Source organism: Cupressus sempervirens, chromosome 3, assembly GCF_028749045.1.
Source record: "Cupressus sempervirens isolate cs-2001-9-10 chromosome 3, ASM2874904v1, whole genome shotgun sequence".
In the NCBI taxonomy this organism is placed as follows: Eukaryota; Viridiplantae; Streptophyta; class Pinopsida; order Cupressales; family Cupressaceae; genus Cupressus; species Cupressus sempervirens.
In genome coordinates this window covers 135,870,980-136,015,158 of record NC_143120.1, presented here as the reverse complement: position 1 = coordinate 136,015,158, position 144,179 = coordinate 135,870,980, and the positions used below count along the sequence as shown (strand labels likewise).

The 144,179-nt window shown below is 35.3% G+C and overlaps 1 protein-coding gene across 2 annotated transcripts; it reads right to left on the bottom strand.

Annotated features, from left to right (window-relative positions):
- Positions 1-43,110: 43,110 nt before the first annotated feature.
- Positions 43,111-139,444, bottom strand: LOC149565127 (SNF1-related protein kinase regulatory subunit gamma-like PV42a). Of its 2 annotated transcripts, none has more exons than XM_089818676.1 (4): positions 139,058-139,444; positions 90,599-90,802; positions 44,372-44,514; positions 43,111-44,160 (listed from the first exon to the last, which is right to left on the bottom strand). In XM_089818676.1, the coding sequence occupies exons 2-4, from the start codon at positions 90,800-90,802 to the stop codon at positions 43,497-43,499; spliced, it is 1,011 nt and encodes a 336-aa protein (XP_089674802.1). In that variant the 5' UTR covers positions 139,058-139,444; the 3' UTR covers positions 43,111-43,496. The 2 variants fall into 2 exon arrangements, with proteins under 2 accessions (XP_089674802.1, XP_089674801.1); XM_089818675.1 differs by lacking the exon at positions 139,058-139,444 and adding an exon at positions 128,755-129,059.
- Positions 139,445-144,179: the final 4,735 nt, after the last annotated feature.

The following is a 144,179-nucleotide window of genomic DNA, read 5'->3' as shown; positions in this document are numbered from 1 at the left end:
AAAAAAAAAAAAAAAAAATAGCCACATTGGATATGCCCTCACAACTTCTTATATACACTCATGGATATCTTTGCAGCCATAAAATATGCCAAAGCCATTGCACTAAATTTTTCATCTTGCACTTTACTCCTCTCGAGTATCAATAAACTTTAAAAAAAATCATAATATATTGAATCCTCATTATAGTAGATTTAACAATAATTCTCAAGATAAACTTCTCAAAAATACTAATGTTGATCTAGATTTTAGTATTTTAACTATAAGTTGCACTTTTCACATTTTTTGTTATTACCCGATTTTGTTATAATTTCAAATGACTGTGTTGAATTTAACTTGTTGCCCATTCAAACAAATTCTTGATCTCAGATTCACTTGCTAGTAAAAAGTATTGCAGAATTTTAATGGTAATAAATTATATTTAGTTAACCCCATAAGAAAACCAATAGCAAAATCTAGGGCAAAAAATGTAAGAACAATAGAACACAAATGCAGAAAAAGGGCAATCTATATATCAGATGGCTTAAGAACTAATTATAAAATATAAGCTGATAAATATAGCAAGGAAAGTAACACAAAAATACATTAGTTGTATATAAACAAAGTAAGCAAAAAGTAGCCTAAGATATAAGTAACAATGATCTATGAATGACAAAACAATGTGGTGATGGTTACTGGTGCAACTTTGGTACCTATGTGACAGCATTGACTAAGCCCTACAATGCATAAAAAAGATCCAAAATTATGGAAACAGATCTCCAATAGTTGGGAATTTGAGATGTAACCGTTGCATATCCTTGCAGATAACATGGTTGAAACAACATGAGTCTATATTCCTACAACATATTATTAGAAAAATGAAAAATGAAAATCCTACAGTATATTTGATTCACACAGAGTTTGGTCACATCCCTAGCTCCCATTAAGTTGAGTCAATCAATATAGTCATCTCTTAGTCCTCATACATATGTAATCTTAATTGCTCATTGACTTGATCTGACAAGCATGCTACCAATCTAACAAAAACAACTCCATATAATCTACGAAAGCTTCTTCTTGCTACCTCATTCAGAAGATCTCATCCTTTATGTCTTTGATTTTACAATATTCCTAGCATTTTCTAATGAAACACTCCATAGTATTCTATTTCTAAGTATTGAAAGTGTTTCTTTCAAGCCCCATGAATCAATGTAGAGTTGCATACAAGCCGACAACAACTTAAGTTTTTGTGCATTGCTCTGATTACTATAACTGTGGCAGAACAAATCAAACTCATGTTTGTTGGTGCCTCTTTAGGAAAAATGATGGGAAAAGCAAAAGGAACTAAACCATTATATGTCATTTCTTCAGATTCCTCCTCCTACCACTCAAAATGTTGATAAATAATGAATGATTACAATCATGGCAATACTGACAACTTGGAGTTCACTGGAACTCTCTTCTTCTTAACTTATAGAGCACACATATTAAGACAATTTTTAAGAGGGCTTTTAACAGTTTCCCTCAAAATTATAGCTTGTGAATCATCCTCCACAAGAACTTCTTCTTTACTCCTTTGGACAATGGAGAACCGATTTTGACAGGACCACATTGCTATTCTTCAGCCTCCTACATTGGTTTGCACTCTTCATCTCAGTTGGAGATATCTTACTATACGCTTTCTTGTTCTAACCTTCATTGTAACATGGAATCCCTACTAGGTTCTTTGTTGATGTAGGAGTATCCTTGGGTCATTGACAATCTTGTATCACTGAAAAATATTTTCTTTTAATTTATTTATTTACTGTTCACAAATTTTCTTGTTGTTTTAGGTTGTGATCGATCCAGTTGGCTTGTTTTCTTATGCAATCCTTATGGTGTGGTTTAGGAATCATGGAGATCCAATGTCTAGCTTTGCATTTTATTTTGATGTTTTAAGATGAAGTTATCCTAAGATTGGTCTAGTCCTATACTAGCTTTCTTGTTCTACTGATCAGGGTAGTGAGTTGCGGCTTGATGGTTCATGAGATGCAATGCTTAATGGTGCATTGTTCTATGTTGTAATACATTTAATCTGATGGAAATATTTTCATTGATGTCTAAGGGCTTCATAGGCAAGGACAAGGTTGTTAGAATACCTTCATCAATGTCAAAGGTGTGAAAGCACAAGAAGCCAAAGCTATGATGTGTGAACAAGTTTCAGGTTTTAGAGATTAATGTCAAAGATATTTATGGACAAAAATGTTATCATTAATATATAAATGATTGATGAAGGTGAAATCATAGAAGATAAGGAGATCATAAACATATTCTCATTAAACAAGCTATCATATGGAAGTCGTGAATCTATATTACAAGGAAAGTGAATCATTAGATATTATGACATGCCAGCAATAAGATTAGAAGAATTACTAGAAGACAACAATGAATGGTTCCAAAATTTAGATTTACACAGCAAATGATAACATCATGCTTTTAAGGTAACGATGGTCAAAGGAAATCATGACATAGAGTACAAGGATGTTGTCATAGATCTTGAAAGATTGATTCTCCTAAACAAAGACATTGTTGGAACAATACAAAAAACACAGTCAAAGAAAAACCCTTGCAAATGGAAGTGACTTGATTACAAAACAATAATATATATGGATATTAAACAACATATGAAGTTCATTTATTAGGCATTTGTGTATCACTACACAAAAGAGACTTCTTCGGTAGTATACAATTATTAGATTTGAATAAATCAAATAATTTTATATCCATTGTAAATCTATAGCATTTTATATTACATAATACATTTTTTATCAACAGGTCATGGTTGACTAATATTCAGTGCCTAAAAATAGAAGGTATATGTCACAATGAGTAGAGTTAAGGAATACACAAACTATCAAACAATATTGACCAATAAATGATGTAAGGGTCGATGGATACACATGCCAGCAATTAAAGATAGAGCAATGTGATTGGCTATGTTTGGTGACATGTAAATTCATTCCCGCCAACAATGGAGAGATACGATAGAAGTCAAATAGATAATAAGGTTTCAATGTGTTGAAGTTTCTAATACACATGTGTTCATTAAAGAGGATTGAAGCCAGTCTAAGTCCACATCTATACAATGTGACATATGAAACTAAAAATAATTCATAAAGAATAGGAGGGACTATAATCATTGTCTAATAGTAATAAAATACACTAAGCCAAAAGCCACGTCATGAAACTAGAGGTCGATGGTATTATGCAAGGACCATGTATGTATAATAAAGAACAACATAATAAAAAATATCTTCAATATAAACAATAAGAGTTTAGAAGTGGTGGATTAATAAATTTGAAGCCTGATGATCAGGAAGGAGGATGCCAAAAATAAAGCAGAGTAGCAAGCTTATACATCACCAAAGATTCAGAGATGTCAACATAATGTATGATATCATTTTCTTGAAGCAATAATCAAGCATAAGATACATGACCTAATTAATTTACTAGATTGTTTAATTTTGTTATCATGGGACGTGACTATTTATTTTTCAAAGGTTATGTTTTCTAATATTACCAAGTATAAATAAGGAATGTTCCATTTGTTAAAAAATAAGTTGTATGAAATAGGGAGTGTAAGAACAGAGCCATGGAAAAGAATGTGTGAAGAGAATATTAGTGGTGTATGGATGAGTTAAAAGAATATATATATTCAAATTTATCCAATCTGATATATGTATATATGTATGCCAGAGTTAGAAATAAAATTTATATGTGCAATATGTATTTTAAAGAATATCTACACCAAGGGCCATCATTGAAAAGGATTACAGAGTTAATGAAGAAAAATATAGAAGAGAAGAATATATATATATATATATATATATATATATATATATATATATATATAAATTGGAGAAGAATAATTGTCCCATCATTAGTTGAAGTAAAGCAACATAGTCAAAGTGAAAAAATAGTTTGTGTGTAGTGGGTTGGTGCTCGCAAAGACAGAAGTGGGGGGGTTGGTGCTTCCAATAGGTTGGTGTCTACAAAGTGTGGGATTTGGAGCTTCCAATGAGTTGGTGCTCATAAACATAGGGGTTGGGGCCTCTAGTAGGTTGGAGCCTACAAATCATTGTAAGAGAACAATTTTATATAAAAGGATATCATTAGCTAAATTGCCTCCAAGTTTACAAATTTCAAACAAATCTCAAAGGAACTAACTACTGAAGAATTTCCAACTACATATCTTAACCCCAAAAATTATATATAAGTTAAAAATGCCTTCAATAATATGAACAAGGAAATCCATTGACTAATTTAGTAGCTTAACCAAAGTTAACCATGCAAGATAAAATGTAATAGTAAAAAATAATGTATAAGGGTAAATTATTTTGAATTGATTAGATTGCATTATATCTTGAAGCCAAATATAAAGTAAAATGCTCCTCAAATTCTCAACAAATTCTCCTCAAATTCATTTTCTTCAATAACAATCCTATGACATTCTTCTCTCTTATTATTTTCCCTTCACTTTGTCCTTATTGGTTGACAATACATTAAAAGAAACATCTTTATAGGAGTCAAATGTCCATTATGTGAAGTTCAAGCCCTAGAATACTACAGTGGGTGGTTCCAAGAAGAATGTGACAACTTGGGTCAAGGCCAATAATCTAGGGTAACATGCTAAAGGGATGATAGGTGGAATCTGAAGTTGGGCAGCTCTAATTTTTAGTGTTATCCCTTTTCCAGTTGTAGTTGTTGCTTTTTCTAGGATGGATGTTTGGGCTCTTAGATGTTTAGTAGGTTGTGCCTTTTGGATTTGTATAGTAACATACAATGAAGAGTATAACCATTTAAGTTGTATTTGTTGTTTTCTATTTAAATGTTTACTTGAACTAATTAGGACTGTGCCAGAAAAGCTCTTCTAATATATCTAAAATTTTCCCCTCATCTTTTGTGCCAAATGACTTGCAGATTCTGGAGTCACAATCTCTAGTAAATGTTAGCTCATTAGTTGCAAAGCGCGATATGCATGTTAAGCATCAATCTCTAATTCACTCTTTTTAAACTATAAATGAATCTGATAATAGTTGTGATGTGCAATCTCAGTAGCAAATATTTTAAAATTACAACAATATATCAATCAACAACGTAGGACTAACCAACAATAGTAAGAAATTAACCACCATCCCCCTTTAGAAGGAGAAATTCAAGGTTCAATCATACAAATGAGATTCTCTGAAAATCTAAAACCAAAGGAGCTAATGATTAATGACAAGGGCTTGCAGCCTAAGAATGGAAAATTGTGTTCCCAATTCAGTACAAAAAAGAGAAGGAAAAGGAAATCCTACCTTGTCATTAGCACTGCCAAATCCTCCAAACTCATTGCATTCCTTTTCATATTGCCTGACATCATTTTTGACATCCTCAAGTGGAAGTTGCACCTGTACCAACATCAAATAGTTGGTCCCATTGTGGGAAGTGTGAGTCCCCAATATCATTTTTAGAATGCAATAATCTTTGTCTAGAAGCCACTGCACTGTGAGGGTCATTCTAGGACATGTGTGATCACCATATCATATAAAAATGACACATTTTTCTTCCAATTTTGTACTTGTTCACCATGAATTTCTCCATTCCTCCTAAGATTTATCTTTGTCTTTCACCATTATGAAGTAGAGATGAGAAAATAGTGTGATTTTGTTCTACCTGCCAAATGCCAAATGAAGATGTCTATGATTTTTTTTTTAATGTGTACAAATATATTTGTAATTTTTGGCATTTTATTTCAAAATTTTAAGACAAGGTGCTTGTCATTGCAATATAAACTTCACAGTCTTTTGGCAATAAATATTTAAAACAATAATTTATTAAAATTAGGTTCCAAATGTGAGGAAGAAAAAGAGAACCTCTTATTCATATTTATAGGATATGTAAAGATTTAATTTGAAGTCTAAGTAAGTTTTGTTATAGAGGTAAAATGTCATAGTTCTTAAGATAATGTAAACTAGCAAATGTACTTAGGTATGTGATGTGATGTTAAATACGTAGTGAAGGTTAATTAGTATAACATTTAGTAAATGATATTATTAAATATATTTTTATAAAAATTAACATTTATATTTATTAAATATAGTTTTAACTATTAGTATAAATTAATAATTCTTTTAGTGATGAATATTGAAATAAATAATTGAGAATTTAAAAACATAATATAAATGGAAGAGAATTGAATTAAGAAAAAAATGATCAATCTATCATTTATTGATGTACCTCTTAGAGGAAAATTGCATCGATTTGCAATATTGATCAAAGAATCCAAAATGGTGAATAAAATATCTTAAGCCATTTAACAAAGTGTCATGTATTTGAGAAGATGCAATGTGAAACCACAATTTGTATGAGAAAGAGAAGGTCTAAGGGTGATGAATGAGTTCAAGAAAATAAAATAAACACAAAAAATTAATAAATAAGCCTTAGAAAAATTGAAGAGAGAAAGTATAAATGACTAATTATTAGTAACTAATTATCCAGTCACTTATTTAGTCAGTCATTTGGTAGTTTATTTAGTCACTTGTGTTTAAATGAATTATTATTATTGAATAATTATCTAGAAACTTATTTAGTCATGTATTTGGTAGTGTATTTAGTCGCTTCTATTTGGATGATCTTCCAATTTTACATAGTGATCAAACTAGTCACTTATCTAGTCACATATGCTTATAAAATATGAAGAAATAGTGGAATGTGATTAGGTTTAGTCACATGACTAAACATTTTAGTGGTGTGACTAAACTTTTTAATCACATAGTCACATATTTGCCAAAATGTACTAGTGTTCATGTACTTTGGAACTTTCGTTGTGAGTGATGTATACATTTATGTTTTCAACATTGGTTGACATTACCTTGGCATATATTATTTCAGCATGTGGTCGGATTAATTATTTATTACATTTTCAAATAATAAAAAATTATTGTCATCAATTCTTGTGTAAACCAGTTCGACTTTTCAATTTTAGTATTCCACTTTTTATGCTAAATTGTTTATGTGGTGTTGTTAGGAAAATGTAGTCTTTATAACATCTTAAATGCATTTTAGTGAAGGTTTTTATTCATTGCATATATCAACATACAAATCTCTATATGAAAACCCACTTTGAATAAATTATAAGTCCCAACATCATTGTTAGAAAGGTTAATCTTTCCTTGGATGTATTAATTGGGATATTCCAAGGGTCCCTAAATGTAGTTTGTCCCCTTGTACACATGTGGAAGACATGTCATTGTTTGTCCTTTATTCCACATGTAAGGACAACTCTTGTTTATTTCTTTATTTAGTTTATCCTCCTTAAGAGGATTGTGACACTTTGCACACACCTATTATGAATGTGGCATTCATAGAAATGGGATTTACAAATGCAACTCCTTTCTCATCTCTATATAAGAGATGCTCCTCCTTCTTTCTTCTTCACTCTTATCACTTTGATGTTATTGTATTGAGCTATTTTGCTCCAACACTCTCTCTCTCTCTTCTCTAGGAATTTGCCTTCATTCATAATACTCACAAGGGGTTTTCTTTGCTTTCCCCTTATAAATCCTTGTCTCCATTGTTGAACCATCTTGGTGTATGCTCTTGGATTTTGCTTATCTTATGGTAACATTGTTTCACACTTAACTTACTTGGATTTTTTCTCGTTCCTTGCTCAATATTATCATTTCTTACATGGTATCAGAGCTTGGATATCTAATCCTTGTTTTAAGTTTTGTGTTGAAGGTTGCCATTCATTGGAGCACACCTTATTTGGAGACGTCATTGAGAGAAGAAGTTTGTGTTGCAATTTTCTGCTCATTCTAACATCTTTTGTGTGCAGGTTTTTAGAGTATCATTTTTATCATTGCTTACTAACCCTCTTTGGAAGGCTTGCCGCCAAAGGGTTCTCTTATAAAAATTTCAATTTTTTTTTCCTTGTTTTGGAAGGCGTGCCACCAAAACAAGAAGTATTACTTCAGTCCACATTAAATTGTGCAATTTTTTATAAATATTGTATACATTTGCTCTAATTATTCTTCTTATCATTTAATTAAAAAATATTTCCTTTACATAATTGAAGGAAATAATATATTTGCATCCTTAAAAAAATAATAATTTTTAAAAAAAATAGATAATTTTCCTACTTTTAAAAAAAATTCTAATATATTTTTTTATATACTATAATCTATATCTATTTGTTTTTTTAAATTTTTTTTTTTTTGAAATCTCTCTTATCCATATGCATATCATTGTCTCTTACCTTTTTAGATCTTAAAGATCGCTCAGATCTTTAACTTTAGGAACTTTCCTAAAGTTTTCTTTAGAAACTTTCCTTTATTCTGCCATAAGTTTCTCTTTTTTTAAGTTTTAAAAGAAACTCTCAATAGAAACCCTTGCAGAAGGTGATATTAAGGATCATCGGAGCCGCAGAGAAGCAGACGGCGAGCAGAATTTGCAACATTTCTGTGGAATTTTGTGGTTTAGGTGCAAAAGCACCACCAAGTTTGTCAAGCATCCAATGCTTTGGGGCATTGAGCCTCTTCAAATGTTCCTTTAATCCACGTGCCATTTTGGCTTCGCCTCTGCACTTGTTCCTGCGGAATACGCTGCGGCAACCCTCTGCTCAAATGAAGGAGTGCTCAAATAGCTAACCCAATAGCCACAAATATAGGATAAGCCTCGGGCTTGAGCCATCGACTCCCAAAGGAAGCCATAGCCTGCTTGGAAGAGAGTCAACCAGTTAAGAATCCCGAAGACAAACTCAACGCCCTCTCCGAAACACCCTCTCCGACCGCTCACCTTCAGCAAGCGAAATAATTGCACTCTATTTCGAAAACCCTACCTGTTAAACGTTTTATATAGTAAATTACAATTAAATTGAATGGTGGATCCGCCTGGTACAAGTTGAGATTTATTCAAGTTGTGAAGCTATATACTGCTGCGAACCCTCTTTCGAACCCTCTTTTCTGATTTCCACAGAAGGCTTCGCCTTGGGTTTCTCTTGATTTGGAGAGAGAAACATTCAAGAACGAGAGAGGCAGCAAAGCATCTGAAGATTCTTCATCTTGATCTCGTTAGGGTATCTCTTTCTTTAATATTGTTTATTTTTAGCATTCCTGAGTTGATGCATGTCACTTTCATTATTATTTCTCCTGCAGATACGGTTTTAACTTTATTCCAAGTGTTGCATCTTAAACGTTTTGGGTGCTATTTTTATCACATAGTCTTTTACGTTATCATTAGAAGCGTTTGAAATTTCGTTTCCTTCTTGCATGCAATTCTGTTGCATTCCATCATTGTTTTTATTGGGCATACTATTAATATAGGCATCCTAAATATAGCGAATTAGATTCGTTGTCCTTTTTAGGCTATTATCATCCTAATAACGCTTCTGCAGGATTCTTTTCCAGATTTATCCTTGTACTAACGTTTTGTTGCAGAATTTTTTTTTTTTTTTAGTTCCATCATCATTTTTTTTCAAAGTCATATTTCTATTAGGGGGGGCATTTTTTGTTCATAAAAATGTCAACCTTAATTTCAGAAATAAAACTTAGTTATTCTAATTATCATTCCTGGAAAACTCATATCTCATTCATTTTCCGTTTTAAACACCTCTTCGAAATAGCCACTGATCCTTCTCTTGAACCTGGTTCAGCGGCTACCCAAGACGAGAAAGATACTTGGAAATCTAAAAATGAAGAAGCTTTAGGTTTAATTGGTATTTCCATTATTCCAGATTTATATGTGTTAATTGCTCACTGTTCTAAAGCTCATGATGCCTGGTCAATTTTGCAAACCAAGTATGACAGTGGAGATGAATACTGCAAAATACAGTTGCAGGATCAACTTGAAGATCTCAGGTATGCAGATTTTAAGAGTATGGATGAATTTCTGTTAAAATTTGACTCTCTTAAAAGCCAAATTATTTCCTTAGGTATTCAATTAGAGGATATTCATTTAATTCATCTTATTCTTAAAAAGTGTCTTCCTAGACAGTTTCAATAGTTTATAACTAATATTCATGCACAACTTGCTATTCCTACTTTAACTTCTCAGTTAACTTATGCTATTTTTCAATCTTTATTAAGACAGGAAGAAGCTAAGCTAATTCAGTTTGGTACCCTTAAATCAACTGAACATGCATTTGTGTCTAGAAATTCAAATAATAATTTTTTCCAATAATAATAATAATAACCACAAACAATATAATACTAATTCAAATAATTCCAACAATAAATTTCATGTGAAATATAATAATAATAACAATCATCATAATAACACTCGTAATACTAATAATCAAAGGAATCATTCCAATTCCAAACCTCATTGTTCTTATTGTGGCAAAGATGGTCATATTGTCAATAACTGTTTTAAAAAGAAAAATGATAAAAAACCTATGAATAATAGTAACAATAATCAAAAATCAAATCATAAAAAAGGTAACTCTACTGGTTCTAATTCTCGTCATGCTTTTACTTGTAGCTTTAATCTCTGTAGACCTTTAGAATGGATTGTTGACAGTGGTGCATCACAACATGTAACTTCTCATAAAGAAATTTTTGATTCTTTACAACCTGATATTGCTAACATTCCTATTCAGTTAGCTAATAATCAGACTTGTAAAGTTGAAGGATTAGGTGATGTTACTATTCCTAATGGTAAACTGCATGATGTATTATATGTACCTGACTTGAAAACTAATCTACTTTCTGTTTCACAGTTATGTCAGGACTATAAAGTTGAATTCTACAAAGATACATGTTATATCATAGATCGTCAAATTCAAAAAGTGATTGCTCATGCTAAAATGGATAATGACAATTTGTTTAAATTCCATGAATTTGCTAGTTCACATTATTCATTACATACTTCTATTTATTTCAATATATGGCATGAAAGACTTGGCCATTTAAATTCAGATTATATTACTTTCATGCAAAAGCACAATATGGTTGATGGCTTGCCTCACATTATTCCTTCTAAGATTGCTTGTATAGGTTGTATGAGTGGTAAGATGCATAGGGAGCCCTTTCCAAGTGGAAAATCATGGCGGGCAACTCATAAGTTGCATCTTGTCCATAGTGACCTATTGGGCCCCATGGAGAATAACTCCATCCAAGGTTCTCGGTATGCACTTACCTTTGTTGATGATTTTTCTAGACGAACTTGGATCTATTTTTTGCATAGCAAGGATCAAGTTCTTGATATATTCATTGAATTTCAATTATATGTTGAAAGGCAATCTGGTTTTAAACTTAAAATTCTCAGAACTGATAATGGAAAGGAATATGTGAATAATGCTTTTCACTCTTATTTGAAATCATGTGGAATTAAACACGAGCTTACTATTCCTTATACACCACAACAAAATGGTGTGGCGGAAAGAAAGCATCAGACCATTGTTGAAATGGCTAGAAGCATGTTGCATGCTAAGAATCTGCATTATAAATTTTGGGCTGAAGCCATGTTTTGTGCAACTTATATTCTTAATCGGACTCCTACCAAAGCTCTCAAGGTTATTACTCCAGAAGAGGCTTGGTCTGGTAGGAAACCTAATTTACATCATTTGCAAATTTTTGGCTCTATTGCTTATGTTCATACTCCTAAACAGAAAAGGCATAAATTAGATGCTAAGTCATCTCCTTATATGTTTGTTGGTTATGATGAAAACACTAAGGGTTATCGTGTTTATGATTCCACTACTAACAAAGTTCAAGTTGCTAGAGATGTTTTTATTGCAGAAAATGGAGTCCATGATTGCTCTACTACACATGATGCAAAATTTAGTGGCACTAAAATTGTGCTACTGGAGGACCAACCTCCTTCTCTTAACCCTACTCCTCCTCTTAACCCTTCAACTCAAGTACCACCTATTATTTCTGCTCCTACAAGTAATGATATTCAAGCAACTACTAATGATGCTTTTATTGCTAATGATTCTTCCTCTAGTGATAATTCCATTGCAACTAAACGTAAACCTAAATGGGCTCAAAACTTAATCAATGAAGGTGATGATTACATTTCTAGATTTGGTGGAATTAAACATAGAAGGATTAAATATTGTAATTATGCTTTGATGACTACTATTATGAATTCTAACGATCCTAAGTCCTTTGATCAAGCTAACTCTCAACCTCATTGGCAGAAAGCCATGCAAGAGGAATATGATTCTTTAATAGCTAATCAAACTTGAGACTTAGTCAAGTTACCTCATGGCAAGAATATAGTTTCATGTAAATGGTTATACAAAACAAAATTGAATACTAATAATGAAATTAGTAAATTTAAGGCTAGACTAGTTGCTAGAGGTTTTTCACAAATTGAAGGATTAGACTATAATGAAACTTTTTCTCCTGTTGCTAAAATGCCTACTATCAAATTAGTTCTTGCTTTAGCATCTAAAATGAATTGGCCCATTCATCAAATGGATGTTAAAAGTGCCTTCTTAAATGGTGATTTACATGAAGAAATCTATATGGCTCAACCGCCTGGATTTGTTAAGAAAGGTAGTGAAAATTTGGTTTGCAAATTGAACAAATCTATTTATGGTCTTAAACAATCACCTAGAGAATGGTATTCTAAAATTAATTCTTTCTTTATTTCTCAAGGTTTTGCTAGAAGTAAGAATGATCCTAATTTGTATATTAAACATACTAATGATGATATTATCATTGTTATTGTTTATGTAGATGATCTAATACTCACTTCTAGTTCAGACGCTTTGATTTCTGATATCAAGTTTCAACTTAAACAAAAATTTTAGATGACTGATTTAGGTATCTTACATTACTTCTTAGGTATGCAAATTTGCCAAACTCCTAAGGGTATCTTTCTTTCTCAAAGCAAGTATGCTTATGATCTTTTAGAAAAATTTAAGATGAATGACTCAAACCATGTTTCAATTCCATGTGAATTAGGAACTAAATTAATGACTGATATGAATACTCCTTTTGTTGATGAAACTTTGTATAGACAGTTGGTAGGAAGTTTAAATTATTTAACTCTTACTAGACCTGATATTGCTTATAGTGTTGGTTTAGTTTCTCGATTTATGTCTAAACCTCAACAAACTCATTTTAAAGTTGCTAAACGAATCTTACGGTACATTAAAGGAACTATTAATATGGGATTATTTTATGATGCAAATTCTGAATTTATTTTGCATGGCTATACTGATTCCGATCTAGGTGGAGATCCCAATGATGGGAAATCCACTTGTGGTTATTGTTTCTTTGTTGGTTCAGGTGCAATTTCTTGGAAAAGCAAAAAAGAACACTCTATTTCCCTTTGCTCAACTGAAGCTGAATACAAAGGTTGTACCAATGCAGCTAAGGAAGCTTTATGGATTCAAAGACTTCTCAAAGATTTGGGTCTACCTCAAAAATTACCTACCCCTATACATTGTGACAATCAAAGTGCTATTGCCTTGACAAAGAATCCAGTTTTTCATGCACGAACCAAACATATTTCACTTCAACATCACTTCATTCGAGAACAAGTTGAAGACAAGAAAATTACTCTTCTTTATTGTAAAGGAGAAGATCAAGTGGCTGATATTTTAATCAAACCACTTTCTAAAGAGAGATTTCAGTTCCATTGTAAAAATTTGGGTTTACAACCCATTGATGTAAACTCCCCAAGTAAAGATTAAGGGGGGGTGTTAGAAAGGTTAATCTTTCCTTGGATGTATTAATTGGGATATTCCAAGGGTCCCTAAATGTAGTTTGTCCACTTGTACACATGTGGAAGACATGTCATTGTTTGTCCTTTATTCCACATGTAAGGATAACTCTTGTTTATTTCTTTATTTAGTTTATCCTCCTTAAGAGGATTGTGACACTTTGCACACACCTATTATGAATGTGGCATTCATAGAAATGGGAGTTACAAATGCAACTCCTTTCTCATCTCTATATAAGAGATGCTCCTCCTTCTTTCTTCTTCACTCTTATCACTTTGATGTTATTGTATTGAGCTATTTTGCTCCAACACACACTCTCTCTCTTCTCTAGGCATTTGCCTTCATTCATAATACTCACAAGGGGTTTTCTTTGCTTTCCCCTTATAAATCCTTGTCTCCATTGTTGAACCATCTTGGTGTATGCTCTTGGATTTTTCTTATCTTATGGTAACATTGTTTCACACTTAACTTACTTGGATTGTTTCTCGTTCCTTGCTCAATATTATCATTTCTTACAATCATTAAAGTGTGTTTTAAATGTAATAACACATTTTCAAGTGTATAATGAGTTTTTAATATGCTTTTGCATATTAAAAACTTATTAAATCAATATAAGTGGAGATTTTGAATCCATTTACAAATGTTGTTGCACACATAAGTTCATTTTTAATGTTTTAATGCATTTAAGTAGAATTCTTCAAACCTATTACATATGCATTAAAAAATTTCCACTTAAGTGGACTTTTTAGATCAATTTACATGTATTATAACATTTAAATACATATTTTAAGTGATTTTTCACTTAAGTAAACCAAAAGTGGTATTTTCTAACCCTATTGCCTATGTTTTTGGTAAAAGAAAACCCATTTCTGTAAGCCAAAACTAGAAGTGGGGAATTTTGACCCCATTACATGTGTTTTAAATACTAAAAGAACATGTATATGCATTGAAAAATCCTATTTTTCACTTAAAGATCGCAAGTGACATTTTATCATGCAATAACATATAGTTGTAAACATGTTTTTCGCTTCTAAAAATGTATTTAAGCAAGAATGGAAATTTTAGACCCATATTCATATCATTTAAACATGCAAATGACTTCTAAAAACCCATTTTTGTGGCTTGTAGTGTATTAAAATGCAAAATGATAAATTTTCTGGCCATTGCATACATTTTAAACATGCAAATACAACCAAAAAGTGCATTTTTACTTCATAATACAAGACTTTTTTACTATCAAACACCCAAAATTGGTGATGTTTAGCCCAAAAACATTTATTTGTGCCTCTCAAAACTGCACTTCCTTGGGTGTTTTTCATCACAAATAGATTTTTCAGCTTTCAAATGCTCATATCTTGAGCAATACTTAATCATTTTTGACGATCTATGGGTCATTTTTTCCTAAAATCACCCAAATAACACATTGCAATACTAAAAAGGGGAGTTTCTTGAGTGTTGTCTTCATTTCTCAACCCATCTAGGGCACATTTTTGCTCACAAATGCCCTAGTTCTGAGCAATTTACACCATTGAAACAATAAGCCTTTGATCAAGGTAAGTTTGAAAGAATTTCCTAATCTTCCTAGCTTACATTCAAGTATTTTAAATCACTTGATGTGCTTTGGATGCCATTTTTCAAATCCTTTGCATGTTGTGCACATTGCTTGGTCCAAATAATTGCTAAAATGATGCAATTTTTTGCTCTAACTTCCTACACTTGAAAGCTACAAAATTTGACTCATCTCTTGAAAGGATTGAGTTAAGATTCAAAGTTTATTTAATACTTCATCTTGCAATCTTTCTAAATTTAAGAAATCTCTTTAATTGCATTTTCAAATTTTTGTTCCAAGTGTGAAAAAAATACTTCTTCTCTTGCCTCTTGAGAAAAATATTTGATTCCTTGTTATTTTTCTTAAAGTTTTTGTTGTATATATTTTTTATGTTGTGTACGCAAGTCTCATCATTTCTATTTTTAAATTTCCATTTATTTTGTATATGTCAAGTTGCGTCTTCTACCCACTTCTCTAAGTTGCATATGCAAAGTCTCACTTGCTTGCATATGCAGTTGAGCATTAAATCTTGTTCTAAGGAAAAGGTAGGGCCTGTATTTCCCCTCATGTGGTTGCAAGTGTAAATCCCCCCATTGTGCATTTCATAAACCTATGTATGGCTTCCCTATGGTTGAAAGTATTTCCCACATGCTTTCTGGATAAAATATCATAAATTGAATTTATAAAAGTGATTTATGCATCTCATATGTTACCCAATCGATACTCATTTGTCCTTTACTTTCATAAGTTAAAGCTTGCTATTCGTATGTGATCTTGACCACCAAAAACTCAATTTATGGGTTTTTTTCACCGTATAAGCACATATTTTGAGCTTAAAGCAATCTACCCATTCGTTGTCCAAAATATTTCCATTCGTATTCCATATGCAATACTCCCAAAATGACCTTGTTTCTAAGTTTTACCCCATTTAAAGAGCTAGTTTTATGCACACAAAGAACAAAAGAGGACACTCAACAAACATGATCACATGATGGAGCCTACAAGGAGGTGAAGGAATGATTACAAGCATAAAGTGATTTCAAGCTAAAAAAAGTTCAATGAACACTCAATAGAACAATCAAGGATACATATTCATATTTCAATTCATGATGCTTCCACCAAACATGAGCACAACAATCATAAACATTGGATGTCTTTTAGCAACATGAAGACCAATAAAGCACGATGTAATATAATTCATATCTTGTAAGGCATGTAGAAGATTTTCATCATGTATTTATAATTTGTAAATGACATGATACATGTAATAGAAAAATGAGATGTAATTGCACATGATAGTATCAGGTGCAAAGTTGTAACATGTAATCAAGTTACAACCACATTAGGCATGCAACTTTGAATAAGTCAAATTAGTTAGTTAGAATCTTGTTAGAGAATAAGTTGAAGTGGTTGAGAGTTACTTATGTTCCCTCCACCTTTCTCTCTCCTATTTTCCTATATAAAGGAGGAAGCTCATTGTATAATAGTCATCTTTTGGCAAGGCAAGAAAATTCTACCAATTTGTTTATGCACTCTAAGACTTTGAGCTTAGATGTGAATCTAAATTTATTTCAATAAAAGAGGAAAATTTATTTCAAAGTTTGTGTTGATTTAAGGTTCTATGTGAAAACATTTTATAGATATTGGTTGTGATTTTTGGAGCTTCACTTAAGTGGGATTTGAATTTAATTGTGCATACTTTTAGCTACCCTATTACATTCAGAGCCAATTTGAACTTTTGAAGACTTTGTGTTGCATGAGGAAAAATTATAATAGATAGTAGTAGTTATAATCACTTGGATTAGGAGACTTTGGGCTTCATCTGTAAGTGTTTTTATTGAATTTTAGGGTATCCAATAAGAGACTTTGTGCCTTACTAGTTATTATGCTTAAATCCTTATTTGAAACAAGTGTAGGAGACTTTGGGTTCATGTTTTTATTTCACAAAATATAAAAAGATAAGCCATTTCCCCTAACATTTTTCTCACATCAATTCCAGGGCCATCAGTATTATCATAGCAATAAGGCACTTTTTGTTAAATTGGATAGGTGTTGTTATATGAAAAATATTCCTAAAAGAGGAATTGAATAAAAGAACCATCTTTTTTGTAATTTTAGTTAAGTTCCTATTAAAACCACCTACAGTAAGAAGGGAGCCTCTCCTATTTCTAAGAGGAGAGAGAAAGCTCTTGAAATATTGTCTAAAGTAACAATTTTCTAAGTCATAGTCAGTAACATAAAAATATTTTAGCCAATAGAGAGAGATAGAGAGATTATGGGAGGAGAGAGAGTACCTAGGAGAGAGAGAGTAGGAGAGTAGAGATTGGGATAGAGAGAGAATGTGAGCAAAAGAGAAGGAGAGATAATACCTATGAGAGAGTAGGAGAGAGAGGTACTCTCTCACATTCCTCTCTCTCCTTGCTATATATAACTCTCTCTTATTATTATTATAATAATATAAAAAATAAAAAATATATACTAATTTATTAAAATAATACAATATTATACTATTATATAATAGTAATATAAATAATAATCCCTCTTAGATTCTATCAATTTTTTTTTTCAAATTCTCTAGACTGTTGCAGTCTCCGTTTCATCTGGAGTTGATAGTTTCTAGATTTATCAAGCCTAGTTTTTTGTAGGGAGGCAAGCTTGCTAAAGCTTTCTAGAAATATGATCTCTAGAGTGGCACCAGTCTCATAGGTAGTTTATTTCACCATCATACACTTCTCAGTAATCATGGTGTTTATGTGGTTTTTGAGAGTATTAAAAATGTTGTAGAGAGGCAATCTTATCGACTGATTAAGGCTGCTTTGCAACAATATGGTGATCACTTGTCTAGATATTGTGTTAATAGTGTGCATTGGGTTGTTTTTACCATATTGGATCTTTTGGAGCATGATTCTTCTCAGGCACCCATATCTCCATTGATCTCTCCTTCCAATCCCATTCCTAATCTTACCCTTAAGCTTGGACACTTTGATCCTACAAAAGGAGTTATGGAGGAATAAATTGAGTTATTATGTTGTATATTTTGTTTATGTGGGTTTTGTCTCTTGTTAGTTGCATAAGTTGTAGCATGGATTTTCTTCAGTAGTTGAATCTAGTCAAGGACATCATTTCCCTTTTGTGTGGCTTTATAGTTTCATCTCTGGAAATAGTATGTTTTAAGTGATAAAGTATGGGCATAAGTGATTCTTGGAAAATTTGTATATAATATTTAGATGGTAGTGTTAGGTCATCTATCTTCTTTCTTGTATCTATTGTAAATTGGAGGTATAATTCCTGGGATATTATAACCCGGATTGACAACCCTTCACTTCTTCTCTACTTTTTCTTATTGATGGGGTTATGAACAAAGTTTTTCTTCCTGATTCTTTTCTCCAGGAGCTCCTTACGTTAGAATCAATGTATATGTAAAAAACTATATATATCAAGTGTCTTTGCCACCTTTTCTTTAAAAAATAAAAAAATATTAATACTAATGTCATATTTAATACTAAATATCATAGTATTATCACTAATGACAATATAATATAATATTAATATAATAGTATTATATAGAAAATAAAATCCATACCAATAATTAAAAATAAAAATAAAAATTAATAATACACTTGAAATGGAAAAATACACCTGAGAGAGAGAGAGAGAGAGAGAGAGAGAGAGAGAGAGAGAGAGAGCCTAGGAGAGAGATAAAGAGTAGGAGAGAGAGAGAGGTGATATAGAGAGTGTGGGAGGGGGAGATAGTACCTAGGAGAGAGATAGAGTACCTATGAGAGAGATATAGAGAAGAGGAAGGGGGTAGAGAGAGTACCTAGGATATATATATATATATATATATATATATATATATATATATATATAGAGAGAGAGAGAGAGAGAGAGAGAGAGAGAGAGAGAGAGAGAGAGAGAGAGTACCTTGAAGAAAGAGAGAGTAGGAGAGAAGAGAGATATAGAGAGTATGTGTAATGCCCCGCCAAGGGATCCAAAGAATTAACCTAAAATTTTCACTAAGTTTAGTAGCATTTTTTAAAAAAAAAACATGAAAGTAAATACCACATATAACTTATGCACAATAATGGAAGCAATAGTAATGTCCATCTAAAAGTAATCATAACATACATAATAGATTACATTCTTAAAGATCCCTTAACGTTGAATAACATCTTTAAACATCCAACATACATGAATTCATTTAGTACAACATCCACATGAAATAATAATGATAAGTCCAATGTTTATACATTACATTTCAAATACTCAATCATCCACTGTACATATCACAGGGTATGACAAGCTCAAAAGAATATACATACATAGAATAAGGTACATCATCCTATTCTAATCCATGATACATCAAAGTAAAGATAATCACATGATATTCATGATACATCATCATAGAAGACAAATACATCCATCATAAAGATCAACATAATAAACTAAGTGCACGGTTCCTCCCAACCATTAATAGCATCATTAGACCATCGTGGATCCTAGTCATCCCTCCGTGCATAACATTCCAAATCACCGAAGAGATCATCGGTACTAACATAGTAGGAATGTCACTCCTAATATATACATCATCATATGTAGAAGTAATCTAACATGCAAATAAAAGCATAAGATAACATCATCTAACATATGCTAATCATCAATGAAAAGGATACATATCCACCATCATGAAGGACACATCAACCACGATGTCTCAATGAATCTCAAATGATAAGAGTGGAAAATACACTACCACCCGACCGCGTGGTACCTAAGTGGTCCACTCCCACCGTGCTGAGGAGATAATCTCAAGTCCCAAATGGGTTAACAAAAAACATAGCACAAATCTCTATAAGTCCAGGAATCCTAAAAGTATACTAACTCAAAGGTTCCAAACACAAAATCTGACATCTAATCCCAGAGGCACACAATGACATGTAGGAACCTACTATGCAAGCGGGAAAGTGTCATCGCATTTATCACGTACAAGTTACCCTGGTAGTTAGCTAAACTCCATGGGTCCATACTAATCTCATGCGGCCACTAGTATCCTCTCATACTGACGAGGCATACTATGGAATGCAAGGTCGCAACCATGCATCTCACTACTCCCATCCTAGCCTGTACAAGCACTCAAGGAATGGGAAAGAACAAAACACTTATCTTTTTAGGTTCATTCAGTTAGTATTAGGTGTGAATGTTATCACTTATTAATCCAACTTACAATGAGTTACCCTGGCAGCCTCTTAGGGCCTCGACCCCCATTGCAAGCCACTTCCCGTCACTACATGCAGATATCCTACCCTAATGCTCATGGAATCATAAATCTCAAAATCACAAAAGATAATCCATAGTAAAATCATCAAATATGCATAAAAGTATCAAATCTCCATGAGCAAACATCCATAGAAAATCATGATCACAACAACTCTCTATTGGCAACTAAAGTATCACTGATAATCAAAGTATCCAACGGTTCTCAATAACCAAAATATATCTCAATCATACTAATCGAAGACTCCAAAAATGGTTGAGTCAAACATGTCACATCATGACATCATCAAGAATAAGTCCACATTTCAATCCCATCATGGCGACTAGAAAATAACCAAGGATAAGTGATCGATGACCAAAAATAATGGTTAAGTCAAGTGTCTCATACATAAGAATCTCAACTATAACAATCAGTAATTACAACCAATACATAGAGCATTTCATCACATAACCATGGTTGGGTTTATAAAGATCGAGATCAAACATCATCATGACATCACAATCACATAACCCCCAAGCCTCTGGTAAACGTCCTATACCTGGTCAACACTAGTCAACCCAAAACCTAAAACAACAGCATAAAGAATACACAATGCAAACATATGTTTTGGTTTTGCTAAATTTACAATTTGAATTTAAATGCAAAAGTCTCGGTTTACGTTTCCAAGTTTAGAGAAAGAATTTGGAGGAACATTTATACTTTTTGAATGACTACAAATCCATTCTTCAATTATAATTTTAATCCAACGTCCCGCAACAATCTAACAATCAAATTTAATATACTTAATAAAATAATTAATTTAAACCATGAGCTTTTGATATAAATCAATTATCAATTATACAATTATAAAACAAATTATTAATAATCATATTTACATATTATATACATACTTATATATATATTTATATTAAAATATATACATATAAATACATATATGAATATATAAATTATTTTACCATTAAACAAAATCGAATTAACAAATTCGATTAATGCCAAAAAATTTAATAACAATTAAAATCGAATATGGCAAACGTTTTATTTAAAACACATATTCATATAACATAACTGTCGGTACGCAGGACCCTGCGGTTGTAGGGCCTGCGACGTTAGTGGTACTGCGTACCACTGCTGTCGTAGTACCTGCGATGGCGGTGCACTGCGACCGCAGTGGGGGCACGGGTCTTGTCCCCCCCCCCCCTCTCCTCAATGTATAAAATGTTTATATATATTTTTAAATCGCTTACGCGATTCCCATTTGCGATTTGGTTTAAAACGTTTCTTAAAACATTTTCGCCCATGGGTATATTAATCAATTTTTTAACACACACACACACACACACACACACACACACACACACACACACACACACATATATATATATATAAAGGTATGCATATATATATGTATGTATATATATACAAATATATGCAGAATTAAAAATATCACAGTATATGAGTATACATACATACATACATACATACATACATACATACATACATACATACATACATATATATATATATATATATATATATATATATATATATATATATATATATAATTGCATATATATATATATATATATATATATATATATATATATATATATATATATATATATATATATATATATATATATAAGCAAATTGACAATATATGAATACAAACTTCAATTTTCAGAATTTCTCCATAAACCTTTGATCTCCAAAATTTCTAATAATTAATCTAATGGGTTTGACTATGAATCTCAACCCTAGCCCCGTGTTCTTTTCAGATCTATGCATATAAAATCCTCAAATAAATTAATCTATCCATATTGAGAATGCACAATAAAATATGAAATTCCTCAGAAGACATATGGAAGACATGAAGAAGACAGGGAATGCATGATGCGGAAAAAGCATACGTAAAATCACAAGAATCTACCTAGATTCTGATGCTAAATCGCTCTTCCTCAAAAAAGCCGCAGAGCAAGCTCCTCCCTTCTTCAGAGTTCTCAAGTCCTCCAATGCTCCAATTGCACTCCAAACGCTATGTCTAAGCTTGTAGGAATGCCTGAATATAAAGAGCTTTCAGGAAACATCTAGAATGCTTCTAGAAACAGCTGGAAGGTGTCACCAACTAAGCATGGGTCTTTTTCAACCTTCAAGATGAGTCATAGGGTTGTAGACACCATGTGCTTAATTGATGCACTAACCCCCGTGTTGCTGACACTTGAGAAATAGAAAAGTGCGTTAACTCCCATGCAAGCTTATAACTCCAATTCACTTTTTATATAATTTCTATTTAAATATTTATAACTTTCATTTTAATTCTTATAACTTTTATTATTATTATTTATTTATTACTTTATTATTATTTTATTATTATTATTAATTTTAAATTTTCTAATTTTCTTTTATTTATTTCTTTTTCTTCAATTAATTCCCATTTAATTAATTATAATCAAAATATCAAATAACATGATATTTTATATTATTTTTTCAAATAATTAATTTATTAATTAAATCTATTTATTAAGACTTAATTAATAGAAAATTCACCATAGACCTCCAAGATAAAATATGAAATCCATCATAGATCAAATCACTCAAAATCAGTCTTAAGGGTTAAAAATCACGAATTATGTCATCCGACACATTCGGTGGGTAAAATATCCAGATACTTGTCCTACCTCACTAGGACAATTGGCTTAAAGGTTTCGGATTTGGACTTGAGAATTTATCTCCCTTCTCTTATCATTGAGATAGTATAATAGGGTACGCTCATCCTGGCAATTTAGGGAAGTCAATACCCGGTACTTGCAACCTGCAGAAAAAACCATGCAACGTACAATATATAATGCTAAGCTAAACAGACAATGGCAGGAAGTGGTGCATTGTGTAGATCCCGACTAAGCAGGTGACTACGACTCCCTTCCTTAACCATATCAGAAATGCCATACAATAAGAAAACACACACACCATACACATGCAAGTATGGGGTAAGTATCCATAATAAAACACATGACATAATAACCATCAACTAATCATCGACAATAACTGAAAACAATATAATGATCATCATGTATGCATGAAATGTAAAGTCTAAATGATCTCATCACATAACCTCTGAATCCATAGCATAATGTCTGATAGTCTCAAAACAATACCACTAATCCATCAACATAAAAATAGTCCATCATAGTTTGATAATAATAGCAACAAAATGTCCAAAAAAGATGTGAACAAGGGTAGGCACTATAGTATGGGAGAGGGAGAGAGAGTACCTAGGAGAGATTAAGAGAGATAAGTACTCTCACTCTCTCTCTCTTTTAGATACTCTCTCTCATAATCTCTATCTTAGGCATTATTATTATGATATAATAATAATTTATTAATGTAATATAATATAATATGATATAATACTAATACTATACTATTATGTACAAAAGTAATATAAATTATAATATTATAATACTAATTTATATAATACAATACTAATATATATAATATAATATATATAATAATATCATATTTAAACTAAATATATTACTAACATTACTGAAGAAGTGAAGAAGTTTGTATAGAGTTACAGAGCATGTCAGATGGCAAAAGGAGTAAAGAAGAATACATGGTTGTATCAGCCATTACCTATACTAGAGAAGCCGTGGAAGGATGTTAGCATGGATTTTGTTCTTGGATTACTAAGGACACATCGAGGGCATGATTCTATTTTTGTGGTGGTTGACAGGTTTTCAAAGATGGCACATTTTATTCCTTGCAAGAAGACTAGTGATGTTGTTCATGTGGCAAAGTTGTTTTTCAGAGAAGTGGTGAGACTACATGGTTTGCCAAAGAGTATAGTTTCAGATCGAGATACCAAATTTGTTGGGTATTTTTGGCGTACATTGTGGAAGAAGTTGAAGATAAATTTGAAGTTTAGTTCATCACATCATCCACAGACTGATGGACAAATAGAAGTTGTGAATCATAGTTTGAGAAACTTGTTGAGATGCTTGGTTGGAGATAAACCAAAAGGATAGGATATGATTTTACCAAAGGCAAAATTTGCATATAATAATTCTATCAACATGAGTACTAGTAAATCGCCATTTTGGATTGTATATGGGAGTAGTCCCAGAAATGCTTCTGAATTGTGGTAGTTGGATAAAGGAGAGATAAGTAGTGCTGAAGTAGAATAGTTTGCTAAACATTTGAAGAACATCCCTTAGGAGGTAAGGAAACACATCATAAAGATGAATACATAGTACAAGGCTAAGGAAAATGTGAATAAAAGGTATAAGGAATTTCATATTGGAGCTGAAGTCATGGTTCATTTGAGGAAGGAGCATTTTCTAGTGGGTACATATAATAAGTTGAAGATGAAGAAGTTTGGGCCATGTAATATAGTGAAAAGGCATGATTCTAGAAATGCTTATAAAGTGGAGTTGCCTGCTGAATTGAATATTTCACTAGTATTTAACATTTTAGATTTCATAGAGTATTATGAAGGAGGTGATGGAGATGAAGTTGCAGAAGCGTAGTGGAGTATTCTAGTAGCTAGTTTAGCTACAAAGGATATTGAGGAGATACAAGACAGTTGTTTAGGAAAAAGTACCAAGAACATAACTCATGAGGAATATCTGGTCAAATGGAAAGAAAGACCAATTGAAGATTCATCATGGCTAGCAAAGGAGGAGGTTGAATATCTTGGTTTTCTTCTGAACACCTAAGATGTGACAGAGTCACTTCTCAAATTACCCTAGGTGTCTGATGTAGGAGCATCTTGGGTGTAAGAGCAATCTTGCATCACCCAAAATTATTTTCTTTTTAGTATTTTCTATTTTAATAAGGACTAGTAGAAAAGGTGGTTACTATTTATAGGAACTTGCTATTTTTAGTAATTTTTTCATATAAGCTCAAAATGTCCTCATTTTCTATAGGAAGGTTCATGTTAGAGTTCTAAGCTTACCATAAAAATCTCATTGCTCTAACTTAAGTATCAGAGAAGTTATTGCAGATTTTTAGTGGAAAAAATTTGCAGAAAAATATTTAGGCTCATCGTTGGAAGCCTTAGAGTGTTTGGATGAGGTCTAAAAACTTGACAGAAGGGCACTTGCACAATTATAAGCCTGTAGATTAGGAGCTGGCATTTTTGAAAAGTGCTTATAATAGCCAATTAGAGCAACGATTCGAGAGTGATGGCCTTCCGAAGTTCAGCTTCCAAAATTTGTAAAATAATTTGTCAAAAATGTATTTTACCAACTCTATATGTATTGTTAGGGTCTATCAACCCTAGGTATTAAGTTTGAGCATCTAGAACCTTCCTGGGTGGCATAAAATTGCCTATTTAAGAAAGGCCCGAACATTGTCTAGAACATCTCTGGGTGATAGTTCGCAGCTTGTCTTGCAAATTACTATAATGAAGGCACCCATGTGGGTTAGCATATTGTACTTATGAATTATGTAATTCCACATTTACAGTGCAAATAAGAAGTCCATTTTTTTTCTTGTTTTTGCTATTGTTTCTTAGTTTCTGTTATGAGTTTATGGTATTAAGGGGAGCACCCTTCATCAGATATGGTCTCTCCCAAGAGGTCATGAAAATTTTAATGTGGATTGTTAGGGGTCACAATGCCACTGAGAAAGACACTTGATTAAGCAAGGTTTTGATTAGGCTAAGGCATATATCTATTGCATTTAGGAAACTAAATTAGAAGGAGAAGCAACAACAGTTTTAGGGGTACTTCAAAAATGGTCAGGATTCTTTGCGAACACAATAGGTGCATCAGGTGGTTTGGGTATCATTTGGAATCCTAGGATGATGCATATGATCCCAAACAAAAAAAGAAGAAGTTGGTAATTGATGTGGTTCAGCTCAAATATAATGAAAGTTTGAGGGATGGGTAATCAATGTGTATGGACCATCTAGACCATGTCAAAAGAAAGAGATATGGGGTGAACTATTAGGACTAATCAATAATCATAGACAAGAAATAATAATCATAACAAGAGATTTCAATGCAACTTTAGCTTTGTTGGAAAAGAGAAGTAGAAGGGGGATTTTCAGCCAAGTGCAATTGGATTTTCAAGAATTTGTGACTAAAAATGGACCTTGGGAGATAGAAGCAAAAGGGGCTCCTTCACATGGAATAACCAAAGAAAGGGATTCTCTACTATAGCAAAAAAATTAGATAGATTCTTCATTTGTGGCCTCTGGAAAACACTTCCATACCTTTTTGAAGCAAACGTCCTAGGATTATTAGGCTCTAATCACTATCATGTATCTCTCCTAATCTATAGAGATGGGATTCCCCCACAATGTCCTTTTAAATTTGAATTTATGTGGATGAGAGAGCTAGGTTTTTATGAGTTAATTAGGGAGTCATGGTAAAATGTACCTATAAGAGAAGGGAACTTTGCCTTCAGATTGATTGAAAAACTAAAATTTCTAAAACAACATATGGAGGAATGGAACAAGACACACTCTGGTAACATTTTCAAAGAAAAAGAGGAGTTAGTATGTTATATGGATACACTAAATGAGAAGGTACTCATGGCTGACATGGACACCACAAATTATGAAACTAAAAAATATTCAATAACTAGATTAGGTAAAATCATGCATAGGGAGGAGATTTACATGAAACAAAGTCACAGGGAACTTGGTTAAGGGAAGGTGATCGAAATACAAAATTCTTTCGCATTTCTTTAAAGTCTAGGAGAAGTATGAATAGAATATTTTCAATTAAGGAGTTGGATGGTGCAACAATTGAGGACCCTGTTAAAATAAATCATGAAGAAATTGCATACTTTGAGACTTTGTAGAGAGCATATCACATTAATAGATGATAGCAACAAGAAAAAATCCTAGAATTCATTCAAATCTAGTAACATAAGCAAATAATAGGATTTTATTGGCACTGGTATCAATGAAAGAACTAAAGGTAGTTATTTTTGGAATGGGAGGAGATAAATCACCTAGACCAAATGGCTTCAAGGCAATATTCTACCAGAAAATTTGGGATCTCTTAAAAAATGATTAGCTAAACATTGTTGAGGAGTCTAGGAAAGGTGGGTTTATAGAAAAAGAATTTAATAATACTTTTATCTCCCTCATACCAAAGAAAGAAAAACCTAAGCTTTTTGAGGGTTTTTGACCTATCTCATTATGTAATACAACCTATAAAATAATCATGAAGGTAGTAGAAAATAGATTAAAGATTATTCTGGACAAGTTAATATCTCCTCAACAGAGTGGCTTTACTCCAAATAAAAGTATAGCGGATGGAATAATCATGGATCATGAAGTTATTCACTTGGCATGAGCAAGAAGATCAAGATACATGATGTTAAAATTGGATATTAGGAAGGCTTATGATAGGGTGGACAGGAAATTCTTACTGAAGGTACTAAAAAAGTTTGGCTTCAACCAACATTAGGTCAAATGGATAGAAGGAATGATAACTAGGTAATTGTACATCAATTCTTGTCAACGACAATCCACAGGGTTTTTTTTGAAACATCTCAGGGCATTAACCAAGGGGATCCAATATCTCCTTTCTTGTTCATCTTATTGGCAGAGGTACTAGGTAGACTAATATCCAAATACAAAGAACGAGGGATGTGGAAAGGTATTTTCATTGCACAAAACATAGATACAAAAACATATTCACAATTTGTGGATGACATATTTTTCTTTGGAGTGGCTACAATGGAGGAAGCAAGAACAATAAAGAAAACAATTGATGTATACAGTTTGGCTTCTAGTCAAGTAGTAAATTGGAACGAATCCATTTTTTTTTTCATGAATATAGAAGAGATTACACAACAAGAAATCACAAAGAGCTTTGGAGTTAGGTTTGGGAAATTCCTTGGGAAGTTTTTGGGGGTGTTGCAAAAAAGGACTACTGGTAGGAGCTAATTGAAAAATGTATCAGCAGAATGGACAGATGGAAAGGAAGGTGGTTGACTTTAGCAGATTGTATTCTCAGGTTAAAAACAATAATATCTGTTCTCCTTATTTATTTGATGTCACATTTCAAAATACCCAATTAATTAATCAACACTATTCATAAAAAAAATGAGAAAATTCTTGTGGAGTGGAAACAAAGGTCATGATAGATTTTCATTAGTTTCCTAGGAAAAAGTCTATCAACCCAAGGGACATGGGGGAGTGGGGATTAGAGACTGGAAACTCACGAGCATGGCTCTTGGTGCCAAGTTGGTATGGAAAATGTACTCCCAACCAAATCAGTGATGGGTACACATTTTTCTATCAAAATACTTGGACAACATGGAGGATGAGAGAAATTTCTAATTCACCTCAAGATTCTGCAGTATAGAACTTTCTAATGAGTTGCAAAAATCTAATTACAAAGCATCTTAAATGGCATATTGTGAATGGGGCAAAAGCCAAATTCTGGTTTGATTCTTGGAAGGGGGAGATGACACTATCAGAGGCTAACATTCTAGAGGAAGTAATTAATGCAACTCAGACTGCATAGGGTGATCGTGTTTTGGATTTTGTGGATCACTCTTCTTTTGTGCTAGGATAACCAATGAAATGGAAGGACCCTTCAAACTTGAATATCTCCGAGGATAGACAAGAGTTCTTGAATGGAATCTTCCAAAAAAGGTGTATAATTGGCTCTCAAAATGAGGATACTTTGAGATGGTGCAAGATCAAAAGTGGTCAATATTCAGCTAAGATTAGATATCAACTACTTGATACATGTCATGCCAAAATAGAATGAGAAAATACACTTTGTTGGAGTGAGACATGTCTACTCAAATGAGCATTCTTGTGGTTGGTTCGGCAATCTAGGATAAGATCAGGATATAGGTTAAATAAAATGGGAATAACAAGTCCATTAAAATGTGCTCTCTGCTATAACGAAGAAGAAACTCTAGACCACATGTTTCTACATTGTAACTTTTCAAGGAATGTTTGGGATTTCATTTTTGAGAGATTCAATCAATAGGGATTGATACTTAAGAAATTCTAGGATTTTGAGATTACATTTGGAGAGACATGTTGATTTTGATAAATGACACCATGAAAGGAGAACTTGATACCTGGTACTTGGATAAGTACGTGAAGCATATAAGGACTCTTCTATCAAGCATGGATGATTTTAGGGTATCACATGTTTTAAGGGAGGCAAATATGTTGGTTGATAAATTATCAAGTATTAGGGTGGTAGGATCCTTAGAGGATAAATTTGAAATACTTGAGTATTATCCAATGATATCCCCTAGTGATCTTGACCTTGAATAATGTGACTTTTATTGTGAGTGAGGAGGGATTCAATTAAAACCTAAATAATTTCACATGAGCCATATATTGGGCGACCATCATTTTAGGGGGAGAATTTCTAATATTGTTTACTTCAAGTCACAAATGGCCAATTTGTAATTCTCACCCATGGGGGTGTACAATTGATGTGTCTAGTTGTTTTGGTAGAGATCAAGGTGGGGTTAGAGATGGCCCTGTTGTGCAGTCTTTATTTTGTTTCTATGATGTTTGAAGGGCCTTAGTCATGAGTTTTTTTTGAAGATTTGCCAATATGGTAATGTCGAATGTACATACTCTTTTTTTCTATTAATATAAAGCTAATGTTAATTACTGACAAAAAAACAAAGCTTAAACTTGAAATTGCAATTTTATTTAAATTATTTATAATTTCTCTCATAATATCATATATTTGTAACTAGGTGATTGTATAGTGAACACCACAACTTCTCTTAAAATATAACTAAATGGCAAATATATATTTATTAACTTATAATTACATTTACATTAATAATTATATAATAGGTTATGTCCAACTAAGAGTTTAACTAGACTTTAGAAAACATTAATATTAAAACTCACATATAAGAAAAAAAAAGTAGTATTTTAATTTTTTTTTTTTGAAATAAATAAATTATTATTATTATTATTTTAATTTTTGAAATAAATAAATAAGAATATATATTTTATTTTATTTTAAATTTATGAAATTAATAAATTTTTTTTTGGAAATCCAAAAATTGAATGATATCTTTTTAAATAAAAATAAGCATGCAATTTTTTTTTGATGGGTAATCAACCAAAGCCTAGATTATTTATTATTCATTTATTATTATTGTTAAGATTAAATATTATTATGTGTTAATGTTGAGTAGATTTGAACTCAAGACATGTCTGATGAGAGGCTCACAATTTACCTTGCATTGTAATCTCTTGCCTAATAAGCATGCAATTATTATTTTCACATGTCTAAGATATTTTAAAACATACAAGCATAATATACTTATGTATATTATAAGTTTTCTATCTTGAATGTATTTGTTTTTCGGAAAGATTTTCAAACAACAAATTATGTCTAAATCAAAGACGAATATGAGTTTTGGTTGATGAATCTTTACGAGGGTTTATGTTGAAGTTTTTAAAATAATTATCTGTCACACCTTAGCTGATAATAGTCATTTTTCTCTAAAGTTTAATGTTGATTTTTCTACTGGTTGCTCAGATTTAAGTTTTTGATAAAAAATTCATAGTAGAATTCTATCATTTAGATCTCATAGAGGTTTCCAATCAATACATGTTTCAAATTCCATTTAAAAATTATAAATAAGAATTGTTCCATAAATTTTAGTAACATGGTAGATATGAGGTAGAAAAATATTCCAAAATAATTTTCACAAAGGGGCTCTGAAACCCTACCTCAATTTGATAGCTGAAATTCTGAACAATTTGGTGAATACATGCAATCCAAATACTCCTAAGCTTTCAACAATTCTTTAACTTTAATTTCCACACTGCCCTTCCAAAACCAGTGTGTGCTCAAATGACCAAAAAACCTCTAATAAAGAGCCCTAACCCTATTTACAGTTTCTAACCTCTAAGTTTACAAACAAAAAAAACTCACTTTAATTACAAATATTAAATAACTTAATTTTTTAAAACAAAAAATTGACAGAGCCATTAAATATTTTATTATTATATAACTAGTTTGATAGGTCCATGGGAAAAGAACTAGAAAGAAAACCCTTCTTTCTCATTGAAGTACAAAAGAGAAAGGTTATAAAAATAACTGAATAGGAAGATGAGAAACAACCAAGGATGCCCAAAAAATGAATCAGATGAACATCCAGAACAAAAGTCCATGATAATCATAACACCTGAAAATAAAAACCATCAAAATGGAATAAAACCTAGAGTGCTCATAGTCAAGCTCCCAAACAATAGTTGAATTCAAAGGCCACACATCATGATCAACCAATGAGCCCCTACATAATCCCCACAACTATGATGAACTTGAATGCGAAGAATACTTAGACATTTCCATTTTAATCAAATCACTAAGATTATTGTTCATTTTTATAAAGTCCATGGGATATAACGACTCAAGTTGTAATTCATCACAATGCTAGTTGGCTAGCAAATTCACAACATGATTACTTTAATGCAAACTATGAAAAATAGGATAATTCTGAAAAGAATTCAATAGTTTCCACACCTGCCGCAAAATATAAACCAATTTCCATTTATGCACAGATCGAGAAATGAATGCATTGACAATGATTGAGGAATCTCCTTTAATATGAACATTACTAAAACCTCCTTTCTTGGCAAGTCTTAAACCCTGCAACAAAGCAATTGCTTCAGCAAACTTATTAGTCCCAGACAATAGAGGAGATGTCTAAAGGGGACACACTACTCCTCGACAATCACACATATAATACCAGTTCCTATCAACCCCTAGTTTCCTCTCAATGCCCCATCAAATTTTATGTTAACAAAGTCCTCACTTAGGGGAATCTATTTCATAGTTTTCCTATCCTTTGATGCTGCAATATTCCATTGTGGAATTAACCCAAAGGGAAAAAATCCCTCCCTCTAATTTCTAGCAATCAAACCCATCCCATTTTGAGAAGCGGAAATTACACTTCACATATAAATATCCACTTTACACATCTTAAATTAGCATTAACAACTTCTACAACTAAACTTTCAATACCCTCAGTTACTATACCAACATCATTGTATTCTTTTCAAAAAATATGCTTATTCTGCTCCCACCAAATAGCCCATAGTACAATAGTTGGAATACTTTTTCAAATACAATTGAATAATGAAGACAAAAATAAAATTAGCCAAGACTCAAACAAGTCCCACAATGTATTTGGTAGAGGCATACTATATTTAGTTGTTTAAGACAATTGAAAAAGGAACAATTTAAAAGATAATGATCAAAATTTTCAAAACCCTCACCACACAAAACATAGATAAATAGAGGAGCAATGGACAACTTGACCAACCTTTGATTGGTAAGGATCTTTTTACATAATGCAAGCTAGATAAAATAGCCAGCCTTGGGAAGAACATATTTATTCCAGCAAAAGCTAAAGGTTTAATTCATAGGATTGGAGTTGTGAATTCAATGCAAAGTTGAACACCCTTCCTTAATTCAATATTGTTCATCTGTAGTCGAAACCTAAACAAGTGAATCTTTTGAATCCAACAAAAAGACTTCCCTTTCATTCAAAATTTTCAAAAGGATCTCTTTTTTATCAACTAAAAGAGACAACTCCTCAGGGTCTTTCCAATAAACTTTCTCTACAAAAATACCAACAAACATAACATAGTCAATAAGATTAGTACCCCAACTTTGTGAAGAAACCCCAATCACAACAATATCATAAATAGTAGTTGCTAAGGGAGGGAAGCCTTGCCAAGAATTATTCGAAAGATTTACTATATCAACCCTATGAACTACCCAAGAAATATACTTCCAGATCAAATTTCTATAATACAACATGAAATTCCAAACAACTGATCCTTGAGGTGGGTTCAGAATAGTGAGAATACATTTAGTATACAAAATATCAAGGTACTTTTGCTACATGATTATACACCATTTCTTTTTTGGGTTCACATACATCTACTAAACTAGTTTTGTCCCAAAAGCTTTATTTATGAAATGTAGATCATTAACACCTACCCAGGCTCCAATATCTTTAGTTTGTGCCATATGTTGCCATGATACTAACATAATATTTTTCTCATTTGTCAAATTACCTTCCCACAAAATCTTTAATCAATTGTTCTATTTGCTTTACAATCGAGGATGGAGCTTTAATAATTCCTATATAATAATTCAGTACTACAAATAAAACCACTTTTACCAAAAGAATCCTACTAGCAAGTGATAACCATCTAGCTTTCCAAACTAAAAATCTAGCTTTAATTCTATTAATTATAGCTGACCACTAACAAGCCTTATTAGCACCAGTAAAGAAAGGTAACCCTAAATAAGATGTTAGAAACTTATCAACTGGAAAGTCTAATATCTTTACAATCCAAGTAGTCACCATTTTATCCATGTTCAATAAGAAAATCCTTAATTTCAGCAAATTTATTTTTTGACCTGGGACGTCATATACAAATCCAGAGTTCCTTTAATACAAAAAGCTTCTTGAAGGGATGCTTCACCAAATAATAGAGTATCATCAACAAATAAAGAATGCATATTAGCGGATGTATCAACAATTCGAACTCCCTTCCAAAGACCAAGGGCATGCTTAACCTGAATATTCTGACTCAATGCTATAGCCATGATGATGAAGAGGAAAAAAGATAAAGGATCACCATGCCTCACACCTTGTGACAATTGAAAAAATCCCACCAAGGTACCATTAATAAAAATTGAAAATGAAGCCCCCGAAATACAAGCCTTAGTTCGATTACACCATCCTTCTGAAAAACACAACTTTCATATCACCTTAAAAAGATAACACCAATTAACTATATCATAGGCCTTCATCATATCAAAATTTACGACAAAATTAGGCGAGTTTTTCTCATGAATAGAATGAAGAGTCTTATGAGCTACAATTGCAACCCCCACCATTTCTCTTCTTGACACAAAACCCCCTTTCTCACAAAATACTATACGTGGGATAAGTTGTTGTAGCCTCATATCGATAGTTTTGGTAAATATTTTATACACTGCATCACACAAAGAAATTGGATGAAAATCTACAAATGTCTCAGGGTTCTACATTTTTGGAATGATATCAATATTTGCAATATTGAAATACTTTAGCATGACCTTTATTTGCCTAGATTCTTCAATAGCTACTAATAAGTCCCTATTGATAACATCCCAATGTCTATTAAATAACTTAATTTATTAAATCTTTCTGTTATAATTCTTTAGAATAACTGAGAGTTGGGGGCGGGGGGGGGGTGAATCAGTTATTCAAGGTCCAATGATGTCCAATGCAACTTTTTCTACAAATCCTTAATGGCACATAACTGATATTATCATGCATGCAAGTGAACATTAAACAATCATGAAAAGTAAGCATGCATCACACCATAACACTAAGAATTTGATAACCCAGAAACCCTCTAGGAATAAGAAGGTAAAACTGGAGTGGGGATGATACCCACAAAATAATTGCTCAATTGATTTCAACCACTTCTGATGGTCTGCCCTGTTAAAGGCTACAACACATTGTTAAATGTGACCTTGTTAGAGGATTTCACCATACTGTTAGGAATGGGCTTGGTCAAAGGACTTTGGAACATTCACTTGGAATGTCACCCTGTTAAAGGATTTACAACATGGCTAAACCAACCTAAGTCCACAGGATTTATTCTAATTGTTACAATTGCTAGAGAGTAACAATAATGGCTTTTGATCTGATACAACTTACAACATATCTTGCAGATTACAGATCACACTTCAGTTCAATCCTTTGCTTGGCTTTAATCAGTGCAACTCTGACAGTTTGTCATCTCAAGCTTCGTCACCTTGAGTCTTCTTGCTCATCATACCAATGCAATCATATCTATGGTCACCTATCGAAGTAGAGTATCTGTGCTCTCTTCCACCTTAGCACCTTCTTCAGCACTTCATGCTTTCATGCTTTTCCATCTCATTGCTTCGTGACCTTATGACTCCTTAAATAGAAATCTGGGATACCTTTCCTGCTCGATTTTCCTTCTCCAACTTTAGGGTTTAAATAGATTAGGTAGGATACAATGTATCTTTCCCATATCTTGCTCTTATCTAGAAACTTCGTCTAGAATCCAATTGTATTCGCCAAAAATATTTTGCATAGTGTTCTGTGCCACCAACTCATTATTCTTATCTTCTATCTGATTCACAAAATTCTAAATAACTACCATGTTGGCTGAGATCTGGCAAATCTTTGATTTTCAAAATAATGCAGCAACTCGATGTTATTGATTTACTAATGCTCGGCTTCTTTTGTGTTACTCAGCACTTGTATCTTGCTCGGTACCTGTATCTTCACTCGACACCTGTTTCTTGCTCGACACCTGAAGACTGCTCGGCACCTAAAGACTACTCGACACACACTAAAATTGAACTTGCTCGGCTTCAACTGAGAATCTGTTCGGCACTAACTAGAACTTAGTTAATCCTTACATCATGTGTCCATCTTTTGTGTCTTAGAGTGTGTCATCAATACACTATTTCATCAATGGCTTAGCTGATCCTTATACTTCATTACAATATCATAACTTCAACCTTTCTCTAGGTACTCTAGTTACATCTTATTGATTGCCACCTCCTTGTCAATCAACCAACTGATAGTATTTGGATCACTAAAGCAATTGTCATTCCTGCAAGTAGCAAGTTTGACATCAATGACAAAACAATGATTGAAAACATTCTTTACTAGTTCCATTATTCTTTATTCATGAACTTTTCAATCATTTCCAACACTTTCATGCACACTTAATGCACTTTTGAATTAAAATATTTTTTTCTTTTCTTTTCTCCACTTTATTTATTTGTGCAAAACACTTTTTAAAATATGAAATTAATTAAATTAATAATAATAATTAAAGCCCAGTAATTATGTGCAATTCTAATTTTATTATTATTAATTAAGCAGTTATGATAAAATGACATGTCATCTTTATTATTTTAATTTTACTCTTGATCCAATTTTCAAATAAGATTATTAAATCAAGTCTTTTAAATTGAAGGGCATATTTAATTAATTTACAATTAATTGAATACCATTGTATTTTAATTTATTTTTAATCAAATAATAGTTAATAATTCCAACAACATATGATTATCTAAATGACATAATTAAATCATTTACCAAATAAATCACATCACTAAATTCTCATAAATACAACATAAGCAAAACCAACCAAAGTTCAAAATCAAACAACATGCACAAAGATAACTCACAGGTTTGAAAAAGTGTAGGTAGTCAAATACATGTATTCCTTCTCAAGACAATAGTTAGGGTTGGGCAATTAAATCATCATCCTTGCAAGTAAGTAACCATTACTAACTAATATAATGCATTACTAAACATATCATTGCATTTTAAATATCACTAAAAGCTAGCATACACACTAAAGTGCCTGATAGGGTTTAATAGAGAAATATACAATGATACCAAAAAAATGGGTATTATAATGCAACCCTATCATGATGTTATATGGACAAAATTTTATCTCCTGGAGTGGATCTTTCCACTTATTTTCAAGTGAAAACCTACTTTAATTTCCATAATACTCTTTTTCCAATAGACAACAAGATCATAAATATTATGGAATTCATTAGTAAAACTTGGTGTTTTAACTAGTTTTAGGAAGTTTATTAATTTTTCCCCTATTTTTGTGTTGTATCCCTCTTGTATGCATTTTTCATCATGCTATGTACTCATTAAAAAAATTCAAATAACTATACATAGTTACAAATCACAATTTATATGTGCAATTAAAAATTAAATCCTAATTTGTTTTGGCCATCATGTAGTTGCACTTGTTTAAAAATTGAAAGTAATTTTATTAGTTTACTTAGCAAGTTGGCTAATATGTAACAATTTAGGCTTACATGTAGGATTAAAATTAAACCCTAAATTCTACAATCTATAGTATATTAAACCATGTGGTGAGAATTAAAAAATTAAAAAGGTGCACAGTGGTGTTTAAGATTTTACCAGTAAACTAAATTTGAGAATTATAAGACTAAAAGTAGGCAAAGAGCTGAGCGACTGTGTTGCATTCCTTAATCTAGAAACCGTAAACCACAACCCTTTTTTGAATATCCAATACTTTGACTAGATAGAACTAAAACACTTAGACTGAACAATGAAAACACAACTTTACACAAACGGAAGATTTTAATTTTTGTTACTATGAGACGTATTGGATATTATTTTTTGTTAGTAAATACAACATGTAGTCTTGTAGACAATAACATGCAATATATTTGACAGTAACCTTTATTTCTACCTTTCTAAGACTTATATTCGAAGGCATGGCCATACATGTTATTTTTAAGGGCATTTGCAAAAAAAGTTGAGTACTCTCCAAATAAGCTTGAAATACATCTCAGGTCATTGATCTATGTTGATCAAATGACAATAGGTGTGTCACCTTATTTATAGACCATAGTTCATGTAGATATTGTGTGTCCCTATGATATTTGCCATGCTACTTATTACACATCATCATCGTTAATGATTAGTGACATTGGACACATGTCATGATTTTATAAGTGTTTTGCATACTTTTGGTTTTTAGTACCTAAAATACACTTAACATGGTTGATTTATTGTGATCTAATTGTTGTCGTGCCTCGATACCAAATTTTTTAATAGACAATAGACCCCACAATTATAATTAATCTTAATTATATATGATATGTATCAAATATGATGTCACCTTTCAGAGGAGTATGAAAACCTAATATGATATGTGTCAAATGAAATACATGATATGAAAACTATTGAGTTTGTTCAAATTAAGGATAATTCAAATGATTTTTTATTACGTTAATTTAAAAAATAAAATCAAGTGCTACATAGTGGCAAGCGCGTGTCTTAGGTCTAATTATGTTGTAACTATAATACTAAACATAATTTAATGAGATATAATAGAACATGATTTTTTGGGTAATATTTATAGAGGATCAAATTTGGTTGATTATAATTATAATATTATATTATCATATATTTAAATAGGTAGAGTAGGAATGATATTATTAGAAGGTAAAAATTCAATAATTAGATCAAAAAATTAAATAAATACTACAAAGTTAAATCTTATTTTTAAAAATAATTCCATATTGAATATTTATGTTTAGACTTTATTTAATTTAATTAAACATTAATTAACATATTTCAATTTTAGAAATTAGATGTATATTACAGTTATATTGCACATGTATACTTTGGAAAATCTAGAAAAATAATTGACATATAAAAATACTCGATTTTAATTGGTCTAGATAAAACATATCAATAACTTGTCATTAAAATAGTATGTAGCCTATGAAATTTTTTTTTTCAAGCATCCATTTATTACAAAATATTATAATTATAATTAAAATATATTAACTAAGTACTTAGTTTTATTACAAGACTGAAATAATAATAATGAAAATATTACTATTATAAAAATATTGATATATTTAATACTTATCATAATAATTATTAAATAAACTATTGCATCTACTAAAGACAAGTAGTTAGCCGCTAAGTGACACTTCTTATGATGATATTAAATTATCATCAACATTTAATATATAATAGTGGACACATGTCTTCTTTTTAGGGAGAATTTGTAAAAAGGGGCGAGCATTCTCCAAATCAACTCAAAGTAAATCTCGAGTCATTGATCTATGTTGATCAAATGGTGGTTCGCATGTTGCCTCATTTGTAGATTGTAGTTCATTTAGATGTTGTTAGAGTGGAGTTGCTATTGCACCAAAAGACCAATATGTTAATGCCCCATACAACCACTCAACTTATAGTACACAAGAGGTGGTTAAACCCTTGTTACCAACCGATGTATATATATTGAGCGAGACCAAGTGAACCATCACTCAACTAGCCTTTGCAAAAATCCTTCCCTCAGGACACACATGGGGTTGGAACTTGTAACCTAGCTTTGATGCCACTAGTTGGAGAGGAGTTACAGGCAAATGGCTTCCCTATCTTGTGTAGATTGATATTCTGTCAAACTAGTTAATTGGATCCATGCTCTTGGGTCTCGCTAAACTAATGTTGTGGCTTGATTAGGGTTGTGATGGATCAATGCTTTTGAATTCCACAACAAAAAGCACAATAGAAAAAGAAGCAATTCCAAACTAAAGCCTACGCAGATTCAATATAATTGATGATGTGAAAGTAAAAGCAGAGAAGATATGTCCAGGTATCGTTTATTGTACTAACATTCTCACCCTAGTTATATGAGATGTTGTCATTGCTCTGGTAATAACATCAGATTATGATCTAATTATGCATATTCCTTTCACTTAAACAACCAACTTAGTGGCTTGATCCGATTCGAACTGAATCAATTGTAGCCAATCGTCAACCTCAATCATTCAAATAATAGGCTTGCCACAAGAAGAAGCTTATCTTTCCTTGATTAAAATATTGGTAGTAGTAGGTGTTGTTGTTTTCATAATTTGATGTCTAGTTTTTTGAGTATTATGGATAAGAAATTCACACATTAGAGTGGAATTCAAACAAAATATTTGCAAAATTCTTCAAAATTTGGAGCATCAACAAATTTATTATGAGATGCATCCACAGATTTCATCTCCACCATGCCCAATTCCAATTCAAATTCCAATTTTAGTTTTGTAGAGTCAAACGAAGAAAAAACATCTTCCCTGTCAAATTTCAAGTGAACTATATGGATCAAACTATTTTTCCAAACCCCGATTCCAATTAACAAATCCAACATCTAACCAATTCTAGGTATAAGATAAATGCAACATTTGCTAATGCCAACAACCAAATAGGCCCCAATTGTTTATGGATTCATATTGTGTAAGATTATTATACATCAATGTTTTGAATCACACTTTGATCTATCATTAGGATTTTAGACAAAAAAAATTATGAAAAGTGATCAACTAATAAATATGGAAAGTTAGAAAGAAGGGGAAAGCCTTAAAAGAAAGAGAAGGAGAGGCAAGTGGTGAATGATAAGGGAGGGAATGATCGAGAAACAAGACAAGACAAAGAAAAAAGTGTAAGAACGAGAAATCAAATTAATAACTGTAAAAAAAGAGAAAATAAAAGTTCACCAAAAGTAATAAGAAAATATAAGTAAATGAGTTTTAAAAGAGAGAAAATAAATACAAATTATAATGCTAAAACACACAGTATCACCTAAAAATCAAATAAGAAATGTGAGGTAAAATGGATTACTACTTATGCAGAAACTAAACTTCGATGAGGCTACGAAAGGAAATCCCAAAGTTGCTGGCATTGAATGCATAATTCATTATGGGAAAGGAAGTTGTAAATGGATTTTGTATTGTTCCATTGGGGAAGCTACTAATATTGAGGACTTTGTATCATCCAATTGAGATTCACAAATTATGAATAATGCAATTGCTAGAGAACAAGTTACTAGTTGGAAACTTAAGTTTTGGGTTCAACCAATTTTTTTAAGCAACTATAGCATATTGTATACATATAGAGGTGAACCTAACAACAAATTACATTTGCCAATTTGGGTGTAGAATTGACCAAATTTTTTTATTTCCCAACTTCATGGCATGACTTGACTTAACCAAAATGATCTAATAATGAATATATTGCTTTTACCTCCCATGGCCATGAAGAAATTGGCTAACTTAAAAATGTTTTTTGTTAGCTCACCTTGATATTGAGTGTGAGTAGGCTATTTTTTATAATATATTTTTTTACTTTCTGGGTTTGTTTTGGTGTCTTATTTTTCTCCCTTTTTAATTCTTTAGGTCTATTGTTTGGTCATCTTTCATTTTGTTTGCTTTCTAATTTTCTAATGATAGATTGCCAAATGTGATCCAAAATAGTTGATGCAAAAGATTTTATACAATCAAATCCAAAAATAGTTAGATTATACTTAATATGGATTGTCAAAAAAGGACATCACTTAATCCCAAAAACATAAATGAATATAAATTAAGAGAAAAAGATCTTCCATTTCAAAGCATTCACATCAAATGATATTAAGTTCCTCTAACAAAGGGAACAAATCTATAAAGGAATAGTTGAGTTAGGTCTTCAATATTCCTATGCTAAGATGGTTAAGAATGATTTTATACTAGCAAACAATTAGATTTTTTGTGCTCTCCAATTATCAAACTTGTAACTTCTCAATGCAAAATTATAATTTTCAATTTTGATTATATATCTTAAGCACGAGATTAAATTGCTTATTAAAAAATAGTTTAAATTAAAAATTATTGCTTATTAAAAAAAGTTCAAATTGAAAACTATTAAAAATTAAAACACCACTAACATAAATATAATAAAAACTAAAACACAATTAACATATATTAAAAGAAAATACAATTAAAATATGAATATAAATATATACATTTGGCTTTTAAGATTAATATATCCTTTAACTTATATATTTTTTAAGAAATAAATGAATAAAATTTATCAATAATTAAAATGGTTTCTACCAATTATTCCTAACAAACATATATAATTTGTAAACTATTTTAATTTTTTTTCAATTTAATTTGTATGCATAATGAAGATTTCTAATTCAACTAGTACAGTTCACTAATAATAAAACAAAAACATTCTTGAATTCTTTCAAAATGAATACAAGATCAACATATGCATTGGAATTTTGTGCACATAATATTTTCTACTCTCTCTACTCTCTCTAGTCTTCCTGATTTTCTCTTTAAAAATAATCTCTCTACTCTCTCTAGTCTTCCTGATTTTCTCTTTAAAAATATTTTTACATCTTGTGTTGTAAATTGGGTCCAAAGGCCCTTAATGTACTTGGGAGACCCTAAAATGTGCTACACAAAAACATACACAAATTTAGCTTGTATTTTGACATTTAAATAAACAAAAAAGTGCACTAGTACAACAATAATTCATAGTCATAAATTCCAAAGTCATTTTAGTTTTATATACCTATTTTTATAAGGTAAACGTAGATATAACAACTTATTTATTTTTTATTATATTAAAAAAAAACCAAAAGCTATCTGTATACCATATGAAATTACACGTTTGCCCAAAACTAAACAACAAAATTTAAGTTCAAAGGTGTTTCTAGTTCAAGAAAAAAGGGTTTTGACTAAGTTCTTTTCCCGTGTAATGAATGAATGAAAGGAATATTTTAATAATTTTGTTGCTCTTCTAACTGTTTTTCTTCAAATAAAGAACTGACATTGCCCACCTACATTTCTAAAATGGATGCCACACGATCTGTCTTTACATCATCTATGTTGAAGAACGGGTACATCCATTTTTCCCAATCTTCCTTTTCTATCAACGATCTCCCTATTTCACATCTCATTTCAAATGAGAAAAGCTAGTCCTTAATTGAGCTATAAACATTTTTGCATTGCAATTTAATATTTGTTCATATACATGTTTTTTCTTCATGATCTTCTGTGGGGTTAAATTATTTGACATGTATTTTTCTCGTACAAACCTTTTTTATTTCTTCATTGTTATTTGAAGACTTACAGTCTTAACCTTCAAATGAGAATCACCAGTCAATGAATCCTCAACTATAACCCTGGTTCAATGACTCGTGAAAAGGCTGAATAGACAATTATTAGAAGATTATGCACAAAAGAACCAATTTGATTCCAAACCAAATTGGGCACAAAAGAATAAGTAGATAGAATTCATAAAATAAAAATTTAAAGTGCTGATTAAGTTATAACTGAGAATCAACAGCCGTCAAAAGCAAATGCAGACATCTCCCCTGATTGAAATCAGTGGAAACATCTCCAAAACAAATCGATCTCTCCGTTAGTGAAATTTACTTATATTTACAGAAACAAATTAAAGAACTCGTTCCATACGCATAGGTAACATGGATGATAACGCATGGTGAGAATTATTTTATTACACCATATTAACATGCAGATTGAAGATTTGATTTCCTGTAGTTCATAATCATAAAACATATATATCAAATTATAACTGTATCTATGAAGCCAAGAAAGCAAGCAGGCTATTCTTAATGTTGTGTGTTTTTGTCAGCGTTCAACAAAGCTGGTGGGGGATCTTCTGACAGCACCAATGATGTCTGAAAAGCTGACAACACCCATAAGCCATCCATTATCATCAGTTACCCAAACCCGGTGGACTTTATTTGTAATTGCAGCTCCCATGACACTTGTCAAGGGAGCGTTTGGGCGGACTGTCACAAGAGGTCTAGTGAGATCCTTAGATGCTAACATCTTAAAAAACTCTGAAATTGTCATTTCTGGTGTCAACATTTTTATGTCCTTGTATCCCATTCCTCGAAAATGAGTTGCTGATAGACTCCCCACAAGCTTGCCTCCACTACCCGAACTTGGATATGTATCTGAGCATGCTTCTTCTTCTTGTGGTTCTATAACTGCAAAAGAACTGAAAACAGGCTTGTGATGCATCAAGCGCAATGCTGTCATCAGTATCATGTTAGATGGGACAGCCAATGCAACCAAGTTGGGATCGAGGAGACCTAACTCTGATACTGATCTCGTTACACACGGTCCCATTTCATCCAAATGAAGTAGCAGGAAACCTACCACATCTGTTTGTGTAAGAAGACGATGTTGAGTTGTTTCATGAGGATATGGTGTCTCATGATGTACTTGAACTGGAACTAGAAATCTGTGCACTCCTTTGCATAGGAATTGCATTGCATCAATTAGCCTGCAGTTTGGGACAACACCGAAAATAACATTTCATGTTTAGTCGAGTCAATGAAAACAGCAGTCTTAAATGTCCTTTGCGGAAATTTCTAACAATTGGAATCTAAATGTACATGCCATTGGGTTGAGTTCAATGATTTTACATATGTATATTCCGAGACTTGCAAATGAAATTTAAGTACACCAAATAAGAGAAGTAGAAAACAAAATACTTTGTATTTGGGTCAACTGTCCAGAGTAATCTGCTTTCATTTGTCTGACCAATTATATTTGCAACAGGAGTTTGTAGGGAATTCTCAGCATCGCCCAAATTCTCCCCAATATGCAGCACAACATCAAAGATTGAAACTATTCCCTGCTTTCAGTCAATTATTAATGATTAGCATATGGACTTGGTTCATGCGCCACTTCTTACGATCAGTCTATACCAAATTGTTAGCATCTGCCTACAATTTCTTTGATCACAATTCCTATTCAAATGTTCTATTAAAAGTGATAGATGTAGTTAAGTTCACCAACAAGGCCAAGCAAGGAGTCACTTTCACGAAGGACATATCATCTACATACAATTTCTTGCCCCAACATTGTTATGTTTATTTGTCTCATGTCCTGATAGAATTTTGATAATTAGGAGGCTTGACACTACTATGGTTGAATTTTCTCTTATAAATGATCAAACACTGGAAAAGTTATAATTACCATACTATGCCTTTTCCCTTAAAATTAGTAACTTAATTTTTAAAATCATAAAATGAATATCTATGTTGGAGCTCTAATTGTCTTTGCTAGCTTTAATTATTTGCCTTAAAATCAAGCTACCATTCTTTCTAAAGACCGTAACATGCTAAAGAATACCGTGATCAAATTTTATCTGCTAAATTTTTGCAAAGTTCACGAAGTTCTATGATCAAACATTTTGTCAAATGCTTTGCATGCAGATGAGCTTGAGAGAAATAAGACATCTCCCACTTTGGAGAAAACAACTTTCATGTTCAACCAGAAAACAATAGCAAATTCTCTCCCTTTGCCTTCCAATTCTTATCAATTGATTGTCCCTTATGATAGCACTGAAAATGCAAAAACTAGAATATATCTTTCACTGGTAAATTCAGATAGAATTAATAATTTATCTTTTGACTAAAAACCTCTGATATACTATTTAGTATTCAATCATTTCGTACTTGTGTAAAACATGTGTAATTCCACCTAAAAATCGCATTGAAACCAATTCTCTTGGGATTTTTGTGCCAGGGTTTTCTCTTGCTGAAAGCTTCAAGTTTTCACAAAGAAGAAAGAATCACGCATATGCATATGAGCTTCCAATTCACCTTTTGTATTTTCCCTATAGACATTTGGTTGAGGCAGCTCAGGATACAGTAACTTAAGTGTCAGTCATAATATGCCTCAACTTAAGAAAAGGATCATAAGGTCAATATATATGCAATGTACCCTTTTAAGACACCCATGGTGTGGGGATTATTTCTCTGATACACAGCTATTTAGTACTGTCAACATAGGAGTGGCATAGTTGGAATTGCAGCAGCAGAATAAAGGTGAATGTGTAGTTAACTAACTATTTTGGATTGCATCAATCGAGAAAAGGCTTTAGCAGTTCGCTGTTTGGAATGCCCTAATTTGAGGGACTCATTTGTTAAAACTGAGAAAAAGACTTTGATAGTAAACTGTTTGGAACTGCCTGAATGGGAAGGACTAATACCTTAACTGCCCAGTTTGGGGAACTAGATTCATAGGTCAAGTTGGCTCAATGATGGCCAGCACACAAAGAATATTTTGCCTCCAATTCAGGTGTACTAGGGAAGGAGAGCTTCAGTTATACACTTGAATATAATAATACAAAAAACATTTTATTTTTCTTGGGCTGCAAATTGTGTTTCAGCAGCTCTGGCTGGGAATCAAAACCCTTCAAGTTTAGAGATTATACCTTTTGAGGAATAAAACACATCGGAAATACTAGTAGTGTCTGGTTTTCCATGCGTGTGTGTCTAGAGTCTAGACTATTGTATTAGTTTGATGAATTTCTGTAATGCCCCGCCCGGAGATCTTTGGAACAAGGATAAATAAAAGCCAAATCATTTTTTCTTTCTTATTTTTACAAGCATAGATTAAAACAAAATCAATATGCAACTGATCAAAAGATCATGACGGAAGACTTAACCAAGCAATCCACACAACCAACGATCTCCGAGCATCACTACTAAGTAACGCATTCAAAAACCAACTCTGAAAGTTAAACAAACAAGGAACCCAAAATCTCTGAGCTGTCAAGGTCCAAGAAGGGGTGCAACCTAGTAGGGTGTCCAAATCATCCTTCGAATCTCAATTGACAAGTTTGGAGATACTTGCTGTTTGCACGAGTAGGTTATTGCACAGAATCAGGCAATACTTTCCAGTATCGTACGATATAGTACAATACTACCAAGTGATGCTTTTTCAGTATTGTGCAATACTTCTTACAACTACCGTGCGATACTTTCTAGTATCGCATGATATAGTTTACTACTACTGTGCAATACTTTACCAGTATCGCACAATAGAACTCACTATTGTTGTGCGATAGTTTCCAGTATCACCCAATGTTGAACTTATGTCACCCAGGGTTGCAAAGAAACAGCCTAACGAACAAATAGAAGGGGAAAAGAGTTGGAACCTCCACACGGGGGAGTACCGGATCCACAATAGTTGAGGAGTAAACACTCGAAAGCATAAGGAGATCAATAATTCTAACATCCTCTAACATCTAATCCATAGCATCTAATGTAAGAATGTGGAAAGCAACATCGCAATGAACATACATGTGCATAAATCAACTATCTCAATAAATTGAAATAACATAAACCACATGGAAACATACTCCAACAGATACAGAGAACCATGTGAGCATCTAGCTCCGGAACTGAACATGAAGGCCAACTCTGTACACCGGTCCCCAACAACGGTAAAGGTAGCTACACCTCCCAACCACGTGGAACCCGTAGGCCCACTCCTGCTGTGCTGGGGGAGATAGTGATCTGACCTCAAACATGCACAATATAGTCATCCATGGCTAACACTCACGCCAAACAGTACAAAGGACTGAAACCAAGACCATGAGACAGTGCAATACAACAGGTCCTAGTCAGACACTCTATGGGTATACTATGTAGGGACTCTAATGGAGAGTAGATCGCTTGGTATCGCGGTGCCCAAGCTAGACACCCAATGGAATCACCCTCTCGAGAGGCCATAGTGTTATGTCCACGGATGAACTGCGTAGACATTAGGCCCTCGGATAAACTGACGAGTACATACCTTCGGGGGAGCCGTACAGTTACGTAGCATTTTCTCATCTTAGTTAATTACCCATAAATTCATTTAGTTATCTCTTATTAGAAACTTCTTCACGTATACCTTGTTGGGAACACTACTCGGGTTTACAAGAGAAGCCCCTCCACTTATCTACCCTACATACCCATGCTCATCACATAATGAGTGTCTGTAGGCAATGCAGTTTCCCAACCCAACCCCAATGAACATAACTCAACCAAACACAACCGGGAGTTCGGGTCTCACAAGAACCCGACAAGTGTACACTCATGTTCTTGTGTGTAGACACACCAACTATATAATGATCATAAACAACAAGGGCTGGATGAGAAACAAATAAAATATCACGTTACAAATTAGTCAATTGAGCATGTAGCTGGGAGTACGAATTTGACACAAATTCTAATGCAATAAAATACAGCTAGGGTCGAACAGATATCCCCATGAATAATCTGGATCCAGCAACCAACTACAGTGCCAAGAAAACCTGAGAAAGCCGGGCGACATGCAAATCGAGGCAAAAACCCAAAACCACGAAATTAAAACCCATTATGTCATTGGGTACAAAAGTCTCAAATATCAACTAAAATTTGGGTTCGGAGACCATATGCAAAAACGGCCAGCATAACGACCCGAAACCCCAAGTCCAAAAAGCTTTAAATGCTCGTACCCGTCCAACCAAGTAGAGCTAGCATGCAAAAATGGAGGGGAACACTAGTTCTTTGCCTCCAAACAGTTTACTAGCAGAAATAGACTAAAAAATAGAGCAAAAGCAATAAAATGGGAGAGCCCTACCTCGCAACCCAAAGGGCTAAAACAAGAACGTAGGCAATAAAATAATCGCCCTTTGGTCATTGCTGAGAAACAAAGGTCTCCCCAAGCCGGATCCAACAAGCTCAACCTCATGACAATCCCACACCCTCATAGCTCCTACAGCGAATAAAATAGTATATCCTTCTGAGAGGATTTTGGAATTTGCTCTCCAAATTTCTATTCCAAAAGTGAGAAGTGAGGGAATAATTCCCTTTTTGGAGTATATATCCACTTTTTAAAGTGAGCTATAAAATCGGGAAATTAACTGGCCCTCTAAAACAACCCTTTCTCCACCTAGACAAAATTGGGTAATTCCAATTAAATGGAATTCAACTACAACAAAGCTGCTGAAAATTAAAATAATTAAATCAAATATAAATTTCTCATATACTATTAAATCACAATATTCCTTAATAAATTCCACGACAAATGCAAACCTCTAAATGCACAGACACGCTCACAGGTCTAATCACACAATGCAAATGAGTGTGGATTTATTAAATCACTAGAGGATTTAATTAAATAATTAAATAGGATACATCAACCATACAGGGACGACATTGGCTAGGAAAGAACAGTTGTATCACTATCTCCATGTGCCACTGCTGGGGATATAAATCCTGTACATTGAACAACATGATCAAGTGCAATTGCATATAATAATATAGCCTAAGCGATAAATGCATTAAATCACGTAAATACCCATTTATTTAATCACATTAAAATAATCTATTTAAATCGCTCACTGCATCATAAAATATCTCAAAGCAAGAATGAAGTAACTAATCGTAGCTTCAAATCAAAGTATCCAAAGTCCAATAAATCCATCATATAATCATAAACATAGTATATGTCCAAATACAAAATAACAAGATATCATCATAAAGCATCATGTCACATCAATAAACATCATCATGTAGATATGATCAAACTGAACAACATAGCATCTAACATCTATGATACTGGAAATCAAAGTATAGTATCTGATCATCAGGTCATCTCGAATGTCATCCAATAAGTATCAAAGTATCTCTTGAATCAAAATATATAACAAGGTACAGAATGCAAACATGAGAGGCACTACAATTTCAATCTTCTTATGTTCTGTGTGATGTCCCCACTTTAACATATAATTCAAATAATAAATAAGTATTATATAGTAATATTAATATTTAAATTTTTTTTTTATAAGTGATATTATTATATAATAATCATATAATTATATATTATATTTATTATAATATTACAATAATAATATTTTATAAGTAATCTTATATTATTATTAATATAATTATATTATTAATATAATATGATTATTATTATGACATGATGTAACTTTTACTATTATATTTATACGGAATAATAGCGTTGTTAAGGATCATCAGATGGAAATATGATATAAACTTATACAAATAATAAGGCAAGTGGGTAACACCCTAAACGAGACATTACAAGTGGTTTTAGAGCCATTAGATGATGAATGGAGAGACAATAATAATGAGGGAGAATGGTGAGGCCCATGATTAGGTAACAGGGCACCCTATTATAGTTTCTCCTCCCATACACAGAATATGATGAATTAATAAATGAACTATACTTTTGATTGACAAGTCACTAAATTGAGACCATAAATACCTTGTCAAGGGATTGATATAAGGGAATCCAAAAGAAGAAGAAGGAAAGTTTATATAAATGTGTACTAATGATTTTGTTCTTGCAGGTTCACAATCACGGAATCACATAACATGTGTTTTGTGTGTCTGCACTGTGTTTGCTTCGTGTCTTCATCTGTCTGCACCGTGTTTGCTTCGTGTTTTCATCTATTTGCATTGCGTATGCTTCGTGCTTTCATGTATTCATGTGACTACTTTTATCCGGTTCACATTTTCATTCATTAAGATGTATATCTCATATATCTATTAGGCCTTTTGTATGCAAATATGTTTTGTATGTATGACAAAGCTTGTGTATGAAAGATTTTGCTTGAGGGCAAGCAAATTCAAGAGGGGAGGACTGTGATGTCCCCACTTTAACATATAATTTAAATAATAAATAAGTATTATATAGTAATATTAATATTAATTTTTTTTTTTATAAGTAATATTATATTAAAATAATATTTATAAGTAATACTATATTATATTATAATCATATAATATTTTATAATGAAGTTGTATTTATAAGTGATATTATAATATTATAATCATATAATTATATATTATATTATATTTATTATAATATTAAAATAATAATATTTTATAAGTAATCTTATATTATTATTACTATAATTATATTATTAATATAATATGATTATTATTATGAAAGGATGTAACTTTTACTATTATATTTATACGGAATAATAATGTTGGTAAGGATCATCAGATGGAAATATGATATAAACTTATACAAATAATAAGACGAGTGGATAATGCCCTAAACAGGACATTGCATTATGTTTTGAAAAAATATAATAGATTATTGATGTAGAGTTTCTAGGTTTGTTTTGTGCATTTGGTATATGTTGTTATACTGATATCAAAGCTAACATCTTGCTAGCCATGTATCAGGGAGGGAATTTTGAGAAGTCCAACAAAAGCAAAAGGGGTAGATCGTTTTCATGACATGTAATGCCCCATTTTAGGTCTAGAAGTGTAGTTCTAATGCCTGTTCTGAAATAGGGTTTAATGATAATTAAAATATTAAAAAATGAATATATATTTTATAATATATAATATAATTACAAGTCAATTAAATGTAATAAAAGGTCAAGAGGCCTGCAATGAAGAGTTGTGACTCCCTCCAAACATGAGGTATAAAAGGGAGAAGAGTTTATTTGAAAGAGGATTTGAAGGAAGATAGATAGAATGGAGCATATGGATTAAGGAAGGATTGATGGAAGAAGAAAGGAATGGGAAGAAAATAAGGAAGAGACTTTTCAAGGGCAGGAATGATGAAGGATTGCATTCTTTCGAAGGGCGGTAATTGTGAAAAGTTGCAATGCTTTCAAAGGACAAGAATTATTAAGGATTGTACTTTTCCAAAGGTTGGTAATTGTGAAAGGTTGCGACCACTGCAAGAGATTTAACTCTCCATCATGTTGGAAGATATAAAGGGGAGAAGGTTTCATTTGAGGACATCCAAGTGAAATCAACTTGGAAAATTATTTATTAGGCAGCAACGGAAGGTGGTGACTCAATTCTTATAAAAAGTGGTGTCCCTTTCACCAATGAAGAAGAAATCATTACAAGCATTCAAGGATCAGTTAGGGTCCATTTGGCAGCAAGAATATGAGTGGAATAGGCATATGTAAATTATTAAAATTTCAAATTCTCTGTTTGGGTGCACCAAATCGGAATTGTGAATAGGAGTACTTATTCCAATTTTGGCCCGAAAATGAGCATTTGTAATTCCACCTAAATAGGTGGAATTGGAATACATATTCTTATTCTAGTTTCATTTATTTTAGAAAACATAAATTTTTGGGTCTGTAAATTCCCCATCAAATTCTGACTGAACCAAACAAGAATAGGAATACGTATTCTTATTTTCTATTCTAGAATAACAATTCTAGAATATGTATTCCGATTCCCATATTCTTATTCCTGCAGCCAAACAGACCCTTATCAATTACCAAATCACTGCACAAAAGAAATCATCAATTATCAAATCAAATCAATTAGAAAATCATTCTACCAAATCAGCATTTCCTCAATCATCATCCACCAATATTTCATACCAGCTTTCATTACATCATCACTCGTCAATCATCTAATCAACAATCACTTATAATACCTCAAATTATACAAGCAAAGGAATCCATTCAATCAATTGACCATTCATACAAATACCAATCATTCAACAACAATCCATCAATCAAATGCATCCATGAAGGATTGAGAAGATAAATCAAGAATTGAATTAAGATCAGAATTGAGGAAAGAGCAGAAAAATATTATATTATAGCAGTGATCAGATCAGAGATAAATTTATGACTATGGGTATGACAGAATTATAGGCATATTTATATGTCCATGCCATAAATGTTGGCAACACTTAATGATCTTTGCGAGTAATCTACATGTTTCCATTTATTATATATGACAAGGGATTCATTTAATCTTCTATTTGGAATAAAGAAAAAAGGATTACAAAACAGGAAGCCCAGTCAACCTTTCAAGTTCACAAGAGGTGAAGATCTGACAATATCCATCATCAAGTATGCCATCAGGTTGGGAGGAAAATGTGTGCCCCAAGGCCTAGGGGAGGAGCCAGTCTTCATACTCTTATCAAGCATGCCACTATGAAATGGAGCATTCGTGAGCTGGGAGGCTGATTAGTGCTCCTAGGCTTGACCATGGATGACGGAGTGCCTCCAAGGTGGACTGAGGGATGGAGAGGTGGCCTAACTTCCATGTTCTTGCAATACACTAGAGACCAACATTGAGACTGTGGTTTGCAAACATTTCAATGCATTCCCAATGAGGTTATCATGAGAATCCGCATTGGAATGGCTTTTGCCTTAATTAGATCTATTTGTGATAATGTTATCCGACTTTATAGCATATACTAATAAACAGATAAAAATAGATGTTATCTTGTCTTATGATCTAATGTCAATTTCCACGAGGCTAACATTGTGTGTGAGAAATAAATTAGAATTAATCATGTTAAAAGATTTTTCACTCAACAAAAGTGTATTCTTATTTCATTTGGAATTGTGATTTAAGGCAAAATATAGTAATATCTATTGAGAGATTGTTGTAAGCATGAATGTTGATTATATTCCTATGGGGAGTATTGTAGACATCTTACTATGATGGCATGTTATATTCATGATTGAGTTTGTCATTGATGTCAACATAGCAATTTTTTGTGATATTTGATAGAAGAACAACACAAAGATCAAGTTGGTACGGACGACTAGTTGAGTATTCTCACTATCCAAGGTTATGGGAGATACATCTGAGTATCTGGTATATGCAGTTAACGTCAGAAGAAGAAATGATAAGTCCAGAAGAAGTTATGTAAGTTTTGGTGATGTCTGTTCTGAGATAGAGTTTACAGATGCATGTTCTGGTAAACTTGTTATATCTCTTGGCAGAGTTGTTATTCTAAGAATCGAGGTTGAGGATGTGAAGAAGACATGGTGATAACGTGGCTAAGTTTGTTCGTCATGATATTATGTGTATGGAAAGATATTCAAGTTGCAAGGCGGAAGATTAATGTTATCGCTAAGCGTAACGTGTTCTTAATGTGGTCCTATAATGACTAATTGAGGACGTCTAACAACTGACTCATTGATTGTTCTATGGACTCAGTATAAAGGAAGGACATTTTCCTTTGTCATAATGAAGAGATATGTGACATGAAGTGATTGCGAGCAGTAGAGAGAGTGGAATGCAAAGTTGAGTAGAGCAGAGCGAAAGTGAAGGAAACTTCATTGCCCAGGTTTTGTTGAGTGATCCGAGGTTTGATATTTGGATCCGAGGTTTGTGACCTAGTCTACAAGGTTTGACAGTGATTGGTTCGGCTGACAGAACAAAGGAAAGAACATAACAGTAAATTACATGTTTGAGCATTGAGGTCTTCTTGTAGTTGAAATTGCATGTTTGGGCAGTGTGCTCATCTTGCATACATTGTACTACAACTCCTAATAGGGTCCATTCTCTAACAAGGAATATTTATATTAGTCCATCATCTTGTGGGCATCATTCCCATCGAGGTTTTCCCTCTGATCAAGGGTTTCCCTAGTTAACATATCTAGTGTAATTGTCTATGTGCATCTTATTATGGTTGTTGTTTACTTTGGTTGAATGGTTAAGTTTGTTTAAAGAAGATAAATGTTCTAATTGTTGGATAACTGATTCACCCCCAACACCACCCCCCCCTCCCACCACCAACAGTTATCTTGGTGGACTATTGTTTCTATCAATTGGTATCAGAGCCTCAAGTCCTTGAAGATAAAGTTTAACAACTTTGGGAGATCCATGGCGAACATGTTCAGGAAAGATAGTCCGAAGTTCGATGGAACAAATTATGACAGCTGGAAAGAAAAAATGAAGACACATCTGTTGTGTATGGGTTTGGGATATTGGATCTTGACAAAATTGGCAAAGACAATCATTGATGAAAAGGATTTGAAAACTTATACCGAGGCAGAAAGAGATCTTTTTATGTGTGACATGAGAGCTAGAGAAGCCCTATTGACTACACTTATTGAAATTAAATACAATTAGGTAAAGTCACTCGCTCCTTCACATTTGATTTGGAAAGCTTTGGAAACTAGTTTTGAAGGTGATGCACATTCTAAGAAATTGAGATTACAAAGTTGGATTTGTGCATTTCAAGATACTAAAATGATGGAAGATGAATTTGTAAGAACATTTGTAGGTAGAATATCAGAAATTATTGTAGGTATCAGATCTCAAGGAGGAACCAAAGAAGATGATAACATTATATGGAAGATATTGAAGAGCTTAACACCACCATTTAAGCTAGTAGTTCAAATGGTACAGTTGTTGATACCTTGTACCAAAGATTTCACAAAGGAGACATTGCTTGGAAGACTTGGAAGCAATTGAGAATGAGCTTAGACAGTCCGGAGAATTGACTCGACCAGAGACAGCTTTCAGTGCCTTGAATATTCAACCTAGTTTATCAAGGAGTACAAGTGCTAGAGGAGATTTTGCTAGCAGCAGCAGATTTGAGGAAGATAGGAAAATTGAAGAAGTAGCCCTTCTGGTAAGAGGAGAAAAAGGAGTTAAGAAAATCTTTAAATGTTGGACTTGTGATGAATATGGTTATTATGCATCTTAGTGTCCTAAAAGAGAGGAAAAGTATAAAGGAAATTACAAACCTAGAAAAGATAGTGTTTTTCTATGCAAATGAAGAAAATGATTTTGATGAACAAGCAGTAAGTACTAGTGATGATTGTAAGGAAACTTGGCAACAAAGAATATAACCGTTTCCACATAACCCATAATAGATCTAAAATAAACACGGAATTAAAATCCACATGCAAGAGAATAGACAACATACCCACAAAATGTGACACAAGATATACCCTGGGAAACCCTCATTGACGGAAAAAAAAACCCAGCCTCCAAAAGCATCCATCACCATGTATTATTCAGCAAAAATACCATTGCCATACAACCATGGAAGCCTTCATGGCCATAACCACAACCGAGCAAACTATGTGAACAAGCATGAATCCACACATCCCATGCCATGCTTTCAACCTTCACAAATGCTCCCTTGGCTAACTTGTCAAGCCTTGTCCCGCTCGACTCTTGCCTTTTGTCTTCTCCTTGTCACTCTTTCTACAACAACTACCCTTGTGGCTGCTTATATAGTAGCAAGTCCCACAAAAACCACTAAGTGGTATTACATAAACCATGTGCTACCTAACCCACTGACCCCACATTTAATATTGGGCATTTAATTCTTTTTTCCCCAATATTAAATAATTACATGAAATATTTTCACAATGTTACAATACAACTCATCAAAAATATTTCATGGGAATCTTTACATGTTGCACGTCCATCTAGGTATAACATTACATAATAAAAAATAAAATAATAAAATAACAATATTATGCAATGTGTGCAACACCCATTATCTCAACAATGATGAAATTGGATTTGTGGCAATTAAAGAAGAAAGACCACAGAAAGTAGCTTTGGTGTCACAGGTTGAAAAGAAATCTAATTCGATAATTGACAGTGGTTGTTCACATCATATGACTGGTGATATGAACAAGTTTTTTGACTTCAAAAGTCAAGATGGAGGCATTGTCAGAGTTGGAAACAATGTAGCATGCCAAGTTAAAGGTATTGGATCTATAACTCTTGATGGTAAAACTAACACTGAGGATGTATATTTTGTTGATGGTTTAAAGCACAATCTTTTGAGTGTTGGACAACTAGTGGACAAAGGTTATCAGTTGCAGTTCACAAAGATGACATGCATGATCAAAAACAAAGATGGAAAGGTAATTGGAACAAGAACTAGAGCTAGAGGTAATGTATTTCAGTTGAATCCTACTAAAATGACATGTTTGGTTGCAAAGGTAGATGACACTTGGTTATGGCGTAAGAGATTTTCTCATATAAACTTTGATAGTATTGTGAAGATTAGTAGTATGTTTGTAGTTAGAGATTTGCCTAAGATTGTAAAGCCTACTAACACAATTTGCAAGGAATGTGTGTTGGCAAAGCATAACAGAACTTCTTTACCCTGCAAGAAGTTTACTACTATAGCAAAATTGGAGATTGTACACACAGATCTTAATGGTCCTACAAAGACTAAAGGATTCTATGGAGAAAGGTATTTTATGATTCTAGTTGATAACTTTTCTAGAATGATGTGGGTTGCAATTCTTAAAGAGAAATTTGAGGCATTTGATAAGTTCAAGATATTCAAGAATAGAGTTGAGAATAAATCTGGTATGATAAGATAATAATATTAATGTCCACAAGAAACCAACAAAGTTTATGGGACTGAGCATACAAACAGAAGAGCCAGTCAAGTAGAAGCACCAAACGATGACAGAGAAGAACAAAAGCAAGAAACAAAACAAGAGAGAAGGCAAGGTAAAGACTAAGGATCTTGCCACAAAGAAATCAGTAATAGAGGGGTAAACTTGTGAATGATCCATAGTCTTGGAATGCCGTGTATAACCGTTGTAGGACTGTTGCTGCTTGGAGAGACTAGTGCAGTGTCTAACCGATCTGGAGTGAGAAGTACTGGAAGGCCTTTTTAAACCCCACAGAGGAGACAAGGGAGAGAAAAAGAGTAATGAATTGGTCTAAAGTACGCCCCTGAGGTATAACTGTCGTGGGATTTAGAGTTCGGCCCCATGCGGTATTGCCTTTATATCTAGAAAACTCCCTTAGAAACAACACAGACTAACCTACACTCAATACGTGAAAATTTTCCAACCCAGATTGCAATAAACAATAGAACAACTTTAACAAACATGCATTCAAGAATCAAGATAACAACACAGATTGGGCCAACATGGATTCACTATTCATATAAGATATCGATCACTTACAATATGCCATCCATCATAGCAAGTCGGATTACACCGATACTACTTGCATCAAGTTACAGACCCAAAAGACATCTTGCACAGTTCACCGACTGAATCTTGCAATCCTATCTAATCCAATGTCATCTTAACAAAACAACTCAATAGACTTGCAAAGCAAAAGTATCCTAGCAAAGCTCATAATTACAACAACTCCTCTCGACCTTCTCTCCCTCCCTCAAAATGGACTAGGTGTTTAGATTAAGAAGGAAGATCTGAGATATCTTCAAAGATCTCCAACAATTCAACTTCTCGGCTAACCAACAAGCAAGCAGAACGTCGACAATCCATGGCTACTAGATTTCACCAATGACAACCTTGTTCGACTGCCAATCTTGCCGCACAACTCAAGTAAACTGCGAGTGTTTCCTCCAAAGATCTCAGACCATCCGATCTCGATCTGTGCATTGCAATCCGTTCACAAAACGCAACAAGCCGTCTGATTTCCTTTGATCCAAGTGTGTTTTCTTATGGAGCATTGCGCCTCCAAAGAAACACACATTTCAAGATCAACAGAGGAGTGTCCTTGTTGATCTCTACACATCCGTTTTCCATCCAGGCAACCCGATTTGCAACATTTGAACTCGGCTTAATTTTCATGCACACAACATTCTCCCCCACTTAAACTAGGCGACATCCCGATGCCGATACATTCTTTCTTCAAGGACTGTAGGGAAGATAAAGTGTTCACTTCTACTCTTGTCAAGTAGAATTCCTCCCTGTGAGAAATTCCATCACTCATTCCTCATCGCGCCATAGCACTTCCAATTTTTCCCATATCGGATCCTCGCATTTTGCACCTTCCTAGATCACCAAGAATTCCCTTACCGCTTTCTTGCCAATGCCATGCACCCTTGTGCCTACAACTTCCTTCACTTGGCGAGTGGGGTTATCTAGCACATTTGCTAGTCCATGCTTAGGTATGTTCTGAGCAAGATTGTCGAGGTCGGCTTCATGAGGCCTTAACTAAGAAACATGAAATATTGGATGAACTTTTAAATGCAAAGGTAAGTTTGTAAGCCATCTTACCCACTTTGGAAACCACCTCAAATGGGCCGTCCCAAGACGCACCAAAGATGAGCTGATATTGCGAGGACCTTTAAATTGATCTAGGTTCATTCTTAACAAAACTTTGTCACCAAAGTTGAATTCAAGTTCCTGCCTTTTACAATCCGCAAATTTCTTCATTCGATCACAAGCAATCGTGAGATGATACCTTGTTGAGTCAACTTGATTGTTCCACCTTGTAACCACATCCACTAATGTAGCATCACCACCCTAATATCCACTTAACAAAGTATGCGGTGTTAGAGGCTGCTAACCAATTGCCAACTCAAAAGGTGAGTACTGGCTCGAACCAATCTGCTGCAGATTATAGCTGAACTGTGCGATCTCCAACAATACTGGCCAATTCTTTTGATCACCATTCACAAAGTGTCTCAAGTAATCCTCTAGTAATGCATTAACCCTTTCAGTTTGTCCATCCATTTGAGGATGGTAACTCGTGCTCATCAGAAGCCGAGTTCCAACTAATTTGAACAGTTCGGTCCAAAACTTGGAACTGAACTTAGGGTCCCTATCACTGATCATGCTAAGAGGTACACCCCACAACTTCACCACATTACTGAAAAATAGTTGAGCCGCTACCTCGGCAGTACAAGGGTACTTACATGGAATGAACGTTCCATACTTTGTGAATTGGTCTACCACCATCATGATGCTGTCGAACCAATCAGCAGGAGGTAACTGGGTTATAAAGTCGAGGGAAATGCTCGCCCAAGGTCGATCAGGAACAAGCAACGGTTGTAGCAATCCACGAGGTAACAAAGACACTGGCTTATCTTGCTGGCAAACAAGACACGTTCTAACATATTGCTCAACGTCGTTCCTCATTTTTGGCCAAAAGAAACCGTGTTCTAGGAGAGCATGTATCCTATGCTGCCTTGGATGCCCCGCCCAAGCAGAATCGTGACACTCTTGCAAAAGTTCCTTCCTCAACTCCTTCCACTTGGGAATGTATACTCTGCTTCCTATAAAGTATAAGATGTTGTCAACAATATTGAACCTTCTCGTTCGCCCAACACGAACTTGAAGCATAATTTGGTGAGCCTGAGTATCGGCTTCAAGACCTTTAATCTGACTCAACATGTCTTTATTCAACTCCAATTGACTTCCAAGCTGCTACACCTCTTCTACATCGGTCACTGCACCTAAGCCTTCCAACTTAGTGCATCCGCTACAACATTGTGTCGACTTGGATTGTAGACCAAGTTGAAGTCAAACTCTGCCATGAACTCCTGCCATCGAGCCTGCTTTGGCGTTAGCTTAGCTTGGGTCTTGAAATATGTAGAACTCACCTTATCAGTCTTGACAACAAATGGCACACCAAGCAGGTAATGACGCCAAGTTCTGAGACAATGAATAATGGCCGTCATTTCCTTTTCGTGTGCAGGTAATTCCTTTCACGATCATTCAATTTCATTGACTCATATGCCATTGGATGACCATTTTGCATCAAGACTCCACCGATTGCAAAATTCGACGCATCTGTCTGCACCTCAAATAGTTCACCATACCTTGGCAAAGACAGGACTAGCTCACAAGTGAATTTTTCTTTAAGTAACTCGAACGACTCTTGTTGCTTCTGACCCCAATGCCATACTCTATCCAATTTAAGCAAATCTGTGATAGGAGTCGCCAGCTTGGAATACCCTTGAACAAACCGATTGTAGTAATTGGCCAACCCCAAGAACTACCGCACCTTGTGCACATTCTTCAACGGCTCCCAATCCAAAATGACTTGAAGTTTATCTAATTCCGGTCGAATCATACCATGCCCAACAACATGGCCCAAGCAATTCACTTCCTGCTGTGCAAAACAACACTTCTTTTTCTTGGCGAACAACTGGTTGTCTCTCATTGAGAACACCTCTGACAAGTATTCCTTATGCTCTTGCAATGAACTACTATACACTAGTATATCGTCCAAGTAAACTACTACACAACGATCTAGCAAGTGTCTAAATATGGCATTCATAAGAGTGCTAACTGTAGCAGGGGCGTTGGTCAACTCAAATGGCATGACTAAGAACTCAAAGCTTCCGTACCTGGTAATTATCGCCATTTTGTCTTCATCACCAGGAGTGATTCGAATTTGATAGTAGCCTTGTCGGAGATCAAGCTTAGTGAAATATCTCGCCTCAACCAACCGGTCAAAGCTATTTGCGATCAGCGGCAATGGATACTTGTTTTTGATAGTCAGCTTATTTAGAGCTCAGTAGTCTATACACAGTCTCAATGAGCCATCCTTCTTCCTCTAAAATAGCACTGTGCTGCATAAGAAGAACACGATGGTCTGAGGTACCCAGCCTCTACAAGCTCACTTAACTGCCTCTTTAACTTAGCCATTTCTAGGCCAGAGAGACGGTAAGGAGCCCGAGTTGGTGGTCTAGCATCCATCACGAGCTCAATTGCATGGTCAACATGCCTATGAGGTGGAAGACCTGCTAGTAAGGAATTGGGCATCACGTCGGCAAACTTGGTAATCACATCCTTGACGGCTTTGGGATTAGTTGGATCGGAGGTTTCACCTTCGTCCCAACCGCCAACGATTGCAGCCAAGAACAACTCCCCTGCTTGCTTCCTTGCTACCCTTTTCAATCCAAGTTGCTTACCCTCTTACTCATTATATACTATAACTGTTGCCACCATGCAAGGCCGTGCCGGATTCAAGACCATTATGCATCCTAGGTGAGGAGCAATCACAGTGTTGGCTCGGCGCATAAACTCTTGTCCTAAGATAAGGTCATATTCTGACATCTTGATGGCTACAAGATTAACCAACCCTTGCCAAGAACCAACTTGCATAACAACATTTCTAACATCACCCTCAATCTTCCTAGCCGGACTACTAACAGCTTTGAAACAAGTATCAGACGAGCTGATTTGCAAACCCAAACTTATTGCCCTATTTACTGCCATATAGTTACGAGACGCACTTGAGTCGATCATGGAAAGAACTTTCTTAGGTCTAAAGAATGCCTCCACATAACATAGCTCATGTTGGTTGAGCTCGGTTGGCCGACTATTAGGAGCTTCCTTAAGTGCATTCAGTAATTGCAAGACACCCATTTCGGGCACCTTTTCCTCAAGAAGAGTTGCTACTCTTGCTCGCTCGAGACACTCACGTGCCCAATGATCAGGTCTATTGCAAATAAAACAAGCCTTACCATTCCATCTTTGCTTTTGGTCGCCGGGGTCTGTTTTTTCGACTGTTGCTTCGATCCTCTACTCTTTGCAGGCTTCTGCATTGGTCTGGCCTCGTTCTTCTTGTAAGGCAATCCGTTTCATCGATCTCACCTAGATCCGAAATTCTTTCTCTAACCATGATCTATCCATGCACCGCTAAACCCCTTGGCTGCATCTCCCTTGTAATCAAGAAGTCGGTCTGTTGTTGTGATGGCGTCTGTTAAGGCTTCTACCCTCTGTCCGCGTAACTCATCGGCTGCCCAAGGTTGAAGGTTCCTCATGAACAAGTAAAGATTTTCGAAATCGTTAAGCTTGCTGCATTCAAGGTCAAAAACTTGGAATGCCTTCACATACTCTCAAACCTCTCCCGTGTGCTTCAACTCGTCAAACCTTGCACGAATTACCCAATTGTTGTTGCCAGGTCAGAACTGTTCTTGAAGAGTCGCCTTTAAATCTTGCCAATTTTCTATCTTCCAAGTTAGTCTTTCTGCTCGCACATCGCCGAGATGGGTCCTCCACCAAAGCTTGGCGCTGCCAGTGACACATGCTGTAACTTGCTTCAATTGAACATCATCCGCCATATCCTTGGTGCTAGACAAGAATTCGTTGACATCCCAAAGGAAATCGTCAAGCGATTTGTCATCTCGATCGCCGTCATACTTAGCAGTTAGACTTGGTGGCTTGACAACGTTGGTGTTACCTTGCAACACCAAGCTGTGCAAAGAATGGCCTTCTTTCAAGAATCGAATTTCTTCTTTGAAACCCTTCATGGCGTCCTCAATTTCTTTAGCCTTTTCGGTCAGCTCCAATTGGGAAGCCTCGACAACGCCGAGACATTCCTCAAATTCACCAGCCTCCAAGGTTTCAAGACACGAGTCATGATCAAGCAACTAGTCCTTAGTCTTAGGCTGACTAGGGGCATTTACTTGACCAGGCCGCACTTGAGTACTGTCATGATGAGTGGTATCCCCATGTTCCGATTCTACCATGGCACCGAGATGCCACTTTTCTCAGCCCTCGAACCAAATTGGCTCATCAAACACCACTGAAGCTAATTACCAACTCCTCAGATTTTAAATCTAGAAAACTCCCTTAGAAACAATACAAACTATAACTACACTCAATACATGGAAATTCCCCAACCCAGATTGCAATAAACAATAGAACAACTTTAACAAACATGCATTCAAGAATCAAGATAACAACACAGATTGGGCCAACATGGATTCACTATTCATAAATGACATCGATCACTTAGAGTATGCCATCCATCATAGCAAGTCGGATTACACCGATACTGCTTGCATCAAGTTACAGACCCAAAAGACATCTTGCACAATTCATCGATTGAATCTTGCAATCCTATCTAATCCAATGTCGCCTTAACAAAACAACTCAACAGAATTCCAAAGCAAAACTATCCTAGCAAAGCTTAGAATTACAACAACTCCTCTCGACCTTCTCTCACTCCCTCAAAATGGACTGGGCGTCATCTTCGAAGATCTCCAGTGATTCGACTTCTCGGCTAACCAACTAGCAAGCAGAATGTCAACAACCTATGGCTACTAGATTTCACCAATGACAACCTTGCTCAACTGCCAATCTCGCTGCACAACTCTAGTAAACTGCGAGCGTTTCCTCCAAAGATCTCAGACCATCTGATCTCAATCTATGCATTGCGATCCATTCACAAAACTCAACAAGCCGTTCGATTTCCTTTGATCCAAGTGTGTTTTCTTATGGAGCATTGCACCTCCAAAGAAACACACATTTGTGTCAAGCTCAATAGAGGAGTGTGCATGTTGATCGTCTCTGCACATTCGTTTTCCATCTAGGCAACCCGATTTGCAATATTTGAACTCGGCTTCATTTTCATGTACACAACATTATAAGGTAATCTCTTGAAGGTGGGTGGCCTCCTGAAGATAAAGTGCAAGACACCGCTGATCAATATAGCTGAAGAACATTGAAAGAGAGGAACAATCTCTGAAAAAGAACTAAAATCTCCCTCTGATCTCATAGTAGAGAGGATATCGGAAAATGAAGTGAATCTCAGTCTCAACCTTTGCCAAAGTACACAACTAACATATCCGATCAGCCCGATCCATATGGTGATTGGTTTGAGCCCTGAGGCGGTGAGAACCAACTCTGAAAGAGCCTAAAGAAAACTGCAAGGCATGATTCCAACGCCAATAGAGATAAGCAGGGCAAACAATAATACCATCTTGGATCTCAAGAAAATGCTCAGCATAGAAGGCCATCTTAGGTTGCAGACCTCCCAGGGGATCACTCCAAGTAGTGGTAATGTACTGTCTATAAATATCATGTCTGACATGCTCATTCAACTCCTGAAGTGAGGGGAGAAGATGAGTACGAGCATCAAGTGAAATTGGTAAGGAGGAAGACAATCTATCTCAATAACAATCGAACCCAACAAAGAGGTGGCCTAGCCATACCAACAACAAGACCTAGTAGAAGTGTTGGATCTCATAATCTCAACAAAAGAACAGTATGCCAGATGAGAGTATCTACGCCAGTTAACACCCGACTCCAAAAACCACGAAGCTGATGAAGAAACCAAATCAAGTAAAAAATAGTGGCAAGTTTGAGAGGATGAGCTCCAAAATCAGCTCAGACTATTAAGATAATATCTTTAATATCTTTATTAAGATATTATCTCCTTAGTTAAATACTTTCTATAATGGTCAACTACTTGTCTATAGCCCATCTTTCAGTCTAGATAAGAATGTTTCATATCTTGTCTCTTTTCTCTTCAGTCCAGATAGGAATGTTTTCTACCCTATCTTCGGTTTTGTTTTTGATTTCGTCTTCAGTCTACGTTGTTTCTAATGTCCTTGTAATTCTTTATAAAGAACACATTTGTTCCTCTGTTAATATAAATCAATCATCCAGAAATCTGTTAATCTGCCAATTCTTGAATCTTGTAACATGGTATCAGAGCCAATACTCTAAATTTTTTTGCAAATAATTATAATTTCTTGGTTGAAATTATCTGCCTTTTATTTTCAAAATTATTTACATGCATATTTGCTTCCAACTCTCTCTATAATCCGACTAGGGTTTCTGTTCTAAGAAATCTGAATCTGCTGACTTCTAATTCAGTTCTGCAACCCATTTCTATCCAGATCCATATGTTTTTCTGCACATTTCTACCATTTTTTGTGGTTTTTGCAGCAGGCCCATTTCTGTTTAGAACCCTAATTTTTGGGTTTGGAAAATTTTTCTGATCGGATATTCTTGGTGGGTTTTTCGAGATCTCAAATGGGTCGTCATCAAATTTTTGTGGGTGCCTTGTTTTCTGTGCCTCGACTTTTGAGCCTACATATTTGAAATCCCACTTCAGATTCTTTCTAGGTTTTGTATTAGTTCCTCTAGGTACCTATCGATTTTTTCTAGGTCAGCTAGGAATTTGCCTTGAAATTCGTGCTTGTTGAATTTCTGAAAGATCCCTGATAGATGCCCTTGCTGATCTGCTGTAGTTTTTAAATTAATAAACTATATTTTCTTGTGATTTCTTTGATGGTCTTTGAGAATAGACAGAAGTTGCAGAAGGTTTTGTTTTTGTTTTGTGTTTTTTGATAGTTTTCACAATAGTAATAAATAATGAACAATAAACATGAGAGGAGACTGAAAATAAATAAGAACATAGAGCCAAATCAAAATTGCTATAAATCGTACCAGGCAAATTTCTGATTTATAAAGCCAAATAATAAATCCAATGCAGTTCCAAGGAGCTTACATCCAACAATGATGCCAAACTGCTGCAAATGGCAGCCGTAAGACTACAAGGAATCACGTCCCAGCTGAAAGAATCAATCTGTAATGCTGAAACCATAAATCTGCAACCTGAATCCACAATAAAGAATGGTGTACTCTATCCCTGATAGCAACGCACACTGTCTGAAGAATCCAATGCTAATAACTACTAAGGGCTACGTCCCAGCCAATCCAGAACCTAGAGTTTGCGTCCCAGATGAAGAATTGCTCTCTCAGAGCCAATTCACAAAAACAAGTTTTTCAATATGCAAAAAATAATAAGAAATTAGGTCTCCATCTCCTTATATCCCCTTCCAATTGTAAATTGAACCCTAAAGGGAAATTACACTTTGCCCTTTAAATAAAATATAATAAAATAACATTTTCCCAATTAAAGTCGTCCATGCTATAGGAAAAACATTACTTTATTAAAATTTCATAGCTAAAGGCACCACAAAGTCTACAGATAGTAAAAATCATGTATAATAATTCGAGACCTTTCCAACAAGCTATAACACATAGGTGTACCTGATCAACTGAAGCCAAAATCCCCTTATTACTCCAAAATGGTTATATTATTAACCTTATTTTAATTTATTTAATCACCAACTTAGGAAATATTTAAATATATTAAATTATTTCTCAAATGGTCCCAAAAGGCCCAAAATGACCAATCAAACATGAATCTGACCTTGTCACCTGTCTGTGACTGATGCCGAACAAGATGGGTCAACTGGTAGTCCATCCCTAAAATCTAGGGATGCTCCTAAAAAGTAGGAGATTGGCCCAATCAACCAAAATTGAGTCCCAATGACTCTCCCCTACTGTGTGCACCTCTGAGAGAACTGTCACTGAACTAGGAGTTCCTCCTCAAAAATAGGAGATGCACTCTAAGTCTCCAAAACGTTCGTCGAGGTCTCCAAATGCCTCCTAGACCACTCCTAGTCAATCCCTACAAATTAGGAATCCCTCCTAAATTGTAGGAAACTGTTGTCTACTGCTCCAAACTACTTGGGAAGCTCATGCATGACTCTCAAAGCCCCTGGGTTGGTTCCCTCTATGCTCTGCTGGCCTATGGGAACCAGATAATAAACCAATCTTGCTAAAAATGTTGTCACTAAGGAAGGGCAAAAATTGGGTTATCACAATTTCAGTCTTGAAGTTTGTACCTGAATTCTTCAAAATGGCATCTTTGACTAATTTGATGTTGGAGGGTAGTCAATGATTCAATGGCCGCAATTATAACACTTGGAAGCAACGCATGCTGACTGTCTTCGAGTACCGTCGTCTGGATGAGCTTGTTCTAGGCACAAAGACTCGTCCGACCTCCAACCAAGCAGAATAGGACAAGTTTGGTGATCACAATCGAGAGGCTGTTATGCTTCTCAAGTTCTCTGTTATCGATGATCAACTACCACAGATTCCTTCTGGCAAGTTAGCTGCAGAAATCTAGAAATATTTGAAGGCGCTGCATGAAACAACACAAGTTGTCGAGCTTCTTGATCAAGGTGAAGCTGCATTTTTCACCTTCTGAATGTGTTTCTCTTTTTCTCTAGGTTTGTTGATTTTATCTTTAAGAATCATTTCATGTTGTCTGTAATACGCAAGTTTGCGTGAGATTTTGGGTTTTACCGTTTTTTCCACAAAAAAGAAGTTTTGTAATTGCAATCTATTTTGAGTCATAGCACTCTTTTGGTAAAGCTTCTTGGTTTCAACATTTTGTGGATCCAGGGAGGGTCTCAGTTATCCCAGAATGTTCTGACATCCGTACGTTGACCATTAAGGGAGGGTATTAAGATAATATCTTTAATATCTTTATTAAGATATTATCTCCTTAGTTAAATACTTTCTATAATGGTCAACTACTTGTATATAGTCCGTCTTTCAGTCTAGATAAGAATGTTTCATATCTTGTCTCTTTTGTCTTCAGTCCAGATAGGAATGTTTCCTATCTTGTCTTCAGTTTTGTTTTTGATTTCGTCGTCAGTCTACGTTGTTTCTAACGTCCTTGTAATTCTTTATAAAGAACACATTTGTTCCTCTGTTAATATAAATCAATCATCCAGAAATCCGTTAATCTGCCAATTCTTGAATCTTATAACAAAGACAATGTTGTGAGGGGTGAGTCTGTGACATCTTATGATACGCCGTAACATCAACGTTTGAACCCGCTCAATAGATGCCCAATCAAAAGCCATAAGAGAAGGCCCCAAACAATCGAGCCATCGAGAACTATCGGACGAACCAAAGAGTCCAAAAGGGACAACTTAGATGAAATATCTTGGAAATGATGCTTGAAGCATTGTCTTTCTAGCAAAGCTAGGGAACCCATGCCCTTACTAACTCTGGACTGAATAGCTTGTCTCAAGCTAAAGCCTAGCCCTGAGAACTTACCAAGATACATGTAAGAGGGGGTAATCTCAACCTCCTAACCCTGAAAGAAGAAATGAAGATGAGAGGTCTTTAAACAATTAAAGACCATAACCCAAGCCTTAGACAAATTGACCACAAGCTACCGCTAATCACAAAAAGATGCCAAACCATCTAGAAGTCTCTGCAAGCAATCGAGAGAAGAGGCCAAGAGAACCACATCATCAACAAAAAGAATGGAGATCAAAACTTGATGCAAATAGCACCTATCACCCGGTTGAGAGGAGTTCACAAGGAAATCCTCCAACTCATCAATATATAAACCAACCAAAGTAGGAGAAAGAGGACAGCCCTGTTTTGCCCCAATGGTGCTCTAAATCAAAATAGAAAAGCCTTCCGGAGTCCTAAGCCTACCGGTTAACCTCTCATAAAGCCCCGTAATAGCAATCTGCAACATATCTGAGATCCCAATCTCTCGAAGTCTCTGAAATAAGGCCAACCTAGGAACAAAATCGAAAGCCTCGAAAGTCCACAAAACAACAATAGACCTTCTGAGAGCGGTGCCTAGCCTCCTCAATGATTGCCTGCAGCGTGAATACATGATCCATAGTCTAATAGTTTGCTCGAAAACCAACCTGCCCTTTAGCTTTGCATCCTCTTCTATCAAGCTCACTAAATAACATGGTGTTTAGAGCAATGGCATAAAGTTTGGCAAAAGTATGTCCATTCATAATAGTCTTGTAGTTACACGGATTAGAAGCAGGCCCAGACTTGTGCATAGGGTAAAGCACATGTCTAGACCAGGCCTCAGGAAATCCACTGCAAACCACTTTATTAAAAAGTGTAGGAAGGTAAGATCCAAGAACTGAAGCACCAAATTTGAAAAGTTCTGCCTGAAAACCATCTTCATCCCCTGCTATGTTGCATCTCAAAGCTCTGATGGCCTCAATAATACTGGAGTAGGTGAACAAATAGCAGTATAGAGGTGGAGTGAAGTGAAGTGGTGGTTACCCAACAATGTCGTAAAGTGTAATGATATGAGAGGTCAAAGAATGGTAGTCGAGAGTGGAGGATAGGGGAGAGCACCGAGGGAAAAGGCTACGCCAAAAGATCTGGGGATTCTGAATAAGCGTGGAACAAAGGGTTCTGCACCAAAAAGAGGCAAAAAAAGTTTCTTGTGGACAAGAAAACAAAGGTACGAAAGATGCATATGGGTGAAGGAAGGAGACTGAGACTCCAAGGTGGCATGAACAGAGCGATAGAAAGCTTTACAATCAGTATCAAAACATTTATTCATAGGACAAGTATTCCGAAACTTAGATTTGAGAGAGGAAGGGGAACGATGAGGACTAAAAAGAAGAGTAGAATCCCAGATGGCAGAGGCAAGTGAATCAAACATGTCAGAGGCCGCAAGCGGCTCACTAAAGCTAGCAGGTGTTAGAAGTCTCCTAAGGTGGAAAGTGAAGAGCTCACCATCGCTCTTGGGGTAATGAAAGTGAGTAGGAAAGGAGACAGTATCAGACGGGTTGTGAGAAGATTGGAAAGAGTGTGACAGTTGGGGTGAAACACAAGTAGAAATGTTAAGAAGAGCGTGATCAACCAAGGGGAGACGCGAAATGGTGAAACTGTGGATGGAAGAAATGAAGGAAGGAGAGGAAATGACACAGTCAACAACACTCGCACCACCACAGTGCGGCCAACAGGTAAAGAGGTCTGATCCAGGAAGAAAGGATAAATTGTTCAAAATCAACAACTCAGAAGACTCACAGAGTTGGAGGAGGTGGTGGCCATAACCTTAGTAGTCCAAAAATCCTTTGAGGTGCGCTGAAGTCCCATACTAGTCGGGTCCAACTCAGAAGTGCAGTTCGAATCAGAACCATGATCATACAAAGGAGTCTTAAGATCCCTGGTTCGAGCATTGAAGTCTCCAAGAATAATAATATCACCCAAAGCCACATACTGTGCAATGCTCTCCTTAAGGTCACAAAGGATCTCCATTCTCCAGGTTATGAATGGCATAAGGAGAGGAGGCCGGTGGAAAATAACAAACAGCAATAAAAATATCTCTGTTGGTATTTCCGCCGACCAATCCAGACCTACATAAATTTGGCAAAGGCGTCAGAGTGAACGACTGAGTGAAATTGAAAATATCACCACCTATCAAGCAAGCCACACTCCCAAACCCACAGACCCCACTAGAAGTCCGGACCTCATCTCTGCAAACTAATAGCCACTGATAACCAAGATATTCTAGAAGAGGGCGCATGGGGCTCTTGTGAGTCTCAGTAACGGCCAAAATATCTGAGGGCCCCAATGCATCATAAAAAAAACTAGGTAATGACCATAAAGAGCCATTACCATTCCAACAATTAACAAGAAGAGAAGGGGGCTTCCTCTTGTCAGACTATTGTTGGAACCATCATGTCGGTTTGGAGGTTGTCCTCCCTACCCAACCAGTAGGAGAAGAATCCCAAACCACAACTCTAAGATTCCTAATAACAGCCCATTTCCCAGCATGCCTAGCATCTGCAACAATTCCCTGAGCATGTTTGAGTTCTATAACCTGTGCCTTAGTAAGATCTTTGTTCAGATAAATTTTAGAGGGGAGAGAAAACAACTTTCTCTTCGCTCTAAGGGCACGAAGCCTATCTAGAAAAGAGAAGAATCTGATGCAAAAGGTGTCTCTCGTACCAAACCAACATCTATCCAAGGTAATATCAGAGATACCTAGTTGATCAAAGATAAAGGAATGTCTAGCAGTAGCAGGGTTAGAAGTGGGTGTAAGACCACGAACCCGCAAGTTTAGCTCGCGTGCATGCCGCACCCGCTCATCGTCCATCTTACCTAGGACAATTTTGTCTATACTCAGTCTGGGGGTTGTAGTATTTGTATTAGTGCAAATAGAAGCCCATGATTTCACCTTTTGTTTAGTCTCTGCAATCAAAGAAGAGTGTATTGTTGCCATTTTGGTCTGCTGTTCTTTGATTTTCTCTAGCCCATCTAGTTGTTCAATAACAGCCTCTAAGTTGGATTTTAACACTACTATTTTAGAGATGAAAGTATCTGAAAAACATTGGATTTTCAAGGTGTTTGATTCAGTGGATTGTTTGAGATTTGCAATTTCCATTGTCAACTCAGCAACCCGTTCTCTCAGCAAGGTGTTACAGTCTCCAACTTAAAAACACGATCACATAATCGCTGATACGTGAGGGCTTGATTTTGGGAAGAGTTATCTCCTATAGTCATTGTAACCGCCAATACAGACCAGAATTTGAAGCCGTAAAAACCCTAAACTGGACGAACAGTCAGTAGTTTGTATAGCGAAAGTCCAAGCCAAGAATATACCAAATCAAATCAGTTTATACAGCAGAAGTCTGACCCCAAACAATTAAGCAAATCCGGTAGTGGAGGGCAAGTCCGGAATGAATTAGAAAGAACTCGCTGAGAAATACGGAGAGCACCTCGAAGAAGATACGCACACGGAAGGAATCTATCAGAGCACAGGAAAAGCTGAAGCCCTTGAAGAGGAAAATACTGGTATGGGGTGCGAACATGACAAGGGCAAAGGAATGCGTTGCAGAAAGAACTCGTAACCAGTAACCCGAAGCAGGAGAAAGAAGCCCTCTGAATCTGTAACTAGTAACTTGTAGTCAGTAAATCGCGACGGAAACAAACTAACCCACACGATCACCCAAATCACAGAGCTTAGATGCCATAGAAGACCGCAATGAAGCTGAAGAGCAGGTGCGGAGGGGAGGAGGTCGCAACGGGAGAGGGCATCATGGTCACGATGGGAGATTCCTCATCCTTCGCAGTGCAATTTACTTCAAATGAGTTTAACATGTTTTGTGAAGAAAATGGAATCAAAAAATAATTATCAGCTTCGAGAACCCCTGAATAGAATGTCATTGCAGAGAGAAGGAACTGGTTAGTTACAAAAGCAACAAGATCTATGTTAGCAGAGAATGATGTATCCAAGATGTTTTGGAGAGAAGCTGTGATTATAACAGTCTACACAAATAGAGTGCAAGTTAAGAAAGGCACAAACAAGACCCCTTATGAACTATGGTTTGGTCACTCACATACAATTAAGTATTTTAGAATTTTTGGGAATAAGTGTTATATCAAAAGAGATAATGATATTGGTACATTTGATGCTAGAAGTGATGAAGGCATGTTTCTTGGTTATTCATTGAAAAGCAAGGCTTATAGATGTTATAATCTGAGAACTAAGACTATTATGGAAAGTGCAAATGTGAGAATTGATGAGAAATTCAGAATACAAGAGAGAATAGTTGATTACAATTGAGATAATGATGTTACTAAACCAAGGAATGACGAAGCATTTCTTGAGACTAACAATGATTTGCAGAATGAAGGAAAGTCGAGGCAAGAACAAAGCTCAAAACATTCAGTAGAGCCAAGAATTGAGATAGCAACTCCTACTTCAAGAAAGAATATGATAAAGAATCACACATCCGAGCAGATCATCGGAAGCAAAGATAAAGGTGTGATGACAAGAAGCAAAGTCAATGAAGAACTATGTTTGATATCTCAAGTTGAACCCAAGAATGCATATGAAGCATGTAAAGATAATTATTGGAAACAAGCTATGAAAGAGGAATTGGATCAGATAGTAAAGAATGAGACATGGGAATTGGTCCCTAGACTAGCGGACAAGAATGTGATAGGAACTAAATGGGTATTCAGGAACAAGATGAATGAACAAGGTGAACTTGTAAGGAACAAAGCAAGATTAGTATGTAAAGGTTACTCACAACAAGAAGGAATAGACTATGATGAGATCTATGCTCCAGTGGCTAGAATAGAAGCAGTAAGATTATTCTTAGCCTATGCAGCACAAAAGAAATTCAAAGTGTATCAAATGGATGTCAAGTCAACATTTTTGAATGAAGAACTTGAAGAAGAAGTGTACATAGAGTAGCCTGAAGGTTGTCCTTTGACAAATGACAAGGACATAGCATGCAAATTGAAAAAAGCATTGTATGGCTTGAAGCAAGCACCCAGAACCTGGTATGCAAGGTTGGAAAAACATTTGACAAAGCTTGGATATAGCAAAGGTATGGCAGATAGTAATCTCTATTGGAAAAAAATTGATGATGGTTTGATGATTTTGGTAATATTTGTTGATGATATCATATTTGGAGGAAATGATGATGAAAGTGATAAATTTGCTGAAAAGATGACGAAAAAATTTGAAATGAGTATGATGGGACAAATGAAATATTCTCTAGAATTACAGATTGTACAAAATAAATAAGGAATCTTTATTTCTTAGACTAAGTACTTGAAGGATTTACTAAAAAGGTTTGGTTAGGAAACATGCAAACCCGTTGGAACACCTATAGTAACTAGACATAAGTTATCTTTAAACGATGAGACACCTACTACTGAGCAGAAGAATGACAGATCTATGATTGGAGGTTTGCAATATCTGACTCACACAAGGCTAGATATAGCAGCTATAGTTTGAATTGTTGCAAGATTTCAAGCTGATCCCAGAGAAGAACATTATGCAGCAGTCAAAAGGATGTTTAGATATCTAAAAGGAACATCAGAGTTTGGGTTGTGGTATAACAGATCTAATGATTTCACTTTATGTGCTTATACTGATGCTGATTGGATAGGCAATATGGATGATAAAAAGAGCACCAGTGGTGAAGCTTTCTTTCTTGGAGGAAGATTGGTTTCTTGGCTAAGCAAGAAGCAGGATTGTACATCACAAAGTACAACCGAAGCACAATATGTTGCAACAACAAACAATTGCAATCAAGTTATTTAGATGAAGCAGACGCTGAAGGATATAAAGATAGAAATCAGTGAACATGTTGTCATATACCGTGACAACACAAGTACAATAAAAATGTCTAAGAATTTAGTATTGCATTCAAAGACCAAACACATTTCTATTATCACATGTTGAGAGAGAAAGTTACAGAAAAAGAAATTAGATTGGAGTATGTGAGCACTAAAGAGCAGATTGCAGATATATTCACTAAGCCTCTTCCCAAAGAGACTTTTGAGTATTTGCGAGGTATGCTAGGGGTTGTGCCCCTTCCTACATCAGAATAGATGATGCAAGAGTGCATCATCTAGCGTAACAGAGCACCATTGTTTGTTTGGACTGAATGCTGATGCTTCCTGTATGAGAGTATTTGTGATGGACAGAGTCCTCTAGGACTCTTGTTGGATGTTGTTTTAAACACTGTCTTTGGACACTTGAGCTAGTAAGAATCAGTTGTTGCTTAGTTTGATGGTTGCTGAACCCTTTGACATTGATGTCAATGGGGCAGAAGTTCAACATGAAAAACATCATGAGAGAAGATCATGAGGAAGAACATCATGAGGAGAAGCAAAGTACAACATGTTTGGAAGCAAGTACGGCATAGAATGACAGTTTGACAGAAAGCTCATTGAGGTATATCGATGGGGAGAATAATTGATGAAGAAGATTTGAAAAGTAAGATTAATAGTCTTGTTGGTACTCTTGGAACTAGATGTTTTTCATCTATGTTGCCATCAATGCCAAAGGGGGAGATTGTTGAGAGATTGTTGGAAGCATGAATGTTGATGATATTCCTATGGGGTAGTATTGTAGATATGTTACTATGATGGTATGTTGCATTCATGATTGAGTTTTTCATTGATGTCAACATAGCAATTTTCTGTGGTATCTGACAGAAGAAAAGCGAAAAAGATCAAGTTGGTACAATCGACTAGTTAAGTATTCTTACTATCCAAGGTTATGGGAAATACGTCTGAGTATCTGGTGTATGTAGTTAATGTCGGAAGAAGAAATGATAAGTCTAGAAGAAGTTATGTAAGTTTTGGTGATGTCTGTTTTGAGATAGAGTTTACAAAGCCATGTTCTGGTAAACATGTTATATCTCTTGGCAAAGTTGTTATTCTGAAAACCGAGGTTGAGGATGTGAAGAAGACATGTTGGTGATGATGTGGCTAAGTTTGCTCATCACGATATCACATGTACAGAAAAATATTCAAGTTGCAAGGTAAAAGATTAATGTTATTGCTAAGTGTAATGTGTTCTTAATGTGATCCTATAATGATTAATTGAGAAAGTCTAATAGCCGACTCAGAGAATTATTTTATGGACTCAATATAAAGGAAGGATATTTTCCTTTGTCATAATGAAGAGATATATGACATGAAGAAGTAATTGTGAGCAGCAGAGAGAGTGGAATGTGAAGTTGAGCAAAGTAGAGGGGAAGTGAAGGAAACTTCATTGTCGAGGTTTTGCTGAGTGATCCGAGGTTTGATATTTGGATCCGAAGTTCGTGACTTGGTCTACAAGGTCTGACAGTGATTGGTATGGCTGACAAAACAAAGGAAAGAAGAACATAACAGTAAATTACATGTTTGAGGAGCTCTCCTTGTAGTCGAAATTGCATGTTTGGGCAATGGACTCATCTTGCATACATTTTAATACAACTCCTAATAGGGTTGGAATAACAGGGATTCAAAGTCTCCTAACAGGGACTCATATGTACTAAATGTTGTAATAGACTCCTAACAAGGTCCATCCTCTAACAAGGAATATTTATACTAGTACAACATCTTGTGGGCATCATTCCCATTGGGGTTTTCCCTCTGATCAAGGGTTTCCCTAATTAAATATCTAGTGTAATTGTCTATGTGCATGTTATTATGGTTGTTGTTTACTTTGGTTGAATGGTTAAGTTTGTTTAAAGAAGATAAATGTTTTAATTGTTGGATAACTGATTCACCCCCCTGCTCTCAATTATCTTGGTGGACTATTGTTTCTAACAATATCGCCAAAAGGGACATTGAAGCAGTTATCACTAACTTTTTGGTTTAGTATCAACTTTCTAGAGCGGTAATTTCTAGTGAGCTCAAATGGTTTAGAGCAATCATTTCACACTTTCAAATGCTATTGTTGGCTTCCGGTTTGGGTTCCAAGATCATTGGAGGGAGCACCTATTTTTAGTCAATCACCCAGTTGGGTCGGTTTATCATCTTTCCTTGTCAAGATCTCATCTCCATAATAAACTTTCAGTTCCCGTGCATTTCAACCATTATCGCTATTTGGGTGCACTATTGAGCTATATTTAATTACTTTCACTAAGATGTTATTTTAGTTAAAATAGTTTATTGAGCACCTCAGTGTTAAAGCTCATTGGAAAGAGAACAAAAAGTTTAAAATGTTGAGATGCTTAAGAGTGACATTTAAGCACCAAAAATGCTTTAAAACAAAATTAAATCACTTTTTGGAGTTAAAAAGTTAGACAAATAGATGAAGTGGTTTATGTTAGAGCATACATATATGTTGCTTATACCTATATCTGTTGCATGATGCACATTCACATATGTTGAATCTCATAATTGTGCACATGCTCATGACTATTCTTATGCATAATTGAGGACATGTTTGTGCGTGCACACTAGTTGACATAGTTGAGCTTTAGTTGAGCCTAATTTAGCATAGTTGAGTCTAATTTGTCTCTAGTTTGCAAATCTAGCTCTACTTTTCTTTTTTGGCTTGAGTTAGCTTTATTGCTATTATTAGGGCTACTGTTTTCTATTAAAGCAATTCCTCTATGCATTGTAATCATGACATTCAACCTCAATCAATACAAAATTCGCAGGTGATGCAAATTATCTTGCTTCTTGATCTTCTTTCTCACAAATGGTGGGCTTGTGGATGATTCCTTGCATGTGGGTCAATATTATCAAAGCCAAATCTATTAAGTTAACATCCATATTCTTGAGAGATCTAACCTTGGCTGATCTTTCTATGCACATTGGGTTTCACATTTCGAGAAGTTGTAGAAATGCATCTTTTATGTATCAGGTTCTTTCATGTCTTGGGATACATGCCATATTTCTAAAATCCGTCTATCTACATGTTGGACAACTATTTTTATTATTGGTTTTTCAAACTAATCGCTCAGAATTTTGTTTTAAAAAATTGTCTTTAGCCTTCATTTTTCCAGGAAAAAAACATAGGGTCCAAAAGGTTGAAAAAGAAAAAAATTAAAAAACTCCTTTGGGTTTTACCAGTCTTTTCCAAAAAATCAAACATTTATCTTCTTTTAAGATCCCCATTTATCGAGTTGGGGACTTAGCTCGATTGGCTAGAGCTTCCTGTGGTCAACTACAAGGTCACAAGGTGCAATCTACCCTAGCCCACGTGGTACTGGAGGACATGTCACAATAGTGTCATTGATCAAGTTAAACATTTCACCAAGTCCACTACAGTTTATAGGTGGTGATATATCGATTCCTACTGTCTTTGAAAAAAATTCTCATTTGCCCAAAAAATTCTAAAAAATATCAAGAAGCAATTAAAATACTATATTAGGGGTGCATAAGTTCTTTGCTATTATCAAAGTTTAAAAAATCTTGAAATTTTACAAAGGTGGGGGCACACCCCATGCATCCCATCACCCCCTCACCCCACCCCGTGCCCATGTTGTATGTACCTTGTTTTTGTGTTTGCATATTTATTTCGGTGGGGTTTGAAACAAATCTTAAAAGTTTTTTTAATCTTTGTGTAAGCACCTTCATAAGTTACACTCCTTGCATGGCTAGAGAATATTCATCTACTTCAAACAGTTCAAAGCCTACACCAGCTCATGCTTGATATACTTTGTCCTCAAGTGGCCTAAACACGTGAAGTTTGACCATTGAAAGAATATTTGATCCCTTTTACATGTATCTTTTTTTAATGTTTTAATTTGGAAAAGTATATTATAGCACCTACGGGTATATTCTAGCATTCTAAATGCATATTCTAGTGATTGGAATACTGATGCGTGTCTTGTGACACTTGTCAACACAGAATAAAATGCTAGGTATTCTATCCTTTCTTCAATATAGAAATCTCAAATGCTATAAGAATCTGATCAAATAAGAAAAACTCAAGGTTTATAAATTTAAACATATAACTTTATGATGTATATAGACTCTATGAAATGATGTGATATTGCTTGTAATCACTAGGAGACTTACACAATTGTTCTTGGGCTGTATCAACTATTTCTCCTGTAAAGTAGCTAGAACTTGAATACTAAACTAATTCGAACTTCAAATAGACAATAGAAAGGAATAGGGTTTAGAGATTCTACTCCAACATTGGAGGACAATGATGATAATGGATAATGCCTAGATAAGTGGAATCTTCAAACCAAGGCTTCACTTCCCCATTAGGAAACAACTACACAAAACTTGATACAATCTCCAAAGGTAAAGGATTTTCATATTGCAAGCATTCATCCAAATACCCAATACTAGCACGAGCCAAATAACAGCCCTAATCAAACTTGTGCTAAATCGAGTTCAGACTAACCATGCACTACAACTTGCAATCAACAAACAACAAACGGTATGAACCAAGGAATTCATCACATTTCTCCATTAAAATTAATGAACGTCAATTAAAATTTGAGAAGTAGAAATCATGCAAAATGTTGAACAACATACAAACATCCACCAAATCTTCAATAAAAATCCTGTATTTATTCTAACATAGTCTCGGCAACAATTTTTTATCTCCTCCTCCTACTACTATTACTACCTTTCTAATCTACACTATATCTCTACTATCTGTGAGTGGGAAATGTGGGCCTCTGTGATTCTCACACACTTCAACATGATCCTTATTTGACGGATCATCCCCAAATGAACATGGGATTGTCATCCAAAATGTCCAACAGGTCGATCTGTTGCCTCCTAACTAAAATAATTTTGCTAATTGCTCTTAGATCAAGAAGCTAGCAACCAGACATCTAGAATGAAGGATTTTATAGCTAAATGAGATGCAAGATTAATCTAGACAAAATGCAATATTAATCTAGAAATAAAGAGGGCAAATTATATAAATCTATGCATTGTTAAGCTAAAATGAGATTAAAATGCAAGAAAATCAAAGCTATGAATATAAGAAAATGAGTGATTATTTCAGCATAAGCTTGATATAATTCATTTGCATCTTCCTAAATGAGGAATTGAGAGTTTCTTACATAGAATTCCACAATTGATCAATGGTTGAGATCAAATCATATGGACGGTCGAGATTAGAAATGAGATTCAGCAAGATTGGAAACTTCCTTGTGCAAATGGAGTTAATTGATTGTTTTTCAGTGGAATAAGGAGTTAACTAATATAATTCCTTTTCCAATTCCAGTTGTAATGTCCCCGATTAGGACATTAAATTATAAATCCTGACTCTACATATAGTTTTCTATATTTTTTTCTCTGATTCCGAATGATTCCACTTTTTTATTTTCCTTTATATTTCTCCGTACTTCTCATATATATGTCAATATTAAAATTCTCTATGTATATATAGTTTTCACTTCTAGGAGTCATGTCTTTTCATTATATTATTATAATAATATTATATTTATAATATAATTATATTAATAATTTGATTATAACATATATTATTTTAATAATATATCAACTATATTATTATATAATACTTTATTAATATAGTGTTTCTATATTAAAATATATCTTTATCATCATAATATCATTATTTATTTATAATTATATTAGATTATAATTTCATTCATTTTGCTGATTATTATAGCATGTAATGCTATATTATATTTATTATCATATGTACTAAGGGACTTATATAGAATAGTTTATATTGATTATCTATAATTGATTATAATTATAATTATATTTTATGTTATAGTTTAATATTTAGTTCGATAAATCAAGATTGGGAAGATGAGATCTTCCCCTTACCATCAATAGGTTGAGCTAGTGCATTTACAATTCGACCTAAATAAGCATCACTTACTGGTATTTGAGCAATTTTTCCCATTGCTCCCACCAAACTACCCTCTTGTATCATCAAACCATCACCCATTAATATAGCTCCAACATTATCTGATTCTAGATTTAGGGCAATACCTACTGTACCATCTACAAATTCTACTAATTCACCTAACATTACTTTATCAAGACTATGATATTTTCTTATAATATTTATTAAAAATGGGGACATAACAAGTCTGCCCCTCTCGATTTTGCTTGACCTCAAGCAATAAATATGATCCTAATTGACTCATAGCTTAGATTCCTTGGCTTCCTTGCTTCCACATTAAATACTTGCAAAAGTATACATGTTAGTATATGATGGTCTTATGCAAGAATATATGATTGAAGACACAAAATAGACACATTAATGTATGAAGACACAATGCAAACACGAGGTAGACACACGAATGCATGAAGACACAAAAAATACACGAAGCAAACACATCGATGCATGAAGACACGATGTAGATACATAGTATACATGTTAGAATCTTGCTTACAAATTGAAATAAGAAAAGGTAAGGAAATGTTTTACCACTCTGATCGTGAATGTCGTGCTCCTTTCTCCTATCTCAAAATCAAAAGTTCTTGAAGATGTGTCTTTTAGAAATTTATCTTCAAAGCTAATACTATAATATGGTGTCTAATTCTCTAGTGGATGGTAGATTTACCACTACTCGAGTTTGGACACACTCAGCTTTGGGGCTCCCTTAGATCTTTATCTATATTGGGATCCTTTTGCCCCAACGCGACCGATTTATTCCTCCCCCTATGCACACTGCCTACCCACTAGGTAGATGTTTAATTCCATTGTGGATGGTAGATTTACTGCTGCTCGACTTTGGACACGCTCAGCTTGGGGCTCCCTCAGATCTTGATCCATATTGGGATTCTCTTGCCCCAATGTGACCAATTTACTCCTCCCTCTGCGCACACTCCCTACCCACTAGGAACATGTTTAATTTTGATGCGGATGGTAGATTTACCACTTCTCGAGTTTGGACACACTCAGCTTGGGGCTCCCTCAAATCTTTTTTCATATTGGAATTCTATTTACCCCAACGTGACCAATTTACTCCTCCCCCTATGTACACTCCCTATCCATGAATTTAAGCACAAAGGATTGAATAATATCCCCTTTGGAGACCTTTCTCTATAATTTCAATTTTGTTCCTTGGGGTCACAATTTATAGTATTCATTTCCAATTTTTTTTGTATTGGATTTTTGTATGTTTCCTTCCTGTCCTTATGTTTGATCTGTATTCCAGATTTCTATTGATCTATATGTATATTAAGATCGGAAGTATAACAGAAATATATAATACTGATCTATATTATTAGTGTGTATATATTTTTTATATAATATAAATGATATTGATTAATTATTATTAACAGATGTCTCTGTGACATATATATATATATATATCCTATGTGTTCTGGCTGTCTGATTTGTTTCCAGATGCTGATACAGATTTATGAATCTGCCAGTACTTTCCTCTATAATATTCTCTTTCGTGTGCAGGGTAACGAATATATTTTTACATTCTCTGCTCTCAATCAGACCACTATTTTTCTTTTTGTGTATATGTATATGTGTCATTTCTTTGTCTGATTATCCCACCCTCCAATGAAGGGTGTTATTTAAATGCTATTGTCTGCTTTGTCTGAGTGTATTGATCCCTCATAATAAACAATGGTTTCTGTTTCTTTTGTAACAAATTTGAAGGTTGAGCAATGTTGTTGTGTCACCGGTCATTCGGGAGAATGGTGAGTATCAAGGCACTATTGAATATAAAACCCCACAATCAATATTTTTTTTGTCAGGTTCTTCAAAAAAACCGTTGGTCTCAGAATGAAAAACTTTTATCCATGATATCTGTCATAAATTGACTTTTAAATATGGTTATCATTGTCTTAAAATATCAAACCATTTGATCCGAATAGAATTGCACATAATTATTTAATCCATGTTTCATATTCATCCAGGCACTACTTAACTTCTCTTTTCATTGTCAATGCAATGACCTTGATATTCTATATCTTCATATATTTAAGCAATTTTGAATAAATTGCTATATCTGATATAGATAATTTAGTCCTGCAATAAGTAACGCCTTTGATTTTCTCTTGTAAATATGCAACCATTAACGTCGAACAGATCATTCCTTTCTATGATCCTCCTTAATTTTCTTTATAATTTCAGATTTTAGGATTTGAGATGTTCCTCGAAATGTAGATGAGCCCTAATCACTGATTTCTTTTCCTTTGTGTACCTTGTTGTCTGAATGGTAATCCCTCAATAACTGTTTCATCTTATTGTATTCAAGCTAGCAAGATCATGCTTTGATACCACTGTAATGTCCCTGATTAGGACATTAGATTATAAATCCTGACTTTGAATATATTTTTCTATATTTTTTTCTCTGATTCCAAGTGATTCCCCTTTTTTTATTTTCCTTTATATTTCTCCGTACTTCTCATAAATATGTCAATATTAAAATTCTCTATGTACATATAGTTTTCATTTCTAGGAGTCATGTCTTTTCCTTATATTATTATAATAATATTACATTTATAATATAATTATATTAATAATTAGATTATAGCATATATTATTTTATAATATATCAACTATATTATTATATAATACTTTATTAATATAATGTTTCTATATTAAAATATATCTTAATCATCATAATATCATTATTTATTTATAATTATCTTAGATTATCATTTCATTCATTTTGCTGATTATTATAGCATGTAATGCTATATTATATTTGTTATCATATGTACTAAGGGACATATATAGAATAGTTTATATTGATTGTCTATAATTGATTATAATTATAATTATATTTTATGTTATAGTTTAATATTTAGTTTTGTAAGTGATATTACTTATTAATATTTTCTTATAATATTTATTAAAAATGGAGACATGACACCAATTCAATCAGAGTAATCCATTTCTAAGAGGATTTGGAGAGTATATTTAATTTAATCAAATTGAATATGACCTCATAAAATGCATAATCTTAATTAATTGAATAATTAAACCGAATAATTAAAATGAGGATATATTTAATTAAATTAAATACATTTAATTCCCTAATGTGTATTTTGGTGAAAGGGCAAATTTAATTTAATAAAAGTGCTAGGACTCATAATTAAATTAAATTTATTAGTAGGTTTACCTTTGCTAATTCGATTAGACTTGGGAATTAAATAGAGCATGTAATTAATGTAGATTAGGGATTTTCTGCATTTGACACTTAGGTTAAGTAGCCATTATCAAAATTCAGAATTGCCTAGTAAAATAGGAATTTAAGATTGACTAATAGAATAGAATTGGTTTAGCCTGTCAATGTGTCAATTTTGGGGTATTACATTTGCCCTTCTTTGAATGAATGTGCGAGCAACACATTCAATTCAAAGAAATCAGAAGTATGAAGCATAGACCAAGAAATGATATTGGTTTCGAAATTGATGATACATAGACCAATTCATAAGCTTTTTACGGTTATCTTCAAAACGAAGTTTAACCTTAGGGAATCTAGATAGAACACCTAGATACCGAGATTGATAAGCTTTTTAAGGTTATCTCCAAAACGAAGCTTAACCTTAGGGAACCCAGATAGAAAACCTAGATAGCAATATGAAAGAACAAAGATTATCAAACTTCACTGAATTGCTCCCAGAACAAGACTCAATACTCAGGAGTCGGGGTTGTACTGTCCTGGTACCTATCCATTAGAAGATGACAAGATTAATTGCGATTTATAGAATTATCCCTAGAATGAGGCTTAATCCTTAGGAGTTAGGGTTAGATTGTCCCAATACCTGTCCATTAAATAGTGATTGAAGGAAAGAGCTTAGAATTATCCTCAGAACGAGGCTTAATTCTCAACAAAAGCTAGGACTATCTCTAGAATGAAGCTTAATCCTTAGCAAGAATTTGGAATTATCTCCAGAACGAAGCTTAATCCCCCAGACTCCAGATAGGACACCTGAATACTGGTCCATAAAAGAGATAACAAGACCTATCATTAGTTGTAGAATCATCCCCAGAATGAGGCTTCATCCTCAGGAGTCAAGGTTAGACTGTTCTGATACTTGTCCATCGAACTCTGACAAGAACTGTTATAAGATTGATCAGCTGAGCAAAAGATAAGATAAATGACATACGATGCTAGAGAGGGGGGAACAAAGATGCCCCAAGTGATGAGATGCCCCTAGCGATCAGGACATAATGTTCAAATTGATTTGAAGCCAGTTTTGAAAGATTCAATGATGTAATCATCCTGCCTCCTCGGGAGCAAAATCAAAAAACGACACACCAGAACAATGATGCAAAGCAGTATATTGAATGATTGAAGAAATCTGAGGTCCGACAAAATATGGAAGAGATCAGAAGGATCTAAAGAAAATTTGAAGTCGATTTGAAGTGATTTCGAGGTCCAAAAGACCAAATTTGACCAAAATTGACCAGAGTTGAGGTTTTCTAGAAATTTTAAATTTTTTGAAAAACATGTGATTTGAAAATATTCTAAGATTCATAAAGTATCAGAAAAATAAACTGCACAAGTATTCGATCGCATCGGCCCCAAAATTTTAAAATGCAATCTCAAGTTGTTATAGTGTTTTAGATTTCAAATTCATTCCTCAAAAAGAGTTTAGGGCAGCCAGATTAGCCAGGAGGGTTGTTTTTATGCCAATCAGAGCACTTTGAAAAATCAGGCCAAAACCTATATAAGGGCCCAAAAGGCCTTTTTCAATTCATTTGTGCATTGTCTTTTGTGAAGAAGAGAGCTTTGAGGAGAAAGATGGTGGTCCCCGTACATTTGTATTGATTCGAGCATTCCAGGCGACACAATCGGCCGACGAAGTATGACCCTCTGGTGAGTCATTGATAACCTGTCTTGTCATTGAATTTTTCACACATTTTGATCATGTTTTTAGCATTTTTTTAGCCGTTCTAAAGTCGTCTACAGGTCTTCGCGTGGAGGCTTCGTTCTTCGTGCAAGCCTGTATGTAATGGCGCGCAAGGAAATACCATTTTGGTACTTCTTCGCCTGGCATGGTGGGTTTCTGTGCGCAGAAGGTACCCATCTCTCGTGTGGGAAACCCTTGACAAGGTTGTTTTGCACGTGTTTAGTTAGGGTTTCTTGCGCGAAGATATGGAATCTCATGCGAAAAAGTGAAATCTTGCGCGAGAAAGTGAGATCTCGTGCAAAAACTAGTGTTAAATGCGAAAAATTGTTGTTCAAAAATTTGATTTTGGCATTGTTGCTTGTCGAAGGCTGACTGCATGCATGTTGTGTGTGTTTGCAAGTTACGTTTCCTAATGTATCATTTAGATCACACTATCCCGCCAACGGAGCACTGATTAGATAGCTTGATGCTAGTGTGCGAGAACATATTGATGTCCTCGGATTGTCTCATCTATGGGGTATTGCCGCATTAGTGGTGAACCACGATTTATTGATGGCACTGGTTGAGTGTTTCCATTCGGAGATGAACACATTTCGCTTGCCCTTGGGGGAGATGACCATTACACCGGAGGATATATACAGGATACTCCACATTGCATTCCATGGCCCTAGAGTGGTGTATGACACACAACCACAGATAGGTACAGCGGCACTGAGGGCCATATTTAGGGAGGAACTCATTGTGGGTCGGGTCATCACATGGGATGAGCTAGCGCACACATATGGTCCCACCCACAGATTGGCATCAGTGCTCGGGGTATTCATTAGTTGCTTTTTGATGCCTGACGTAGACCAACACGGACTCGAGTGCAGATGGGGCCAGATGTTGCAACAGATGCTGGATGAGAAAGTACGTTATTGATGGGGTCCATGCATGTTGGTACATATGTTCCACAAGATGCACGAGATAGTATATCATGAGAGGAAGAGCATGATGGTAGGGGTCTATGTTCTTCAAGTGTGGGCATGGGAGCACTTGCTCATTAGGAGGCCGATATTCTAGGATATGAGACAAGACCACAAGCCCTATATATGCAGATATCAGGGACAGATGACCCAGAAGCTCTGGGTAAGACCAAGCAGTAGAGAGATTAGTTGGATGACCTAGTAGCGGTAGTGTGGCGGCCCTAGAGAGAGATTGAAGTGTGGGATAATGCTCAAGTGGAGCTCGGCCACATGTTTGCCTCCTGACCACTGATTAGTCATTGAGAGATTTCCCTTGACTCGCGTGTGGCAACAGTACGGTTGGCCATAGGATATTTCACAGGAGCATTGCACATATGCTCCCTTTTCCACAGACCTGGTTCATGAATGGTCTGTCAGATTAGATTAGGGTAGATCGATGACCAATGCACGATCTGCTACTATTACGCAGTGGGATTACTTGGCAACAATAGCGGATGGGGGGATGACTCTAGCATACCAGGCACATTTTGTGTGTCATCCCTTCCCACACTTCACAGACCCAGTTGGGATGGCAGTGTCGAGTCAACCTGTACAACAACCACGACAGCAACCACTACAGCAGCAACAGAGACCTAGGCAACGTACCTCACAGGTACAGATTCTTCCCCGACAGATGGGAGATGATGCAGGTGTAGGTGGCAGTGGGTCCAGATAGAGACATTCAAGAGGTGAGATGGGTTCCTTAGGTGCCATCAGAGGAGATTCACAGAGGCAGCAAGTCGACTAGGAGCAGCCAGCTAAGCAGCCTAAGGCCGTAGTAGGTGATGAGGAGATGACGGATCAGCCCACTCCCAATCCACATTAGGATGCCTTGAGGAGGACTAGAGAGCAACTACGAGCAGAACAACGCAACTAGTTGATATACAGATATAGTTGATAGTGCGAGATATGCAGGAGATCCAGGATCTTCGCGCAAAGCTAGAGCAGCAGCGCAAGGAGACTTGACTGTAGAGTGCCAGGGCGACGTACTCTTATGCTGAATATATCACAGTAGTACCTAAGGTTGCAGATCAGATGCCCCAATTTTCTGAGTATGCAAGAGCATCAAATGGCATACAGTGGCCATCGAGACCAAATGCCCCTCCTCCACCTCGGGATGAGGGAGAAGGGAATAGTTAGATATTCTCTCTTCCGATTTTGATTCTGGCTATGTACTGATTGGTATGTCAGCGTCATTTTGTATGATTTTGAGATTGACAGCGCTCGATTAGCATTAAGTTTTGCATCGATGTACACTAAACTCCATATATATATGAGATTTTGATTTGAGTATCTTTGCATGTGTCACTCTCTCTTTATAGTTTGTTGTACATGAGATGTTAATGCTATGATTGATTGAATGCAAATTTGATATGATGTATGCATGTAGTGTAGATGAAATGAATCATGAAATTATGTGTATGAAATGCAAAATGTGAATGCACTAACATCTCACATATGGTGTTCCATTTATGTTGATAGTGACAAGTATCCCATGAAGATCGAGAGGATGAACCAAAGAAACGAATGCTTGTGCAATCGTGAAGAAATGTGATACTTTGAAGAAACCAACAATCCCTCATCACGAAGGATGCAAGTAAATTAGTGATTGAACCATGTGCTTATGCAATGCGGTCCTAAGCTAGATTGTAATGTCCCCAATTTTGTTAGCATCGGAGCTTCAGGGATTAGCCTATTATTGTGATCCTCGTAGGCTAATTATTGTGGATAGAGAGTCTTTTGTGGCAGTGGCTTGGCTTGGGAGGGTCTTATCTTCTCCACATCTTAATAAGCTACAGGTTGGTCTTTGTTTGGTTCAGATTGGACTTTGTTTGGGTTAGTTTTGTGTACTTACTATTTGTGGTAAGTTGGTGTTGAAAGAGATGGACCCTTTCTATTTTTGGAAAATACATTTGGTCACATGGAGAAATAATAGGTATGAGTCCTATTTCAGATGACATAATTAAATGATGAGTATTTTGGGAATTATTATTTTTTTACTGGCCAAATTATTATTAATTATTAAATGGCTTATTATAAAGTTATAATTTAACTTTATAATTTCATTTAAGTTGAGAGTTATCATTGGAAAGTGTCATTTATTAATTAGTTAAGCCAAGTCAAGTGAGAGAATCTAATGGAAGCTTCTAATTAATGCTGTGTGGTGGAGCTTCTTGAGTGAAGTTACATTTTGGCAACAAAAGGGAATCTGGAAGTTTTAAATACAAACTCATTTAATTGGGAAAAGCACGCTTGAATATTTATTTGCAATTGTTTCCTTTGTGGCTTTTCTAAGGTTCTGATTTTCAAATCCCTTGCTGAGGTATAAGCGTTTGATTTGAGGTTTTCGCTATATTGTTGAAGTATAGTGGAAATTGGTTTCTTGTGAATTATGAGATTTTCATGGTGGCTTCTTATACTGTATTTTTTGTGGCTGAGAAGCGATTATTGGTTGGAATAATTCAATGTCTTCTCTTACTGTATTGACTGTGGCTGAGAGAGCAATTCTATCTTGGAGATTTTGGTAATTTGTATCTCTGATTTGGATTTCTCAAGGCTGGATGTTTGTGGTTTTGCTGGTGATAAAATCTTTATGTGATTGCAAGCGGGAATATAATTGTCTGAAGCATAGTAAGTTAATGAATAAACTCATAATTCGTTGTGAGCCATTTGTTGTTTCAGATTTAAATGTGCAAATTCACATGGCAGATTTGCTTGATTTTTTTTTGAGCAATGTATAAAGCTATGGTTAATTGAATTTGTGAACAATTCTTGCATTTTCTGATAGCGTGTTTTGGAATTTTAAATACCATATATTCAATGATAATTGGATTGTCTATCAAGTGTTTGTTGAAATGTCAAATGTTTGAATAAGTGGTATTGCTAGAATCATAACCAAACAGGGTTACTACATAGATGCAACCCTAGGTCTGGTTACCAAGCTTGTAAAATTATCATCACTGAGTATTTAACTAAATCCACAAATGTCATACAATCCCCACTAACATTGCAATCATGAGTATGAATATGACACATCTCCTAGTTTTGTCGGGATTAAATGTAAGCATTCAAGGCACAAGAAGCCAGAATGACCAGAACATCTATCGCTTTTGATGTAGCAAGCTAACATAAGCATCAAAACATAAACAATAGGATGACTAGAATGTTTCTTGTGTGCAGACACACTAGACACACGAGAGATCCTTCTTATGCTAAGTAATCAGTAAGTATTCTATCTACAATGACCCTTGCGTTCGTAACCTAAGACAAAAGTGTGTTAAGTATACTCGCAATAACCCGTATGTTCACTTAGCAGGACGAGTATCAGTATTTATTGTAGCATAGAAAATTCACTCAAACAAGCAAGGAAAAGAACCAACGTCAGTGAAGAGTCCATATAAAATGAGTCAAGGTACACACGACCATCCAACACGAGATAGAGGTTCTTATAGTGGACACCCCTTTTATATGAATGCTTTAGATCATTGGAACTAAACCATCAAACAAAAAGAAAAGAAAAGATCATGCCCCCAGTGCTCGCTACTTTAGTGAAAAGAGACATCATCGAGTTGCTCAAAGGGAAATGAGAAAGTGAAAGCAAAACAAGCAAAGAAAAGCTCAACATATCTCAAACAAGTTCATCATTTTCAGTTCAGTGTTTGTGTTATAGGATTGATGTCAAATGTCAATGTTCAGAACATAGGTGAAAGAAATCTCTTCAATAGGGTGACAATAGTAGACAGATGCATTTAGAACAACTGGTGATGAAGTCAAAGAGGAATCTTCAATAAGAACCTTGGTAGGAAACTAAGCGACAGCAGACAAACGCAGTTAGAACAACTGGTGACTGATGCGAGAGATCTTCGAGAGAGAAGTCTCAATAGTGACACGAGTGACAATAGGCAGACGCAGTTAGAACTAGTGATTGACGTGAGAGATCTTTTATGACACTGTAGAGTGTTGCCCCGGTGTTATGACAAAATTCAATCCATGGATACATGAGCGAAAGCAAGAAAGCAATTCTACAAAAGCTAGAAGATGCATTGCAAGATGTAGCATTTGAAACAAGAGGCGCCTGTTTACTAGGTTTTCAACTTCTTGGCAGTGATTTTTTTTTTTGCTAACATAATGCCTATTTGCCAGGTTTTCATCAATAACACTTTTTTTGTATTTTGTGTATTTTTTGTTTTTTCACCTTTCTTTGGTGGTATTACCAAGGCACCTATTGCTAGGTTTTCACCAAGATAATGATTTTTTAAGTATATACAAAGAGCTTTTGGAACCATGTTAGCTATAAAACCATTTTAAATGGAGTGTTGATGGGCTCCTTGAGCGCCTCTCCCTTTGTTGTTGAAAGTTGGTAAGCACCGGATCCAAACACTACCATAACTATGTATGGACCAAGCCAGTTGGGTTCAAACTTCCCTTTCTGTATCCGTTGTTGCTGATTCTTAGGGTTTTCTCTCAGAACGAGATCACACAGTTGGAAGTCACATGGCTTAACTTTCTTGTTGTAGTTTCTGGACATACGCTGCTGATAAGCTCAAAGATGATCGCTAAGACTTGGGAAACAAAGGGGTACACTTGAAATTTGACAAAACATTTTTTTTTTTTTTTTTTTTTTTTTGAGATTGTACATTTCAGCGGCTGTGGCTTGCAGGAAATATCCTCCAAGGGCAGAGATCAAGCTGCTTGAGGACAGAAACCCTTAATCAACAAGCCAGCTTTCAAATTGACATTACATTATAGTGTCTAGTTCTGCCTGTGGGGGTGTTTAGTAAGCTTTATTGGTTTAGTGAATCTTTATTTTTTTTACATGTATATTTATGTGTGTGTGTGCACGCATATATGTTGAGATAAATGAAAATTGTAAGCCATTGTCAGAAATTACATTTAGATAAAGATATCAAATCTATTTGGTTTACAACCTGTTATCACAGAGATCATAAATATCGATCCCTCAAATATTTTAATCATCAATTTACTATTTTGCACTCATAAAACATTCTTCTATATTTTGAATTAGGCAAGACTCTTACTATATAGTGTGTGCTTCTAGCAATGGGAAACCCCACTTGTGATGTCCGTTGTTCAGTACCAGAAACTACTGGTACAGCTGTTATACCATTTTCAGCCATTATCTTAAGAACCTGCTCTACTGTTGTGTTCATTGGTGCAGAGATTAGCAATCCTTTGTTTTCCACAAGATCTCGTACATGGGTCTTTTCCAAAATTACAGCCATCTACAATGTTCAAAGAACTGGAGTAAGTAATTTTCTTAGGCAGGAAAAAGAACGTGAGCATTCATCTGCTATAACAAAATTATTATTGAGTTTCCCACAAAAAAACTAGAAAAACCTTCAAGCAAAATATATGGAACCCCTCTTATTTGTTCTTCATGCCGTTGATAGTCTTGAAGGAGAAAGTTCCTACCTTGACACCATTTTCTCACAAATGCTCCTCCAATTTGATTTCAAATAAAAAGTACTCTTTATAGAGGTTTTAGTGTTTATAATTTAATACATACACATTAATATAAGAATTAAGAATAATTGATTCAATGGAATGAAAGTCTGATAGTGCTCTTCCTTGAAATTGTAAATGCACATTCAATATTAAGGGCACTCTCCTTTTACCTATATCTAGGTTTTGCACTTGTAAATGCACAGGCAATATTTAAGGACAGCTCCCTTCTCCACAGGCACATCCACAAGAATATTATCAATCGAAAAAATGACAAGGACTACTGCAGAGGGGGACCAGCACCAAACACATCTTAAATAACTTATATTTATATTTTTCAATAGTTCTCACTGGGGTAAGTTTATTTCCTAACCTGAACTTGTCACCACCATTTATCTTTAAAAACATATGAAATTCTAAACTAACTTAAATAAACAGCAAAAAGATTTCTGGGTTAAGAATAACCATTGGCCCAATTAGCTTCACAACTCATTTATTTATGCCTCAAGTGTGTCTCAAGATGTAATATACCGAGCACAAAATGCCTCTTAATAAAGGGAAAACATAGTGATACATTTATGAACTGCCAAGAAAAATTATGTGATATCATAATTCATTCATGAGAGTAAAATTCATTCTTAATTTCATAAACACAACAATGAATACTCATGAATTGGCATAAAGAAGTTAAAAGTGGATAATGAAATTAATATAAGATAATCTTCAGACTGGACTGCAATAAACAGATTCAATCATATTGGCTAAAACTTTTGTACGTCATTGACCATAGCTTAAAAAATTGTGATTTTAGGCTAGTTACATTTCATGAGATTTATCTCTCCTCTCAGCAATAGGGGAGGCTCCTTTCTTATTGTAGGTGGCTCCAAAAGAAAATTGGAAATTACAAAAAGGGTGGTTCTTTTAATCAATTCCTCTTTTTCCAAAAATGGTTTGCTAGCAACTATGACTTTCAAACTTAACAAAAAGGTCTTATTTCTATGATAATACCAATGGCTTGGGGGTTGACATAAGAACAACACCAAAGGCTGTTCCTACTTATGTATTTCTGTAAAACAAAAATACAAAAACCCAAAGTCTCATGTGCTTGTCTCGTGAGGATTCAAACAAAATAGCCAGCAAGGCACAAAGTCTCTTACAAGATACTCTTAAACTTAATAAAAACACTTATAACTGAAGCCCAAATTCTACAGCTCTAAGTAATTGCAGCTACTACTAACTATCACAATTTGTCCTTTTGCAGCAGAGTCTTCAAAAGTTCAAATTGACTCTGAATACAATAGGCAGCTCAAAATCTGCACAATTGAATTCAAATCCCTTTTGAACAAAGAAATAAAACTCACAATCAATTCAAGAAAATGTCATCACATAACAAGTTGGATTGGCACAAAGTCCCAAAACAACTTGCCTCTTTTATTGAAAGCAATTCAAATTTACATCTAAGCTCAGAGTCTTAGAGTGCATATACAAATTGGCAAAATTTTCTTTCCTTTCCAAAAGATGATTATTTACAATAAACTCCCTTCTTTATGTAGGAAAAGAAGAGGGAGAAAGGTGGAGAGAAGGGAAAACCCTCAACCACCTAGAATTATTCAAAAACAAACTCCTAACTACCTTCGACTAATTCAAAGTTGCATGCCTAATCCAATTACAACTTGATTACAAGTTACAACTTTGCACATGATACTATCACATGCAAGTACATTTTGTTTTTCCATTACATGTAATATGTCAATTACAAATAACAAATACATAGTGAAAATATTCGAAGTGCCTGACAAGACACAACTTCTGTTACATCATGCTTTATTGGTCTTCATATTGCTACAACACGCCTGATGTTTTACGATTGGTGTGCTCAGGTTTGGTGGAAGTATCTCGGACTGAAATATGAACATTCATCCTCGATTGTATTGTTGAGTGTTCCTTGACCATTTTTGTCTTGAAAGCACTTTATTTTTGTAATCGTTCTTTCACCTCCTTATTGACTCCATTATGTGTTCATACTTGTTCTGTGTCCTTTCTTCAACTCTTTAAATGGGGGAAAACTTTAAAACAAGATTTTTTGGAAGCATTACATATGGAGTATGGCTGAAAACTTTTGGGACAATGAATGGATACATGCATTTAAGCTCCAAATATGTCCTTATATGGTCGAAAAACCCGAAAACGGGTTTATGGAGGGCAATAGCATGTGTAGACAACAAGCTTTATGCATGTAAAAAGAATGGAAAATGGGCAACATAACATCTACTTATAATGAATTATTATGTTTTCATCAGAAGCAAGTATTCAAGAAACCACCATCATGAGTTTTAAGTCACATGGCAGCAATATAACAAGTGCGGATGAAGTGCGTAAAAGTGTGAAGGTGGGATTTTTGGATGCAAAAGCATATTGCAAAATGAGCTTGCTTTCCTTGGTAATTTCATTCAAGAACAGTTTTTATAGTCCCGACTACATATGCAAGCAAAGTGAAGCACTTGCATATGCAGCTTGGAGAATTTAGATAGAAGATAGGAGCACACAATATACATATTACAAAACAAATGAAAATCTCAAAATGAAATTAAGAGATTCGCAAACAAAAACCAAAGAACACATATATACAAATTTGCCCTATGAAAATTCAAAAGATATTTACCTTTTCCCTTAAGAAGCAAGGGAAGAAGTCTTTTAATCTCTTGAAATCTATAGAGATTTTTGTTGGATTTGAATGATTGCATGATTAAGAGTTGAATAGACTCCGAATCTTGACTCAATCTTTGCAAAATATGAGTTAAAAATTCGTAGTTTGCCAAGTGTAGGAAGTTAGAGATTGAAATTGCATCATTGTAGCACCCGTTTTGACCAAGCAATGTGCAATATGCAATGCATATTAAAAATGGTGTCCAGAGCATTATAAGTAACTTGAAAGTGTCATCTGCAAGCTAGAACTGATATGCAATGCTTTGGAACTTACCTTGTGCCAAAGAGTTGATGATTTGACGAAGAGATATGCTTAAATACATGGCATTTTGAGGCAGAAACATGCCCTGGATGGGTTGTAGAATGAGCAAAAGCCTCTTTAGACAGCACTTTTGAATAGCTAGGAACAATCCTTGAATGATTTCATGCAAAAACGACACAAATATCTTCAACTATTGACTAAGATATGAATGATTGTTTGCTGCAACTCCCCTTTTCACAAAAAATGCCCTAATTGGTGGGTTTTACAAGTCAAAAACATGTTTGTGGTCTAAAATCACCACCCATGCTTGGATAAAAATAAAAGTCTTGCAAAATGAGTAAAGACACTTTTCGGTACTTAAAACATGTGCTTCATGCCCAAAATTGTCACCTCTTCAAAATGCTTGTAAAAAGGAGTAAATACGTGCTTTTTGGAATGAAAAGCATGTGCTTTTCAAATCAAGATCACCACCCATATGTTTTTGTGTGTAAAATGCATGTAAATAAAGTACTGACATGCCTTTTGGTTACAAAAGCATGTGCTTTTGACTTGAAAATCGTCAACTCTGGGCATTTAACTTCAAATATGAGTAATGACGTGCTTTTTGGGATGAAAAGCATGTGTTTTGGAGACCAAAAAGCCCACCATATTCATTAACATATCAAAGACGTCTTATTGAGGAAGTAATGACATGTTTTTTGGGAGGAATAACACATGCTTTTCATAATGCATGTATTTTTGGGTTCAAATTCCCCACTTATATGCATTTTAATAATAACTCAAGTCAATAAACATATTAATAAACTTTAAAAGTGCAATAACATGTTCTTTTGGGTTCAAATTCCACACTTATAAAAACTTATGTGATAAAACATGTTATTGCCTATAAGAAATTCAACTTTATGTGTTTAGGACTTATATTTATTGGCAGTGGAGTTTTAATAGATGCTTTGCATGTTGATATATGCTTTAAGTGATAAAAACCCCACCTTTATGCATTTTTTAATGTCTCATGTAATCAAATTTAATAAATAAAGTAACATGAAAATGTACTTAAAAAAGCTATTTTTCATAAAACATTAAAAATTATGGTCAAATCAACTCAAATGAGCTAAATTTTTTAAATGGATATCAAAATCCACTTTAAATATTAAATATAATTTTAATTTGTTGGATTGTCAATAAAAAGCCCACTTTTTGAGGTATTTTAATCACAAAGTATTTTCACTCTGAAAAACCACCTTTTCCTTCATAACTTGAGCTAGGTAACTCCATTTGAGGCCTACACTAGATCAAGACAAGCAAGATTGCAAGGGCTATTATTATAAGGCAAAAACAATACAAAACTATTTACAAGAAGAAGAAAAACACACAAATCGAGAAACTTCACCAAAAATCAAGTGTCTACAATCAGAGAAGAAAAACTCTTTCTTACAAACATTGGGGATTAAACTTGACGGAAACGTTCAAAAGAAACACACAAATAAAGTTACACAGAGTACAATTCAGGGAAAATGAATTGCCTCAATTGCGCTTTAGCAATAAAACAATGAGGCTGTACCTACAAATTCATGAGAAAATTGTGTAGGGTTGCCTCAATTTTGTGATGTCAAAATTGAGGGCAATAAGTCAATAGTATTGTATTCCAGCCATCACAACAGATAGAGTTCAATTCTGAGAGTGGATTACATTTTCTATATTTCAATGTCAACTTTGACTTGAATTGTGTTTCGAGAGGTATATCTTAGCAAGCACTGAAATCAAACAAAATAGTGACAGCTAAAACCCGATTGCAAAGTTGGATCCAAATTCTATCACAATCTCAAGGAAGAATAGTTATATTAACATCTATATAGCCATGCATCATGTACATGTGCCTATAAATATCAGCAATTAAAATGGACTGAGAATGTTTCATTTGTCATCACTTACACAATGATAGGGTTCAAGCATGTACATTCAAGTTCCTAATGTTATACAATTTTGTCTTGCTCAAAGTATTTCCCTGATATATGATAATGGATCCTGTATAGTATTGCCAATAATAATCTAAAACTATAATTAACAATAAATTAAAATCATGAGAACAAAAAGGAAAAGAACTGAATAAAGCATCAACAAAATAAGTGCACATGGAAACCAAAAATTAAATCTTAACAAAGAACATGCTTAATAATCAACAATCCAAATTGCAAAGTTGGATCCAAATTGCATCACAATCTCAAGTAAGAATAGTTATATTTACATCTATATAGCCAGCAATTAAAATGGCCCAAGAATGTTTCATTTGCCATCTCTTACACAATGATAGGGTGCAAGCATGCACATTCAAGTTCCTAATGTTATAAAATTTTGTCTTGCTCAAAGTATTAACCTAATGTATGATAATGGATCCTATATAGTATTGCCAATGCTAATCTAAAACTATAATTAATGAGAAATTAAAATCACGAGAACAAAGAGAAAAAGAACTGAATATAGCATCAGCAAAATGTTGTCGGTAAACTCTATATTGTATCCGACGGGTAGAATTGTATCCGAAGGGGTGCGTGATGGTTGAGTCAACCCTTCGGAAAAGTATACGTACACCATCTGGAAGGGACTTTGGAACATCATTGTAATCATCATAATCATATTGTAAGCATTGGAGTGCATATTGCGTATATGAATAAAATATTTGTTCTGTGTTATATCTTACTGTACTACATGCAATAAGTATCCTTTTACCCTATACAGTAAACATTTGGCGCCATTGCTAGCCGAACCTGGAACGAAGGAAGTGTTATGAAGATTAATACCGAATCTACCTAACAAGGATAGGAATAAGATAAAAGATAAGGATGAAATATGCACAGCACATGAAGTTTTAATTTTAGCACAACAGGCGGGGCGCAAACAGAAGATTCAGCAGATTACCGGTGGAAACCGAGGGGGTGAAGGAGCATAGACAAAGGGAGTGCATTCACCTAGCAGACAAAGGAGTGCCGAGGAATTACTAGAAGAGACTCGACAACAATTGAATTTGGTGGAAGAGACAATGGAGGAGTTTGTTAACTTGTATATGTCGAGGGTAGAGAATCTGAATGAAAGGGAAGTAACTCGCACGGCTCGAAGTGCCGAAGGAGCATGAGCGTGAATTCTTCGTTCCCGATACACCCAACAAATGGATACAAGCAAAGAATCGAACTTCACTTGAGGAAGATCTTTTCTCGCTAGGTAATGCGGTTGTTGAGAGTAGGGCGGTTGCCCAAAGCAGCGCAGTTGTACAGAACAACGAAGGTGCTCAGAACAACGCGGGTACTCAAAACAACGTGGGTATTCAGAACAATGGGGTGCGCAGCAAGCACCACCACTTCAAAAGAAAGTAGTAATGGAAGGACCAAAGGAAAAATTGCCGAAGTTCAATGGTGACAGGATGACAGATCTGATCAAACATTGCAAGACATGTTAAACAATATGGACAAAAAATGGGGTAATGGACCAGGATGACTAGGTCTAATAGTTTCCAGCAACCTTACAGGATGTAGCAATTGATTGGTTTGCGGATGTCGATCCTCAGAAATTAACTACATGGGCAAATGTTAGGAAGGAGTTCATAGCAGAGTTCCAATTGCTAAGGGATGCTAACGAAATTGTAGTAGAAATATACAATACAAAGCAGGGAAAGAATCAAATGATCCGTGTATATGCAAAAAGGCTAAAAGAGTTAGTGGGGAAGATGGAGAGCCCACCGGCTGACGGATTCAACAAATGATGGTTTGTTGAAGGGCTACAGCCGACACTAAAGAAGAAAATAAAGATTGTACATCTAGCATCGTATGCAGATGCGTATACTCGGGCGATGGATCTGGAGAGTGAGCAAAAACAAGCAAAAAGAAGAAGCACAAATTGTCGGACTCAGAGGATTCATCTTCTAAAAGTAGCAGTAGTGGCGAAGAATCAATTAAGAAACTTGTTGATGCGAGTTTTGTATCACTACATAACATATTAGGATTTGAATATTCGATATGGGATATCAAACATACAATTCCTCTCTTGAAAAGTTAATGCTCATGAGACATAACTCCAATGTTCCTTACACTGTTGGATACTCGCTCAGTTTTGTCGATGTGATCTGTTGGTAATCACGTAGGCGGCCTTACGTTGTTCATTTAAGGATGACTTGGACTTTGGTGGAATGATGGTGATGGTGATGGGTTTGTGAAATATGTGGGTGGCAGATAATGTTGATGGTAGTGATGATGGAGGATGTCTGCCAATGATGATGTTGATGGGAAAGCGATAGTGGTGGAGGGTGAATGGGTGTGTTTTGATATTTGACTTACTTCTCTAACTTCCTTCTCTAAACTTCAACTACCCAGCTACTCACTATTCTACTCCTACTCCTATGAATGGAAGGTTAGCAAATGGACAGGGAAAGAACCTAATGAAAGCTAACCAGCAGCCTCACTTCCACAGATGCAATGATTCAAAGGAAAAATGAATTATTTTACCACACAAGGCTTCCTAACCAGCTGCTAGGATGCTAGTGGTCTAGTATTGATCCCTATCAAACATCTACTAATGCTACCATACAACTATCCATCTACTTTACCCTTGCTTAAACAACTTGAAATACAACCAAATTTAACAACTTGAAAAGAAATCTAACTATGTGGACGTAGAAACCATGCAATAACACCCAATGTTCTTAATCACCATGCAAGTCACAACAATGAAAAAGAGAGCAATTTTGGTATTATCGTAGCAACAATTTCTCCGACACTTTACAAATGAGAGCAAATGGCCTTATATAGGGGCCAGAAATACAACGGATGGTGGAGATCAAAACAAGATCAACAATCTAGATTGGATCCTAAAAACCCTAATTAGGGTTGCCACCCCATCGGCCAATGAGAAGATGCCACCTCATCAATGGACCAATGAAAAAAGTGTAAAAGTGGCAACCAATGAGAAAGCACCAAAATGGTTGCCAATCAGAAATAGACACTTGCCCTATTCTAAGAGAAACAGAAATTGCCACTTGGGCTTACATCAAATGATCTTCTAATATAACTCTCCCTTTTTCTTTCATGCTTTTAGCTAAGGCAATGAACCTAGCTAGCCTTTCGTCAACTTCCTCCATAAGAGGACAAGGTGTGTGCTTTGCCCTGAGTTCCGCTGACTTCACCACGCTACTTGTAGTATCCTTTCATGGTCCTTCTCATATTCCTTCGTAAATCCAATAAAAGCATTGAGAGAGGAAAGGGTGCCCAAATGCCTCTTCTTGATAGCAACCTTTCCTAGCTCATCCAATCTCGATCCAAATCCTGTCTCATTGATATCCCCCTCTCTGATGTCTTCAAAATCAAGTGCCATCCCAATGTCGCTCATCATGGTTGAAATAGAAGTGTCGACACTTGGGCTGTGATGTGCAATCGCCTTCTATATCTTTTTTGCCAAGGGGAATTGTCCTTCCTTTAGTTTGTCCTTCATTCGTATCATGTCCATTGTACCGATATTGGTGTTGGTTATTCGCTTCATTTTCGAGAAGAAAGGTGTTTTGGGTATCATATCGTCTTTGTCTTTTTTAGTGTTTGGCCGCTTGGGATTCTTACTTGCACTAACATCCTCCATACTCGTCGCCCTATTATGGGATGGTAGAGTGGTGGACCAGAAGGCAAGCAGAACTAAGGGAAGCAATCCTTAGACTAGAACGAAAGAAGGATGTCAGCTTAAGGACCCCTTTCAACTCGAAATGATTAAAATTCACCTTAACCAATAGTCAGACAGTGACTTTTCAGAATTTAGGATCAGACCTCAAGAACTCCAAATCCCTTCCAAATCAGAATTTTACCATGTAATTCACCTCCAAATAAAATAGCCCAACCTAGGGCAAAAATCACAGCTCCTTGCAAAAATCAGAATTTGCCTAAAATTGCCGACACCATGAAAAATCTGCCCTCCAATAAAAATCGCCAAGCAAGGAAAATCGGCCAACACCAAAAGCTGCTCCAAGAGGAAAATTTGCCCAACAATGGAGAAATCTGCCTTTCCCAAAAAAATCACCCACAAGAAAAGAGGAGAAGATAAGAAGTGAGGAATGAAGAGGAAGGCGCTTCCTCTTATAGCCAACTCCACAAACTTTCCCTAGCTGGCCGACTTGGACCTAGAGGGGAGAAAAAACAAAAATTAATTCAAAATTATGGCCCACAATTAAATACTTAGCCAAAATTAATTTTTCCATTATGAAAATTAACTTTTTTAAATTGCCAATTAGTTCCAAATTACAAAAAGAAATTAAATAATGCCTTGGGGGTGTTAAATATTTCCATTTAATGAGAATTTAGTAATTAATATGTCATTAAAATTGGATTTTGGCTAACCAAAAGCCATTTTTCAATATTAAATTACCAATTTCATTAAAAACTAAAAAGTTTTCAAGGCAATTTAATCCATTTAAAACCAAATTTTGCAATTTTGATTCAAATTGATTTTGCTAAGCAATTTAAGTTTTTTAACACAATTAAATCATTTCTCTTAGAGCCTAAAAATCGATTTTGCAATTTGATTTCATCATCACAAAATTAATCTCTCTTCACCAAAAATTGAAGATTTTCCAAAAGACCAGATTTAACAAAAAAAATTCATGTTTGAAAATTATTCCAAATTTACACAATTATATCTGAATTTTCAAAAGAAAACGTCTAAGTACAAAATTTACAATTTTATCTTGCCAAGTTGGAATTAACTTTGAAATTTGTTCGGCCTAAGGATCGAATTGGTGGCTCTGGAAAATCAAGTTTAAAAAATCGGGTGAAAATAAGCTAAGTCCCTCCCACTGGCCTGAAGGTGTCCAAGGCTTAAAGTTTTCAAAACTCAAAAAAAATGAAAAAACTTTTGGACAACTTCAAAAAAAAAAAAAGAGATATTGCCGAGGCAATAAAAAAAAGGGGGTCCCTAAAAAATTTTGGGGCGATGGTGCGAAAACCTCACAACAAAACTTTGTGTTGCAGAAAGATATGTTATGGATGATGAAAGAATTTAAAAATCTAAAAAAGAATCCTAACTTGATGAAAGAGGAATTGTGGTGCACAGACTCTTTGGAGGAGGGCCACACAAAGGGCTCCTGCCTGAAAAACAATTTTGTGATATCTGCCAAATTGTAGGATATTCCACCAAGGAATGCCCATTCAATATGAAGACAAACGGACATCAGCAAGTGCTACTAATGCAAGAAGTATCTACTAGAGCAGGAACAAGCACAAATAGTAACGACGCAACCTCAAGAGGATATCGCAACAATAACTGGCGCGGAAGGGGTGGTAATAACAATAACAATAATAACAATGGAGGGATACAGTACGACTCGAGTGGATGGCTAATGATACAATGTCGTGCGTGTAGCCTCTTGGGGCACTTCGCCACAGATTGTATCATGACAAAGATGCCGCAACTGTTATGCAGATTGTGTGGTCTGGGAGACCATGAGGATTCAAAATGCCCGAAGCAGGGGATGAACTTGTTAAGCATTGAATCATGTGATGAGGAAGTGCTAGCCATTATGCGTGAGCAAGAAAAGAAAGCAAAGTACCCTGATGTAGAGGAAGAAAAGAAGAGGTTGCAACAAGGACAAACGGAGTTGGAAAAAGAAATGGAAATGGAAAAGATACAAACAAAAGACACTGTCGACACCTCGAAGAGAAACCTGGTAGAACAAAACATGATAAGGCAAGTAATGCAAATAGAAGTTCCTATAAAACTAAATGACCTTCTTACAATGCCTCAGTTGCGGATGACGATACTGAACATGACACCACTCCCGGAAGCAACAGAGAAAACAGGAAAGGATGGCAATGTAACGACTGCAGCAGACCCAATGCTACTAGCACTTACGACAGGAAGACATCCAACAATAGTAGAGATGGGTATCCTGGGAACAACACTCACCGACAAAATCGTCGATGGAGGGTCAGGAGTAAACGTACTACTAGAGGATATATGGAAAAAGTTGGGACAACCTACTTTGTGGCCACGTACATTACAGTTACTCACTGCGGATTAACACAGAATCAAGCCATTGGGAACCCTGACGGCACAACCTGTAACTATCGAAACACAACCATTTCTATTAGATTTTGTGGTCATTCCGCTAAAAAGAAAAAGGTATGATGCTATCCTTAGATGGGGTTGGTTGGTGCAAGTAAAAGTGAAACATGATTAGAAACGAAATACCCTATCCATGGAACGCGGAGGCAGAAAATTCATAATTGACACACAGATGGTAGGTGAGGAAGCAACATCGTCAAATTCCGAGGGCAAAGGTGAAGGAGACGACGAAAGGAAGAAGAGAATGGAACCTAATGAAGAGGGATTATTGAGACTAGAAGGAGGGTCCAACGATGATGACCTGACTTAGTGAACGGCCTACTCCATTGGCAGATGAAGGACTGCGAGCTCTTTCTGAGCTGTAATATGTTAAGGGTCGATAAAGATAACAAAGGAGAGGAAAATGAATGTCCGAAGGAATACAGAGAAGCAAAAGAAGGAAAGGCGGTTATGGCTAAAGCTTGTAATGTTCCCATTATAAAATAAATCATAAATCAAACTATTGTAACAAGATGATTGATTTAATGTATCTCGCACCCATTTTTTATATTTGTTTCCGTAGTGGTGTTGCCGTTGGCGATCTTTGTACACCCTCGAAAAGTTGTTCCCGACGGGTATTTAAGCACAGCATGTAGGTTGTATTTAGGGATGCTTTTGGATTATTTTCTACGTACTATGAATTCCTGTTGGAGTTTTGAATTGTTCGCCATTTCGAAAGTGAAAGATCTTCCTTATTTAGCCTTGCAGTTTTGGTAGGATTCATCCCTCACCCTATTCTGTTGTTGCATGTAATTCTTCACTCAAATTTGGCAAATCGAGGAACCATCTTTCGACAATTTCAAGCCTCTATTATTGTGTGGATTTTATCAAGATCTATTGTGTTTTGTGTATGAACCAGATTGTATTCTGTATTGGGCTCGAATACCTGACCGTGTGGCCTCCTATCATTTTCCGTACTACCCACTCCTTGACCGTACGACACCTCATCCATCCGTCCATCCATATTATCCATCCTTCATTGTACGGCTTGTCTCTGTCTACCGTACAGCCTTCATACACCACCATTCGGCTTCTTATTTCCTTGTATCGCCGGCATAATCCTTTGTTCTATCTCCTTTATTCACCATACGGCATCTATCCCCACCGTACAGCTGCTCCTCTTCCCCGTACAGCCTGGCAATCTCCACCATACTGCCCAACAATCCCTCACTGTATGGCTTAGCAAATTCCACCGTACGAGCCACCCACTTCCCATCGTATGGCTTAGTTATTCTTACTGTACGATCACTGTGGCCTTCTGTACGGACTCCTGAGCGACCATGCTTCATACCTGCACCGTACACCATCCGTACAACACTTCTTGTAGGGCATATAGACCATTATTCAATTGTTTGTTTACCAAAGGAGGACAAGAACATCACAGTGGTATCAAAGCTCTTTGATCTTGCCAGCCTGTGAACAGTGAATGAGAGTTTATAGTCGGAAGATGACACATTTTGTTGATTGAATAGTTGCCGAACCGGAACTGACAGCTGTCGAACTCATGGCACTACTGAGGGAACTTGCAAGGAATCAAGCACATATCACTGATACTCAGCGACTCATGGAAGACTCAAGAAGTTGGCGGACAATAAAATATTCGGAGAACAAAATGGTCATAGCGCGGACTTGGTGTCAGGTAAATCAAACCCTCATCCAACATGCTCTCGACCTTCCATGTCGACTTTTCCTTCACAGACGGAGGCACAACATGGAGGGAAACAACCAACTGTTGAAGAGATGCAAGAACAACTGAGAGAAGACTAGAAGAATGCAAATTTTGGGGAAGACATATCCTACAAAGAGTATGCGGATCTGAGAATGAAATATTCGGGAGGTGAGAACAGAGGATATTTTAACAATCTTAGAAGAAAGTTAAGTAAATCTGTCTCCATTTGACATATCCGGATCCAAATCCGCGCAAGCATGGATAATGAAGGCCGATACTTACTTCTAGCTGAATCCTATGCCAGAAGAAGAAGCAATCAAATTTGCAACGTTGCACCTGGAGGGAATCGCGCATGAATGGTGGCATCACGACACTATCACATCGGGGCATGCTCAAATAAATACTTACGCAGAATTCACTGAGAGATTGATAGATCGATTTGATAATTTGATGGTAAAGATCCGGAACTCAATTTCAAAGATTTGGCACAGCTGAGGCAAACTGGATTGGTCAATCAGTACATTGCAGAATTTCAGAAACTCTGTCTTGGTTACGGACATTTCCAAAAGAAGACGGGTAGTACTCTTCATGGACGGACTGATGGAACCTCTGAAAGGTTGGGTAAAGGGGTTCAATCTTGGCACCCTGTCGGAGGCTATCATTAAGGCACAGAGTATGGCATCATCATCCGTGTCATCCTCTCGAAGTTACTATGAGAGCCTTTGTTAATATGAGAGCAACTAGTGGCACTTATTCAAGTTTAGGAATGTATGAAGTTGATAACTTGATGTAATAATGGATGGTTTATAATCAGTTCTCAGCACCACATGATAGATGTCGCTAAGTGTATGTCAATAGTAGCATTGTTTTTTCTTAAAGTACAGATGTTTTGAGGAACTGTGAGTACACTTGACCTCTATTGGGATTTTGTTGTGAAGAATGACATGGGTTGTGCCTCTGCAAATTGGTCCAATATAGGCATCAAAAATTGACATTTGCACCGAGGATTGTGGCATTCCTCAACTTTCCATGCATAGCTGGCAAAGGAAGAATTAGAACAAGTATTACAACAATCCCTTGGTTGTTCAACCAATTTGATCATGTGACGTAGGGTAGGGAGGATAATGGGGCCAAATGCTCACCCAAGTATCCCACCAAGCCTACTTAACACAAAGGAACAAACCCAAGGTACGAGAGAGCACTATGCATACCTAATTTATATATTCATTCAAAAATCTTGATACATGATGGGCTATGAGGCCTTCCCGATTACGGCCATTACAATGAAACATTTACAGAACTTTCTTTCTTCATGCAAGATCCACGATCTCCAAATTCTAAACTTTAACTATGCTATCTTCCCGAAACTACCTAAACCTATAACTTGACTCCCTTTTTATACTAGACGAAACGGCTCAAAGAACCTTCTAGATTCAACACAGGAGAAAACAACCCCCCCAAAATACATCCACACACTACCCAATGATAGATTCGATTATTTAATGATGACCTAAATTACATGCATAGTCAGCCAAAAAGAAAAGCCAACATAGAAACACTCAATGAAATAAGGAACTGAGCAACAAAAAATCATGAACAAAAGACGTCGAGCCAACTTGGTGACAACGAAAACCGACCACCTCAACAAGAATAGCATCCGAAAAACTCGATAACAGAACAATCCACCAAGCACGCCAAACAGCCACCGAGAAAATCAAAGAAAAGGTAATCGAGCACAACTACCAAGGCACAAGATTGTGAAGAAACCCAAGATGCTCTTGCATCAGACACCCGAGGTTGAAAAGAAATGATTCTCTAAATCATGTAGGAGGTTCAACCTGAGCTGAATCCAACTCAAGCCGAGGAATCCATGTAGGTTCTTCAACTAGTCTGTTCTTCCATTTCACCAGATACTCCATGTAGTCCTTTCCTCTTGTGCTTCCACCAACTCTTTGTTCCAAAATCTGTTCAACTTCCTCCTTAGGATGATCACTCAGTACTGTCAATTCTTCACCAAGCTCATGTGTCATAGACCCTCAATAATATATACACAAACTTTTAATAGTTTTATTTTAAATATGATTATCATTGATATATATGTTTTCTCAATTAATTGTTATTAAAATATAGTTAATTGAATGACAATATAATCTTAATTATTTGTTGTTATAAATAAATTTAATTACAATAATAAACCCCATATATAATTATTTATTCATCCAACATAATCACAATATTAATAAATAAATAAATGCAACACAAAATGAGGGCAAGGGGCAGACATGTCTTTCCCACATCATCACCCCACAATATAAAGGACCCTCAGCCCATGATAGGAAGACATTGGATTGGACATTTATTTATGATTTGGCATATTATGTAAGGCCCACCCTTATATCCTATTATAAAGCTTAAGGAATGAATGTGATTAGGAGATAAATTAAGTCATGATTGACATTTTTGCTATTAATAAGGATTTATGAGATTCTTTTGGAGACTGATCTAGATTTTAGATTATCATAATGTCGATACCCTATCCAATAACAATAGGTCAATAAGAATATACCACATGAAAATGAGATTCGAAATGTTCCAGCTAAGAACCCGGCCACGAGATACTAGGGATGATTTACCAAGTAATTAGGAAAGATAAAATAACATTCATTCTACTAAGAACAACTATGAGCATAGGTTATGATGACAACAAGACATATGGATATGTTTGGAAATTGTTTCTAAATTATTATGACATAATTATTGAAACATTCTATCAGTCTGAGGAGTTAACCCTAGAAAATCACGCAAACCCTTCATAATGTGATAAAGGGATATTGCTAGGAACGTCACTATACCTAACTTGATTGAAAGGTACTAGTTACCTAGTTTGCACATTAGCAATTTTCACTTAGGACATATATCTTAAGATTCATTTTATATGTTTTCATGATTTACTAAAGAGGACTTAGAGTTTCATTGAAAGAGTTGTGATAATATTTAGGATGATAATGAGTTATATTAAGAAAGATCATTATTGATATACATATTTGATATTTCAATGTTTTGAATATTTTATGAGGATTATTAGATGGAAGTTAATTGTAAACGTTATGCAAATTATGTGATATTAGCTTATTTTGCATTATTTGCATTTGTCGTATATTATTTTATTAAGCTACTGATGTTTAAGTTGAGTGTGCAGGAAGAGGAACCATGGAAAATTTAACGGGGAAACAAGGTATAGACACATGTTATATGACTCTGCCAAGGTGAATATTTGTAAAGATTCGTGAACCTCATTGTGATGTGCTTATTTCGTAAACGTGAGATGTGTGTGTGTGGTATGTTTTCCAGGTGTAGATTTTGAACGTATCATGTGTGACGTTTTAGTGTATTCTGTGTGTATCACTTGACACTCGTGCTTGTTATGAGAAATGACATGTTATTCGTTAATGGATCATGTGGCCACCTTATTCCATGATAAATGCCTCAATTGAATAATTTAATTATTGCCTTAGTAAAAGGACAAGGTTATCACCTTGGAGAATTTGAAATTTGAATTACCTAGCTTTGGGAGGGTCATAAAGTAACTTTAAGGTAAGTTGTGATTAAAATTAACCCTACCCATGTTAGTACTATAGGATAGGGAGCTATTAATGACCTCTATGGTGTCTAGTGGACCTAGGAGACCCCATGAAAATGACATTCTTCATTGAATCCGAAAATGAGAAGGATATATATAGAGGTATGGCTAAAAGGGAAACTTACTTGGCAACTCTCTACCTTTAGAGACTAATAGGGTTGGAAGAAGGAGGAGGGAGCTCTACCACAATTATTCATTGCCTTGCTTGGAGGAAGGTTGGTATCATGATCCATGAAGCTTCTTCATTCTGCATGTAGATTAGAAATGGTGTTCTTCATTTCATGATGGGATTGTGGTGTCTTGTGGTGTATTTGTGAATAAATCTTTGTTGTGTGTTGCATGTGGGTAGTGTTGTGTGAGTCTTTCTTTGATTTTGTTGTTTCATGTTATATGTCTTGTGAATTGGGTGTGAGGCATCACTCACCCTTGGGACGGAAGAGATGCCTAGGGTGAAGGGGTTAGTTGGGCTCACACATGGAGTTAAGGAATCCTCCCTTGTGTGGAGATGGTTGTATATGTTCTATGGAATGTGAATGATCTTGCTCACTTGCATCTTGGGAGGTATAAGGGGGTATGTAGAAGGGAGAATGCTGATTGCCCCGAAAGGGCATTTTGATATTGAAAGAGGTGTATTTTGGGAATGAAGGCTATGTAAATCCTCCTCATGATGAGAGCCCACCTTCACCCTATTCTTGATTCATTTGTTGAATCTTTGTGCAAAGCCTTGGGATGGGATGTGTTGAGAATATATTGTGCAAATCCTATCAATTTTTTTATGAATATGCATGACACGTGAATGTGTGACATGAAACCATTTATGCCTTGTTTCCCCGAGCTCGGTGGGTGGCCTCCTTGAGGCCTAGGTTGGGAGGTGAGCCTACATGGTTCCCATTTTGTCTTTCTTTTGCAGATTATCATTTGAAGAATTGGAAGCTTGATGCCCATGAAGTTCAATATTTGCAAAGATGATGAGCCTGTTTGGTTAGTGTTGGAATGGAGAAGTGAACACCACCCTATGACGAACATTCATTGTATTGTGATGTGTTGCTAGTGGCTTCATGTAGAAAGGTTTTGAGATATCTTGTTGTGTGCTTCTTCATTGAGTAGTTTGAGTAATATCTCCACCACCTTGTAATTATTTGATATTGTGTTGATGTTGCTTTATCATTGCTTAAGTATGGTATGAAGAAAAGAAATTGTATCAAGTTCTATCATGGAGAATGGATTAAGCACTAGTATTTGATACTTTTATCTTCACAAAGTTGCATGAGCATAAAATTAGTTGTAGATGTTCAATATTGAAAGTGAAAATTAATTGTAAGATATGCATTGGATAGAATGGAAATGTAGATAGTACTTTGGTTGAGATTAAATGATATTAAGGTTTTCTTAATGTATATTCGATGCTTTGAAAATTAGTTTCAAGAAATCTTGACTTCCTTATTGCAATTTGATATTGTAATAACCATATATGGTGGTTTCATGACAAATTGATAATTAAACTAGTAAACTATAATGAAACTAGAAGATGATTAGGTGTAAAGCAATATTAGACCATCACAAATTCAGTCTTAATAGTCATCAAGAGTGTTTAAAGGGACCTATTTGATTAATAAACTCAAAGGGGGCCTGTAGATGCACATTTTCATTCTGGAAAATGTATGGGCAGACCCAAAAAAAATCTCATTCTATTACAGACAAATAAAATAATAACTCATGAGTTGACAAGGTAAAATTAAAACAATTTAAAACTCTCCTTAATAAATAAAATGTTCATGATAAGGAATATTGATTAATAGTCAAGGAATGGGACCACTAGTATATTAATTGCCACCTACTCAATCGACCACCTTATGTGCAAGGGTATATTGGTCAGCCAAGGGAATAGATTAGATTTAATAAAATAAGTTTTAAAAAAAAAACAAAACAAAAGCACCCATCGCACTTGGCTTGGCGCATTAAACAAATAGGTGGGCTCTCTAAAATCAAGGAGACATAACTTGTGACAAAAACCAATGGAAAACCTTTATCTCTGACCTAGATCAGATTAAGACACCTCAAGTTGATAGCATATTAAATGGGTGAGGGGCTGTCACATCAACCTTGAACTTGTATGCAAACCCTCTTGTCTTTGGAATGCGTGGGCAGCAAGCAAATGTGCAGAAAATGGAGGTAGGCGCCATGCAGAAAGTTTAGGAATGTATGAAACAAAAACACAAAACATAATGGTTGTAATCATAGCAGTGGCCCACCATCCTTTTTGTCTTAACTAGGCGCTACATCCACTTGCATGGGGAAGGCACTAGCCTCCTAGCACCACCAACTACCCACACCTAGTGCAGAGGAAGAAGGTACACGTGGTCATAGGGGCTGACTACTCCTATGTTTGAATGTTTTGCATAATTCTTAGAATTATTAGGTGATGGGACAGCAAGGAAAAAGTAATAGGATGGGGTTGAAAAAAATATATAATTGTTTATAATTTAGTATTAAGATAGAGTTGAAAGAAATAGGCATGTTTGTTGATGGGTTTAAAATTAGGTAGGACTTAGTTTTTTTGAATTCTAGAATATGAGTTAATTGACCATTTGAAGGGCATAACCATATATATATAGATAGGATATTGTGTTCAAGTTTAATATTTAACAAACTATAATTCAAAGAGAAAAATAATATATATTTAGAATTGTGATTAAGTCTAATTGACAAGAGTAGTATAGCTAATACAATGTGATAGTCATAGTTCATGTTAGGGATTAATGAATACAAACTCAACCAAGTAGATAAAGATATTAGATCCTAGTATAATTTATTTGTTTAAAGATATTAGATCATAGTATAATTTAGTTGTTGCAACGTGCATAAAAATAACATAAAATATCAAGAGGTAGTAGTTAAAATGTTAGTAGGAAAGAATGTTATTGTGAGCAGTAGGATAAAAGATGTATATTTAAGTAGGGTGGTTAAATATAGTATTATAGTAATGGTCAAGCTATAATGATAATTAATGAATGAAGTAATCTTGATATTAATATCAACATAATGATTAACTTGCTCTTGAAAGCAAAGGAATAAACGATTAAACATATTCTTAGTTGATACCTTGGGCCCCTACTCTTATGGTGTCACAAAATGAGCTCCACTTGAACATCCAATAGTTCATGTTGAGTACGAATAATTGAGAGCTCACGACCATTGCACCATGCATAGTGTGGCCTTAATATCTATCATTCTCCTTCCCTTTTTGTTCAAAGTATGATTGTGTTATTTCTATCACTCTCTCTTTTTCCAAAAAAATTTAGTGGTGTTTTCACTTCGTAGAATTGTGGTTGTGTTTTTGCCTCGTAGAATTGTGGCATGACATATTATAATTACAAATAATATCTTTACCTATCTTTGAATTACACCAAGCAACATTAGCCAGAAATAGCAGAAACACTGAGGATTATTACATCACCGCTAATAGATATCCACCAAGTAATAGGGATTGAAACCCAAGAGGAGATCGACAACATTCACCAAACGGCCACCCTAGTTAGAGTACGAACACAAAATTGTCACACTAAGACACTAAGCCTATTTGCAGACTGGGTCCACTCACGTGGATTTCAGAACAAAGGTACATCATACCCTATACATATGTTGTAAACCATTCCTCACTTGCCATTTATAATATGTAAAATTTAGAATTAGTTTATTATTATTAATACATCCATTACAAGATAAATGACAATAAATAAATTCCTTCGCAAGTTGATTTAATTAGTTATAATTGTATTTGTTTAATATCAATTTTGGTAATAATAACAATTTAGGATAAAGATCATAAAGACCCCATTAATATACATGCATTAAGGAAAATATTCGAACATTCGAGTATTCGAACTTGACCCTTCTATATTTCTAATGAAGAGGGAGTTTGTGGAAGGTAGAGTAATTCGGGCACAGTGAGGAGAAGATTCCCAAAATGGGCTTTGTTCATGAGGAAGCCTCTTCGAGCCTGTTTCTACCCGAGCACAGTAATTCTACCCTTCATTAGATATGGAAGTAGTGGTCAAAGGAAAATGCATTTAGCTATTTATTATTATTATTTCATATTTTCTTACTGGTAATCTCATCATGAACTTGTATTTTAGAAGGGTTCATTACATCATGGTACTCATACAAATCTACAACGTTGAATATAGGTGATATGTTCATGTCATTAGATAACTCTACTTCATAAGCATTTCCACTAATCAAACCTCTTCAATATCTTGCAAGGGCCAAATATCTTCATCTTCGGCTTATTTTATATCCCAAAAGGAAATATGCCTTTCTTCAAATTAACCATCACTTCATCACCAACTTCAAAAATCTTATGTCTCCTTGATCTATTTGCATAATCCTTGTATTTTTATTACTCTGCTGCAACTTTTGTTTCACATCCTCATGCAATCTTTTCATGAGTTTAACAAAATTTTCCCTTCAACGCTTCTCTTCTCCAGCAATATTCCTCAAATATGATAAACCCCTAGGTTGCATGCCAGTTACAATCTAAATAGGCACTTTGCCAATACTTCTATTCACTGAATTATTGTATGCAAACTCTTCTTGTGTGAATACTGAATCCCAATTACTCATTGTGTCTCCAACTAAGCATCTCAACAAATTCCTCAAACCCCAGGCTACAATCTTTGTTTGTCCATCAGTTTGTGGATGAAATGTATAACTATACTTCAACTCGGTGTCCACCCTCTTCCACGAAGTCTTCCAAAAATAACCAACAAACTTATTGTCTTGGTCAGAGATGATGCTCCTCAGTAATCCATGCAATCTAACAATCTCCTTAAAGAAAAGATCCGCTACATACATTGCATCTGATGTTTTTCTACATGGTATCAAATGTACCATCTTTGAAAATCTGTCCACAACAACAAATATGGAATCATTACCCCTTGTAATCCTCGATAAGACAAGTACAAAATCCATACTAATATCACTCCAAGGTTTCTAAGGAATAGAAATCAGCGTATATAATCCAGTATTCTAACTCACTCTTTTTGCAACTTGATAAAGTCCACAACTCTTGACACATTTTTGGACATCCTTATACAACTGAGGTCAAAAGCACCTTTCCCTTGAGAAAATTCAATGCCTTATCAATGCCAAAATGTCCAGCCAAACCATTACTATGCTTCTCTTTTATCAAATTAGTTCTCATTGATCCCCTCGATATACATAACTAAATTCTTTTTAACAACATACCTTCTTGAATGAACTAATCTTCCCACTTACTCGGTTGATCTAAAATAGGTGATGTAGGTGCAAATCACTTCCTCCACAGCTCAGAAAAATTAGGGCCTGTTTCATACAAATTCTTATATCATTAAAACCAAGAACCTCAATCCTCATCTCAGTCATCAAAGATCTTCTGCTTAATGCATCAACAACTCGGTAAGGCACTCCACTCTTATGCTTTACCACAAATGTAAAACTCTACAAATACTCAACCCATTTCATGTCTTTGATTCAACTTATGCTAACTAACTAAATACTATAAAGCCTTATGATAAGTATACAACACAAACTCCTTAGGCATCAAATAATGTCTCCATTTCTTCAAGGTCTAAACAATAGCATAGAAATCTTGATCATACACAAAATACATTCTTTTTGCATCATTCAACTTTTCACTAAAGATAGCAACAGGTTTACCTTCTTGACTCAACACAACTCCTATTATACTACCACTTGCATCCCATTCAACTTGAAATACCTTATTAAAATCAAATAAAGTTAATAAAGTCAATTCAACAACCTCATGTTTCAAAATCTCAAAACTCTTAGCAGCTCCATGTGTCCACTTGAATTCTCTCTTATCGCCTCTCATAGTTTCAGCCATAACATTGCAAATTGAACTAAAAAATTTGATGAACTTTCTGTAAAAACTTGCCAAACCATGAAATGATCTTACCTCGCTAACATTCTTAGGTGTAGACCACTCCAGAATTGCTTTAACCCTCTCAAGATAGATCTTCAAACCATCAACTGAAATCACAAATCCCAGATACACAAGCTCCTCTTTTATGATAGTACACTACTTCAAATTAATCAGCAATTTTTCCTCTTTCAATCTCTGCAATACCTGTCTAATGTGTAACAAATGTTCTTCTCTGGTTTCACTAAGTATCAAAATATTATTCAAGTACACAATCACAAATTTACCAAGAATTTATTCAGAACCTTGTTCATCAATCTGATGAAAGTACTTGGTGCATTAGTTAAATCTTTTGGCATAACCAACCACTCGTACAAACCTTATTTTGTCTTAAAAGTAGTCTTTCATTCATTACCTTCTCTGATTCTGATCTGATGATACCCACACTTTTTGTCTTTGTAAAATATTTTGCTCCACTCAAACAATCTATTATGTCATCCATTCTTGGTATAGGAAACCTATACTTCACATTTATCTTATTTATAGCTCGAGAATCGGTACACATTCTCCATTCTTCTTAGGTGCCAACACAGCTGGTACTACACTTGGACTCAACTTTCTCTGATCAATCCTTTCTGCAACAATTCATGAACCTGTTGATTAAGCTCTTCATTCTCGGTTGGTGTCAAACAGTGTGGTGCTTTATTTGAAAAACTAGCTCTAGGAATCAAATCCATACAATGACTAATGTTTCTCATCGGTGGTAAACCATCAGGTACATTATCTTAAATGATCCCTTATACTTGGTGAGCAATTCTTCAATTTCTATTGGAACTCGGTCTTCTATTTCTTCACTCAGTTTGTTAGGAATTATAGCAAAACAAACATTAGTCCTCTTCAAATCCTTAACAAATTGTCTACTTTCCATCAAACATACTTTCACAGATGTAATATTTCACCAACCAATTCTTTAACCAAAGCTAACAATATTTGTTTCTTCTCATCAACCCAAATAGTATACTTATTCAATCTTCCATCATGTACAACATGTCTATCATATTACCAAGGTCTACCCAACAGAATATGACAATAATCCATTGGCATAATATCACATAACACCTTATCTTAATACTTCCCAATTTTCAAATTCACAAAACATTGTTCACTTACCATTAGTGTGTGCTCATCCTTGAACCATGAAATCTGATAGGGTTTTAGGTGCTTCAACCTCTCCAAATGCAACTTTGCAACCATCTCCTTCAAGGCCAAATTTTTTGAGCTTCCAATATCATTAATTGCCTTCCAAACTTTATTTGCAACTCTACATCTGGTCTTGAACAAACTTTTCCTCATAGGATCATGTGTAGTCTTCTCACTCAATAATGCCCTTCTAATCATCAAGTTACTTTTTGTCTCCAGTTCATTCCGTGAATCTTCATATATTAAAGCATTTATGTTATTACCAGCCTTCTTACTCAGACTCTTACATTCAAATGATTTATGTCCACCACAATTATAACAAGTTCCTCAAAAGCCTCCTCTGTTATAGCCACCTTGGTAATAACTACCTTTGCCTTGGGATGAACTTCACCTTTCCACTTGGTATTTCCTTTTTCATTGTCTTTGCACTCGGTTTTACTTTTATCATGATTTGTTCTTTCCTATTCAGATCTACTGTTTAAACCACAAGATCTGCCTCTTCCCCTAGGGAATCTACCATCTCTTCCTCTTTGTCTTTGCTCATGTCTCTTATTCGATTTCTCCTCAACTTTCAGAGCAAATTGATAAGCCTCCTCAATTCTTTCCATCTTAACTAAACTGGTCTCCTCTTGTATAGAAGTCCCCAATCCATTCAGGTACCTTGCAACTCTTTCTACTTCATCTTCAAAGTGTCTAGATCTAATATCCAATCTATAAAATTCCTCGGTGTATTCCTTCACAGAACTATCTTTTTGTTTCAAACCTTGCATTCTCCTAATTAGCTTAATTTGATAATCACACGGAAGAAACTTTCCTTTCAACTTTTTTACCATCTTATCTCATACCTTGATCTTAGTTTTACCTCTTTTTTGTATGTCTTGTTGTACATGCTCCCATCACAAGGACGCATGACATTTTAGCTTTGTGCTTGCAATTTTCACCTTCTTCTCATCTACTATGCTTTCATACTCAAAGTACTTCTCCATATCGGTGATCCAATCCATCAACTCATCTAAATCCAATTTTCCATTATACTCGGGAGGTTAAAGTGCAGTGTAAACTACAAACTTGTCAATGCTTTCAACAACCCTTCATCCCCTGATCCATCAAGGGTGCAGATGCAGCCACCTCCTATACTTCTTCAATTTCATCATCACTAACATTACCCAGATGTCTTCCTCAACACTAGGCTGTCTCAACAAAATCTAACCTAGCAACAATCTTCCTTAGCATATCAGCCAATCCTGGATCTACATCTCTCCTGTCATGAACCATCTTGAAAGCCTCTAAAATTGCAGGTTAGATCGCAATTTGCCACCCCAAAACAATTCAAACAACTAGGGTCATCAAGAAAGAACCTGCAAGACCTAGATTTGCAAACCTAGATCCAAAACCCACTCTAATACCACCTGACGTAGGGTAGGGAGGATAATGGGGCCAAATGCTCACCCAAGTATCCACCAAGCTTGCTTAACATGAATAAAGGAACAAACAAAAGGTAGGAGAGAACACAATGCAAATTTGATTCATATATTCATTCAAAAATATGACACGTGGAGGGTTGTGAGACCTTCCTGGTTACAGCCATTACAATGAAACACTTACAGAACTTTCTTTCTTCATGTGAGATCCATGATCCCCAAGTTCCAAACTTTGACTCTTCTATCTTCCCAAAACTACCTAAACCTATAACTTGACTCCCTATTTATACTAGATGAAACGACTCAAAGAACCTTCTAGATCCAACATAGGAGAAAGCAACAACCACAAAATAGGTCCACACGCTTCCCAATGATACATCCCATTATTTAACAATGATCTAAATTACATGCACAATCAGCCTAGAAAGAAAAGCCGACCAAAACCACGCAATGAAACAAGGAACTATGCATCAGCAAATCACGAACATAAGACGCTAAGCCAACTCAGTGACAACAGCAACTGCCCACATCGATGTGAACAGCAACCAAACAACTCGGTAACAAAAGAATTCACCAAGCACACCAAATAACCACCGAGAAAACCAAAGAAAAGGTAGTCGAGCACAACTACCAAGCTATCAAGACACGGGATTGTGAAGAAACCCAAGATGCTCCTGCATCATCATGTGACCAAGATGGCCCTTAGGTGCAATGAAAGCAACCTTAAGGAGGATTAGTTTGTGCAGCAAAGTAACGAGGTTGTATCCAATTCCTCTGTTCCAGTATATCAAGTTCTTGTTAAACAAACTTGAGGATAAGTCCTATTACCTAATCTAATATTATGATTTCTTTGAGAATTCATATTTTTAAATTGGGATATTTTATTTGAGCCTTATAGGTCCTTGGACAGATTTGTGATAAGACTATGTGAGTTGAATATTAGTATGTTACCCACGGGATAATTGAAACAAGTATAAAAGCTTACAGTTGTCACAGGCCAATACTTGCCATTGCAAAGTTATGAGATTATCTACAATTGTTATTATTCATTTTTTTTTATGTTTTGCCTGAATATTCTAATGAAAGTTGCCTTCAATTATTAGGTTTGATGTTTTAATATTTATTGCCCAAACTTTCTAATGCTGGTAGTTGGAAATTATATGCGTGCAAAGACAATATAGTAGCATAATTCCAAACTTATTGAGTCGGTGTTATTAAGGAAACCTTGGTAGAATCAAGGGTCGCCACATTGGGCACTTGCATTGTGTTTACTCCTATATCAACTGTCAAAGAGGAAAGTCAAGTCTCATCAATAGATGCACTGTATATTAACCATGTGTGAGGTTTGGGCAAGAATTTATAAACAAGGCTTGTATGTGGATGTGGCTACAATCTGTAGATTCATTTTTTGCATTGGCCAAAGCATGTTCAGTATATTGCCTGGTCTGAGTGTGCAAATACTTTGCAGCGACTCTTCATTCATATCGGGTTAACAATTCAAAGGGAGACTGAGCACTAAACGAACAGTGTTAAGTCCTTTGCAGAGGACCAACAAGTTCATGAAGCAATGTGGTTTCAAAAGCTCCTTGATTGGTCAAACAATGGAGCCAACTATAATTTATTGTGATAATCAAACTCGTATGAAACTCTCTATTGCAGTGTAAGAATGTTGCCCTTATTGAGAGGGACTCTCGGCATCAATTGCTCTTATTATGTGCTAAAATGCGAATTTCTCTAAGATGGAGAAATATGAGGTTAATGCCCTTGAAGATATCTTGCCCATATAACATATATTTCTCTGTAAGAGAGAAATATCAGGTGAAAGCCCTTGTAAAGCATATTTCTCTGAGATGGAGGAGTATGAGGTGAAAGCCCTTGAGAGATGTTGCTTTTCCACGCATGAAAGTAGCCCCAGTGGACATCATGATAAGAGATCCCATGACAACATCACATTGAGCAATTCCATGATGGGCACTTGTGCATATGTTTCTTTCCACACATGGAAGTAGCCATGGTGGACGTCATGTTGAAAGATTCCATGACAACATCACATTGAGTGATTTTGTGATGTGATTTTGCGTACATGTTTCCTTCCACACATGGGAGTAACCATGGTGGGTGTCATGTTGAGTGATTCCATGACCTTATCACATTGAGAAATTATGCCATTAAAATATTTTCCACAGATGGGTATAGCCATTGTGGGTGTAATGTTGAGAGATTGAATGACATGGATATTTGGAAAGATATCTCCCTATCTAAGAGGGAGAGTTGGAGATATAGCTTAGCGGGTATCTTTACCCAATTCAAAATATGTAACTAATCTATTTTTTATTGAAGTTACCAAAGGGTCCTCAATTAGAAAGGACAAGAAATTGAAGAGAAGATTTACGACAATGAAAGGTCAAGACAACGAAGGGTCTTCACTTTGTAATAGGGAGACAATGAACGGTCAAGGCAACGTTATATATTCTTCAAGAAGGAATTCATTGATAGATTTTTGACACACTTTATTGAGTGATTGTATCAAAAGGATATTTCATTTATTTTCTACACATCATAGGGATGATGATCATTGCTTCATTTTTGGCCTAGTTTTGGGCATATTGTAAATCTATCTACTGCTCTTTCATTGATAAAATGATTCTTGTGTGTTTAAGTTTTTTCCCCTCAAGTTGGAGGTTTTTCCTAGGATAAATTGTTGTCTTGAGATCATTATTTTTGTCTATTATTTATCTTATTTCTGTTCATAAAAAAATCACTGAATAGAAAGATATTGCATTGAATAAATGACCAAATGAGTCTCAACATTGTTAAAGTTAGTGCAGCTGCGAAAGAGTCCAATTACCTATGATGATTTATTATACGATACTTTTCCTCTTTTACAAGTTCCATCTAAGTATTCAGTTAGGCTCGAGCTATAGAAGTTCTTATATTGCCATTGAGCAGCTCTTGTATTTTTTTGAGCGTTGAGTTAGTCTTTAGTTCATTACTTTGTCTAGCAGCAAATACATTATTCTGGTGATGCCAATGATTTTATTCCTCCATGTGCTCGATTACTAGTGATGGCTTTTGGTGTATCAACAACTCTTCGCTTTCACATGTTTTTGTTTAGTAATCAATGTGTTTTGTTTATTATGTTCTGGAAATGCTTTGTATCCTTGTGTAACTACTACTGCCCAACATTAATAACGAGCAAGTGCAATTAATCATATTTTCTTGGATGGAAATGCAATTTGTGTTTTATGGGCTCCCTTTTCATGTTCACATGATGTGGCATCACTAGAGAATCCCAATCGTCTCCCTTTGTAATTGTCTTCAACTCTTCAATAGTTACCCTAATGTCTCTTGGCTTTCTAATGACTTATTTATTTTGGTGCCAAGTCTTAAAAAGATTTTACAATTTAGTGTGTGACGAGAATTTGGCGAAGTTTTATGTGTCTTCAGTAAAGAAAAATATATCATAGTTTTATGACTGTTGAGAAGAGGTTGTATCAGTTAGCTAAGTTAGTGTTTGTGATAGTTCCTTTTTCATGGGTGCATGATTTGTTGGCAGTGAGCCAATGTCTCTCATGGGGATTCGCGATATGGTTTAACAGGCTCATGATTCATGACTTGGTTTAACATCTCTCGTGGGGATCCATGACATCTTCTAAAGCTTTCTAGTTGTTATTGTTATCCCAATGATGGATCATTGAGTGTGATCTGAAACATTGATTAAAATAGTTTATACAATCAATAATAGATAACTATTATAAGCTTTATGTGTATTTTATAAGTCTAATGGTTGCATCAGGCATTGAAGGATTGATCTTTTAGTGCAACAACCACCCTAGCTTCTAACAAGTGGTATCAGAGCTTGGTCACAAGTTCAAATCAATGCAAGCCATGGCAAGTAATATTGGAAAGGGGATTGTTGGCAATTGGCCAGTGTCTATCACAAGGACTCACAACATGGTTAAACAACCTCTTGTGTAATCTATAAGTCTAGTGGTTGTATCAGACATTGACTGTTCAATCTTTTTGTGCAACAAAAAACCTAGCTTCTAGGGTGTTATGTGAATGATCATCATAGTGTGTGCTATTTATTTCATTTATTCATTTTGTATGTAGTGCAAATGCAAAGTAGGTGTAGTTCAATCTCATAAATATTTGAGAGATTCTTGTAGTATTTTTATATTTTGTTTTTGCATAGCTTAAGTGTTTGAACCGTGAAGAAGGCTTATTGATCGACTGATTGAGAGTTTTCAATCATAAGCATGAGAATGTTGTAATTGTTTTGAGTATACAATAAGGCCCGTTTGTTAGGTAGAATTAAATAATGTTGGAGTTGTCAAATTCCAGTATTTGACAATTCAAAAAGTTTTAAATCTAGAAAATGGCTTTTTCCATAAGCCCTCGTACACTTTTCCGAACGTACCCTCCTCAATAACTCTAAGTTTGGGATTTAAATCCTTTGGATCAATTTGTAACCGCAGAGACACACGATTACCCTTAATAGTGGGTTCATTTTGAATGGCTGCTTGCATCTTTCTCGACTTAAATCTGGCAATTCCCAACTTGAATTTGTCTCCATCACTCATACTCTTTTCTTCACAATCCTTCAACAATTCTTGGAAAATAATAATCAATCGGCTTATCTTCATACTCATCATGAGCCCTCATTGAATTACACATTTCTACATGAACCCCCCCCCCACCATTATTGTGCAAGTTGTGTCATGCAACTCTCATCAGTTTGACCCTAACAAAATAGAAGATTGAGATGTAAACAGAGCATGGACCAAGCAAGATTGTGTATGTGAATGGCATAGGCCTCTCCAATGCTAGACAAGGTAATGGATTGGATCCACCACTACATGCATATGACTAGATGTTTGGGATAGTGTCCACCTACACGCATATGACAATCGCGAACGTGAAAAATTAAAAAACTTGATTTACCCCCATTCCCACTTAACTGAAATTGGAAGTCATTTTCCAATTCCACCTTTCTAGATGGAAGATTATAATGTTGGTTTAGGGGGTAAATAAGCAACATAGAATATGTCAATTTCAGGATTTGACAATGACAATCCCATCCCAATTACACCAAACAAACAGGCCCTAAAGAATCTATCATTTGTGAGATAAGTTTTTCATCCTCACGTGGAGGGTTGTCCCAGGATAATTTTTTGGGTCCCCTGTTATTATATTTCTGGTTTTGCATCAGTATGTATTCTGGTTCAAAAGATTAACACGATATCAAAGTGGGTCTAGTAAAGATCCTTCATCAAACTAAGAAAATTGGAATTTTAAGGAATGCAAAAAATGAGGGATTCTTTTGAGATCATGTAGCTGAAGAGCCTTGGAGGCAGATGTGTTGGTGTTCAATTTTTCACTCCCTGCCTGCAATATAATTTTGTGATGGTAAAAGATCTTTGGTGGATTGTGGGGAAATTTAGAAAATCAGGAGAAGTATTTTGTGATTATATCTTTGAATATAGACCATGAATTTTATGGAGTTAATATTAGTTCATGTTTTTACACTAGAAAGTGTATACTTTTAATATTAATCTAAGTATTTCTCTCCATGATAGGTTGATTCTATGAATTATTATAGATCTCTCTTGGTTGTAGGATGGATCGAGAAGCAACAAGATGATGAGAGATTTCATGCAAATTCATGTAGGTTGTAGAAATGAACATGGGGACGCTTCTTGCAGATATGGAGCTCAATTGGTGTCATACATCATCATTATAGAGGAAGAGCCTATTCAGTTGGTTAGTGTGATTTGTTTCTTCAAAGAGGAAGAAATGATATTAAGAGAGACTCTTCAACTGCAGAAAACTGTTTTGCATAGTCAATCTGAATTTGACATTAGTAGCTCTGGAATAGGGTGATTTGGATTAAGGTCAAGGAGAACGATATTGGACTCGAGTATCGCAGAAAGTTTGGAGGTGTGTGTTGAAAACTATTCCTCTAAGGCAAGAATTGTAGGCAATCTTGTACAAGGTCAGGAGATTGATACAAGTTCTTGAAGATTCAAAGGGAGATTGTGTGGCAGAGAGAGAGTGCCAAGTCCTTTGCAAAGGATCAGCAGGCTTGTATAGCAGTGTGACTGCAAAAGCTCATTGTTTGGTCAAGCATTGGAATCAATTAATTTCCTCGTTATGATAACCAAAGCAGTGAGAAATGCTACCCCTGCTAAGAGGGACTCTCCATTCATCAGGAGTCTGACTATCATAGACAACCCTGGACAAGGAGTCTGAAGGTTGATATCAGATTCAAAGGGAGCTTGACTTGGACAAGAAGGACAGAAATTTGATATCTGTCTCAAGGAGAGACACATCATCATGAAGATTTGCTAATGAATTCTTCCCTGTGAGGGAGAAGTTCAAGGTGCAATCCCTTGTTAATGAGTTCTTTGTGAGGGGGAAGTTCAAGGTGCAATCCCCTATTAATGAGTTCTTTGTGAAAGAGAAGTTGCTAACGAGTTCTTCATGAGGGAGAAGTTCAAAGAACAATCCTTTTTAATGAGTTATCCTCCATGAGGGAAAAGTTTGAGGTGCAATCCCTTGTTAAAGCATTCTTCTTTGTGAAAGTTTGAGGTGCAAGCCCTTGTTAATGCATTCTTCACTGCAAGAGAAGTTTGAGTTGGATCTGCCCTCTAGAAATAACCGTGGTGGATGTCATGTAACAGAATCCATAACTTAGTTTTCTTATTCTTCAACCTCTAGGAGTGGCCATGGCAAATGTCATGTTGAGATGACAATATTATGTTGAGAAAATCTATGATGAGATTTTGTTATTCACATTCTTTTGTTGCAGCTCCATTGTGCTTGTCAAGTTGAGAAACACTATGACATATATGAGCTCTCTCTTTGTTAAAGATAGTGTAGCTGCAAAAGAGTTCAATTACCTGTGATTATCTATTATATGGTACTTTTCCTCTTTCATTAGTTCCACCTAAGTATGCAGTTGGGCTCAAGCTGTAAAACTTCTTATACTGTCATTGAAAAACTCTTGTATTGTTTTGAGCTCTGAGTTTGTCCTTTGATCATTACTTTGTTTGGCAATGACTACACTATTTTGATGATGTCGACGATTTTATGTGCTCGATTACTAGTGATGGATTTTGGCATATCAACAACTCATATGTTTTTGTTTAGCAGTCAATTTATTTTGTTTATTATGTTCCGGAAATGATTCATATCCTTGTGTAATTGCTACTGCCCAACATTAATACCAAACAAGTGTCATTAATCATGTTTGCTCGGGTGGAAATGTTGTTCGCGTTTTATGGGCACTCTTTTCATGTTTGCATACGTGGTATTACTAGAGAATCCCAGTCGTCTCGCTCTATAATTGCCTTCGACCTTGTAATGGTTACCACAAGTTTCTTGGTTGTCTAGCGACTTAATTATTTTTGGTGCCAAGTCTTATGGACATTTAACAATTTCGTGTATAACAGGAATTCAGGCAAAGTTTTGTGTCTTCAATAAAGGAATATATATCACAGTTTTATGACTATTGAGAAGAGGTTGTATCAGCTATCTTAAGCTCGGTACTTGTGATAGTTCCATTTTTCCTAGGTGTATGATCATCACAGTTTGCTATTTATTTTTTTATTCATATCATATGTAGTGCAAATGCAGAGTAAGTGTCGCTCAATCTGTAAAAGGTCATTCTTGTTAAGTATTTGTGAGATACCTGTAGTATTTTGATATTTTGTTCTTGCATAGCTAAAGAGTTTGAGTTGTGAAGGAGTCTTATTGATCGACTGATTGAGAGTTATCAATCACAAGCATGAGAATATTGTAATTGTTTTGAGTTACAATGAAGGATTTATCTTTTGTGGGGCTGGGTTTTTCACCCTCAAGTGGAGGGTTTCCCTAGAATAATTCTTCGGGTCATTTGTTATTGTATTTCTGGTTTTTCATTCCTATGTATTCTAGTTCAAGAAATTAACAAACATACCTCTCTCTGTCCCTTCCAAGAGGCACCTCTTCACCACATAATACAACTTATCAAATCAAGCCGACTAGCACTTATGATATTTAATTTGAATTTGATTACATCAGCAAGTGTCACAACCAGGTCGGCCAGCAATATGAACAAATGTTGTATATACTATCCACAAGATAAAGCACCCATCTCTAGGGGAGGTTGACCCTCTAGCCTCTAATGAAATTACAACTTTTTTATTTATTTCAACTAATTGTATGCACCATGATATGGAGAGGGATCGGCTATTATAATAGGATTTATATTCTCAATAAGGAGTCACTCTAAAATTTAACATATAGGCTTACGTTTCTTTTACTACTCTTTGAAGTTGGCCCTCCTTAAAAAGATGACTTAATGTACTTAATGAGGGTTTGATGCAGGAGCATCTAATGGTGTAAGGGCAATCCTGTATCACCCAAAAATATGCTTAGCGTTAGTTTTTGTTTAATGTGTCTTTATTTCTGGATACCCATTTGGGTCAAACAGAGATTCCAACTGTCGTAGTTCCACTATTGGTTTTCTGTGTTGAAGTTTTTTACCACCTTGGGATACGTGCCAATGTAGAAAATAAGTTATTTTGTAATTGAGCCATAATTATGATGATTTAGAGGGTGTAAGTTGGAGGGATGATTATACTTGTAATTCAAAGCACTCCAAAAAAAGAATCAGGTCAAAAGGCTTTACGGTTTGAAAGTTACTGCAGTTTTAAGTTGACTGGAGACCCCCTAAGAGCACTTCAAAGTCAGATTTAAGGCACTAAACAGCCTCGTATAGGCCCTAAAAGGGGAGACGAGTGTAGCTAGTCCATAAGGCTATAGAGTGCTTGAAGAGCTTTCTGGAAATGTAAACAGTTTGTCAATCAGAATCCCAAATCAAAAGTTATGCCTCCCAGAAGTTGGACTACCATTTCTAGATTCTTCTAATTTTACACCGACTTCTGACATGTTTTCTAGAACCTTCTTTTTGGGCCATGGATGCCAAATGGCATATTCTAAAATTTATTCTTAGCCCTAAACCTATTTCAGTTTACTTAAGGTCATTTCTAGCATTGAAAACGCAAATTTTTGGTGGAGTTTGGGAGAAGGTACTGTGAGGAGGGTTTTCCTCTAGAATCAAACAACATTGTAAGCCCCTAGGGCACGTCATTGAGTCTATTTTCATTATACTTAATGTAATATCACTTCTGATAATAATTTTCCCCTTTTCCTATTGTGTTCATTTTGTCTTGGGTTGTGCCCTCATCAAGTGGTATTAGAGTTGGTTTTCCTGAGTGTGTAGACAAAGCACCAACTGTGAGGCAATTTGCACCACAACTGTGTGGTTGTGGGTTTTGATATAGCAAGAAGATGCCTCCACGAAGGGAGCGTGGTGGAAGGGTCAGCGTTGTTCCTCCTAAGGTTAGCGCCCTCTAGAGACAAGTTCAGGCATTGCAAGAGGAGATTCGTAGAGGGATGAATGTTTCCATAGGCGACGAAAGTGAGGAGGAAAATGAAAAAGAAGGAAATATTTGTAGGAAGGGGAAGGAGACGCAGAAGACCTAAACCAGGCGGAGGAGAAGCTTTTTAGGGCCATTGCCAAGTTGGGAAAAAGACCTAAAATTGATGTTGACATGTTTTCGGAAATCTAAACCCAAATCGAGTTGATTGACTCGATCAATGAGCTAGAGGAATATTTTGAGTATGAGGATATTGGAGACCCTGATAGGGTTAAGTTTGAGAAGGCCAAAATGAAAGGCCATGCCAAAATCTGGTGGCAAGAGATTCAATTGGAAAGAAATAGAAGAGGAAAGGAGAAAATCACAAGATGGGATCGCATAATGGACAAACTAAAGAAGCAATTCATTCATGTTGATTACGAGATTGATTTGTTCAAAAAAATGCAAGGGTTAAAGCAAGCGGGAAAATTTGTCCACGAATATACAAAGGAGTTTTACCAAGTCCTTATTAGGGTGGGGCATGCGGAAGCAAACAAGGAGAAGGTTGCCCATTACCTTAATGGGTTAAGACCTAACATTCAGGAGGAGTTAAGTTTGGTTAGAATGACTAGCATTGAAGAGGCATACCAGTTTGCCTTGCGAGTTGAGAAGTTAAACAAAAAGTTTGATGGAAGGCAAAGAGGGCGTAGTCAAGGAGGAAGGGACAGTGGTAGGTCATTTAGAGGCCAACATGAAAACCAAAAGAAAAATAAAGATGTGGATAGTGGCCGAAACTAGAGGAATGAGGTTTTCAACCACTCCCATGATGAAAACTTTGGATATAAAGAGGAGGAGGTAGAGGACGTGGACAAGGTTCAAGAAGAGGAGGCTTCTGTGGCACTTGTTTTCATTACAATGAAGAAGGTCATCGTGCGTACAAATGCCCTAAACGCCAAGGAAGGACAAATAGGAGAGCTGATGGTCAAGCAAGGGTTGCTCATGTGGATGATGATGCACAATCATCACATTCAGAGGATGCAGAAAGAGGAGAGGTTCTAGTTAATGAAAGGGTCTTGCTGAGTGCTGAGACTAAACTTAAACAAAGGAGGAGTTTGTTTCATACTAGGTGCAAGTGTGAGGGTAAATGTTGTGATGTGATTGTTGATGGTGGGAGCACTGACAACTTGGTATCAGAGGAGATGGTCTCAAAGCTACAAAAGCTCAAGAGGGAGAAACACCCCCATCCCTATCGGATTGCTTGGGTGCAAGATGATCATAAGGTCCTAGTTAGTGAGCAATGTTTGGTAAAGATCAAGATTGGGAGTTACCATGACGAGGCTCTCTGTGACACCATCCCAATGGATGTTTGCCATTTATTGTTGGGAAGACCGTGCCAGTTTGATAGGCATGCTATACATGATGGTCATGCAAATACATACTCTCTGACAAAAGATGGAGTTTGTCACAAATTGAAGCCCTTGATAAAGGAGGGTGAAAAGGTATGTAGTAGTGCTAGGGTACATCTTGTTGATGGAAGAAATTTTTTGAATGGCACGAAACATCAGCATATGTGTTATGCTTTAATTCCTAGAAAGGATAAGGAAGGTGATGGAACCTAGATATTTTGGCAAATTGTAGTCCCCACTTAAGACATTTTATCCGATCATTCATAGGAATGTTGTGATATTCTTGAACAAGATACATGAAGACCTTTTGAACTATTTACAAAGAGGTTATGGTCCTTGTCGTGATATGGTTGTTGTCGTGGTGATAGCCAAGTGGATAGAAAAATGTGAACAGATTTTATGTACAGTGCATGAAGATTCAATCAGAACTTCACAATAACATATGCATAGTATAGAAGATTTATATAAAGTACAAGTGTCTCAAGTTAGACCTGTACGAAAAAGAGCATTTCAGTGTATATTATTTTGAGAAGTAAACAGAACTACACTAGGTATGGAAGGTTATGAAGTCAGTTTCAGTTTAGTGGCCCTACAGCAGATTGATAATGGATGTATTTATCAGAGTAGTAGCCATATTTAATGATTTACCTCCATCTCTTAGAGAGGCTTTTCAAATTTTATTTTTTCTCCAATGTAGTCAGATGAAGATGCATCTTTGCAATCAAAAAGAGGCAACAAATAGGGTGCCAATTACAAGCTTGAAAATTTTGATGCGAGTTACAAATGTAAACAACAATTCATCCTTGAACAAAAATGATTGAGTGTAAGGTAAAATGAGCATGTAGCTACGATACTTTTGAATAAGAGCAACCAGATGGAGAGATGGATTGCATCGAGGGTAGAGATTAGCATGCTACCAATACATTTATTGAAAAATAGAAATTTGATGGCAAGCATCAGACTTAAATACAGCACAGCTGTAGATATCAAAGCAAGATTGTAACAGCAACAGGTATTAGAAGTTGCAGATGTTTTATTAAAAGGATTGACAGAGTCAAATAAGCAGACTACTCATAGCATTCAGCATCCCCTATGAAGCATACATATATTCATCAGGAGAGTACATGGATGAATTTGAAGTATTTGATGTCAGGCCACTTGTTAGCCGATTGCTAGAGATGGGAGATTGGTCTGGCTTTATGAAACAAAATTCTGAAGCGGTTGATGGAAAGTAGACTCTGTTTTCTAAAATACAACACAAGTGGACACTACCCGCAAATATTGCTCCTTTGTCATGTCACGATACACATACAGAATTGGGCAATACTGACATACCAGAGGTCAGTTTGAGCATGTGCTGAACAAATTTATAGAAGTATTAAATTCCAGGCATCAATTGGAGAAGTTTTGGAGATAATATTAATATTCATAGTAATTACCAATGGTGGAGAAATCTGGAAGATGTATACTCCATCTGGCAATGATTGTATGTTGCACAAAACCTGCGATTACAGGCAAGAGGTGGATTGAACCACTACACTCATCTATAGAGAAGACCCAGTATTCAGCCATATAAGATTATGGAGTTTACGTCAGAATTGTTTACATCAGGAGTTGGCATAATCCCGATAAGTGTAGAGTTTCATGTTGAACACGTGTTACTATATTTGGTGTCCTGCAATAATTGAATGATAAAATTATGATCACCAACAAAGTAACAGCGGGTGACATCTGAGGTCCAAATAATTTGTATCTTATTACAAAGAATAAGTTATCGCAACCTAGGATAAACTAAGAGTCCGATTAAGCAGAAAAAGAATTATTGTTGTAAAGCCCCAAATAAATACTTATTTGAAATGGTAAGATACAACGATATATGCAAATCCTTTGATCGAATTCTCTCCTCAGTGTCAACAGCAACTACAAAATCTTCTGGTAGGTATTTCCCGTGAATTGTTTGCTTGCATATTTACTTACAAATGCTTTGTATATTCTTTGGCAGGTTGCGTTCAGATATGGCAGCCGTCAATTTCTCGGCCTCAACATCTTCAGCAAGGCGTTTTGGGGCATGAATGCGTGAAACGAAGAAGCTACACCATCTCAATGGCCTGTGGTTTTAAAGATGTCTCTGCCTGTGGTTTTCTCTGGTTTCTCCAATGTTTTCGAATGCACGAAAAGTATGCCAGAAAGTAATTACAGCAGAGGCCTGGGCAATATGCGTGAAAGAAAGTAAATGCACCTGTGCCACCGTTTCCAAATAAAGTTCACACAATTATGAAAATATTCGTCCGATTAAGTCTAAAATGTATTAAGAACTTAATGTAATTGGGCGGTTCTGAATTACCAAGAGGTGTGATGTTTGGAAATTTATCTGGCACCTCATGGTCATTTATATATATGTGATGTAAATCAAACTACGGGACAACATATTCATTCTTATATTTTAAATTTTTTATCTATCCTATGCTCTATGATGTATTTTATATTTTTCGATTGGCAAAGAAATGATTTATTGAACTAAGCTTGTGGATGGTAGATTATGGAATAAATTCTTATGCGATTCGGGAGTCGAATTATATTGGATGGATCATCCGTAGGGAGTGTCTCTAGTACGATTTTATTTTCGGATCAATAAGAAATATTTATTTAATTTATTTGCATTAGAGTTTTAATTTTTTATTAAGTTGTGTCTTTTATAAATGTTTTTTATTATTTTCTATAAATATTTTAATATTCAGATAAGTGGACTAGGTCATTATTGCATTTTAAATTAGATAAACATAAATATTGTGAAATATTTAATTGTTTTCGTATTTATGTCTAATTTGTCTCGGCAAGAGTTAAAGTGCATTTTAAACTAGTTTAAATTGCGTTTATGTAAGTGATCCATCGCGTCAGAATTATTGAAATTGTTTCTAGTTAAATATATTAAACTTTATAAAGTTGTACGTCTCAACTTATAATGTTGACTCTGATTGCCCATTTAATTAAGCACTGGTCTTTTACTTCTGATCCATAATCCATATGCTAGCAACTATTTCATTTCTTTCCATTGAAGAATTAATATATTCATTAGTTGCAATCATTTGTAATAATCACTTTTTATTTAAAAAAAACATTCATACAATTATTTACTTTTATTTTTAATTTATAATTTACAATTTTAAAGCTTTCTATAATTCTTGTTGTTTTGAAAGCTTTCATCGCATTCGCTTTCTAATTGATCTGTTTTAACTGTCTTGGATCTAAGTGTTTCGTCCAAGATTAGGTACACCCGCCTCCGTTTTGTAGAGCCGAAAGTGTAGGAGATTTAGATCACGTCGATCGATCTCGTCAAGTTGGCCTTAACCAATTGGATATCCCAGCATCGAGCAAGCAAGGCTCGTAGGATTCCAATCTGCAGTTTTGGGAACCAACAGAAGGTAGTAGTGAAGTTCCACTTGAAGTTTTGGGTCTATTAAGTGAGTATGGAGATGTCATCTCTAATAATGTTCTAGAACGGTTGCCGCAAATAAGACAAATCGGTCATCAAATCGATTCAATCCCTAGAGCTAATTTGCCTAACAAGGCTGCTCATAGGATGACTCCTACTGAGACTGAGGAGCTAAACAAACAAGTTCAGGAGCTATTGAGGAAAGCTTTAATTAGAGAGAGCCTGAGTTCGTGTCTAGTACCTGCAGTGTTGGCACCAAAGAAGGATGGAGAATGGAGAATGCGTACAGACTCTTGGGCTATAAATAAAATAACCACCAAGTATCAGTTTCTTTTGTGAAGGATGGATGATCTTATGGACTGCTTGAGTGGATCTCAATACTTCACAAAGATAGATCACCAGATATGGATACAAGAGGGAGATGAGTGGAAGACTGCATTCAAGACCAAGGAGGGTCTATACGAGTCGTTAGTCATGCCCTTTAGAATGACCAATGCACCAAGCACCCTCATAAGGCTTATGAATGAGGTACTAAAAAATTTTTTGGGAAAATTTGTTATTGTTTATCTAGATGATATTTTGATTTTCAGTAAGTCTTTGGATGAACATTTATTGCACATTCGTAGTGTCCTTGAAAGGTTGAGGGAAGAGAAATTGATTAATTTGAAGAAGTGCAGCTTTGTCAAAAGAGAGTTAGTCTATTTGGGGTTTGTTGTATCAGCTCAAGGTCTCAAAATGGACCCAGAGAAGGTGAAAGTCATGTTGGAATGGCCTACTCCAAGGTCTACCATTGAGGTGAGGTCATTCCATGGTATGGCTAGTTTTTACAGAAAATTCATTGGGAATTTCAATAGTATATGTGCACCCCTATCTGAAACAACGAGGAGGGATAGAAAAGAGTTCAAGTGGACTACAGGAGCTACAAGGAGTTTTGAATTGCTGAAGAAGGTGACAGAGTAACTTGCGTTGGCACTTCCTGATTTCAACAAAGTGTTCCAAGTGGATTGTGATGCTAGTGGCAGTGCTATTGGGGCTGTGTTGAGCCAAGAAGGTAAGTCTATTGCCTATTTTAGTGAAAAACTGAATAATGCAAAGAAGAAGTATTTTGTTTATGATTAGGAATTATATGCAATAGTTCAAGCCTTAAAGAAATGGAGGCATTATTTGTTGCCAAAAAGAATTTGTCTTGTATACTAATCATTAGGCATTGCAGTACCTAACTAGCCAAGGTAAATTGAATCAGAGACATTTGAAATGGGCAAATTTTATGCAAAGCACAATTGTATTGAACATAGAAGCGAAAGGTCTAATAGGGTTGCAGATGCATTAAGTATGAGATAGTTGTTGCTAACAGAAATGCAGGTTGAAGTGGTTGGGTTTGATGAACTCAAGAATCTGTACCCTAAGGATCTTGACTTTGCAGAGGCTTGGAAGACTTGTAAAGAACCTATTACTTCAGACAGGACCAAGTGGCTAGATTATATGATCCAGGATGGTATGTTGTTCAAAAGAAGTCAATTGTGTATTCCAAGGAGTTCCATGAGGGAGAACTTGATCAAGGAGAAACACAATGGAGGAATGGCAGGACACTTTGATTGAGATAAGACCATTTCCATTATTAGTGAACATTAGTTTTGGCCTCAACTATCGCAGAATGTGAAGAAGTTTGTGCAAAGTTGTGAGTATGTCAAATAGCCAAAGGTTTTAGTCAAAATACTGGACTTTATTAGTCATTGCCTGTTCCATCGAAGCCTTGGGAGGACATAAGTATGGATTTTGTTCTTGGATTGCCAAGGACACAAAGGGGTAATGACTCCGTATTTGTGATGGTTGATAGGTTCTCCAAGATGGCACACTTCATTCCATGCCACAAGACTCATGATGCAGTGCATATTGCAGATTTGTTTTCTAGAGACATGGTGAGGCTACATGGTCTCCCAAAAAGTATTGCTTTTGACAAAGATACTAAATTTGTTGGGTATTTCTGGAGAACTTTGTGGAAGAAGTTGAAGACAGAATTGAAGTTTAGTTCTACACATCATCCACAAACTAATGGACAAACAAAAGTAGTGATAGAAATCTGGGTAATTTAATTAAGTGTTTAGTAGGAGATAAGCCCAAGGGATGGGATTTGATTCTACCAGAAGCAAAATTTGCTTACAACAATTCTGTGAATAGGAGTATTGGTAGATCTCCATTCCAAATTGTGTATGGGAGTAGTCCAAGGACTGCACCAGAGCTAAGGAAGATGGAGCAAGGAGAGAGGACAAGTGTTGATGCAGAAGACTTTGTTGAACATGTCAAGAACCTACATGAGGAGGTACATGCACATATTACCAAAATGAACCTGCAGTATAAGGGTAGAGCAGATCGAAAGAAGAGACCTAAGGAATTCCAAGATGGGGATCTCGTTATGGTATACTTGAGGAAGGAGCGATTTCCAGTGGGTACCTACAACAAGCTGAAGATGAAGAAATCTGGTCCCTGCAAAATTTTGAAGAAATGTGATTCAGGAAATACATATGAGGTGGAGTTGCCAAATGGGAAAATATCATGATAATGATGTAGAGGAGGAGTTGATGTTGGAGCCATGTCCAATTCCTACTTTTGAGAAGGAAGAGATTGAAGAAATTTCGGATAGTCATGTGGGCCGGAGTACCAAAAATAGGCAATATGAAGAATACCTAGTAAAGTGGAAAGGACGACCAGTGGAAGATTCAACTTGGATATCAATTGTAGAGGTTGCCCATTTGGGTTTTGCCTTAACCAGCTATAAAGTGACATAGTCACTTTTCAATCTACCCTGGCTGTCTGATGCAAGAGCATCCGGTGGTGTAGGGGCAATCCTGTATCACCCAAAAATATGCTTAGTGTTAGTTTCTATTTAATGTGTCTTTATTTCTGGATACCCATTTGGGTCAAATAGAGATTCCAACTCTCATAGTTCCGCGATTGGTTTTCTGGGCTTTGAGCAGCTTGGGATACATGCCAATGTAGAAAATAGGTTATTTTGTAATTGAGCCATAATTATGATGAGTTAGAGGGTGTAAGTTGGAGGGATGATTATACTTGTAATTCTAAGCACTCCAGAAAAAGAATCAGGTCAAAAGGCTTTATGGTTTAAAAGTTATTGCAATTTTAAGTTGCCTGGAGACCCCCTAAGAGTGCTTCAAAGTCAGATTTGAGGCACTAAACGGCCTCGTACGGGCCCGAAAAATGGGGAACATGAGTAGCTTGTCCATAGGGCTACAGAGCACTTCGAGAGCTTTCTGGAAATGTAAACGGTTTGTCAATCAGAATCCCAAATCAAAAGTTATGCCTCCTAGAAGTTGGACTACCATTTCTGGATTCTTCTAATTTTACACCGACTTTTGACGTGTTGTTTAGAACCTTTTGTTTTGGTTGTGGATGCCAAATGGCATATTCTAGAATTTATTCCTAACCCTAAACCTAATTCAGTTCACTTAAGGTCATTTCTGGCATTGAAAACACAGTTTTTGATGGAGTTTGGGAGAAGGTACTGTGAGGAGGGTTTTTCTCCAAAATCAAACAACACTGTAAGCCCCTGGGGCACATCATTGAGTCTATTTTCATTGTACTGAATGTAATAACATATCACTTCTGATAATAATTTTCCCCTTTTCTATTGTGTTCATTTTGTCTTGGGTTGTGCCCTCATCACGGTTGCAATTTTAAGGCAATGATTTTCTACTAACATGGTGGGGACATGACTCTTAACCAGGAGGTTCAGAATCTATCAAAGATGAAACAGGTGATGCAGTGGATGATTATAACCACAATAAAATATTCCCATATGTGATATGGGAAAACTGAGAATTTCTCCTAGACCATTTAGCTTTTTATTTTTATTTTTCTCTCTATTTTGAGCTTTTTTTATTGCCACCATCTAGCTGTTGTAACGGGGGAAGCTGTGATTTAGAATCACTCGACTGATAATAAGAGGGATGCTGCTTGGATAAGTCCCAGCAGCTGGATCCGCTGCATCTGATACTGACATTTTGCAACTTTGCCTGTCAGGATACCCAAAACCGATGACGGCCCCTAACAGAGGAAGGATTAGAGAGGCTGGTTCCTTATTCCTCATATCTGGCGAGCAACAGACTTATGTATCAAATCCAGAAACAGATGGGAGGGTTCAATCAGAGCGTGGCTTCAGGCTGGGAAAGCTGTCTTTGTTATTCTTTTTATTTTTCCTCGTTTTTGGGCTTCTTATTTATCGCCTAGTTATTAAAAGTGTGTCATGTTCTGGAAGGGGAAGCTGTGATTTTCATTTTTTTAATTTAAGGCAAATAAAGCTTCATTTGATTTTTTTTGATTTTTCTCTTTTCCTTCCTACTTAGGACTTTTTCTATCGCCACTTTCTGACTGTTGGAACTGGGTCATGTTTGGGGGGAAACTGTGGTTTTGGTTCTAGAGGTGAGAATAGGAGCAGCTTAAGGGCACAATTTATAATTGGATTAAGGGAATGAATCTTTGTCCTCTATCTTTTATTTTTTCAAAGATTAAAGGAAAATACAGGTTGTAGATTTTGGTTGTTTGGTTATTTTCTATGTTACCCCAAGTTTTCTGTACAGGGGGAAATACAAATTTCTGCGATGTTATTTATTTCAAAGCATGGGATATATATATATATATATAGGAAAATCTGAAATTTCAAGTATATTGATGAATTATATAACATTGTAACATTCATCATAGCAACATAACAACATTTATAAATCTAAAAGCAATGATCATTCATCGAATCATCATAGAACATAGCATCAAATGAATCGAATCATCATAAAATAAGAACATAGGGCAGCATCAAGTGAAGCAAATGAGAGCTCAAATTTCAATTTCATACATTCATAAATATAGTTCATTAAAACAATGAAAAGAATCATATCATATATCAAAGTGTCCAAAGGGTGCAAGTTTCAATAAAATGAAAAGTTGAAGATTTAAGGTATCATATCACATATCAAGATTCAATTATCATTGTATTAATGTATTGTATAATATCAGAAGTCTCAAACTTCAAAGTCAAAATAAAAACAAAAATAGTACGTTGCTGCCCCTAAGATTTGGTTTGAGAATACTAAATATTGCTCAATTTTACGCTCTCTCAATCTACAAATTTTCACTAGGCTTCTAGAATTCACAAACAATGCGATGTCCCCCAATAGATAGGAAGTGATTTAATTAAATTAATTTATTAAGTTGTCCCAAATTCAAATTACATCATACAGACTACTTTAATTAGTTAATTTGATTATAAAATTAAATAACAAAAGTAGTTAAGTATGTCGGCCTACTTGTAACCCTTTGCAAAACCTCCTAGAGCCCTTTATAAGGTAGTGTTTGGCATTGTAGGAAGTCATCGTGGAGTCTTATGTTTCTTATAAATTTGTGAATTCCAGTTGGAGTTCAACTGTCTACAGTTTCAGAGGTGCAAAACCCTTCATAGTCTGTAATTGCAGTTTCGGTGGTTAGCCGCCACCCTAGTCTGGGCAACGTCTATACACCCACGAAAATGCACTTCCATACGAAGGAGAGGACTTAGTTGATTTTTTAAAAAGTTAGAAAAAGCAATGTAAAGAAAGTGCATTTTCGTGGCTGTTTAGCCACGGGCCCCTAGTCTGCCATTGGAGGAGTTTGGATATTTCACTGCCTACTTCATTGTCAAATTTGTGAAGCCTTCTTGTGAAGACAAATTTGTAAGGATTTCATGGAGAATAGAGTCTCAAATTGGTAGCCATCATTTTTGTGGTTTGGCAGTGGTGACAATAATATATGTTTGCTTCTCTGAAGATTATCTCATAATCGTCAATTCATTGTTGTTGTCGATAAATGCTCAATATAAGTTTAAGTACACATTGCAACCATTTACAACGAGTGTCTTGCCACACCATACAAGAGAGGGAGCTTCCATATGGGAAGTTACCACGCAGAGAAAAGACCATACATTGTGATAGCAGGTGGCACAGACAATTTTTTGTACGTGAGGATTATTGGGAGTTAGTCCAGTGTTAATGATACGAGTGGTGATAAGTGGTTCTACAACGTGAACAGTGCACGATAGCGTGGTGTCCAACGAGCGTGACAGTGGTGACCATATGCAAGTTTAAGTACACAAGAGAGGGAGCTTCCATATGGGAAGTTGCCAAACAGAGAAAAGCCCATACGTTGTGATAGCGGATGGCACAAACGTTTTTCGTCCAAGGGGGTTATTGGGAGGTCATCTGGTGTTAATGGTACAAGTGGTAATTAGTGATTGTACCAGCATGAACAGTGCACAGTAGAGTGGTGTCCTTATAGTGAAAATTTACTGACATGCTTATCTATCCCATCTGAATCTTTGGGGAAAGTTTAGGAAAAATTTGTGTTCAAATGTAAACCTATTATAAATAAAAACCATATGTAAATGCAAGGTTGAGACACATTTTTCTAACATATTTTTTATGTATCCACCCACAAGAAGGCTTGAAACAATGCAATAGGAATCTTTGTAGGCGCAGTTTACAAAGTAGTGAAGTAAAAGAACTTTCATCATTTCTACATCACACATGAAGAGCTACAACAATCAAGTGAAGATAAGGACCTTTCGCAGCACACAAGAAGAAACAATTAACCCAGCTATCAAGGAAAATAGCTCATATTTTTGCCTTTAAAGTGTCATCCTAAATGCCAGGAAGCAGTTAGAAAAAGCTTAAAAACCAACACCTAGAGGGAGGTTTGAGGAGAGTCCTTCGCAATTTTGCTAAGAATTGTGACTGTTGTAAGCTGAAAATTAACATCGTAAAATCTCGTATCAGAGCAATATCAATTCTGATCCAGACTTAAACAACAGTAAGAGCTTCAATTTTTCAATATAATTTCAGATAATTGTGTCCAAATCATATTTTTTCTGTGTGCGTTAACTCATGTCAGTGTATACTTTTCTGTCATCTTGGCAAATCCTTAAGTAGATGTTTTACTTGCAGCATCTTAGGATAAGAAAATAAACTCATTTATACAGGTTGCTTTTTATGTAGAGAGTGAAATCAACTTCAGTTGTGAGAATTACCTTCTTAAATTTGAGAAAATCCAATACCTTCATGCAAAACACTGATGTGCGAATCAACGTAAGACTCAAGTTGTACAAAAAACTCTCTAAACAGCTCAAAGACTCTATGTCAAATACTTAGTGCTGGCTTGAAATATCAAATTCCATGCATCACCTAAATAGTTATATATATGTTTTCAATGTATTTCTTACTCTTTTCGCAGAAAAACAAATAGGTTAGTTATAAAAGATTCCAAGGACACCGGCCCTTTCTGGAGTTTTGTTCTCATAATAGATGATTCGCAACCTGACCATGAGCCAATGTCTTACAAAGTTGCTAACTTAAATAGTTCAGTGAAGGGTGCAAACTTATGTGATAACAGCAAGTAAGCTTGCTGATTTGTTCTTTAACAAGATTGTCTGCTTGTGTATGCTGTCCAAGTCTATTATGGTATTACCAATAGTCAAGTAATTGAGATACAAAGTTTTTGAGTCACTTTTGGATGACCGTATGGAGAAAACTTGGTAGTAAAGCTACAGCATAGTTCAGCTCAACACCCTCAAACGAATGGCCACACAAAAGAGGTAAATAGAAGTTTGGGTAAATTGCTTTAATTCTTAGCTGGGGAGAGTCCTAGACAACGGAATCTAGTTTTGGCACAACCAAAATTTGCTTAAATTTTAAAATTGGCTGAACAATTTTAAACATGGAAGGCAATGGTTGGGCGCCAACAGCCTCATACCCTGCCTACATAGTCCATTTTTAGTTTTTACCTTTGGTTAAAACCGACTACAAATTCAACCAAAAGGAACTCCAATTCTATCCTGCCTAATTAGGTAGTCCACTCTTACCTTTTGCTAAACCAGACCGTAAATCCAACCAAACGGACCTCTAATTCTATTCGTGAGCAGTATGAGAAAAAAGAACATGTATTCTCCACAGCAAAGGGGTTGTTGAAACGGAATGACACTTTATTTTCAAATGTGCTGCTTATCTGGGTATTCGTTACCAGGATAGTTGTGAGCAACATAAGAACAACTTGAAGGACTGTCTAAACCAGCTTTTTGACAAAGCAAGGCTGTAGAAAACCAGAGCTGACATTAAAAAGAACATGAAAATTGTCTAGATTTTGATGATGGGTCTCTTAGACTATTAGTCTTATGGAAATCATTAAAATTCCTTGAATCATTCATTCATATTCTCTTAATTGGTTGTCTTAAAATCTTATATCGAAACAATCAAATAAAGCTTGCAATTTTATTTAAAAATTATAAATTCAGTGGAATAGTCTTCTAAAAAACAAACCCATCTTGATAGGTCTTTCAGACAATCTAACCTCGAAGACGTCAAAAGTGATTTGAATTGAGCTTATGTAAGAGCTCAAGACTAAGCAACTTCGTTCAAAGTAACTACAATCCTAAGCTAAGCCTACGCACAACCGTCTCGATTGTGGTAAATGAGGAACAGAAAGAGTAATGGAAGGCCAGGGGTTAACTAACAAATGACCCTTTAGAACTAAAAATGATAGCCCGGTGCAGGTATATATCTCAAATATGGGCACGACCCAAAATCTTATTTCAAAATCTGCTGCACCACCCAGATTACCAATTCAAAATTCGAGCAGCAACCTCAATCATATTATAAATTCGGAGCACCATAAACATGCATAGTTCAAAAAATTAAAATGAGCAACAATCATATTTCAAAATTTGAGCTCCATGAATCCATATTTCAAAACTTAATTATCATATGTGGAATTGAACTTGGTAATCACTGTGGAGAAAGGTTGAAATCATACCTTGTTGTTGTGCCGGTTTCCAGTAGAATAGTAAAGAAAAGCTCAAGACAATGCGTTGGAGAGATATGACTGTTTGCAGACAGGCATAAAGAGACGAATGTTTAAGAAGCTTCGTCATTTTTCCACAACTTGACGCGTAGCCACAAACCAGCTGCGGAAAAGTGGCAGAATTTGGTAGCACCGACATGGAAAACCAGAGAGTAGTTGATTACCAAATATTTAATTTGAGTCAAATGTTACTTTCCAATTTTCTCTGATCTTATCTTTTATATGCCCTGAAAATTTTTTATTGTGACACATTGCGCAGTGTATGGGGATTTTTAAATGAGCCGAGATCATCCGATTCGTGTTAACATCACTTCGGATACCCCTTTCATTCGGCGCTGTCTATGCAGGAGTAATTTAACGTCAACGTATAACATTTTTATGAATTTTAATTTATTAAAAAATACAAACAATTTGGTTATGAAGGTGGATTTTGGCCTCTTTATAGCGAAAACCGATTTATTCTTCTCATGTCCAAGCCTATTTATCCCAAATTGTAAGTTGGAAAAATATGTTAAGAAATCTTGGTCAAGATTATTATTTAAGGAAATGGGATACTTAGGATGTGGTTTTGGTTCCTTAGGCTATTTGATCTTGTGGCCGTAGTTAAAAGATTTCTTTTACTCATTTTATTTCAGCAAATCTTTGTACTCTTATTAAAATTAGTATTAAAAAAAGGTAATTTTTAATATGGTGGTTAATTTTTATAGTTTGAGCTAGCTAATTGTGTAAATTAATAATTTGGATTGTTTTAATCTATCTATCATCAAAAGAGGAAGAATATAGATTTTGATAGCAAAATAAGTTTTTGAGAGAGAAAGGGTAGTAAGAGATCCAAAAGCAAGTAGGTATGTGGTGGAAGGAAAGACAAAACAAAAATAACAAGTGTTGTGTGCAATTGGAGTCTCTGCCTAAGGTAGGTGAGTAGGAGAAAGTGTGTGTAGTTGAGCATTGCCCACTAGGCTCTCTAGGAGGTTGCTCAAGGCTTCTCATTGTTGAGTAGTCCATCAAAATTCATGTACCAGAGTAGTTCATGGCTATTGAATTTATTATCCAAATTCAAAGAATTTGGTAGTAGAAACCTTCAACCAACGACTTAATCTTAGCTTACTTAAGACCCATTTAGTCTATTTACTGCTAATATGATCTTAGGGCTTGCTCTTAGCTTCCTTAAGACCCATTTAGTATGTTTACAGTTGATATGGTCATAGTTCAATATAGTGCTAGATTGTGTAAAATGCTACAATTTCTCAATACAACAAAGTGAAGCACATATGATTGAATATTGTTGAGTAGCATACATTATCACATTTGATTAAAACTATAAAGGCGCAAAATTAATGGATTCAAATCAAACTGTGATTGGGTTAACCAGGAAACTAAGAATTGTTCAAAACTTGTCATGAGTACCAGTAAAGGTAATTTCAATACCTATTGGATATTATAAATTTAAGAAACAACTCTATGTGCACATAGAGATTAAGAAATCAAGTCTTTAAACCTAAATGGCATGTGAACAATCATTCACATGTTTCATTGTGAATATAATGAAAAGGAACCAAGAGATGAAAAAATTGTTTTGGAACCAAATCATGGGAAAATTTTAAAATGTGGACAAATTTTATTTATCTTATTTACATGATTAAAGAAATAAGATAGCATATGATGTTAGGTTGTATTTAAATACTTTATAATAAATTAAAATCCTTTATAGCTAGAATCTCTAAGATTAATGGGGAATATACATTACCTAGATTGAATTGTTTCTAATGATCCTCTAGTGAAAGTCTAATATTAGAATTCACAATTGCTCTAAATTGATAGATATTAAGTTTGTTGATTATATCTCTTTGATACCCTATTCAAGAGTACAAAACTTTTATAAATGATGATGAAGCTTGATTGTGTTGTTTCACAAAAAGTCTATAGCCCTCCTCTCAGAAATTGATATGAACCACTTATGCTACCAAGACATATAATGGCTTACCTCCTAAAGCATATTATACCCATGAGCCCTGGTTTAAGTTATTTCAAGCACTAGTGCCTCATCAAGAAGTGAACCCTTAGCAAGATTCTCGATTCCATTATAGTACGTTGAAGCTTGTAGAAATCATGGAGGTTGTCCAAAGCATTGAAGTACATAACTAATTCATTATAATTTTCTAAACTAGAATGTAGTCCACTTGGAAAGTTGTTCATCTCTAAGAAATACCCTTTGTCAAGAGCACGTGCCAATGATTTAATATTTGGCAGGAACAATTCTCCTCTTTTCTCATTGTTTTATGTTCTTTGTGAAGACATCAAGCAAGCTTTATTAGTATTCATCCCATCAAATGTTAAGTTGGTATCTTCAAGTTAAGAAAGCTATGCATTTGCCTCCTCCTGTATCAGTGATGCAAGTGCTTTTAATGGAATTTCATTTAGCATAATTTCATCCTACTTCCACAAACAAAAGTTTGTTTAGTAAAGCATGTTGGATAAGTGTAGGCCATACAACGAGGCATAAAATATAGCATGCTTACACAATTTTTAAAATGTACGATCTTAAATTGGAAGCACCTAAATTCAATGATGATTTAGCACCCATTTAATGTGAGGTTATTGTTTATTTGCATCTCTCATCCTTTCTTCCCCTTTCTTCTCCTTTCTCCTAGGTGGGATTGGGGTAAGACCTAATTGATCCTCTTTAAAGCTCCTATTTTCATGGCATAAATCTTTGTACGATCTAACCACATAGATCCTCCATTTCCTTCATCTAATCACTCAAAATCTCTTATCCACACTAAAACAACTATATCTTGGATTTTCTACCTTATTTTTGGATTTGAGACATATTTTGGGATCTCTAAAGAATCCCATAGGTTTTGGGCCCTCGTTAACAAGGACACAATGCACCCATATCCAATAAAGGACATAGTACATCCCTATTTGGGCCCTATTTTAGGTCTTCTACTTGGATATCGTGTCCATATAGGTTCAAAGTGTTAATTCCTAGGCAACTTAGCCAATAAGAGTTAGTCAATTTCAAGCCCTTTATAATTCCCTCCATTTTCTCCATTTCATCCATCACAAATTCAATCACACACTCAAGCATTCTTCAACCATTCAAGGCATTCAAGTAATATCTTTATTGAAGATCAAAGATTTAGGCATTCAAGCTACTGAAGGAGTTTATGCTAGATCTTCTATTGCACTTTTAATATTCAAGATCTCCCTTCATACATTCAAGATCCTTTGTTGCATCTTCTACATCCATCATCTCAAGGTCTACCTTTATCCATATTCACTCACAAGGCAAATTTCAACCACATTCATTCATGAATATTTTAGTTTCACTTTTATTTCCTTTCTAGGGGTTTTGAAGTTGAATCAAGGCTATTTCATCTGCATACTTGATTACATTCCAAATTCAAGAATATATTCATAGATTTACATTGGTTTATGCTAGATCTATCACTACTACTTGCTAGCATTCTATCTTTATATCAATTCAAGTTTTATTCCTAAATTGGGGTTTGGATGAGGCAATCCCCCTCAAACAACAAGCAAAAACTTTTTTATTTTGCAGGTTTTGGATCTTGGGTTGGTGACCATGTTATGGATTTGGATACCTTTTTTACTTTCTTCAAAACTATGAAATCATAATCAACATCATGCATAGTTTTATAAGGCCAAAGTAGGTTGGCCTTAAATTCAAAGCCAACAAAAGTCAACCCTATCATATTGTTGAATGATTTTTGAGTTTCGTCCTTCTCATAGCTTTCAGTCGAAATCATTGGATTCAACCCTTTTGGAGTTCATTTGATAGCCCATTTTTAGATTTGTATTTCACAAGGTATATCATCTTCCTCTTTATTTCAATACAATTTGTCATCTTATCATATCTTTATATCTCAGCTCTATAGTGCATATCCTGTTGTCTAAACCCTTTTAAGGTGGAGGTGAGGGGGAAATAAATCCAAGTTATTCATTCCTTTTGCATTGGATTATGCATTGATACCTCCTTTTGTGTTGGTTGAATCTAATTCAATGGGGTGGATCTTAGTCTTCCCCCTTTTCAATGTGTCAGGGAGGTTGATTCCATTTTACCCCTACACATAAAATATCCATGCATTACATATCAAATCCATGCAAATATAATAAAGCATTTTATCTCTACATCATTGGACCCAAATACCACAAGAATTTTTTAGGAACCTCTACTATAACCAAATCAAATAAAATAAAATCCCAAAGCTAATGAGAGTTATATAGAAGCTTAGACTACAAGCATGCACTACCACAGATATTTACCTTGATATCATTACAGCCATTTAGATGTAACATACTACCTCCCTCTGGATCAAGCATGCATTCCACCAAATATATTTAAAGGTGGTCATTTGATACTTTAGTATCTCTTGGAGAAATAAATTCCTTGAATATTTTAGCAAATCTTTTGCCCATTTTTTTGGTGAAGCCACTTCACCTATGAGTACCAAAGAGCCCTCTTCTTCCAAAGATTTCTGAAAGAGTATATCCTCTTGCAAATTTTGTGTAAGTATTTGAAGATTGCTTGATAGTTGAATTAGCATCCTCTCCTTCCAAGAAAATCACTCTGTCATTAGCATCATCCCACTCTTTCTCTCTAAATAAAACCCCATATTTCTCCCCATTTTTTGGACTTGGTCCACTCTTCTAAATATATTCAACAAAGAGTGAAAGTTTCCTACAACCAATAAACAATTTAATAAAATGTTGTCAATTTAGAAACCTTAATATTGCAAGATCTAGCTATTGAATAATTAATTGAAAAAAAATTCCACATCTGACATAAGAAACATTTCTTATTTATCTTGTACCATTTATATTATTCTTACCTAATTTTTTGAAATCTTGTAAATCCTTTTCTTCAAGCCTATAGTCATGCATCACCTAATTTGTGCTTTCTCTACATGGATCATGTCTTGTGTAAAATACTAGAGTTTTTTTTTTTCCTACCCATTATTTGAGAATTTGAAGAAGAAATGGTATGACCTTTCTCAATCACCTTCTAGTAACCTTTTATAAATGCTCAATTTATCTTCAAACCATTGGG

Coding starts and splice junctions, on each gene's coding strand:
- LOC149565127 (XM_089818676.1), bottom strand. CDS start 90,802: ATGGCTGTAATTTTGGAAAAGACCCATGTACGAGATCTTGTGGAAAAC. Junction 44,515..90,598: donor CTAGAAGCACACACTATATA/GTAAGAGTCTTG, acceptor GACTGAAAGCAG/GGAATAGTTTCAATCTTTGA. Junction 44,161..44,371: donor ACAGTTGACCCAAATACAAA/GTATTTTGTTTT, acceptor CCCAAACTGCAG/GCTAATTGATGCAATGCAAT.